Genomic DNA, 144,179 nt, shown 5'->3' with positions numbered 1-144,179 from the left:
CACGTTGTTGCAAGGCTGTGAATGTTTTCTTCACCCTGCATGGCAGCTTCCATTTGCATAAACACCCTTTAGTAAGTTTTATCCCTAAAGCTTTCTTTTAACAGTCCATGAAATTTGCACTGTGAGCCGTTGCTAAGGTAACCAGGGGACTCAATTGCCCAAAATTACCATAAAACACTAATTAAAAAGCCCTGGCTAAGAGCACCATTTTGACAAGCCTTACACAACACTTCTGAACCAGTCCCTCAGGTGAGAGAAATGGACTGGGAATGGAAATTGTTTCGACACCCACTGCTGTAATGTTTTATAATTCTGTGGACTGGATGTAAACCTTTATATCCGAGTGTAGGTGTGCTGTGCTCTGTGCAGTATTGTGGTGGTAAAATGTGTAAGAACCAGGGTGGAGTCGTTTTGAAAGGCCAGATTTTTTGGACCATGTTCAGTGAGTGTATCATGCTGCATCAGCATCTTAAACACCCTCTATTCTGTTGCTCCGTTCTGGCCAAGCATCATTTTCCTGATGTTGACATCTGCCGTCTTTGTAAAAATGTATATTTGCCAGGGGCTTAAAGAGTATGCAAATGTCACACTTCCTTTTGTACTGTACAGTAGCTTGAATCTGGGCCAACACAAGAAACTAGGGGTGTAAGAAAATATCAATGCACTGAAATATCGTAATATTTTGTTTCACAATACTGTATCGATATTCAAAAGCACTGTATCGATGTTTTAAATAAACTCATCCAACTCATCCAACCTATCCTGCAGCCACGGGAGCAGACTGTAGCAGCACAACCGCGGTTTACGCTCCGTACACCGGCCATGAACGCACCAAACCGTCCAGAAGCCCCCTGATCACGCCATCACGTAACCATAGCAAACAAATGTCTCATCAAACCTATGAACCCTGGTTGAACCCTTTGTTTTCATGTAATCAAAGTCTTCGATTTTTTTGGGTCAGCCCTAGCAAACAGTCATGGTGGTGGTTCTTGCGAGAGTACAGGTCTGTGGCTCATCGCATGCTCAAGTGTGAGCTAACTTAGCACAGTCAAAAAAGGAAAAATAGCACTACATAATCTTGCTTTTAGTATCAAAATATATTGTATTGTTGCCCCTGTATCGTGATAGATATTGTACAAAACACAAAGAAATTCAAACAAATTAACGATCACGAATCCAGTTAAACGATAAAAGACAATGCTTTGGCGTTGTGGCCAACGAAGGCACATTAAATCAGAAATCAAATCTCTGGTGAATCTGCGTTAAGTTGCTAATAGTGATCTGTGGAGGAAATTACATACTACGTTAAGTTCGCAATACTAGTGTCCACCCAGCAGGATTTGACGCTACAGTAGTGGTCAGGGAGTAAATATGACAGAACTGCTGCTTTTCTGGAGTATTAAATACATCCAACCTCACAATCCTTCTAAGCAAAACTTTCTATGATTTCACCTGAGTAAGAGCTGCAGTGAAATCTAACAAAAACCAGTCACCTGACAGAAAGCTGGGATGATGGAGAGATGATGCATCTTGTCACTGATCACCTTCATCACTTCCCCCTGTGATAATGACAATAGTCCTGATACGACCACATGACCACCGTCGTCCATTCACCATCAGTTACTATCAGTTTGAGCAGACGCAGCTTGGTGCAGAGCAGAGTAACCACAGACACCTTCCCTGTCTGGACGCAGAGGGAGACGGGGAGGAGAACAGTCAGAGTGAGGAGGCAGCTCTGTGAGAAAAAGCGCCGGTGTGAAACCCACTAGTCACGACACAAAGCTGCACTGAAAAATGTTTGAACACGATGCCATCGCCACAGCGACGTGGGCATCACAAGGCAAATTCGGGGCCAGTCAGTCAAGGGTGAGACACTTCACTCCCACATACCTGGGCACCGTCGAAACTTCACCATCACGATTCGCAACGCTCTGAGAAAACATTTGTACAGATTGTTTATTGTTGTCGTAAAACACTGTTTCATACTTGGAATAAAGTGGAATAAGATGCAAGTTTTTCTTACTGCAGCAACATTTAACTTTATCTTTACACATAAGCTGCAAATGTGGGAACAATTCGTCATTATCACCAGTGCGCCGCAGGACTGCACACAGTCTGTAGTTGCCATTTATCACTCCTACCCCCTACTTCTCTCTGCCTCTGTCTTTCTAGCTCTAATGGTTTAAAACAAACTCCTTAAACTGTGGTTTAGACTTCTTACTGAAACAACCCCACTGAAGAAAGAGAACGTGGCAATGTGAGGTGACATCATGGATGGGTGACATGTACCTGGATATCTGTAATTCCTGTGATATAGGAGCAAACAAAGTCATAGGGAAGTATCAGCATATCATCATCCTTAACGTTGGCTGTCTATAGGAACATCTGGACTGATCTCCAGGCCTGTCATGGTTATTTACACTCCTTGAGTGCCTTGCTTTAAAGGGATAGTTCAACATTTTGGCAAATTGGCCCATTGCCATAATCCCTATAGTTTTAGGAGTAGGTTCGTTAGCTTTAATTGTAGGTGCAAGCTATTTTTAGTAACAGCGGAGCAGAGCCGCGAGCTGCTCAGAGCTACGCTACAGAGGCTCATGGGATTTCTTGGTTTCCCTCATCAAACTCATCAAATACACAATCCAGTAACTCCAAAAAGCTCTCATGGACAAGTTGTGACCTGCACATTTACCACACTATGAGATAATAATGGAATATTACGAGACAGAGTTGTTTTCAGGGCAAATGCAGAGACAGCTTGCCGAAAAACTGCCCCCAACAGGAACGTGCATCAGCGGTTTTGCATGAATTTACCTCTAACTCCAACTTGTCCACCAGAGCGTTTTGGAGTTGTTGGATTGTGTATTTGATGAGTCTGATGAGGGAAACCAAGAAATCCCATGAGCCTCCGTAGCGTAGCTCTGAGCAGCTCACGGCTCTGCTCCGCCGTTCTAAAAATAGCTTGCAACGACAATTAAAGGTAACGAACCTACTCCTATAACTATAGGGATTACAGCAATGGGCCAATTTGCCAAAATGTTGAACTATCTCTTTAAAAGTGGAGTCCTCTAATGACAGCAAAGGACCAGCTCCCAGCGCAACAGACTCCCAATATAAACTCAGTGAAAGTTTAAATGCATGCAAGTTTTATTAAAGTGGTGATAAACGTCAGCAGAAAACCAGGGTTAACATCACCATGATTAAGCTTTATAAATCCTATTTAAAAACAGAAAGATAGCCTCTTCACTGCCCCTGTCTTACATGCTCGGGCCACATGTGTGTCCAGTGCGTCACGCCACCACTGGTGGTTGTTCCTTCCTTCCTTCCCTCCATCACGCCTCTGCACGTCTGCAGTCTCTGTTAATCCCTTTTTAAAGCTCCACATGGTCTGATGGTAACAGAGGAGAAAACCTTTATCTGTTAATAAACGTAGCTACTCATGCAATCACAAAATACGTGGCTTCTGAACATAATCCAACATTTCCATATTAGAAGTCGCAGTTAAGTTGTGTAGAAATTCCTTCCAGGTGACAGGGCTCACTATTTTCATGTATTATAATCAAAAATGCCAAGTGTACAGTGGGTACACAGGTCAATGGGCACAACTGCATTGCTGTTGACTGCATCTGTGAGGCACCACAACAGGCTGCCATGCTACTGCTGCCATACAGGCAGTCCTATGGACACCTATAGCACACATAAGACCTGTGGGAGCTGGCCTACATAGAGTCAACAAGAGGAGGAGAGAGAGAGGGAGGAGGCAAGAAGAAAGAGTGGGAGAAAGAAGGAGTCAATGATGCATTAAGCACCGAGCTTAGACTCACATACACACACATTTGTCTTTCTATACTTGTGAGGACCCTCTGTGACAAAATGTATCATAGCCCCCTGACATTAACCCTCACTGAAGCTCAACGCTCAAGTGGTCGACTGCCTATGTGTGAGATGAATTTCTGCTAATTGCTTAAGAGCATTGTGGTGGTTGTGTGTGTGTGTGTTGTGGAGGTTGATCAGAGCTTCCTGGGTCGGCTGAGCATGATGAACTATGGGATACACACAACCCTGAATATCACTTCAAAGAACGGTTAGAAGAGTTTACAGAGACATTTACACAAATAGTTTCATTATAGTAAATATGAGGTTATGAAAAGATCCTGGTCTGGTCATAATGTGTAATTTTCATGAAAACAGTGGTCTCTCCCTAAGCTTGCTGCTTATAGATACAGTATTCATTCATTTATTCATTCAAGAAAACGAAGAGTGGGTTACTGAGAGAACATTCATATATGAACATAATTTCTACGACACAAGCTTGGTCATGTGACCTGTGTTGGCAGTTTTTTTTTCCTGTAGGCACTTACTGTAAGTGCTCAAGTGTGGATGGAGCTAAGGTCTTAACCTTCAAACAGCCTAAAGTGTCCTCACAAGGCAGAAATATTCTCACTATGATGGTGTAAAGATTTAATTGGCCTAAACACACACACACACACACACACACACACACAAAGATACGTGATCGAAGTTAAAGATTTTCAGAGATGGAAATCCAACTGGTGTGAGATGAGAAAATCATAGTCAGCAATTCTCCCTCTCTCTCTCTCTCTCTCCTCCCTGTAACTCCCTTCTCGATCACTCACACACACACACACACACACACACACACACACACACACACACACTTCAGAGTCACATGCAGCTCCACATACTCAGTACACTCATACACATGCATGGATGAGCACTCTACAGTCAAGAGTGGCATGGTATCCTGCACACACACACACACACACACACACACACACTGGTCTGAGGTCTCCCTTCAGTCACGTGCAGTGCGCTGGTCCATTACTATGCTGCACACACTGGTGCCTACAGTGAGCCTGAGGACTTTGCTCAAACGTAAAGAAAAACACTGTCAAACAAAATCACCACAGCACCACGTCTGATCTCTGAGAACAAACCCATGAATGGACAAACCCACTGAACAGAGCCTCGTTTAAACACTGAGTTTGCCACTGAATGTCTGACATGCTTGCATGGTTGTACTACTACACTCTTACAGGAAATGTCTGGTATTTTAAGCTTACAAATAGAGTCAAAAAGCTGTGAATGGCGTCAAAAATATCATGTAGATCTTCTCTTTTAGTCCCATGTAAAAATCTGACTCATTCTGACACTCAGACACAATAATAAACCGGAAGCAATTTGACTTGTCATAGCACAAAAAGCACAGGTGGGACGATGAATGACTTAAATGACGGCTCTGGAATTCAGACATTGTTTATGTTATTAGTCACACCTGAGTGTTTCCTGTGATGACACATGAAACATTTTCTATGAAAAAGTTTGATTACTGTTTGCTTTTAGGAGAGGCATTTATTCATTTTTCTCAGAGAGGAAAATGACAGGAGGGATTTTTATAAGTAAAGTGGTGGAAGTCACTACTTTTCTTTCTATTTCGATTTTACACTATTTTATAGTTTTTCCCTGCTACATTTATTTCATAACTTCATTTCACAACCCTGGTCTCCTTTTAAAAAGTACAATGAGACACTGAATCAAAGTCACAGAGGAACAAACATAGAAGAAGAAGTAGACAATTTTTGTACGGCATGACACGGGGACTATTTTCTGTGGAGAAAACACTTTTCACCACAAGCCGCAAGATTGAGCCAATTCTGTGTTATCAGCTGGTGCTTTGTCGGATCCCAAAATGGTTTGCAGAGATAGAATCAGGAAACTTTCAAACAATGACTAATTTGTCAAGGTTGTGTGAAGACCAAATCCCATACAGAGAAAAACTCAACTCCACCAGTTGGATGGTGTTTTCTATTAAAATATAATCAACAAATAAATGATACTGGTGATAGAAGAATAATGAAGTTAACTTGTTTATTTTGTGAAATATTCAGCTCGATGAGTATTTGAGGATTTTTGATGCTGTTACTTTACCTTTAACTGTGTTTCTATACTTTGTAAAAGATCACTGCGTAAGTGGGCACAGTAGATCTTGACCAGGAAGCTGTGTCCTGTTGACCTTCCTTACTGTAAAAGCATTCGTCACTGACTGCTGCTAAAGAGAGGGGCTGACCTTGAAAAGAGGAAGCCTCACGCTAGCTCTGTGTTTCCCAGTCCTGGGGAGAGCAGCTCAGATTTGGCCAAGCAGATGACCCCGCTCTTCCTGGTCATACAGTACACTGATGCTGATGCTGATGCTGATGCTGCTGCCGGCTTGCAAAATTTTAGTGAAACAAACAAACAAACATAATCTACTACAGCCATAATCCTCACGCAAAGACGCTGCTGGTCAAATATTATGCATTAAAAACCCAGGGATAAGTCTGGTGATGTCAACAAATCCCATGAAAATACTCAAAATTAGATTGTATCTGTAGCTAAGGTCTGATGTATTTGATCTCTATGCCAACCACTTTATTATTGTCCGGAAACTATAAAATAAAACACACACACACATCTCTGAGCTACTCTTTTATGGGTGGCTTATTCTTTCATTACAATGACCAGTTTGTTGATCCCACATACATGATGCTGCTGCCAGAAATACAAGTGCATATATCTGCAGCTGTAAATAATCAAGCGTCTTTTAGGAAGATAGTTTGGCCTATTTGAGAAATTAAACCATAAATTTGGGGCTGAGAGCCACAGACAGACTTGAGATGCTGTGGCAGCATTGGTTTTTCATATTTGTTGACAATATGAAATATAAAATGCCATACTTCTGCTTTAAAGGAAAGGACAAAACATGTAAACATAGATATGGTGACCTAAGAAAAACGGCTGTCTTACTGAGATGATAAAATGTCAAAAAAGCAGCGAACACCAGTGAACACTGAGACGAGCCGTCTCTGAGTGGCTTCATGTCAGTGACAGCTGAGCAGAGACAGACAGAGGAGGACAGGAGGCAGATGCTGTCGACTTAGAAAGATTAAAAGATCTGCTGCTCTCAAATTCACACCCGTTCTCTGTCTCTTCTCCGCCTTTTTAGACTCTCCGCCTTTTTTAAAAACAATCTCACTGTTGACTTGACTCAAAAGAAAACCAATGACGCTACCGGTTTTAAACACATGTTCATTGTAGTCGAGAGACGGTTTTTATTTTCTGCTTTTCACCGATCTCATCTGTGGGATTTCACAAATGGGGCTTGTGGTTATTTTTACAACACCGAGGTACTTGCTATTATTACTACACTCAATGGGTTCAAATTACCTCCATGTTAAATGCTGTGGGTCTGAAAGGGATGAAAGGATTTGAAAGAGCAACAGAAGCCTTAGGGTCGCTCTCTGTCTCCCCTCTCGCTTCCATTCAAACATCCCAATGTGCTCCAGTCTGTAATGAAGGGCTCCAGACCACAGATTGCTCAGGCCTTTGTCCCATTAAGAGGAGACTGGGTCGCCAACGGCAACACGTGGACCAACCAGCACAGGATGCAGACGGACCCACGCCCTCCTCCTACTCCCATCTCCTGGGAGCTTGTCATACTTTACATCCCCTCTCCAGGAATTACTGGATCACTCTGGACCTAGAGCAAACTACTTTTTTCGTACTTTTATAGAAGTAGATCATGATTGGTCGACTTTTTGGGTCGTTCAAAAGCATCTGTGGGAGGAGGGAGACATAATGGACTATTATCAGCTGTAAAAGTACAGAAACCATACTGTTAAATATTCATTTACAAGCAAAAGTCATAGTAAAAGTATGAATATAATCAAGAAACTGTTTTTACATCCTTTAAAGTAAAAATAATAAATGAGAAAAAAATAAATAGTGAAAAGATTATTAATTAATCAATACAATTAACTTCATCTACTGATTATCTTCACTACATAGGCTACTAATCTGCTGAGGATCTTGTGATTGTAAAACTTCTAAAAACAGGGAGAAATGCCCAGAGCCCATAATCCAAACCACACAACCTTTGATTGTCTCTTTACTAATGTTCAGATCTTTTCCCGTCAGTACTTCTCCATGAGTGGATGTCTTCCAGCTGCTCAAAACAATGGTTTTTAATATTTCTAATTTCTTACTGCACTGTAAACACAGAACTCACTAAATTAAATGTATCTGTCAAAGTTTTGTTTTCCAGAAGACGTATTATTAATTTGTGTGAAGAATAAAATAAATGAAACCTGAAAGTGTACAGCTGTTTTCTATGAAGGACTGACGTCTCTTGGCTGTTAGGTCAGACTGTCTCTAATATAACACACTTACTGTAGGTGTTATGATGTTTAAGAGGTGGTTATAGGATCAATTTCATATCCTTCAATTCATTTAGGCGGGGCTAGTTTCAGTTTAAAGACTTTATTTTCCATCTATCGTGCTGGAAGACACAGAGATTATGGTTTTCATGAAATACGTCAGCTGCTATTGATCAAAGATGTGATGTACGCTGGCAATAATGTACGATTGAAAAAGTAGTCACTGGGCATGTTCCCGCCACGTGTCAAAAACAATAAATCCTATATCTAGCAGCGGTAAAAGTATATGAAGTCAGTGTAAACTTTAAACTAAACCTAAACTAAATGAACAAACGCCAAATGTAAGTCTAAGTGTGGCAGATATCCTGCTTTAAAAGAGGAAAGGAAAGATGCGGAAACTACGTCGTATCATTTTACTGTATGTTGGTCATGTTGTGAGTTGGTGAGTTGTGGCTTTCCGTGCATCACATCAGTCTAATTTACCTCCTGTCACTCTAAATCATAAACCCTCTAACAAAGAAGATACTAAACAATATCTGTGACAAAGTGACGATGTGACAGTTGCTTCTTTTGTAAATGATTGCATGAGTTTAAAAAAAAAGTGTACATGTAGGCTATTGATCCAATAATAGATATAATTGTTTTCTATTTGGAGCCTCTTCAATTATCCACATACTGTACATACAGTACAATACATCCTGACAACACAACACAACGTCACGCCTCACTTAGTCACATGTTAATAATGACTTGACATCGCTCTAATTGAGGGTTAATATATGGTAATGGGCTGCGCCAGTTCTCACCAGGTTGGAACTATTTGAGAGCACACACACACACACACACACACACACACACACACACACACAAACACCAAGCAAATTCATCAGAAACACACCACATGACACACTGGACAAGTGTGAAAGACTGAACTGTCCACCAACACACACACACACACACTGAGCCCACTGTATGTGTGAAACACCTTGCAACAGTCCTGCCAGGTTGTTAAACAACTGCACGGGACCAGGTGAGGTTTTTTTTCTCTCCCCCCAAACTGTTAATATGTTCATTTTCACAATAAAAGCGCAGCTGAAGCCAACAGGTTATGCAAGGTTTTCAGCCGTTTTCCTCCTGTTTCCTTTGTGAACCTGACATGAGGCGCACACGCGGCCTGAGATGCCGCGTTACGTCAGAACAAACTCCAAACTTAGCACACCCCAGTCACAATATCCTGACTAGACTTTGTCCTCATCACTGACAGGTCACTGTCTCTTTAGTGTTCTTGTTGCTGTCACAGTGGATGAAGAGAGACTTCTTTTTTTGGGGGGGTAAGACAGATAAATACCAGAAGCTCCATGACATGTCCCTTCACTGTATCACAACAAAGATGTTGCCTGGTGAGCCACAGCTGTGCATGGTGAAGCCCAGAGGAGTCTGCTAACACTTCTGCATCGGACACTTTGCACCTCAGGGGATCATTTTGGCAACGACTGAAAACTACTGAAATATGTTTCAACTATAAACATGACAGACACAGCAGGAGACTGGCTCGGGATTCTTAAAAGATTCAGGTGTAATTCAACAGAAAATAACATCTGTGGTTGGTTTTCTGCCTCATTAAGATTAGTTTACTTACAAGACAAGAAAATAAAACCAGTTATGAGCTAATATGCAAGTTGGTAAGTTACATCAGTCACAGCACTGCAACTAGTGAGGATTTTCAGTTTCTGGTCTTGATGTGTTGATTGATCGAACCTCAAATGTCTTGTTTTATCTGACCAACAGAATATTATTTAAAATCCACAAAAATCCAAACGCTGACGCAAGTAGGAAAGAAAACAATCATTTTACCTTGATTATCTGTTTCTACCTTGACTTAGCTCTTAATAGTTTGGTCATTAAAGTATCAGAAAATAGCACAATTCAAGGAGTATTTGTCTTATTATTATTTGTCTTATAGGTAAACAACTCTAGAAGTTCAACATTTAATTTACTATGATTAAAGGGACTACGAGGAGTTTCGGAAAGCTAAGTGTTTTCACACTACATTTCCCATGAGCCTCCGTGCGCACGGTGAAATTCTTGGACCGGCGCAAGACGGACGAAAGCGAAAACATTTGCCAAGAATGTTTTCAATTAATCAAGAATGAAAGTCGGAGGTTCGAAGACGATCAGATACCGTTGTAGTTCCGACCATAAACGGCGATTCGTTATTCCCATGACCCACCGGGCAGCGTCCAGGAAACCGAAACTAGGAAATGCTGGGTGAGCCGACCACTAAATAACTATAAAGACAAAACGATATATTTATCAAAAATGGATCCATTAACAAGTGTAGGTAACGTAGATTCATCCACATTAATATGAGACTCTTATAACTATAACTAAAAGCAAACTCCTCGGGGTCTCATTAACAGCAAATCCTCACATTTGAGAACCTGGAACTAGAGAAGGTTTGATGTTTTTGCATGACATGACAATTAAAGCAGGCAGACAAGTGGTAATATCATACTTCCAACAACCAAAATAGCAAGCAACATTTGACTCATTCCACTTACAGGAACATATCATACAATTTAAAGGGACGAGGAGTTTTGGAAAAGCAAAGCGTTTTCACACTACATTTATGAGCCTCCGCACGCACCGTAGAATTCTTCGACCGGCGCAAGACGGACTCATGTTTTCATTCATCAAGAATTAAAGTCAGAGGTTCAAAGAGGTTCAGTTACCGTCGTAGTCCCGACCATAAACTGCAATACGGCGGCGTTATTCTCATGAGCGTCCGCGAAACCGAAAGTAAGGAAACGCTGGTTGGCTTGCCCAGCATTTCCACCATTAATTAAAATAACAAAATAACGATAGAGACAAAACGATATATTTATCGAAAATGGAGGCATTAACAAGTGTGGGTAGCGTAGATTCATCCACATTAACGTGAGACTTTTTTATAACCACAAAGGAAATTCCTCGTTGTCCCTTTAAAATGACCCACAAGAGCAAAAAACTGGCACTGTGAATATTGAAAGGTTCAATATTTCCCACCAAATTTCCATTTTCCCTATAAGACTGTACAGACTAGGTCCACAATCTGTAATCCGAGCCAAAAAATTATGTCACCCTGGAGAGAACAATGTGCATGATGCAACCATGGCAACACTATCACTGAGACAGGAGGAGGGACAGAGTGGATGCTCCCATATGAATCTGCTCACAGTGAGGCGCAAAAAAAAAAAATCAAAAATCACATTAAACCCGTTAAATGAACAAAACGGATGAGATAAATTTATCCTCTGTGAGACCAGTTTGGAACAGTTTCATGCAGCCTGTGTGAACCTACAGTACAGAACGTGCCGTGACGAAGAGGATAATGTTTCTGTCTGTTCCTCCCTCCTCTACTCTCCTCGCCGCTCTCCTCTGCCTCTCTAAAAATCCTGCAAAGGCTCGCTTACACGGATTTGTTCTCAGAAAATGCAGCAAATATGTAGTGTGTGTAGTTTGTACTAAAATATACTGTAGGCATAATCCATCCAACAAATACTCACTCCTTCCTCCCAACAGTTATTCTTATTATCTGTTCATGAGCTAATCACTGTGTTTTCTTGATTAATTGGATATTTTTGGTTTCCAAGAGCCCAATCAGATACAAATGTTATATTTTGTTTGACAAACTCAAAGATGAAACAAAAAAAATCCTCTTATTTGAGAAGCTGGCATCACAGATTTTTTCTTTTTTAGAAACTGCTACAAACAGAATAATTGATCATCAAACCAGCAGCATGTTGCAATTTGATCCTGCAGCCTGGCTCTGTCCATCTCAGTCATCGGTTTGTTAAAAAAAAATACGGATAAACACACTGCTTTCAATATTTCGCTATTTGCCTCCTTTGAACTACAAAGTTCTGCTGACAGTCACATCTTAAGTCAAATTCTGGCAAAATTATGAATCTGCAACACCTACAGCGTTATCACTACCGTCACACCAAGTGTTGAGTAAGTGCAAGTGCAACATCATCATCATCATCATCATCATCATCGTCCTCGATAATATCAAAATTCACTCTCCTCATCACAATACACACTGCAGATGTACTGGTATCTCTGTCCCCCCTTCCCTCACTGGGTCTCTTTCCCTTGGCCCATCACCATGACGATGGGAGCCAGTTCCATGGATACAGTCACTAGGCAACCAGCAGCATCAACAGCAGCAAGCAGCAGCGGCAGTGGCAGCGGCAGCAGCAGCAGCAGCATCCTGTCAGAGCTGTAGTGGAGCAGCAGAGAGAGGCAGAGCCAACCTTCCTCCTCTTGCTGCATGCAAGTTTGTTCTTTGAAGAGGAAATGTTAATGCATTTATCGTGTCTCGAATCTGAAGCCTCTTACATTACACTCACACAGCGGGGGCTTAATTTAGTCTGACATTAAAGGACTTACACTCAGTACATCTATAGTTAGACTAAAATGGAGAAGTGTGTGGGTAAAATAGAAAGACGATGATGACAGGGTTGTGTGCGTTAAAGACTGATGCAGCTGTGTAACACACACACACACACACACAAATATGTATCAGCATTAGTACTCCATCATATACACTCGAGAATGAACACTCCTTATACCCTAATCTTTCTCAACAGGAAACCAAAATACGGAGCACCAACTGTGCAGTACCACAAAATACAACAGTGAACGCCTCCATCAGAACTGTAGATACTGAGTATTTCATCAGTTTAACCACTGAATATTTCCTCATTTCATAGATTGTCCATTTCATGTCATACACGCAGTTTGATAACCTCACTTTCATTAAGACATCCTACAAAAAGTATCTGCAAAAAAAACTAGTACTCCAATTGTCAGATGAATATAATGGAGGAAAATGTTTCCCACTAAATGTAGCATGAATTGGAAACATGTAACTGAAGCAAAAGTAGCCCAGGAAGCATTTGAATAAATGCACTTGATTACATGATGCCACCATCTCCATTGCAACACATTTCTGCCAGGTGACTGGAAAGCACAGCCACATTAGAGTCACCAAAAAGGAAATTAGTGAGTCTGCACAACAAAGACAACCATGATATGCAAAAAGAAAGAGATGGCAAAGCATATAGCTTTATATCTACAGTTACATGTCATGCATTCTGTATGGACACAGATACAGTAAGAGCATAGACTGCTGTGCTGTATGTGGTGTATCCAATCATTCATTCATTCATTTCATTTGTTTGCCAAAAGATATGAAATAAAGCCATTAGCGACGCCTGCAAAGCCCTGCTGAAAAGAAGATGTATTAATAGAGCCCATTTGAACACAGCAACACTAACTGAGCAGCTTTGAAACATGTTGAACTGAAGATTGTAATTAAATATTCCCTTTGATTAGAAGAAGCCCCTTCTTTGCATGATGCTTTAGTGCACTGCAAGTCAGAGAGACACAGACGTCCATACAGCCACACAGGAGCAGTGGAGAGACTGAACATGCAATTAAAACAGCCTATAACTAGAAAAATTATGATCCAGAGAATAAAACACTTTGCACAGATGTGAGTGTGACGGCTGCAATAAGCCATTCAGCCGGGTGGCTAAACAAGCCTTTGTCATTACAAGCCTGGTAACGAGCATGACAGACTGATAGAGCTAAATAATGGGCGAGATAGGCTAATAACCACGACACCTCAGGCTGGTGGATTTAACAGGTGTGTGTCCCTGATAATGTGTTGTATGGAGGCATGAAGCTATCATGGCAGAGCTGCTGTGGGCTACATGTCAAGACAGGAGGGTATATGACACTGCATCATATATCATCCACACGCACACGCAAATACACACACACACATCCCCCCCCCCCTCTCTCTCTCTTCCCGCAGTCATGGCTGTTTCATTAGCTCATCTCTGAGCTTGAAAGGCCCGTGAACCAGGTTATATCAAAGGATGAAAAGACCATTTTTATAAAAAATTTAAAAAAGAAGTTGAAAAAAATTAGATGATCATATATGACCCACGGAACCAATGTAACCAATAGCAATCCTGATGCATATATCAAATAGTGCCATTATTATCATGTGTGGCATGATACAAGTCTTATAAAAAATGTATGGTCATGACCAAACATTGGGAAACCATGGGAGTCCTGTATAAAACCCCATAATAAAACTTACAGCCTATAATACACATTTACAGGGCATGTATAAAAAAAAATTTTTTTTTAAAGGCATTTTGTGCAATCAGGTCACAGTATGTATATGAACGTGATGACTGGTGTAGGGATGCCCAGCATGAACACAGACTGAATGACAAATACTGCAGCAGGTATGTGTCTGCCAGTGTTGCCTTACGTTGTAAAGTCGAGTAGTTATCCATCTGTCCGGCTGCTGGTGGCGGATCCGGTTACAAGAAAGAAAAAAAAAGAAAATTCTTGGTCGTCCCCCGTGGACACAGCAGCACCGGGACGGGATCAGTTTACCGGGACGAACCGAGCCGGTGTGAAACCAGGACAGGTACCCGCGCGACCAGCCGCATCCTTAGTAGCGATACCCCCGGAGCCAGAAGACACAGGATGTGAGCACATCTACCTCGGTAGTAGTATGATTCATTTCAGGATCATTCGGTAAGGTTTTAAATCCAAGTAGGTTACACACACACTCTCTCTCACACACGCACGCACGCACGCACGCACACGCTGTTTTCGGTCAGATCTCCTCGGTATAGGTTTCGTTACAAGATGCCTCGCTCCGCCTCCATATGGTAAAAAAAAAAAAAAAAAATGAAGCCAAGATGCGGAGAGGGGCGAGGGGGGGGGGCAACACGGCTCACAGCGGGAAAGAGAAAGGTCAGTGAGCGGTTGTGAAAAATCACACCGGAGGAACGGTTCCGTGACCGACGGAGAGGAGCGGTGCACTTCTTCTCCTCCGTTACCGTAAACCCCGCTGCAGGGAAAACACATTCAGCAGGAGCGTCTCCTCCCATCTATCCCCCGTAGAGAGAGAGAGGGAGGGAGGAGAGAGAGAGAAGGGGAGAGGAGAGGGAGGAGAGAGAGAGAGAGAGGGAAGGTGGAGTGAGATGGATGAAGATGGAAAGAGGACGCCAGAGTAGGTGCGTGTGTGTGCGTGTTAGTGTGTTGTAAGCCCAATTTAACACGGCACCGATGCTGTGTGTATGTGTGTGTGTGAGTGTGTGTACAGTGACAACTAGATAGAAAGACGACTTCCATTCTTTCTTCTCTCACACACACACACACACACCGTGACTGTTGCCATGCTGCCTGTGTCTTCTCCTGAGAGAAAAACGTTGCCTCTGTGGACAGAAATAGCTCAACCATTATTTTATTGGAAGTTTTATTAGGTTTTTCTTAGCAAAGTGTTCAGTTGTTGGTAAGAGTAAATGGTTTGTTTTTATAAACAAACGACAGGACAAGAAAATGTTGAAATTTCAAATTTCATGAACTTGCACGTGCAAAAGTTTCTTTAGCTCCTCACTAACTTACTTTGTGTTTAGCATGTAGCAAAAATATTCTGCTTTGGGAACTTGTGGCAGCCAATGACACCACACAGACAGACAGAAGAGCTGACTCCATTAAACACAGTAAATCCTGGATGCGCAACTGCTGCAGTCAGTCAAGAAAGTGAAAGCTCAAAGACGACTGGATGATGATCCAAAGTAGACCTCACAATCCACATTAGCCACTAGTGATTGAGGACTTTCAAACAGTCCTCAATCACTGAAATTGTGTGGGTAGATGCTAAAAAACATACATACAAAACTGTCTCAGAACTTGAAGTTATCTACAGCAGTAGTGATCAGAAAATCAAATCAAGAACTGTAGTCTGCTCGACTCGACTTTTTAGCTTTTCCACTAGGATTAGTAGGCCGGTTACTTTTTTTAGTAAAGCCTCAGGTGAGCTGAGCCGATATTAAAACTCAACGTCAACCGACTGCCGGCCACTGATTGGCCAGAGTGTCCCTGCTGGAAGAGTCACAAGCGTGACGTCCGACATAAGAATCAAACCTGCTATTTTTAAAAACTGCTCTGTAGGCTACTGCAACTGTTGTTATTCTTTCGCGTGAGTTAAATGGCGGCTGTGTAGAAAACCACACCATGATCGGTCAACACGGTTAAAGTTTAGATTCTGCTTCTAAATCCATAGTCCAGGTACTTACGTCACATATACCAAAGTCGATTTCTTGACAACTTAAAATCGCAGACTGGGTTGGTTATTAAAGTGAGAAACTCATGGTTAACAAATGGTTTACACTATGCTAAGTGGAGTGCTATTGCAAATACTTATTATAAACCCACACCTGCCACATCTTTCTGAAATTTTAATCCAAGCCAGGAGGATGTAATGACAGGTTTTGAGGTAATCCAGCCAACCGGGCTGAGCAGCCATTAAGAGAAGCACAGGTGTTTGTAAAAACATCACCAACATTATCAGCAACTGTCCTTCCTGCCAAAGAGTTTTAGTATTTGGCCTTACGCCCACAATAAATGTGTCTCCTTTCTCCTCATCCTCCTCTTGAACAACTCTATGTATTAACCAAAATTTAATCTGAAGCTGAAAGGTGAAAGTGCCATCTATCAAAGATGATGATCACTGCCTCGTTGGAGTTTCAGCACAAGCTCATTATATGAATTCATACGAATACGCAACAGTGATGACTGATTTGGTCACCAATAAACACACTTAACTTCCAAATTCAATTTCCTTAACTTGATGAATGCTCTAGCTGCTGGAAATATGAAGAGTGTAGTCGCTCTTTCTTGGACGCCCTCACATCGATGTTAGGGCTGAACTTTGCAACCAGAAAAGCAGCAGGTGAACAACACCGAGCTAAATGATGTGCTCTGTGGTGCATGATACACAAATATATCATATTGTGATTGTATCATATTGTGTAACAAACAAACAAACATGTCCCTTTACAACTCGAGAAGATGATTTGTTACCTAGGGCATGTCTGTACAACACAACACTTACGGTGTATCAATATCTATCGCTGTGTTTAACCCATAATCCCTTGTTTATGACAGATTAAACTACACAAATATACACATCCTAACGTCGTATATGATATATAATGTTAACTACTGCTATATTGATTAATTTCTCATCAGCTTGGTTGTAAACAAATGCACATGGCCAGGAGAAGGGTTAGCAAAACGGTGGAAAAGCAACCGGACGTTTTAAGGTTAAGGTTGATCTTTTTTTCTTTTTTTTAAGTATATTTTTTAGGGCTTTTTTGCCTTTAATTGACAAGAGAGTTGAGAGAGAGACAGTAAATGGGAGGCAGAGAGGAGGGGGTGACACGCAGGATAGGGCCACTCGGGGCGGGATTCGAACCGGGGGCGCCTGCAGTGAGGACTATAGCCTCAACACATGGGGCGGGTGCTCTACCAACTCTGCTAAACACCGCCAAGGTTAAGGTTGATCTTAAGGAAAGAGGGTGGCTACTTGGTGCTCAGCAGGTGGTGGACGGTGGGTTTTTAAAACAGAATTTATGAGTGAATCAAAACAATAAAATTGAGGACTGCAAAGAAAAACAAAGAGCTGATTCTCGTAAAGCTTCATAAAGCTGAGGGAGTTGCTACTCACTCCACCCTTACCTAGTACAACATAACTGTCCACTATGGATTTAGTTGCCAGGGATACTGGGTTAGAGAAGCAGGAGCACGACGATAAACTTGTGTGGGGAAGGTTCAAGCTTCTACATATAAATGTTTGTAACTATGCACAGACTGTTGATTTCTTGCTGTAACATTAGGGCTTTCCAATGTTCTCCTTCTCCAGTAATGTCTTCCAGAAGGGCAATCTAAATCCAAGCAGACAATGAATGATACTGCAGGGGGAAGCGCTGCCAGGCGTGGACCAGTTGTGTGGGAGGTCATGACTGCAGCAAAGGGGCAATTAGATTTAATAAAGTTTAGCCTCTGGAACAATAAATGTAGATTCATAACGCCCCTAAATAAGGTGCGGTTTCTGTTGCGACCTCTAATAAGAAAACATAGCAAACCTTCAGCTCGACTTCACTCCACTGTGCTCAACTCTTCATGAACAAATGATATAGTATCTTTATGCCATCTGTGCCAGTTGGCTGTGCCTAACAAAGCTCCAGTTAATCCCAGATGGTGGCGCCGGGATTCTGCAAGATTGACTGAGTTTAACAACAGTCTGTGAGGAAGCAGGAGGCTGGCCAGCCCGTCCCTGTCACTCATCAAGTCATCTCTCTCTCCGTTTCCTGGACCACCTTGAGGCTTATCGGGTCCTCAGAGGAAGAAACCATCAACTTTCAGCATTGGAGCTTCAAACTTCCTGAGAATACAACAATAAAGAATAAAAAGTAGCTTTAAAACCAAAGTCTTGATCAACATCTGGGATTGCATTTGTTACCTAGCAACAGCAGCAGCCAAATTTAGACAGCCCTGGGCTTTTGAGTTTAAGTATAGTGAATAAGTTTGTTTTCAAAACAAGATATCAAAGCGAGAAAGCGGTCTACTTTTAGAAAGTGAATGACAGCACAAATGGGAAAAAACATATATATTAAAAAAAATTCTAGTGGTAGGTGAGATGTTACTTTACATCTTTATCAAGGTTGTGTTGTGTATAAATGGATATGTAGAGCAGAGTGCGGCTTTGTGTTTCTATCTTCTGCTTCTGAATGACACCGCTGAAGGCTGGTGATTTTGTTTTGACTGATGGGAGTTGATCTGTTGTGTAAAATGTAAAGGAATCCCTCCCTGCCATTTAATAACGCTCCTTGTGGTTTTCCTACATACAGCTGTGCGCTCTTGCACTTGCCCTCTGTTTGATTACAGAGCAGTATTAAATTACCACTGTTTGATAAAAGCAGAAGAAGCCACAAGAGGCCAGGCTTTACAATGATTTTTAATCAATATGGGAAGGGCTTTACTGGGCTCCATGTTGTGTCTGTTTATGACTGACTGCTGCTTCTGTTTCCTTGCTGCCCCTCAGCCTCACCACAAATACTAGATCAAGTACAGACTTTGTTGTAGTACACATTTTTCAGAGTGAGGTACTTGTCTTTTAAAGTGGATTGTTGAGCTTTGTTTCTGAAGGAAGAGATGCTTGACTTTCTACTTGGTTCTTTTTATCAGTTGTAGTGCAAAAATATTAAAGTGTGAAATGGAGAAAGTAAAACAAAAAGCATTTCTGCTTGTTTGGAATATGCTACCAACAACATATTACCTTATGTGGAAACCAGTCTTGTGAGATACTGGTATTCTCTTCTATATGCATGATTAGGTTTAATAAAATGTTAGTGCTTCAAAAATATGTTTCCGTTCCCCAGTAACTCAGATGAGAAGTTGTCAAATCTAAGCTCAATAAGTGAGAAACAGCATATTTTACACTCTGTGTAACACTTGGTGGGCCAAACTAATTTTCTCAGAGCCAGGTTTTGCCCACAGGTCCTATTTCAAGCAGCTCAGATTCAGCTGATTTTGCCCACAGCTCCTATTTTGGGCAGTTCTGGTTTAGAGAGCCAAGCTTGGATCTGCTATAAAGCATAGGTCGCACACTGCTGCATACATTTAGAGAGGTGGCCTATTTTGAGCACCAGATTTCACCTCCTTCTACACCTCGTACGTGTTGTGTGAGTTTTAGCTCAAAATATAAAAATGATGCTCTTAATATCACCAGTGCAGGATTCCCAGTTCTGCAGATACACTACAGTACCTTAGAGAGGTCACAGGACTGTCGGCATCGATGCAGGCTCCAAACTTAAAGCAGCTTTCAATAAATTCTGCTCGGGGTCTGTCTGTGCCCTTCCATCTTTGTTACTGTCAATGACAGTCATGGTAAGCACAGATAGGATAAGTGTGTGTGTGTGTGTGTGTGTGTGTGTGTGTGTGTGTGTGTCTCAGGGGAGGATGGTTGTTGAAAGAACAGTGTCATTAAAAGTGCACACCCACATACACTCTATTGCATCCCAACAAGACTATATGAGTATGAGATGGTGCCCTGCAGGTGTCATAGCAGCACGCCATGCAGCGAGCTGACAGTCTGGTGCAGAGCCAACAAAAAGAGTTGTGTCATTAAACTGCTGAAGCCTCAATAGTTGCTTCCTGTTAGGATCTTCACTAAGTTAATGTTGCCAAGCAACAAATACAATTTCAGCCAGTCAGGGGATGTTTAGCCCTGGTCAGTTGGCAACAAATTTTGCAAGAGGATGTTAAAAAAGAAAGAAAGAAAGAAAGAAAGAAAGAAAGAAAGAAAGAAAGAAAGAAAGAAAGAAAGAAAGAAAGAAAGAAAGAAAGAAAGAAAGTGCAACTGATGGATAAACAGCCTCATATTTTGCAGTGTCACTTGATGAGGTTTCAATTTCCGAGATAAACAATAATATGGGCCACCAGGGTGCAAATAGAGCAACGTACAGGCACAGCCATCTCAAAAAGATATAGGACCAAACCAGCTATGAATGAATATACTGTAACTACAATACTCTTATTGGTCAACATAATAAGGATACGATAGGTCATTTCATGTATTTGGTATGATTGGGGTCTGAAATATAAAATTCAAGGTGACTTTTAGTCAGAACATGTTTATTTAAGTAAAATAAAGGTTTTTCCAAAACTTTAAGCAAAGTGCTTTTGTTATCTAATGTAACATCACAGACTGGCCCCTCGATGTGATTGACTCTGTGACAGCTCCAACTCTGCCAACTCCTGTACTGATTACAACCTTTAGAGGTGTGTTTAATTCACTGCATTGCTGTGCACTGAAACTATACGAGACTGCATTCAAACAGTGCACAGTAAAGCACAAATGGACCGCTAGACGGGGCATATAGGTGAAGAATTCACTGAGGTTTCTATAATTCATAGATCCATGAATAAGTAATAGAAGATCATAATGTGATTCATGGAGACACTAACTCAACTCCAATCACAGCAGTGAGGGGCAGTGCCACACACACTGCACAGGCTTCCCCCTACTTATTCATCTCTGAGTGCTGGAAACATAAAAGAAAAGGGAGAAATGTATCTTTTCTTTACAAGCGGCGCATGAACAAGTACTTTATAAGAAACTAATGGGCAGCTCCATCTTATATTCCTGGAACTTGCATTCTTCAGCTCATTTTCCTGCACCACTTCAATTCCACTGATTTTACTTCAACCTGTGAAGGAGAAGCCAGTAATACGACATCACCAGTATTAACGCTGCTTGGATTAGACAAGCGCTATTAATAACTGACACTAAAGATAACACCAGTGGTATTGAAAACTAAACCACTGCAATCAACTCGTATGACAGAGCAGCACTTGGAATATAAAAAAAATATATCAATTTTGGAAAAAAGAAAAAGCTGTTAAATATTGTTTCCCATGTGAGGAGAGGGCAAACAACCAATTATACAAATAATGATCATTTTGTGTAAATAAACGTTCAAATTAGGACAAAACACATGAGCTGAGTCATCAGTGGCCATGAGCTTATAAACAGCTGTTTAATTTGCTTCTGCCTCAGGCAAAACCATAAATGTGTCAGCATCAGTTAATATGCTGCTTTGCAAGCTTAGCTTCCTTAACATATTAATACTGTTATCCATAGTGGGAAAAATGGTTTAAATTGTCAGAAATTTCCTTTGAGGAACAATGTGTGAAAAGTCACTAAACATCCCAATGAGTGCACTTTAGACAACCCCACTGCAGGCTTCAGCAATGTTCACTCTTTTCGTTTATAGCCTACACATGTGCTCACATTGGGAATGGTTACATATAAGTATATATCTTATAATCTGACAGTGATTCTTGTCCTCGAAAAGTCTGAAGCGCTGATGATCTAAGAATAAAACAATAATTGATTAGAGCAGACTAGAGGAGACAAGAGTAGAGCAGAACTGTAGGCAGCTTTGTCCCACAATCTTCTTCCTGCCAATATGAAATGTCCACGGTTGCTATGGAAACACAGTTTCATGAATCACTGTGTTTTATTTTTTTTCCTCCCGCAGTTTATAGAGCTGTCTTGTGCACAGTGCCCATTACTGTCTGTATTGTAAACCTTAAGATCTGTTAGGTATTAGGTGTGGGAACAGACCAAGTTTTAGTCTGCTCCCACTGAGATGACTAATTGGCCGACATGCCGGTCGGTGGTTGGTTGGTTGGCCGGCTGGCTGGCTGGCTGACCAGCAGGCTCAACAACTGACTGACAAAAGAAAGACATAGGAAGGAAAGACGGGAAATACATGGGATTACATGGTAGGTAGGAGCTGGTATTTAAACGACACAGTGAGCTGAAACAGTGTATAACAAAGACACTGTGCTGTGTACTGACTGAGTGGGATGCAAAAGCTGCTCTGTCTTAAGTGACTTGGATCATTGACTCACACAAATCTTGTTATTGGGCTACATTGCAAGTAAAATAATGAGTTCATGAGGCGCTTGAAGTCAACGTTGTTATAAACTGCAACCTGCCGAACATCTACAGTACTGTAGCACACAGAGCAGAACAGTCTGTTGCTGCTAACGGTCTTGAAAATCCACATCTCTTTAATGTCCTTTCACTCTGCCTCTCTCTCAATCGAAGAGTACATTCAGTCTCCATACTGCATTGTGCCTTATATGGCTTTTTGTGAATGGGTGTTGCTAGGTAACTGGAGTGCAGTAAAGCGTGGCGACTTTAGGATGATTAAGGATTAAGGCAACAGTTTTAAACTCTGGAGCTGTGGAGCTAACTAGTGGAATTACACGTTAGGAGTAGTTTGTGTCATTTTCAGTCACATAATGTTTTTCAAAGAAATAGTGGCCCGATAAAAATAGTGACAGTGTCTTCTCTGTCGAAGACTTTGACAACTACAGATTACCTGCTGCTACACCGTTAACCTAAATATAAAGGAGCACATGGTTGTGAGATGGTTAGGTTTAAAGAGACAATGATGTAAAATGATTTCAAATGGGGAACCAACAGGTGTCTCCCATGTCAAAGTATCTTTATACTCTGTCATCTACACTGTCTGTCTTGCTCCCATTGTAAATACAGGGGCCTCTAGAAGTGCCTAATACTAAAAAAGTAACGGTGGATTGTAACAAGCTGCTTGCACACAAGTTGTTCCTGTGTCTTGTTAAAGGTTATTTATCATTGTGAGTTAATTAAATCTTTAACCTGACATGAATTACAAATTTTGCTTGTGGCCCAAATCTTTTTAATTTCTTTTAAAACAGGGGACATGCTATTTGATAATGTGGTGGAAGCTCTAGTTAAGCATAGCTGATTAATTACCGAAGGAAAGTAACCAGGTAAAAGTTGAATTTACATTACAGTACTTCATACTCCATTAATCTTAATGAGAAGTATTTTACTTTCTACTCCACTGCATCTATTTAGCAATGCCACTTTACTTTGCAGAGTCAAACTATGATCAACAAATAAGTTATGATGTGTTGTTATACAATTAAATGAAATACTTTATAGACATCAATGGAAACAAATGAAGCACAGACCTCCACTCTGAGGTGGATCTGTGATCTCAGCAGCACCAAGCACTAAAACCCTCTGTGAAAACAGTCGTGGGTCCAGTTGGCCCAAGTCTGAAAAATGCCCTTACTCCAAAGACAGTGATGGCTGCCTTGTCCAGTTTGGTAAAGCGTGTTGAGAGCTCTTAACTGGACCGGCTTTAATGCACACCACTCTGTGGAAAAGTGCCCCAGCTACAATCAAGGGGTAACACGGGGAGTAGCTGATTGCACACACTGAAGGATGTGAGCCTCTAAGTTCACAGTCTCCGCCCCCTCATGCTGGATGGTGAAAAAGCATGGCTGGCAGCAGCTTTAGTCTTTCCGATACTGAGCTGCAGGTGGGTGCAGTCACTCAGTCCAAATCTGTGCTCCTCATCACAGTAATTCTCATGGGTGGTTTTGTGATTTTCATTCCAGGATTTTTAAAACGAGGACACTTTCACAAAACGCTGCAGTTCAAACACGTCTCTTCAGTTTTGCAGTGAGTGGGTATGAACAGAGCTTTCCTTGAATTTTAACTCCATATTTCTGTAAATAAAAAAGCACCATTCAGCAGCAGCAACAAAACCTACCACCTTTTACACAATGTTGATTGAAAGTAAATGGGAAATTAACAAAGCCATTAACAAAGCCTGAAAAACCAATACATGTGATTTCTTGTGTGCATCACCATGTCATGTTTACTAATCCAACATCATCATGGTGTGCTGGTACAACAGCCTTTTACAGTTGTGAAAAACAGATGCATGATGTCACACATGGTTAGTTTGAGAATCAGCCATCTCTGCTGCACAGTAGTCATGCTCCTGTTGGATTATGGGTGATGAATGACGTGGTCAAAGGTCGGGAAATTTGTCTCGTCATACTTCTCTCTCTCTCCCTCCACTCTCTGTCCTTCTATTTATGTCTCATCCTCTGTTTCTTATCTGTAGTTTTCATCATTTCTGTCTTATCAGATTTTGGTACATTCGCATTTCTTTGTGTTGTCACTTGTCAGCACAAGAGTAAACAGAGATAGACACAGAGAGACAACAGAGATGCACTGGATACACTGTCTTACTCAGCTCGACCCAGGCTCTCCAGTCACTATTTCTCCATCTTCTTGTATGTTTAATGTTTGCATCAAATGTCACCATTAGCCGATAGATAAATGGATGGATGGATGAATTTGGAGTTCTTTTTCCTCCTCACATTCTGCCTCTCACTTCCATGCCTCCTTCTCCTTCTCACTTGCGTCAGCACTTCTGCCTGCTGATGAATATATGAATGAGATTAAAACAGAGAAACACACACACACACACACACTCACAAACACACACTCTCTTTCCTTCTTCTAGTAGATAGCATAGACCAGACAAGGACATAAACATTTTATCATTTCCTTTTCAGCCATGGACTCTTAAATTCTTCATCTGCATCAGTTATTTTAGTTTGGGATGACGTGGAATAATTGAAACTTTTGAATTGCAAGACAATAAGCAAAGTGAAAGCCACATAATAACAAGATGCCTCCCAGTCAAGAGACACCCCGTGTGATTCCCTGTTTTAAATCAACCCACAACATCTGCAACAACAAGTAAATAATGTAGCTAACAAGCAGCTTTTACCTCAAGGTAGAAACCATCCTCCCCTGTTTACAATCGAGTGGTACTGCTGTACATAATGCACGCACGCAAACACATGAGAAAGTGAGGTTGCGTGTATCATAAACCATGTTTGTCAGACCCAGAAGGTATAATTGGCCCTTAACTCCAGGACACAGAGGGATAGATGAAGGATTAGAGAGAAAGCTGGAGGGATGGGTAGAAGGAACAGATGAAAGCTCCAAGAGAAGCTCTAGGAAACCAATCTATGTGAAAAGAGGGATGAAAAAAAAGAAAACAGATGTAGGGAGAAAGAAAGACAGACGCTGTGAGGCAAAGATGGATGAAGTGTCGCTCTCACCCTTAAACTTTCCCTTCCCCTCCTGCTTCCTCTCCCATTCCTCTTTCCCTGCCCCTCCCTCCTCTCTTCTCTTTTCTTTTCTTTCCATCCTCTCACTCTCTTTCTCTCACTTCACTGTAGGCTCTCTGTTGCTATAGCAACCACTCCTGCCATCACTGAGGAAGAAAGCATACCTGAGGAGAGGAAGAGAAAGCAGCAGAGGAGCAAGCGGAGATGAAGATGGATAGAGGGGGGAAAATTATCTGTGAATACATCTTGGTAGAAAATAAAACAAGGCCAGGAACAGATGCTCCAGACCACTTCAAAGTCCAAAACAGCAGTGACAGACATCTCAACCTCTACTGCTGATTAAAATTTTATGTTGGAGAGATAGAGAGAATGTAAACCAACAAATAAAAGCAGCAGCCCCAGAAAGGCTCTTAACAGCACTAAAGCTCACTAATAACATGTTAGATGTCATTTATTTCATCTGTAGAAAAACAAGTCGTGGTCTTACAGGGAGGACGACTTCTCCTTAGACGACTGCACTCAATGTTAGAGCAGTTTTTAATTATTATACCTTATATGACCAACTGTAAGACAATGCTGAAGCTAAGTCAGTTATCCTAGTAAAATTAAATTAACTGATTTGAAACATCACTCTCCTATTTGGGTGATTTCCACATTCAAATATAGTTGGAAGACTTTACTTTATCATTAGTGCTCATAAAAAGCCCTAAAATTAATTGGGCCAAACTCGTGTTGGTTGTATGTGTAGGCCTAAGAAAAAACATTATTACCATATTTGCAAATGTGAACTTTACAAATGGCGATAGTTTCCTGCAATTTTGGCCAAAGAGGGAATTCCGAATGATCGTTTTTGCAGAGGAGGCAGTCCTGGCCTCTTCTATATTAATGGATCTCCATTAGGCTGTTTATCTATTTCCATGCCTGCACTCTGGTGTTTCTGCCCTGCAAGGAGATGCTTTATACAGTATACAGGCCTTTGCCCACTGCAAACATTTTTATATGTCTGTCTGTCACTCAACATCTACAATGTTACTGTGGTTATGCTTTGATTAAGTACATAATCACATTATCTTACTCAGAGTATGACAACAATGGTCTTACCCACGTTCTTGGCTTAATCAAATTACAACCATATGTAAGCCATAGCCAACATGGCAATTTAACACATTAACATATCAACACCTACTGTATGTAGTGTTTTATGTCAACACAATATGCTACAAAGTAATGGCTTGACCGTGGTAAAATGATTCTTATACTGTATGTTGTAGTGAATCTATCAATTGTGATTCATATAGTTTGTCATAGCAACATCGGTTACATGTTTTAATTCTTTGCAAAAACTTTAATTGTTGAAATTCAAGTTCAAATCAACTCAGATTTTGCTTTGATTTTAATTGTATCCAAAATTGATATAGACAATGGTAAAGATTGGATGTTAGCCTGAATCTATCTATCTGAAACACTTACACTAATTGTGGTATAGCCATTATCAGGGACGGGTCACACAACTCAGTAAACATTCACACCTGGTTTACAAAAACATTCAGCAAATCAGAAAAGTGGTTCTGAGACCAACGCAAGTGACCAAATATATCTTCTGATGGATATAAAAACTTAAAACACTAAAAACATAGTGTTCAAATGGTAAAATATGGCATCTTTAAACTTCAACAATGTTGTTTCCAAAGTGAGGTGACAGGCAAACAGCCCAGACAGGCATGCTCCACCCTTTAAGTACATTTCTGTGGTTCCTAAAAACAGTGTGTCAATCATGAGTCACACAAAAACATCAAATGATTTCACATCTCTGCTGCAGAGGCAGCGATTTGCAGATTGCTACAGTGCAGCTTTACTTACAACACACAGTGCATTCTGCAACACCTCTGTCTTAGAAAAACTCGAAATTGCTTTCTTAAGTGGGATTAAGATAAGATTTTCTCATTCGGATGTTCCTGCAATGTGGCCCCAGGACTGAGTCACATAGGAGCTGTTCACAAAAGCCATTAACTCTGTTCAGTTCAGCTCTGACTGAAGATTCAGTCCCATGGGATTCATTTGCAATTGCTTCAATTGCTATGGACTTGCCCAATTGTTCACCGTTACTCTACTGTCCTCTTCTATGGAGAACAAAATGCAACCTCAAAGGAGTTGTTACAGAAAATGTCACTTTCAAGAGAACAATTTAACAGGAGCACTCATCAAAAATACAAATCAGAAAATTGCAATCATCATCTTCCACGCACCTTGTGCTGCTCTAACCTAGATCTCATCTCATTTTTCAAAAATGTGTACTTAAATGACGCCATCCAGAGTACACTCCACCTTTTGTATTGTGGTAATTACAGCTCAGTCATGTCAGTAAGCCCCCCGCCCCTCGCCCCCCACTGAGTCTGTGGGGGGTGAGGAAAAACATAGTTCCCATGAGATGAAGTAGTTGTGCGCTTGTGTATATTTTTGTGGCAAGATAAACAAAAACCAACACTGAAGCCAATTATATCATAGCCCGCAGATACAGTTGATTCTGCCTGGCTGGTTAGAATACATTGATATCAGTGAGCATAAAGTTTATCTAGACACCTTTAATCTCTCTCCTCCTCTCATCTCTCTGCAGGATTTGTACAATCTTAACCTTAAGGTTTTTTGCGTTTGTGTTTTCTATATCATGTCATTTCCCAACTTGCATTGGTACATAATAGTATTAGGACATACAGTACAGTACTTAAGAGTATGAAATATGCTCTATTGTTGCCTGCTGTGAGCAAGAGGTTTTGTTGCGTACTGTAAGTCAGTGGAACCAGTGAATCACAATTTTTCCCAAACCCATTTGCTTTTACACCTTAAACACTATCATCCAACCACTATTTTGCAATTCAGCATTTCAGTCATTCATTCTAAAAGAAAAAAAATGCATAAAAGCATAAAAGCCCCAAAAAAGGCATAAAAGCCCCAAAAAATACTTAAAATATAAAATAAAAATATATAGTACTTTTGACATAACAGTGTCTCTGGGAAAAATAGTAAGATATAAATGTAATTTCTAAGAAAAGTGGTTGGATAAAAAGACTGCCTGCATTATCATCCAATTGTTAACTACAGAGCTAGAGTTAGGATGTATTAGGCTAACTGAGCACTGAGGCTGAAAGCGGTGGAAAAGAAGAAAACAGAAAATAGAAAAAATAGTGACAACAACGCTCTCAGAAGAACTGAACATTGTGTTTTCAGTCTTGAAAGCCACCTGACTCTCTATACAGTAATATGATGTTATTTCACATCACATCACATGGGGGGGACATTTGACAGAGAAAGATTAATTTTAGGTATAAACAAGCGTGTTAAATTGCAAGAAGATGAACAGAAAAGGGAGAATGTTATATGTAAAGAAAAGACAGGTTTGTTCAACTTTGTGATGACTGTGTCGGATGAAGTTTTGTTATGACACTATGAGGTGACTGCTGAAGATGTTCCTCTCTCCAGAAAGCAGCAGCCTTCCTGGGAGTTCAAGTGCCCATTTTGTCTTTAACCTTGGGATTTTCAAAAAAAGAAAAAAGAGATCAGAATAAACTCTGCTGAATCCTGTCTTAGCCTACATTTTAACTGCATTAAACAGAGCCATATAGGAGCTACAGTACACGGCCGAGTAAGACATCAGTGAATAATGCTGAGAGGGACGGTCCTTCCCCTAAAGAAATCCAGTCTTTCAAAGCATCTTCTTCACTGGTTTGATCTTGAAAGCTGAATGAGACTCGATATCTCTCCAAACTGCTACAAGCTGCTTGATGCTGTTTGGTAGACGGGTATGAGATGCCACCTAGTGATTCTAATAGGACCACCCCAATCAAACAACACCCTCCTTTTCCTGACTCAGCGAACGGGTATATGGAGGATGAGTAGGACTGGTTTCCATGGCAACAGCAGAGAGAGAGAGAGAGAGAGAGAGAGAGAGAGAGAGAAAGGAAGGACAGAGGGAGAAAAAAAACACAATGAGGCTGCTACACTTCACTTGGCCCATGTGCACCCACACAAACACCCACTAGAAAATAAACACACAGTACACACACACACACACACACACACAGGTGTTTAGGTGATACAAAGATCACATTTTCATTTTAATTCCTTGTTGAAAGCCTCTGAAAGCATGCAACAGTCATCCAGCAACAATTGTAATTTCAAGTTAATTCAGTCTGTAGTTCAGCTGCACAAAAAAAAAAAAAAATGGTGAGAAAGATTTTGGCTTTGTGTTTAGCCATGAAAGGAAACTGCTCTGAAGAATGTGGAGGAATTACACAATGGCGGAAATAAATTTTCATTAGTCATTTAGATCTAACTGTTGACAGACCCGTCTCTGTGCATGCTTATTCCCACAACAGACGTAAAACTGAGGAGAAGGTCTGTTCACAAGAGTAACATGACTTAGCCATGTGTCTGGTTAAGTATCAACATGCTCGTCAAACAAAGGTCCTTCTGTTGCCTTTATCATAGGAATGGCAGATGTCATTTCACTAATTGTGAGCCTAAATCTGGAGAAATACTAATATTTACAGTCGTACAAGCCCATGTAACGATTTTTTGGAGCATTTATGTGTGTCGTTAACATGTTAAACAGACAAGAAACATAGATTTAAACTGCTCTGTGACAGCCTCAAAACTATTTTCTACAAATCCAAAAAATTAGATTTACATTTATTAATTTGGCAGATGCTTTTATACAAGGCATCTTACAAACCTTGGTGTATGTACTGTACGACTGCAATAAGTGCAGGGAGGGACATCAGTAACGTAAATGCAGTAAAGTGCTGGTTAGGTTAGAGGTGGAGTTAAGAGAGGAGGAGCACACAGAGGAGACAAGTCCTCAAAGACATTGAGGATAAGGAGGAACACACCTGCTCTGATAGCGTTCGGTAGCTTGTTCTATAATTGGGGAACCACAGATGAGAACAGTTTGGACTGCGATTACTTTGTATAGATGGCAACACTAGATGACATTTCTTGAAAGAACCCAGTGGTGAGCCTGTCTGATTAAATATAAGTGCATGGGAGCAGACCCAGGAGTCACTCAGAAGGCAAACATGATCTGTGATTTTGAATTTGATTCGTACGGCCATGGGAAACCAGTGTATGTCAATGTGCAGCGGAGTGACATGTGTCAATTAAAGACCAGATTGACTGTCACTTTCTGAACTGTCCGTATGGGTTTCACTCACTGGAAGAGAACCACAGTAGTGATGTTTTCTCTGGTACCTCCAAAATGTCCATATGTATACGCAGGATATATCAAATCTAGTTGTCACATTGATATGGCAATGAACTTCATCCTTCCAAGAGGATGAAATCTGCTGAACACGTCTGTGCTACCTGAGGATGATTCTTTACTGTTTTGTGACCCTGCTAAGTTATATATCCCATAGATTCAAGGCAGATTTATCAATAATGTCCTCATTGATGGCAAATGCACAACAATGATCTACACATATGGACTTATTTATCAAGGTAGTGGCCAAAACATCCTATCCTTGTTCTCAGACACAACACTGTTAAGGATCAGCTCCCTGAAGCTGCTCCTCTGTCTCCAGCCCTCACCGTGTTTCACAGATGTCCTGAAATAGGTCAGAGAGCAGCCACGGTGCAGCTTGAACTCCTGCACCTTTGTGCATGATACATTTTCATTTTTCCTGCTGTAACTCAGCAGAATCAGCACCATGAGCTTTTTTTTTGTTTGTTTAAATCTATACTTAGTTTGTTTGGCTTGTTCTTAAATCATTTGTACCATTATTTGGTGCAATAAAAACAAATGTTTTTTTTAATATGACACGTAATCTAAGTTGTGTGAGTTTAGTTTGACATTAGGGATTTTATTCTGATTTGTAACCCCTAGTATTGGATTTATTGGCCAGGACTGCTTTCATAGTTTCCCTGTTGCTTCAAGTAAAAACTTCAAAGACCAACTCCTCTTCACTCCTCATTGAGAATCTGTTTAAACCACGATAGAGCTTTCTATCTAAATGCACAGCGAGTACAGAGGAACCTCCGTATGCCTGATCTGATTATGTGCTTGTTGGAGCATCTCAAACCTCCACTACTCAGACGCTTTTGACGTCACAATTGAAGGGACTGCGTCTGACCATTTTTGTTACTTTCCAAAACCAACAATGCAACAATTACGCCCACTTCACATCGACATCGCCAGGTGCTGAGGGAGAGAGCATGCGGATAATTTAATTTCTCTCTCTCTCTTCACACAACTATTTCTCACTTTTCATGTGTACAACCAAACACTTTCTCCTATTTATTCCTCTTTCCATTTAAATTCTAATATTACCGTCAACTTGGCTTTGCTTATATAAGCCACCGCTCTATCTACTTCCTATCTAGATACTTCAAGCTCCTCACCCTTGTGCTCCCTTCCTCCAGCTCGACACGCAGGGTGATAATTAGAAAAGCTGATGACAAACAACTCTGTAAAAGTCAGGAAGTAAAGAGCTCCTCTGGTCGTCTCCTACCTGTACTGTGGGCCAATGAGGGTTCGGATGCCGATGTGTGAGGCGATGGTCCAGCTGTCAGTCACCCTGGAGATCAGTGGTGGTGGGTGGAGCTTATATCCCCGGGGGACGGCCTGTGGTTGGTCAGGTTCATCTCTGCCTCCTTGTAACCCCTCCCACTAGGCCCCCCTGCAAGGCCTTATGGGTACCACGTTCTGCTGACCATGATCCTGTCCGTTTGTCGTTTTCGTTATGCACTCAGTAGCAGTTGTCTTGGTGAAACTTTTTGCGTCGTCTTCATATAGGTTTCCTGTGAGAGAGCAGAAACAAAGAAATTTCTGTTTCTGAATGAATGTGCTGTTTGCTGAGCCTCAGTTACTCTCGCAGTCTGTCAACCTTTTATTCTGTAATGATTTAATGGCACCCGACTAGGTTGCTAAGTGTATATCTTGACAAACCAAGTCCTACTATTCACATAACAGTAGCGGCTAAAAATGTGCATTTATTTTCTTTAACAGCTTTGCTCAGAATTTGGTGACAGGCTACATTTGGATGGCAACCCGCTAACTGATAATGGCAGCACATTTATCACCAGATTTGTCGTAGTTCTGGAAACAATTGCTCTTTGATTTCACACTGAGGTAGATAAAAACAGACAATAAGCACATTGTGTGGCCATTACAAAACCCTTTCTTTATTTCCCCCTTTTTCAATGCTGTATTTTCACTGCCTGAGGGAAAGTTTTTCTTGTATAAATGCATGTTTAAACAACCTGGTGTCGTATTATGAGACATGCAGAGATTATGTAGTGCGCCTCTTAAAATATGCAGAGTCATTTTAACAAGAATGTAAAACTGTTGATTGATTGCACCGAACTGACACACAAAAGAGAGAGAGAGCGACTAGGAACTGTCACAATATTACCAGTGAAAAACTGAACTTCAACAAAACTCATCATCTCCAAGCCATAAAAGCTTGTGCTGATTCCAAACTGCTCCAAAAAACCCATTTTCCTTTGTCACTTAAAGTAGCAAACACTCGTCTCTCGTCTCTCAATTAACACAATCAGCATAAAATCTCAGTGTGACAATGCTGGGTTGATGTTTTGTCACATCTGTGGAATAAAAAAGGTGACTGTTTTGGCAGTGACAGCAGACTTCAGTAGAGAGGGTTATAAATACTTCTCTGAATCATGTGATTTCTTTATTCAGCCCTGAATATTAAAATCTATTCTTTATTTGCATCTCTGACAGTGATTGCTGCTAATAAAAGCTTTATCTACATTTTCCACACTTTACGCCAATCTAACTAAAGATTAATACACCTAATCAGTGACAGAGTTGCCAGTTCATCTGTGACCACTAAACTTCCAGACATGGTTTTAATAACCGGATCTTCTATGTCTTGGATGTATGCAACAGTATTCTCTACACATTCTCTACTGTTTCCATTCATTTCTATTTATTTTATTTTTTAATTTCAAAAGCTCATGAGTCCATAGAGAGTTAAAAAAAATATATATGTATATATATAAAGGTGTTACCTGGGGAACACCACTATGCATAGTGATTTGTGACTCTTTGAGTTCGATAGCAGGAATCGGGTATCTAAAAAAAACCTGGACTGTTTATTTCCTTTCACACTTGGTGATTAACACGAGGAGCTGGTGAGAGACCTCGACACAAACTTGTACATCACTCCTCCTTGTTTCCAGTCAGTTCATTAACTCCAGACTGAATCTCTACAGAACACAAATTAATTAAAGTATTGCTCGACAATGGAGAGTTAATTTCTTATTGGTGGAAAATGAACAAGTCAAACCAGCGCTGAGATAACACTAGCTGCAGCCTGCATGTGTGTGCGTGCGTCAGTTTGTCTGTCCAAGTAATCCAAATGATGTCCAATAATGCGAGGATGCTCGTCCCCATGGCAACACTGTGCGAGTCACTGTGAGGTTCGTTACAGAGACAAAGACCTGTATCGGATGTATGATTATGATTAGAAACAGAGAGGGTTAGCCTAGTTACCAGCACACAGTACACATGCATGTATGCATATGCAAATAGTGAATATAAATATACTGCAGTATAAGGAACCACTATATTCTCAGCTTCATTTCAAGAGAAAAGAGCCTCTCCTTTCCACTATATGATTCCATGCTTGTCAGTCATTCTTCCCATTTCAGAATAAAAGCAGCTGGAGCCTGAGGCGGCATTATATGTATACTCTCACTGTTACCAGCCAAATCATTATGTTTGTCATTTTTTATACATTGTTGTTGCTTATATAATATTGCTTATCACCACTTGAACTGCAACTCTATAACTGGATTCAGCCACAGCTGTCCTCCATGTAATATGCCACATGGCCATTCACCACAACGACTTACTCTCTTGACTTTCAACACAGGGTCACAATTGTTCCTTTCAATGTTAAGCATAAGGAGCAAAACTGTCCACCTAAGGTCTAATACACACACCATCCCAACAGTTTTCTTCACAATCTTTTTTTTTTTTGACAGAGATTGAATATATCAGTTAAGCACATCATGCCCTTTAGTGTCATAATCAAACTCGCTGCAGTGTCTCACATTTTACAAAAAATTGCTTCACAGTCCCTCTCTCAATTTCAAGAAGCTCACACAGACTAAATCTTTTTCTCTCTACTCTGAATGCTGACTCTCCTGCCCACCCACAGTCTACTGGCCGCTTCACCCTGTTCTTATCTGTGAGAGAAAAAAAACAAAAAAAAACAAAGCCAGTGCCTCCTGTTGGATGAATAGCATCATTTTTTAAAGGATAAGTGGTTAAAATGGACTCCTTTTAAAAATAAGTCTTCAGTGCAAATGAAATTCCTACTTAATATACCATAATGAATGAATGCAAGAGCCAGAAAAACAACAAAAAAAGGAGTGTTTACTGTCTGTCTCGACTCTCCCTTGAACTCATTCACTTCCATCTGTTTGTCCTCCCTCTCTCCATCCCGTCCATCCTGGCAAACAGAGTGGGAGCGAAGGGTGAATTAATAACGGAGTGAAAGTGGAGCACAACTCCCCGAGGTCCGCCTTTTCTGGGACGCTCACACAGAGAAAGAGAGACACACACGCGCGCGCACACACAAAACGACAATGCAATCTACATTAAGTCCCTGACACAGACACACAAATGAAAGGCCTACATGTCCAAAAAGCCACATGTATTCTGCTCATGCATTACTGGGGTGATGAGATGGGGAGAGGAGGAGATACCAAGGGAAAACAATCCATACAGTACGTCCCATCATCTGCCTCCCCCCTGCTTTAGGAGGGAGGGACTTGAGGAGGGAGGAGAGGGGGAGTGAAGAGAGGAGGAGATTGAGAAGGAAGGAAGGGAGGAAGAAGGAGGAGGGAGGGCAAAAGCCACGTGAGGAGGGATGCGTGGAGAGTGTCGCCCGAGGCAATGAAACTCACAATGGTCCCATACTCCCTGTGATTCCTTCTTTCCTCTCCTCCCCTCCCATTTCTTTTTCTTTCTTGTCCTTTCATCTGCTGTTTCATTCTCTTCCTCTCATTTCCTTTGCTTCCCTTCCTCTCTCTTCTCCTAACATCTCCTATGTTCTTCCTTTCATCACCTCACCACTCCTTTCCTTGGGCCATTTATAGAGAAAAATATGGCAGTGGCTTCTTCAAGCATGACATTATTGGGGAGCTAAGGTCATGTGAGGATGAGCAGCACTTTCTATAAAAACAGCTGCAAAAATCAAACAATCTGAACTGTGTTTTCGCAAAAGAAACTTGTAAACAATGTCAATGTCAAACTAGCTACCTGTTTCGTATTAATGCACCAAACTGCAGCACAAAATCTTGATGCATTAAGATTGATATTGACAGATTTCTTTACAGTTTTGAAGGGGATTATTGGCTTACACTAATAAAACCTGTGAATAATTAAGTCTCCTTCGGCGAGGAGAAAGAAAACATCCCTCAGGAGTTTCATTGTAATTCAAAGCATCGTAGTGGGCACAGTCAGGCACTGGGGATCAAGCCAGCAACTCTTCAACTACACAGTAGATTTTCTAACAGATCTGCCAACCAGCAAGCTTTTCCTCCCTCTGCTCCATCCATCTTTCCTTTCTCTCTGTCTGTCACTTTGTTTTCATCTCCTCTTCCCTGCAATATGCTGACCGAAACACAGGCAGAAAAAGAGGGAGAAAGGAGCAGATAAAAGAAATTAACTCAATGAATCAGTGAGTGAACCTAGCAAAATGAACGTATGATGATTAAATGTTTGTGACAGGGCTACAAAAGCTCCCAAAGTTAATTGGCCCCTTTTTTGCTTGTTGAACTGAGTCACCGAAACGGCAGGTGGATTTTTCCTGTTATCAAATACTGACGTCAAATGTTGATATGTGTTGACACCACCTGGAAATAAGAGAGAAGAGAGGGGGAAACAGAGCAGCCCTGGTTTAGGTTTAGGTTTTGTTCCAGTCCGAGAGACACTGAAAACCAGAACCACGTCAAAGTGCAGAAACCATCAGCTTTTCTAATATCAGCAATAATTATCTGATATGTACAATATAGTTACAAAAAAGTCAAAAGGGACCTCATAATAAAACCAATAAACCTGACAGATTCTGGTCAGAATGAAAAAGAGCATCATGATGAAAAATACTAAGCGATAAACATATTACACATATGTTACAAGCTCCACCGGCTAGTCAGTGAAAGGAGAACTCAAATGCAAACTGGAAAATGCAGCCCCTGCATTCATTGCAAGAAATCAGGCATAAAATAGATATAAGTAGCCTAATAGATATCAGGTTGACAGAGGCCATTTCAAAGCCGTAGACAAATTCTCAGTTTGGTTATGGCTTCTTATTTGAGTGTCAAATAAATGAAAACTTTCCAGCTGAAAAGCTATTTTACATAACAAATCCAACAGGTTCGGTTTTGGGCGCGAAAACAAAAACGTTAAGTTAATGGTCCACCGGCTAGTTAGCTGCTAGCTAGTAACCGTTAGCCGTTAACGTTACTACTCCAGTAACGTGTTACTGTCTCTACGTGTAGCGGTACCTGTGAGGTTGTCCTGTGGGTTATCCTCGGACTGGACAGCGGCCCTCTCTTTTCTCCTAATAGTCCATGAGCCAAGACCCCAAAATTGGCCTCCCGCAATCGAACGGGTGGGCAATTTCTAGTTTGTTTTTTTGACTTGGTAGACATCTCTAGTGAACAGTTTGGCATGATAACCATTGCAAACAGGTAGCTTAGTGGTGGTTATCATGTGTTGAATAGGTGGACTGGTAGAGTGGAAACTTGAAAACTGTGTATAGCGCTTGTTCGGTATTATGCTGTTTGTTGACCACTCAGGGTGCCTAAATCACTTCAAGGATGTTTTTCCCTTTTATCAAGACCCTACTATTAATAATAATAGACTCACCTCAGGAATATGTGAATCACATGAAATAGCCAACGTTTTTAGAATGTTTTACTTTTCATGCAATAACAAGAACAAACAAATATTTTTTTTTACATAATTAAAATCAACTAAAGAGCTTGCTCCTCCTGTCACAAATAATGTGGAGCATACTGCCAGTACAGTATTTCAAGTGTCCCTCTGTCAATGACCTACGCCTGGCCAACAGCCTGAACGAGTTCTACTGCCGCTTAGAAAGACAATGGGACAGACCTGATATCCCCCACACCTCCAACCACACAGCCAATCGATCAGCAACAGCTCCTCCACACCTGGATCACCTACACAGCCCCACACCCCAGTGCCACCCTCCCCCACACCTCTCACACCTCTCTCCATCATACAAATCAAATCAAATCAAAGAAGGAGAGGTGAAGAGACTGTTTAAACGGCTGAACCCCTGCAAAGCTGCAGGCCCAAACTCTAGCCATGTTCCTACTAAAATCAGCGGGTCAACGCAGGTTTTTTAAATGTGGGTCGACCCGCTAACAATCGGCATTTGGCTCCTTTCCCATTGACCAAAATGAGCCGGGTCTGTCTGTCTAACCCCCGCATAAACCAGTCGCCCGCTTTTCATTCGCAGTGCGAGAAACACCGTGTCATGCCCCAGCCGCCCGCCACGGAGGACAGCGAGTCTGCCACGGCCGCCTTATGATGGACGTCCGCGGCACAACATGTCAGTTAAACAGACTGTCGCTTCTTTTTTTTTCAATCTTTTTTGGTCAGTGTTCTTTGATCTTTTGATCAAATCACAGTCTTGAATGCAAGCAGAGTTTTGTTTTGGTAGCCTACGTGAGACGCGACTGGTGCGATGATGTGGCATCACGTAACGCCCAATGTCATATAAATTAGCAGGTTGAGCCGGGTCTGGTGTTCCCACTGCAAGCCGATCAGAGCCGGGCCGATTTAAGGCGATTTTAAACCCCGCGTCTCTTGCCGAGTCATTTGACACGGGTCAACGGGGGGCATACATCAGTCCGACTGCCCAAAAGTGCTACAGTGTTAAGGTTAGGTTTAGGGTAAGGGTGAGGGTTAGGGCTACTTAAGTCGGAGAAATGGGAGGTCGGACTAATGGGACGCAAAAATAAAGAAATGTATGGTCGGAGAATGTAGAAAATGGGTTAGTCAGACAGATGTCCCGGGTTGACGCGGGTCGGTGCGCCTTTCTCTCTGCCACTAAAAGCCGATTGTTTCTGGGTTTAAACGGGTTTTTTGGCCAGTGGGAAAGGGGTATAAGTCTCCCCCTCCACCCTGAAGCACTGAGCCAATCAGCTGTCTCCGGTGTTCACACACATTTTTAACACCTCACTGGAGACCTGTCATGTGCCAGCTTGCTTCAAGGCCTCAGCCATTGCTCCAGTTCCCAAAAAGACAAGGCTCACAGGCCTTAATGACTACAGACCTGTTGCTCTGACTTCTGTGGTCATGAAGACTTTTGAGTGCCTCGTCTTGACCATCTTACATTTACAGTTCACCTACAGAGCCAACAGATCTGTAGATGATGCTGTAAACATGGCCCACTTCAAATCCTCCAGCACCTGGACTCCCCAGGATCCTATGCCAGGATACTGTTTGTGGACTTCAGCTCTGCCTTCAATACGATCATCCCAGCTCTGCTCCGTGACAAGCTCTCCCAGCTTAATGTGCCTGACTCCATGTGCAGGTGGATTACGTACTTCCTGACAGACAGACGGCAGTTGGTGAGGCTGGGGAAGCATGTCTCTGACACCCAGACCATCAGCACTGGATCCCCTCAAGGGATTTCTCCTCTGCTGTTCTCCCTGTACACCAACAGCTGCACATCTGGACACCAGTCTGTCAAGCTCCTGAAATGTGCGGACGACACCACCCTCATCGGCCTCATCTCTGATGGGGACGAGTCGGCCTACAGCAGCGAGACGGACCCTCTAGTGTCATGGTTGCAGCATGAACAACCTGGAGCCCAACGCTCTGAAGACAGTGGAGATGGATAGTGGACTTCAGAAAGGACCCCACCTGCCGGGGGGTCCTCCCCCCTGTCATCCTCTGTGACACTACAGTGACCCTGGTTGAGTCCTTCTGCTTCCTGGGCACCACCATCTCCCAGGAGCTCTAATGGGAGCAGAACATCAGCTCCCTCACCAAGAAGCCTCAGCAGAGGATAGGCTATACTTCCTGCTGCAGCTGAAGACGTTTCACCTCCCTGTGAAGATGCTGGTGAACTTCTTACACTGCCACCATTGAATCCATCTTCACATCCTCCATGACAGTCTGGTGTGCTGCAGCTCCTGCCAGAGACAAGGCCAAACTGCAGCGTGTCATTTCACTCTGCCCAGAGGACGATCGACTGCAGCCTCCCATCTCTTCAAGAGCCTGTACATCTCCAGGACCCGGAGACCAGAGCCAGAATTGCTGCTGACCCCTCTCACCCTGGACACAAACTCTTCCAGTCCCACCCTCTGGCAAAAGGCTCCGGTCCATCCGGACCAGGACCTCACGCCAAAAGAACAGTTTCTTCCTCTCTGCAGTCAGCCTAATGAACAATGCCCAGTTTCCCCCTAAATAACCCTAAACCTATGGATGTAATATGCTATATGTTTATGTCATCTTTACTCACTACATCTTAGCCTTCTTAACCTTGGATGTATATAAACCATTAAAAATGTTCCCTGTATAATGTGATTTCACAAAAGTCCTCTGCTACTTCCTGCTAACAGCCATATTAAAGCCGATTTTCCCCCTCGCTCCCTCATGCACCCGGTGGAATTAGCGCCAACTAGTGGTGCAAACAAATATTATCTGCAGGGCCTTTCTGCAACTGCAAAGGTGCTCTAAATCATCAGTAGTGGCACACAAATTATGAAATGTGCAACATCGGAGAATGGCCATAATTGGTGTATATGGCATTTTTATGGTCAAAATAGTGAATGCATGATAAATATTGTTAAGCTACTCTTGTGCAAAGGTTATCATACCAATTAATAATATGGACATATATAGGAATAATAAAATAGCAACAAAAATTTGCCCACCCTTTCGATTGCGATTGGTGGTCTGGCTCATGGACTATAAAATCCATCTGCAGCTTCTTCCAGAGCTTGTGTTCGGTGCTCTGGTCCAGTGTTTTCATTTTCGCTAAGCCCCGCCCTCAAACGGCTACTGTCCAATCCTACGTTAACAACCGTAACCATGCACCTTGTCAAGCTTTTCAGCAGAAAATCGAAACCGCCGCTGGACGGTTCATGGTTCATGTCACTGACACCAGAGCCATGACTGACACCGGCTGGCATCGACGATGTTATTAAAGTAAAACAATCTTTCGGCACTAGCTTCAGAGTTTCTGTCCTTTTCTGCTCCACCTTTGCTCTCTCTTTTGGACATATGACGTTTATCCATTTCTATTCATTAGTATGGCCAGAGAATTTCTGGCTCTTCATATGTCTGGGGTATGGCCTCTTCCTGTTTTTATTGTGTTTTTTTCCCTCTTGACCTTTGACATGACCTTCTTTTTACAGTCTATGGACATGACACGGGTGGACGCATCCACTTGAACGGAAGGGGGGGGGGGTGACCATAGATGGGAGTGACCACGGTCCTCCACCTGCCATACAGGTAAAAAGGGAGCCTATTTAAAGTGGTATAATCTCTATGGGCTGCTTTCATTTTACCAACAAACAACATGTTTTCCAGACCGCTAGCGACCGTGCGACCCTCTGATGGGCCAGCCCATCTGGCATTTGCCAGGTCTGGCAGGTTGCCACATAGACATATATGTCTATGGGTTGCCATTCCCACCGATCCATCTTCCCAGTGTCATTTGTTTGGAGCCATACGCGTTTCAATTCAGAGCTCAAACATTTACTCTCTATTTAGTTACATTAAGCATATAACGTGATGACACGTTTCAATAGTGTAATACACTTCATGCTGCAATATTTATATCACAAAATCAACCATCATCTGTAAATTCTTAAAATGCTCTGAGAGGACAGCACCCCATCACCTGATGAATAACACATGACACAGCCTCGGCCTTCACAATTTTTATAATTACTGATTACTGATTTTAATTGCTTGCCCATTAGCTTCCCAAAACTAAGGTGGCATTTAGTTTATAAACTCAGTCTAGAAATGAAACCTAAATAGGCTATATCATGTTAGAGATAATGCAAATTTCTGGCAAAGATTGTCAAATTGTTAGAATAAAGCATCTTCATCTCCTGTCCTAGATACAGGAGGAATATTGTAATAACTTAAAAAAAGAAGAAGAAAAAAAATTTGGTTTAAAGCTCCATAGAGACCCACTGTTAGTCATATTGGGGATACAGTGTTAAAAATATATGAGATAAAAAAAAAAAAAAAAATACTTGTCTTACTGCTGGCAGCTTCCAAAAAAGCAATAACACTGACCTGGCTCAAGAAGAAGACAGGTGAGAATCAATAAGGAAAGAAAACTTTTATGCTGAGATTACAAAATGTACAATTTACAGATTTTGCTGGTTCTGGTTCTTGAGTTACTCTGGTGGATGGGGAAATTGTGAACATCAAAGTGATTATACAATCTATATACTCAATCTCTCATTTTCAGATTTTATTTCTGAACGATTACACCCCGGATACAGAGATGTGGGTTGGAAAGAAACAGACCAAATTAATTCCTGGGATATAACAAGAACTCAGAACAGAGGAATTGTTAAGATATTGAATTTATATTGAGAGCTATGTACTCAATAAAAGTTAAGTTGGAAACAGAAATAGGCTAGGCTATATAATTTTCTGAGCACCTGAAAACACTGGCCTGACGAGCATTCACTAACCCCAACACTAGACTTAAGGGACTTACGTAATATTGGTTTTAATATGAGCTTTTACATTTTTTAAATTGTTGTAGATTAAAACTGCACTAGGTTAAAATAAATTAAATGGAGCTGGAAGTTCAATTATACTTTTGGAACAGCAGCTCAAAATAAAATATAATAAGAAAAAACTGTATAAAAATTCTCTCAAAGCATTTTATTTTCAAGGAGGAAGGTGAACAACACCAACAGGTTGACTGAATTGACAAAGTGTTGATGGTACTTGATCATGAAATATAAGAGATTAAACATCAAGACAAGACTTTGAAGATTGTTTGTCACGACTCCACATAGTGGCAGGAAAGAGGAACAAGAAAGTCTCACAACACAACATGTGACACAGCAGGGGAAGGATGAAGGCTCCAGCTACAAAGTAATGAGCACTCAACACATCAGAAGATTTGGGTCCAATTAAAGTTGAACACTGATTTAAGTCATCATCTGGTGTCTGAGAGGGATAGTCTCTTTGTCTCTCTCATGCACACGGGAACTCAAGCAAGTTTAAATTGATATAAGAGACGAAAGAGAGAGAGAGAGAGATGAAATCGGTGCAAAAGAGAGAAATAGAGCAGGAAGGAAAACATGCAGAAGATAAGTGAAAAGAAAGAAAAGAGTCAGAGCTAGAAGCAGCGAGAGGGAAAAAAGAAAGAGAGCCTCTTGCAGAAGCCCAGGGGGTATCCTGCTATCCCAGAATGCTCTGCTCTAACCTACTTTGGTATTTCTGTTTCAGTCTTTGTCTCTGCAGCGCTCGGCGCGGGCTAGCTACACTACCCCATACACACCATATCTCAACGACTTCTGTGCATGTGTGTTCATGCACTTGTACCATGATTTAATTGAAATAAACATGTCTTTATGTCTGGGCTGGGGGTCAGGAAGCATCTGACCACTGGCCTTACTGACGTAGAGAGAGTCCTTTTGTGTCCGTTTCGTCGTAATATTGCGACTAACACACACAGTTACTCACTGCTCAGAGTCAAAGGAGATGGGAGCGATGACCAGCAAGGTCTACTAATGGTCGAAAAGCCTCGAAACATCAAAGCACTTGTATGAGTTCAATTCTGTGTGTGTGCATTTCTCTGTATGTAACTGTGTCATTAATGTGTGTTGTGCTGTCTCTGTATGAGTCACTGCAACTGTACTGCATTTCTGTGTGTGTGTGTGTGTGTGTAGTAGATAACTGATTGTGCTGGCGTGTACATGTGTGTTTGGTGAGTGCGGGCTGAGTGGGCAGCCTGACGACCAGCTCAGCAACACGCTGTTACCATGGAAACTAATGAGCTGAGCATGGAAAAGACATCTATCTATCTATCTATCTATCTATCTATCTATCTATCTATCTATCTATCTATCTATCTATCTATCTATCTATCTATCTATCTATCTATCTATCTATCTATCTATCTATCTATCTATCTATCTATCTATCTATCTACATGCCACAGGCAGAGGGCTATTACATTTTGGGGTAGGTACTTTCAGACCAATTAGTGTAATTTTGTTTTGTTTTGTTTTTCCCCTTGTAGTCTGATGTATGTTTGACATCTGCACTCTGTCCGTGTCCTGTTTGGCAGCAGGACTATTAACAACATACTGAATCAATTTGGAGCAAACTTTGTGCAGACGTGGGACAAGGGTCAGGGAGAAACGCACTGGTGCAGATCCAGTTACAGTAAAGGAGCGGATGTAGGATTTGTCTTTAAGATGAAGCAAACATATTCCAATATTTTCGTCAATTTCTCAGGAAATAATGGTTGAATCTTTATTTTATTTTATTTTTTAAATCTGACATATTCACAGTGTTCAGATCTGAGTTTGGACAGTTTGATGGGATTGTTTGGCTGTAGTGATTGTGAAGTATGTTGCTCTCTACTATCAACAAAGTGTGGAGAACACATCCGCACAACAGCAGGTCTAGGTGTTAAAATAATAATGATGTAAAAATAGTAGAGACCGGCACTTGTGTATGAGAAATATAAACAATATTTATCAGGCAAAAGAACAAAGTCTGTGAATAAATATTGTTGTATTTATTCTAGTGCAGTGGTGTCTTGAAAGCTAGAGCTTATTCTTTTACACATAGCCTACCTGTACTAACGGTGAAAACAATACTTAACCTCTAACCTCATTTTATCTGACAAGCCAAGATTCACACGTTCACCCTACCTTCTGCCTGTAGGTGAGTGTAACCTAATCCAAAAAAAACAAATCCTAACCCTGTAGTAGCTGTTAACCATGCGGGAACCAGGAGGTAAATCCCCACAATGAGACAGCAGGACGAGGAGGAGGAGGCACACAGCTGTGTCTGATGTCAGTGTGACACTCAATACTGGAACCAGGGCTCCACCTGCCGCATGCATAGGAATACACACACACACTCACACTCATACTCATACACACACATACACACACAGCTGTCAAGGCTCTCCTCCTGCTCATTCACTGAACAGAAAGTCAGATTTCTGAGGCCAGCGCAGCCTGATGGCGTGCAACCCCCCGTGGTGGAGGACAAAGCACATACACACACACACACATTTAAATCCTTTAATCTGTCATTACGAACAAACCTTTTTATGCTTCTCTGACTCATTATCATACAGATTCACAACTCTGTTAAATCTGAATAAAGTTCTCTCAACATGACTCACGGCGGCCGTACATACAAATTATTCACCTTTTTTTTTCCAGCTGTGTTCAGAGGCTGCTTTTCTAACCTACTGCATTCTGTGACGATTACTCCCACTACACACACACAAACACACAACATATGTGTCTTTATACACATCAGCAAGGAAGTGCACGCTCTCAACCTCTAGAGTTTCTCAACTTGAGTGCTCATACAGTATTTCTCCCTCTACCTGCCCACACCTGTTGCTTTTGTTTGTGCAAAAACTCCATTAACTCTCTGACCGAGGACAGCCCACGCCACCTCACAACCGATTTTTGCTCTTAAAACACCAGCAACGCACAAACCGCTGCTAAGGGTCTTTTGGCAATTACTTTGTGAGCTTTTTTATTGAGCTTTGCAGTTTACAGAAATGAATCTATCCAGGATGCGTCACTGCATCTCGTAATGAGACTCCGAGGACCCTGTGCTGATTTTCTTTTAAATTAATTTCTCACCAAATGTGTTGTGTGGGTCCATCAGGTCTAATATTCCTGATGAAACCTTTGATATTTTTAGATAGATGCATTTTAGATGCTGTGCGTGAGCACAGAGTGAATCACAGGTAAAATTTGGTATAAACCTCCTTAGAGCTGCAGATTCATGTGATAAATACTCATGACGTTCATTACTGCAATAATTTGCATGTTGTTAGTCACACTTTGCTTTAACCTTGTTGTTGTGGACAATAACTTTGATTGAAAATTTGGGGATCCCAGGATTGACCAAGTTTGCCAAATTTCCAAATCCGGACAGCATGGTGAAGCATCCTGCTGATCATCAGATCACATTGATTATTTATACAGTCAATAGTGAATGGAGCAGACAGCAGATGGTATTGTGAAAGATCACTGGAAACTAGATTGGGTGGAGTGCCAGAGCAGACTGTTCTCCTCTGTTTTACCTCATGTCCTTCCTCTAATCCTCTTCGCCTCCCTCCCCTTTATTCTTCCCAGTTCCAGTCACTCCATATTTTGTCATGTGGAGTTTCATGCAGACTTTGTTAACAGCTTCATTAGATCACTTCATAAAATGTCATTAAATGATGAACAAACTATTTAGTTTTTAGTTCAAGACATTTATACAATGATGTATGGTCACTAATTTGTTGTTTTATTATAGATGCACTTATTAAGCAAGAGTTAAACATTCATAACAGTTTATAGATAACATACCAATTAGTATCAATGTAAGAAAAATGCTTTATAAATGCTGAATTAAGTATTTTAAAAATGCTGGAAGTAAAACATTTCCCCATCCTGCAAAACGACCACACGTTCACAGTTCTGGTAAATGATGTAAGTGTGTGTGTAATACAAAAGTAAAATATTACTTTACAGTTTTAATACCACAGTGCTAAGCATTGTGGGTTATTTCCTTGAGCAAAATCTGCAGAGTTGTAGAAAGGGCTGAAAAGAATTGAGCAACAAAGCCCTTGAATGCTTCGATTTCACTAGTGGGACGGCGCTGAGCTGGTGAAGGACCAGACATGAAGCAGAGTGCAACAAAGTCTATGAATACATAAGGGCACACTGACACAGTAGCTTTTGTGCCTGAATCCAAATAATTCTCCAAGTTAGTTTTTGTAAGGGTCAAAGCATTTAATTTAAAGGCACTAATGAACAATACGGACCTGCCTACAGGAGAATTGGATACTTGTGTCTTGCTTGTACTGTACATATAGGCTATGACAAGATGCTGTATATGTGATGGCTTTATACATGTTTGAGGAAACAGTGTTGAAGCTGTGGAGGCTTTAAAATCACTATAGCAACCAAATCTCATCCTTTATAAAGAGTACGAGCTGATGCTCTCAGGTCGAAGGTGCAGGTTACTGAACTCTGAGTTCAACAAATTTAAACTCTCTTTAGTTCAATATGTCCACTGCTAAAACAGGAAGTGTGCGTACATGTGTGTGGGCAGGTGTGTTTGGGGGAGGAGGGAGGATATTCTGCAATACTCTGGTTAGGCCATCTATTTTTGTTATATGTTAGGCTATATGTCTATGTACATTTGTATTATAATTAATATGTTGAATGGTCATTTGAAGTCTCCCCGATAGGAGACAAAAACGTAATCTGATCTGATCTAATCTGGGTGGAGGACAGAGGCTGCACAGTTACATACAGTAGATAAATTCAGCTTCACTTTGTGCACACTCACACTATGTAAACCCGCCTTTTCCATGTAAGAACCGCAGGCTGTCGTCCACCGGCAGCCTCAGACCGCCCCATCTAATTGGCTAATGGTGGGAAAGGCTCTCTGATGACTCACTGTCGCTCTCAAACGCTCACAGACACAAACTCACCAACAATGACAAATTTCCAATGGACGCTGTATTAGCATTTAAACGGACACTTAACGAGTATCAAAGGGATGCAAAGAAAACAAAGACACAAAAGGAGACGGAGGATGTTATACACACATTAGCGGCCTGTGTTATAGCTGGCTGCAGGAAACAAGTTTGGATGATGTGAAGCCGGGCCTCGATCGGAGCCCACTCTCCCCTGTGGATCTGTGTGTGTGAGTGTGTGTGTCCATGGGCATCCTGTGTGTGTGGGTGGACAGTGAGGCTGAGTTGTCATGTTGGGAAGAACATATCTGCATATTCATCACCAAGCATCTATGATGGTTTCACTCAGGTGGACAACATTCACCGTGAGATGTAAACAAAACAACGACAGAGATATGAAGACAACGATGAGAGGAAGGACAGAGAGGGAGAGATGTGAGGTAGAAGGAGAGAGTAAAGAAGAGGAAAGACACAATGGTTGACTTGAACGGGAGAGAGAGGAAGAGAATGAGTGGTAGGCAGGAGACTCTGTGTGGGTTGACTTTTTCTCTCGCGGGTGCTATGGTAACCTACAGAGCTGCAGCTTAGGATGGGAGGAAAGGAAAGGAAAGGAAAGGAAAGGAAAGGAAAGGAAAGGAAAGGAAAGGAAAGGAAAAGGGATGTTTCACAAATTTAATCCAGACCTATACTGACCAATATACTGTATAAGACCTATAATTCTTGTAAAAACCACTCAGATATCATATTCCTTTTATGACCTCTGAGGTCCTTGAGCACTGATTTGTTTCCTGATCAATCACTTTTAATTGCTTCATCTCCAACCGAAATTCAATCTGACCGTTGAACCAAAAGAGAACAGTCATGATAGTCATACTGACCTCAGACAGTAGAGTATGATGACCCATTCAGATACGACTGTTGCCTTCAGGATGAATTGTTAAAACTTTTTCATGTTTCTTTTTTCTTTTTTTTGTCGAACTGTTTAGTTTTGCTTCACTTTTTGTGTTTCATACTCACTGGTAAAAGTCAGTGTGCTAAAAACTACAGAGGTGAACATGGAGCTCATTACACCTGATTAAAGGGATAGTTAACCCAAAATTCAAATTTCACTCATTATCTACTCACCCTCATATCAGCTAAGAGCTGTGAGAATTTTCAGAGTCCTCCGTGCCTTCTCTGAGTTACAGGGGGGTCCGCGCAGCAGTATTTGTCCATATAATGGTTGTGAATGGATACCACTTTTCTTCGTCCAAAAAGACACACCAAAAAACATCCAAATACCTCCATACTGCTCGTCTGTAATGTCCGTCTTGTATTGAAGCCCTGACATGAGAAATTGTTCTGCCGGTCAGTGCAAATCACGTGAGATTTGCACTGACACAGGAAGAGCAGTGAACTGAGACACTGGGAGCTTCCGCTACAAACAAGCTTAAAATACTTATTTAATTTTTTTCGGAACAATTTCTCATATTGGGGCTTCAATACAAGACGGACATTACAGACGAGCAGTATGGAGGTATTTGGATGTTTTTTGGTGTGTCTTTTTGGACGAAGAAAAGTGGTATCCATTCACAACCATTATATGAACAAATACTGCTGCGCGGACCCCCCCATAACTCAGAGAAGGCACGGTGGACTCTGAAAATTCTCACAGCTCTTAGTTGACATGAGGGTGAGTAGATAATGAGTGACATTTGAATTTTGGGTGAACTATCCCTTTAATAACAGCATATTATCAGCATTTATCACCACTGTGCCCCTGCGCCGCTTCACTGAACCATCATCACGCATGGAGCACATGGGACGATAAGTGCTCCAGCAGATCTTGATCACGATCTATCAGGCTGATCAGTCCTTTTTTTTCAATAATCACAGCGTTCAGTCTGTAAACTCAGTCAGTACAAGTGGGTTCAGTGTTTTTTAAGTTGGCAGATGATATTAGATGCAGAGGCACACACGTCAGGTGGATTTCCACCCCTGCAGATATTATTTTTAGATCTTCACTGAAGTGTTTTGATGGCTTGTCCTGATCTTCAAGTCTATTGATTCTTAACAGACAGCAGTCTGATTGTCTCCGCTGTCAACAGGAGGAACAAGCAGTTTACTGATCACTATCACAGATGGTAAAAAATGTAGCTGCAAGGTGTTTTTATATTTGTTTGGTGTTTGGTGCAGACTACATGATCTATTCTACATCTATTGGTATATTTCACTTTTCTGATGTTTTTTTCTTCAAGATTTAAGAGACAATTTCCGTCATTCAGTTAAACAAACAAATATTTTCTGCTTCTTTCTTTTAACTCCAGTGTGAATCATGATTTGTTTCCTGTCAACTTCCTTTATAAATTAATAATTTAAATGCTAAAATGACAATTAGCAAAAACACTAAGCAAATATGCCCACGACATCATCAAATGAATTTACTTTTCTATTGAACTACCAGATTTGATCACAAAAGAAAAGACAATTTTTCAGTTTACTGGAAATCTCTGGAACTTTTTTTCTCCCCTCTATGTCAAATCAAACACAGAGAAATGTGATTGTGGGTGGATTTGTGTTTTGTTTGCTGTTGTGACACTTGATGATGTAAACAAAGAAACTGTAAGGCTGTAAACATACCAGCCCTTTGTTCCTTAGCCTGTTTTTTTTTGTGTGTGTTCACCCTGGAGCGCAATGCAGCAAATTAATCACAACATGATTCAGAGGCACTTTGTCAGACATCAGTCGAAGTCACCACACCGGTGCAGAGAGCAGGGATCAAGTCAGAGGCTTCAGAGTTTTTAAAGAAGGGGGGAGCGCATTTGTAAAATGAGCAAAAAGAGAGAGTTGGTTCTTGGCAGTAATATACTGTATACATGTTAATTATTACAGCTATGGCTCAGAAGATCCGTGGTTCAATCCCGAGCTCTTCCTATCCAACCCAAAAACTGCCCCTGATGTGTAACTCGTGGCTAAATGTTCATGCATTGTAGTAAAAAGTGTTATATGTGTAGGGGAAGCCCCTGTAAGAATGAATGAATGTAGCATAAAGCGCTTTGAAAGCTCAATATCATTGAAGTCCATTTATTTAGGCTATTTGTAATAATAAATAACTTCACATAAAGTGGCAAAAAGTAAAATTACATTTAAATACATATGTGATTTTAAATTATATAACAAAATGACTGCAGATAGGAGCATGGGTGTATAGACCCATCTTCTCTTCACCGCCCTGTGTGCTCATTAATTCATTTTCCAACATGAAGTCTGATCTGTCACTTCACAGGACTCTGGTTCAGGGGCCTCCGCTGACTGGGCTCTCTCAGTAATCAATCCATGATACTAATAAGCAAAAATATCAGCTTCTTTATAGGGGGTGAGTCAGATTTTGAGGGGGCCGCAGCCGCCACAGCACTGATACAGAGGCACGATCTTAATACTTTCATACGGAAGGAGAAACAAATAAATGTCTGACTGCACCTGCAAGCATTTGTTAAACTCAGTTCAGGTAATTTGTTTATACTCACACCAGCAAAAGTAAAAATAGAAAAAAGTTTGAAGTATCAGTGGAATCTATCAGACTTTAGAGGAAGTATTCAGAACCACTGTCACCTCTAGATTTGATGTTCTTTACCTGTGCAATATCCCACAAGAGAGAGACGACAGAGGCCTTGGGACAATCCTGCTGACTGCAGGTAAAAAAAAAAGTATAACTCCACCATCTTTGCTGCCAGTGACACTGTTGGTACTATCGCCTACTGCCTAAGCACCCCCACCACCCCAGCAGGCGCCGGGCAGGTTAAAGGGATAGTTCAACATTTTGGCAAATTGGCCCATTGCCATTATCCCTGTAGTTTTAGGAGTAGGTTCGTTACCTTTAATAGTTGGTGCAAGCTATTTTTAGAACGGCGGAGCAGAGCTGCTCAGAACTACGCTACGGAGGCTAATGGGATTTCTTAGTTTCCCTCATCAAATACACATCACAATCCAACAACTCCACAACGCTCTGGTGGACAATGTGACCTGCACGTTCACTACGCTATGAGATAATAACGGAACGTTACCAGACAGAGTTGTTTTAGAGGTAAATTCATGCAAAACCGCTGATACGCGTTTCCATCAGAGACAGTTTTTCGGAAAACATTCTCTGCATTTGCCTCGAAAACAACTCTGTCTCGTAATTATCTCATAGCGAGGTGAATGTGCAGGTCACAACTTGTCCACAAGAGCGTTTTGGAGTTGTTGGATTGTGTATTTGATGAGTTTGATGAGGGGAACCAAGTAGTATACTTCATGGCCATTTGTACCCCATACAACCCACTTCAAAAAAGCTGGACTATCCCTTTAATAAAATCCTATTCATGCTCAGAGCCTACACGCCAAACTCCAAATGTAAAGCCATACTCTATACTCTATACTGAAGCTGCAATAAACATTTTACTCATGAGTCTGACTGAAATAGTCCATCATAACCACAATGGAGATATGAACATTCCCTCACAGGGAACATCAGGATAAATTTAGCAGGATATGGCCAGGGTGGGTCATCTTTATCAGGCCCCTGAGACAAGACTTTACATTAGACCTATATTAAATTGCAAAATATGACTCGTGGGGAAGGATACTGACTAACCTATGGAGGTTTTATTTTTTATTAATAATTAGTTTGAAGTGAATTTTAATCCATCTTTAAAAAATATCAAGTAGTGAGCAAAAGGATTTGTATAGTTTTTCTCAAACTGTGAGTTAGAGACTGGACAAGAAGAGTAAAACACTTTTTATACATGTGTGTCATTTCCGCCTTAGCGCTTTATTTCTTATGATATTGTACAGTTTGGTAAAAAAAAACAAAAAAAAAAACAGGCATGTCCTGTAATGACAAACCATGTGTAATTGTACTTTGTTAAAATCTGTGCTGGTAAAAAAATAAAGTGAAATAAAGACAAAAGAAAGTATGAGTGGGAAACATTTCCAGGTGGGAACAGGTGTGCTGAGATAATGGCGGTGCTCGGTCTCCCTGAATGGTTCTGTAGTGAAGAACTATACCGAGTGGAAATTTTGCTCAGAGGAGACAAAAGAAAGAACAAAAGCTCCTGCGAGAGCCTGAGGAGCGACTGTAGGTGGATGTGGTTTTATACAAGCAGGATTCATTGTTGAATCAAGAAAACTGTGTCTCTGAAATACCTGAGATAAACATGCATTACATTAAAAACATGGATCCTCAGCTCTGTGCGTATTGATTCATTACATTAGATGGAAACAGTTGGATCTGACCAACTGTGGTTATCTTAAGCTGCAGGATAATCACAGACATTGATTATTGGTTGTTGTGTGCTGATCACAGATTAATGTGTTTACATGATTGTCAATAATAATAATTTAAAAAACAAAATGCTCAAAGCTTATGAGAGTCTCTACTTCAGTGCAAAGTACTTGTGGTTGTGCTATCATACCGTTTCCTTGACTTGTGACACATGAACAAAATATCTTTTATTGTTGCTATTAAGTGTCACAAAAAACCAAAAAACCACATAGAAACCTGGCAACGTCTACATCTTTCATCTCTCTCTCTCTCCCTCTCTCTGTCTTTTTTATCCCTTTGTCTCGTTCTGTCTTCTCTCTCTCTCTGCACATTTCTCGCTGTTTCATAATCCTACGGAGAATGATGCAACCATACAGTAACTACACACAGACAGACAAGCAAACACACACATGCTCATACAGTGACACACATACGCAAGTATTTCTTAAACCAGACCACTTAGGAAATATTTCATCTGCGTTTTGTCTGTGTTCATTCACAGACAAAAGACGTTTACTAGTTTCCAGCCCTGTGTATGTCTATATGTAGGTCAGGGGCGCCCCAGTTGTAACAGGACCTACTTTAATTTGATTGGTTTTTACAGATGTTTTTCTGTGACTCTTTCTGTGATTATCTATCAATCTTCATCAACTTCAAAACAGCCATCTCACCTTTACAACAGGTAGAGCAGCAGTCAGAGGTGCCCTCAGTCCTCTCATGTATTAGCATTACTATTCAAATCATAGCAAAGTCAACAGGGTCGTTTATCAACTCTCACTGCTGAAAGTCAGCGTGAGCAGGGATGAAAGAAGTGTTCAGATCCATTACTGAGATGCCACTGCAGTTTTCTTTTTTAGAATACTAAACTATAAGTATCAAGGAAATAGTTCAGTATGACTTTATTAGGTTGTTAACACTGATGCATCCATAATAAATAACATTTTACTGTTTGGTAGTTAAACACAGTAGGTCTCAACCTCAAGGTCACCAGATAAGAAAAATAAATAAATATATATTCATTTTTGTGCTTTTCTCTTTGCTTAACCGTTTTCATTTTTTAAATGCATCAATGCAATTTTAACATTACATGGCGTAACAAGTGACTGAGGCAGCCAGGTAAATGTGTTGCACTGTGTTGCACTGTGTTGCACTGTGACCACAGCTTTTTAAACATTTTGTTTTTAATTTTATTTTTAATTTTAACTCTAGTTCTTCCTTAATTTGTCCTTATCTATATTTAGTGGCTACTGTATTTTTTTGGTATGTTATATTATGTGACAATTCCTATTTCTTGTTCTTTGCACAGATTCAACAAGTCAAAAGTCTACGCTATTTCAATTTGGCAATAAAAGCTATACTGATTCTGTTTATTATTCTGTTAAGTTAAGTACCCTCAAACAAAAGTGCCATGCTTTAAAAGTGTCGGTGTCCAGCCTGCAGGTGTCTGGTTGTGTACAGATGTGACAGAGGATATGGGAACACAAGGTCACAAGGTCAAGTCCAACAAACATTTTGGAGGAGAAACATCAGTCTCTTCAGCGTAACAATAAGTCAACATTGTGAGGAGGTCAGGCAGAAAATCTACTTTTCTTTTGCAAACAATCACATTTGTCTCCAACTCTAAATCACATGATAGATCATAAAGCTGATTTATTTGTAACGGTTTCTAGAGATTAAAAAAAAAGATATCATCATAATTCACGAAGTCGACAGTTCAGAAAACAAACACTGGCAACTATATGACAGATAATGACATATTTTGTCATTTAAACTTTTCAAAGAGTCTTTGTCCATGCAGATACATTATGTCCTTGATGAGATGAATGACATCTCCTCCCCCAGTGGGAAAACAACCTTTTTCACAGCAGACATTTTGACTTGTCACTAATAACATTAACAGTGGCTCTTCCTTCCTCTCAAACCTATTTCTTCCTGCATGACATGTCAAAATGCCCCTGATGATAAAAAGAGCCTATTGTGCACAGGATCACCAAATCATTATGACATTTCATAATACAGCTACTTCACTTGAATCATGGGTGCAGCAGCTAGGTTTCTGTTGTTTTTTTTGTTTTTTTTTTGTGAAACATCACCAGCTTTCCGTCCGGTGCATGAGAGGAACAGAGTGTGTCCAGTCTGATCTGTACGTGCCCACACAGTCCTGTCACAAGCTGTAATCAGCCAGCAGTGAAAACACCTGTGCATGCAGACACTTTAATCAAGTTGTCTCCAGCACTAGATTCATATCCCTCCGCCTCGGGAAGAAATAGTCCCCCTGAACTGGCTTCTTAGACCTTCTCCAATGTTCTCAACATAAGACTGTGTGTACTGTACGGCCCCTCTGCCCGTGGCTGATGGGGATTTTAGGTACAATGTGTGGCACAGTGTGATTAACAGCGATGATGATGAGCGATGACTTTTATTTATAGACGTGTGGGAGGACGTCAGCTGTCAGTTGAAGTATAAGATTTGTATTGGATATATGATGACGCACAGCAAGCCAAGTATCTAAGCTTGGGTTTAAGATTTTTCAAACAGTTTCCATCCTTTTTGTCCCTCTCCACTTGCTGTAGTTGCTGCAGTGAACTCTGGAAAAAAACATTTTCTCACACCGGGTGATGTTGTCAATACGAGATTCTGTTTATCTGACGTACAGATGAAATTAAATAGATAGAAAACGCTCCCCGCGCACGACGGAGGACGACCATACATAGAAATAACTGTTCCTGAATCAATCTCCCCGCCAAGCTTCGTGGTGCAAATACTAGAAACTGCTGAGACTCTATCGACACGGGTCAGCGTGTCACCGGTTCATCTCATTAGAAATCAAAACTGCTGAAGCTCCATGAGAAAATGTTACCAGGCAACAGATACAGTTGCAGTCTCCATGCAGCATCTTGGATGATATTGCTTAGCAACTACATTTGTGTTTGTACGATGTTATAACTGAACCCCACAGTGTTGTGCGTGCATGTTTTAGTGTGTGTGTGTGTGTGTGTGTGTGTGTGTGTGTGTGTGTGTGTGTGTGTGTGTGTGGGCCACAGGGGTGTCATTGTGACCAGGTAGAGACAGAGTAACCTTGAAACCAGACAGGACAATCATCTGGATATAAATACATACACACAGACAGAAGCACCAGCTGGACACTGAATCAAAGCCATCAACACCAAATGTACAGGAATCTGCCTGTGGAGAGAAAATCCTCCACCTCCACACGACATCATATCAACTTCTCTATCAACTATTTCGACATTTTGACAACATCACCTGAAGTATTTTCTGTGCCTGCTTGACGACGCCTTGTTTTTATTGGCTGCATCGTCCTGTCACATATAAATATTCTCTGTGTCTTGTGCATCATTTTATACACATGTGGGTGTATAAAATTATACATAGCCAGCTCTGCATGACTCACCTCTCCTGAGCACTGTGTGTCAGTGTCATCAAACACCAGTAAAACCCCTTATGTGACTCACTCAGTCCCGTCCCCGCACGCAGATTACAGGCAAAAGCTGTGGTTTTCACACTAAACCTGTTTTCAGACAGCTCATCCAGACGCACTCTGAAAGTTTGGGATCTCCAGAATCAAGTTGTCAAAGCACTGGTTTAAAATCAAAAAGATCACATAGCCTAGTGCAGGTTTAGAAACTAAGATACAGCCAACAGGAGATTTGAAGCACAGGAACTTGTCATTTTCACATTTTGGCTAAATGCTTATGCTTATGCTAAGCTAAGTTGAAGATTTTTCTTCTCTTGTAACAAACAGTCTGCACAAAGGAGTTAGATTTAATGTTGTGAAGGTTAAGGTGAAGCTAAACCAGCAGATTACCATCATGTCAGTGATAAGACAACATGCTTCTTTTTAATTTTGTAACATAATCATTAGGCAAAATGTTATTCATCGAATCACATACAGTATAACTGCTGATACAATATTGATCATGCATTCAATTTTACTTTTTTCCTTCTTCTCAGTACGTTTTCGTATATGTTAAACAAACTATCAACAAATGTTTGTGGTGGCGATGACGGTGGCGCAGTAGTTAGCGCTGTCGACTCATAGCAGGAGGTGAAAGTCTGGGTGGAGTTTGCATGTTCCTCCCACAGACCAAAGACGCAGATGCAGGTTAGGTTAATTGGCAACTCTAAATGAGTATGAATGGTTGTCTGTCTGTATATGTTAGCCCTATAATTGACTGGCGACCTGTCCAGGGTGTAGCCTACCCCGCCTCCTGAGAAAGGCTCCAGCTCCCCCTGTGGTATGAATGTTTGACAATTTATTTGCTTTTTAGTCTTCATTGTCTGTCATTTTTACAGTCTCTACCTTGTAACTGTTTCTTGTCTGTTATTTTTGTTAATAACATATTTGAAATAAGCATAAGCATGAACATAATCCATGCACCACCAAACCACACAGCCTACACTTACAAACATACTTCTGACTGATTTTCAATCAGTAAACTGAAGAATGAAGAATTTCTAATTGGTTTTGTAAGAATATCCACAGGATGTTAATGTTCAAAGTGTTTATTTCACCTACTAGAACATAATTTCCCAGATTGTTCCTAAATATGAAGCACAGGTAGCAATCAACTGTTTCTTACAGTAACTTAATATTGTTTTTGATTTTAGCTCTGAGAAGTCATTGACAATGTCCTTTAAAATTAATACCAATTGTGATTAGTCTTCTTCTTCTTCTCGGCAAATGTCTGATAAGCTGTCAAATACCAACTGACTCTCGGGGGAAAGTTTCCCCCGAAGAACAGCTGGAAACACCTGCGTTATCAATCATTTCAGTGATATTTCACAATTGACTTTGGCATTAATTACAGTTTTGCTCGTCCTGATGCGGTGCAGTCGCTGACACGCTGTCACTCTTTGATCCAACTGACTTTACTCAAACATGATTCATTACAGTCAAACCTCCCAGCAGTCAGGGGGGAGATTGGAGGCTTATACCGGGGCTCAGGCTGTAATCACAGGACTCTACTGCTGCTACTGTACTGTACACTTGGCTACAGGACTGTCTCAGCTGCGGGGCATACCAGTGAATCCGTGGGCTATGGTGAATGCCATGTACTTGCGATGCCGTAGGATAAAATCTGGCTCCTGGCCTGTTTCATCCCCTCGTTCTCTCTCTCTCTCTCTCTCTCTCTCTGTGGTCCTCTCTGCCACAGCTCTGCATACAATCTAATGAAGCAGAAACGACTCCCAGAGCTTTATATCTGCAATAGACAGAGGCTGAGATGCTTCCTCCTACGCAGGCAGACAGACAGGCAGCAGCTCGAGAGGCGCTAATACCTCCAAGTGTAGCTACTGTCATGATATAGGATGTTTTAACTCTCTGACAACAAACAGGAAACCTGCAGCCTCCACCTGAGCTGTTACAGCTCCCAGATGTTTCCCTGTTGATTTATACCTGCAGTGAGGATCTGAATTCGCTGTCTGCACTTGAACAGAAAACAGAAAACAGCTTCATGAGATATATGGACAAGGTAGACTATAGGATGCATAAGGCTGCCTCTTAATGTCAAGTTCACTTCCTATTGATGAGAGGATGCAGATGAGTTTGTGAGTCAGATAACATCACGACGGCTGGAATAAAAATGTCTCCACTCAGGAGGAGGATGTGAAAATGGGGCCGAAGAAGCAAAAAAACATCCTCTTCAAAAACGTTATTAGCCCATAATAAAACAAGTGCTGGCCGTCTCCGTCATACATTTTTAAAGTCATCTACATATTTAATAAAATATGGGATTTTCAGGAACTGGATGAGATCATTATTTCACTTGGTGATGAGCTCAAACTCTCAGTTAACTGCAGATAAAACTGTGATGAAATTTAGGGTTTATTATATATTCTTTTATCTGTTATAGTCAAGTTCAGTTCATTTTATTCATATAGGGTTGGGGTTATATATATATGTGCTGTTTCAAGTCGTCTCTACTTGACCAAGTAGACATGAAATCTCTTTCCTAGTTTTGCAAAGTTTAGTCTAAATGATGATCAGATTCAGACTTAAAAACCAACGCGTAGTTTTTTGATGACATGTCTGTTACAGCTGCAACTTTAGTAGTTTTGTTACATCTGACAGCAGGAGCTGGGAAAAGGGAAGTCTGGAGCTCACTTTATGGATCTGCTTACCCTGCAACCCGATGCTGGATAAGCAGTTTTGAAGATGGATGTATGGATGGATGGATGGATGGATGGATGGATAGATGGATGGGAGATCTAAACTCACGTCAAGCTCTACATTAGAGTCCACATGATATGAGACTTTTGGGGCTGATACTGATACTGATACTGCAGTAAAAGTCCTGGAAAATGTAAATGCCATAAATAAGAATAACAACAAAAAGGGAAAAAGCTTCTAATAAGTCATTACTACAGTGTAATGACAGAAGCAAACCTGTAGAAAAGAGAAAACCACAAACTGAATAACCACAACAATTAAATGCAGACCAGTGCAAAAACGTCATCCCTAAGTTATGTAAACCCAGACAGTTTGCAGTTCACCTGCAAAGTTTGAAGGGACCAAAAGAGGTGTACACCTATCAGAGGATCAATCATTAGGGCCCTATACTCCAAATAAAACAGTCTAAAATCTGTTACAGTAGCCATTGAATCTATTTTTTGGATGCATGTCTGTGACACAACCTCACAGACTCGACTAAAAAGGGGGAAAAGAGACGTTGCACGAGTAAAAGTTTTCACACCTCATCTAATAGAGCCTGAGAGTGTTGTAAGTGTTCACAGGTGGTGGGGGCTGAAGGCTGTGGATGGGGAGGAGGCAGCCGAGCAGAAAACCTGAGTCCATGATGGTGCAAAGAGGAGTCCTGAGGGCAGGGGGAGCCGGCTGTCGCCTGACCTCGGGTTACTAATGGAGAAGTGGGGGGTGTCTTCTTCCTGGTGGCTGCTGTGCTGCACGCACACCGAGCACGACTCATATCCTCCTCATCTCTTTATATGACGTTCACAAGTGTTTTTTCCCCCCCACCTGCCCACTTGTTAACTGTCCACACCGGTGCAGCGCATCATGCAGGCTGCTAACACACACACACACACACACACACACACATACATATGGATTTCTCCACATAAAGTTGTTTGAGAGTAGAAGCTGTAGCTATAGCCGTTCTAGGTTACAGTAAAGGAGACTGACAGACCACACTCTCTCTTCTTTCTGGACCAGTGGGACAGTGTGATGCTGCACAGCCCTGATACAGGAGTATAGATGGAGCGTTATGTAATTAATACTCCTCCTCCTATGCAGATACAGTAGAGAAATCCTGGCCTCAGCTGGAACTGTAGCCCTTCAAAAGGACTGAGACAGCTCGTATATACAGTGTCGTCCACATCACAGACGGAGATCTGCAGCTTTTGCATAAGTGATACTGTAAAACAGGCATCCAGTGTGCTGTGGGTTTCATACAGTAACACCAAACCCCCTCTACAGCCACGCAGCATGCAGAGAGGACCTGTCTCTCTCTCTCCTCTTCTCTTCTCTTCTCTTCTCACCCACACACTTACAGAAACACACAGCCGATGGACATATCTGTTCACCTGTGAGCCTGTCATTCAGTGCTGCTGGTGAGGACAGGTGATTGGAAAAGCCAACACAAACACACACACAAACACATACACGCATATACAGTACACAGAAAAAGTGGTGAGGGTCTCTCTCTCTCTCTCTTTCTCTTACCAACAAATCCTCCTTCTCCAGGAATCCTTCCTTCCCTCTCCCTTCAGCCGGCTTCTTCCTGCGCTCCAGCTTTCATCGTTTCCCCGTGAAGAGAGCAGGAGGAAGAGGACGAAGAAGAAGAAGAAGATGATGATGAAGACTTTAAATAATTGTCATTCCTCTTGCTCTCGTGTTGCCTCTCAAGTCTCCTCTCTTCCAGATTGCTCCACACAGTCTCCGGCAGAGGAGGAGGAGGATGAGGAGGAGGAGGAGGAGGTGGTGGTGTGGGGAAGCGGGAGCATCAGTGATAACACTGCTCTGCTCGCTCTCTCGCGCTCCGCTGCAGGAGGCTGGACGTCAATCACACAGGTAACCTAGGGAACCGCTGGGGCCCGTCCCCCCTCGCCGACGCTGATTGGCCGGCTGACGGGAGAACCAGAAGTCACAGTCAAGTCCTCCCCACACACACACACACACACACGGATCCACAGATGGGAGCGGAGAGAGGCTGTGGTGGTGGTGGTGGGATCATGAGCAGAGCCAAACAAACAGGACTGGATTGCAGTACTTGTGAACTCTCTTTCTCTCTCTCTCTCTCTCTAGCTATACCTCCCTCTCTCCATCTCTCTGACTCCAGAGCCTGCTGCTTTATTTTACAGTTGCCTAGCAACAACAGACTGGCATGTGTGAGTGTGAGTGTGTGTTGCAGTCAGAGCAGGAGGAGAGAGATGTGGGAGACAGAAAGGAGTTCAAGTCCTCAACTCTCTCTCTCTCTCTCCCTCTCTCTTTCCCTGTGTGTGTTTCTGTCTCTCTATGCAAAGTGTGGATGGATGCTGAATATTTCAGCTCAGCAGCAGCTCTGTCTCATCACTATGGAGGCTGCTGCTGCTGCTGCGACTGTATATGCAGCAGGAGTTAGTTAGTTAAAGGACAGTTTCATAATGAGTCTTAATCTGCTATCTATCTGCTCTACCACAGGCTGCAACACTCCTCCTGTTCACACAAGATCTTAAAGGGATAGTTCAACATTTTGGCAAATTGGCCCATTGCCATAATCCCTACAGTTTTAGGAGTAGGTTTGTTACCTTTAATGGTCGGTGCAAGCTATTTTTAGAACGGCGGAGCAGAGCCGCAAGCTGCTCAGAGCTATGCTACGGCGGCTGATGGGATTTCTTGGTTTCCCTCATGAAACTCATCAAATACACAATCCAACAACTCCAAAACGCTCTGGTGGACAAGTTGTGACCTGCACATTCACCACGCTATGAGATAATAACGGAATATTCCAAGACAAAGTTGTTTTAGAGGCAAATTATGTTCCGTTATTATCTCATAGCGTGGTGAATGTGCAGGTCACAACTTGTCCACGAGGATTGTGTATTTGATGAATTTGATGAGGGAAACCAAGAAATCCCATTAACCTACGTAGCGTAGCTCTGAGCAGCTTGCGGCTCTGCTCCGCCGTTCTAAAAATAGCTTGCACCAACAAACCTACTCCTAAAACTATAGAGATTATAGCAATAGCAACCTATTTGCCAAAATGTTGAACTATCCCTTTAACTCATGAGCTTCTATCCCAGTGTTGAGGGACAAACCCCATCGTCTTCGCTCTGCATGTGCTGCAAAATTTATCTGAAGTGTGAACACGATGAGGCTTCAGCAGTCTGAGTTACATCCTCCAAAGCTTTTAAAGAGAATCTCATGAAAAGACGGTAAATGTGGAAATGTAAAACGACCACAGCAGAAAAAAAGAAAACACTTTATCACATTATAACTATAAGTCTACTGCACTAACAAAATTGTTATATAACAATTTATCTTCACATTATTATGACAAACAGAGTGATGATCATTCATTCATCATTATATTGTCATGTGATAACTTTGTATATTGTAGTAAATTGAAAAACATATTGTTATATCAATATGTTATATTGAACATGTTATTATGCAAAAAAAAAAATCTAGTGTGACATCAATAATGACAGACTCGAAAAATTATGAACTCTCTCACACTGGTGCTGAGGAAGTAATGAATATTTTACCTTTCCCATGAGTCTGTTGAACTGAAATGGAAATGTATGGTCTCTGAAATACCAGAACAAACTCTCCACCTTTCTAAAAAAAAAAAAAACCCACAGGAAATGGCGATGACCTGACCTCAGAGACCTCAGTGATGCTGCGACCCTGCTTGTCATGTTACATTAATGGGATCTAACTTTACCTAATGTACTTAACCTCTACATTTCCTCCTACTCATTCTCCTCTCAGCTGCACTGGTTCACTGTCTGCACAAATCTAAAAACACATACAAAACAACCAATTTAATGCGACGGAAACACAAACAGCACTTTTAAAAATCATCCTGCTAATGAGATAAAGACCGGATGTCTTTGAAGTGACAGTCGCTCAGCAGTGCAGGTGATGCAACACTCAAAGCAGCATCTGGATCTGATGAAAGTAGAGGTGTTTGTTTGAAATGACAAGAAAAAGAAAAGTTTCCATTTAATCTTTGATTGTTGTGCATGAGCTGTTTCTCTTATATCCAGGGTGGAAGGAGCTGCAAGGCCCCAAATCCTGAGCTCTGCAAAGAATAATCCAACCAGATCTAATATATTCTCTGTGTTGAGGGGACCTGGTGGCTCATGGCTTTGAATTCAACCTGTGGCCCATTGCTGCACACACCACTGTAATAATAATAATACCCAAAAAATACTTAAAATATATAATTTGACTTGCTGATTTGTAGATTTTCAAGGGGATTAAAAAATGTCCAGCAGCAGAAAAGTTTCAAAAAGTTCATACATAGAAACTCTCTCCACATCTGACGACATTATTACTCACAAGTCACAACAGACCCACAATCCTGTGCAAGCTTGACACACAGACTGGTTAGTGTGTAGGTTAATTCTGTAAAGAAGTGCATACTGCAGTGCTGAAGCTGTGGACACAGTAGAGCTGGTTGTACAAACTGCTGCCAGCAGGGGGCGCTGTCTTCTGTGGTTAAAGTATGAAAAATTAAAGGAGCAGGAGAAAAAACATGCTTTTTAAAAAATTGCTTTGATGCTAAACTACACTGTTCAGCACAGCCTGATGGCGAGGAAGCAGATGTAGTAGAAACAGATCGAATTTGAGGTGTTATCTTGGACGAGTGAAGCTCCTCTCTGAGGAACTGTCCTTGTCATGTCCTGAACTCAGCAGGTGTCCCATTACCCGCCACTGTCACCTCAGCAGCATGTGACAATATTGTTTTGTTTTTTTATTATCTGGAGAGTTTTATGATGAGGTTTTGTTGTTTCATGTCAGGTTGTTGTTTTCACTGAGGGTTTCCCGGGTCTTTACTGCAGTCACTACAAAGTCGGACGTCCACTGCACAGCTGCAGACAGCTGCTCAGAGCGCTCACTCCTCACTCCAGGGTGAGAAAACATCAGGCAACCTGAGCACCGAAAAAAAGCCATGTTATAAATATTCAGCAGGACAGAAGAAAACATATGGACAGTGTTGGCTTAAATGTGGAGCAGAGAAATCACAGGTACTCCACTGACACCACAGCAGGCCAAAGAGTTGTGATGATTAAAGGCCTTATGAATTAAACAATATAGTTGCAATTGTATATATGAATGATTTTTGGTAATAATGATAATCACTATCTGACCTCTCTCCTTGAACTAGAATCACGGAAAACTAAAAGTTGCAGTTGGGTGAAAAGCATAGCACATGAAGGCAGCATCATATCACAGAGGTCAACACACAAAGTCCAGTTTGTTTGTTGCTTCCACATACTGAATGAACTTTGCAGAGGAAAATGGAGGTAACATATCCCTTTAATTCTGCAAAGAAACCAGGGTCTGGTGCCTGAACCTGCAGCTACATGACCTCTGTCTGTGTTCCCAATCATCAACACGTGCACCATTTAATCAAAACTTATGTAAAATATATTTTGTTAATGTATCCATTAACACATTTGTTTTCTCTGTTCTTCTTCTCAAACATCTTCCATTAAATCTGCTTTAATTGAAGAAGAAGCGTCTTGTCCGACAGTCTGTGTCTGACAGCAACATGACGTGTTCATAATATGCATATCTTTAACAACAAAAACACACACACATCACAAACAGATGTGTGTAAATCTCTTCAACTGTGTCCTTGCAGTGGACCTTATAAAAATGACCCAGTGAATGAGTATTGATTCACAAGGTCTAATTAATATTATCTAAGACTTAACATTCATTCAAACCCTATCTATAGAGGGGAAGATACCTTTGTTACATAATGTAAACTCATTTACCATAGAAGAGCACACAAACATTATCATGATTACCAGATGAATAACACAGTAAGTAGCAGATAATATAAATTATAAGCTTCACACAAGATCTGTTTCTATTCTTTTCCAAGTCTTGTTACAATATATTTGATTATACTTTATGAGTCAGTGCCCCATGTTATTGTGATTTGACTTTCTGTCTACATACAAACTGTTCTTTTTGATATGTGCGCCCAATTTTAATGGAAAAGTATAAGAAAAATAACACATGTAATAGAAAGGCAGCAACAGCAACAGCTCACCACATTTTGACAATGAAGTCGGTGACATGGTGACAGTTACCAACAAACATGAAGCTGAGCTGAGGAGGAACAAACCAAACATGTTTTCCAAGTTTGAAATGAGCCAATCCCTTTGGTTTAATCTGGAATAACAATAAGAGGAGTTTTTTTTTTTTCTACCTTTCCTGCGACAATCTTCTGGGACCTGATATTATTCTGTTTCACAGCTTTGAAGTGAGTTCCTCCTCCTGTATTTCAGTTAGTGGGTTGGATATTAATAGGTGATCAGATTAATATCACAGTGTCTCCACCCTGCAGCTCAGTTTGTCTCTTTGTAAAACAGCAGCTCTGACACCAGATGGAGGAGGAGCTGTTCTGTGGAGCCTGTGACATGGTGTTTCGCTCCACCAGGCTGCTGGAGAAACACGCTGCACTGTTCTGCATCGGAGGTCGGGTCAGCGGCCGAGGTGGAGGAGGCGTGGTGGACCCCAAACACACCAGAACGCCCGATCTGGTTCAGGTGAGCGATCTCAGCAGGGTCGAAGGTCACGGGTAACTGTAGCATCTGACCCTACGATACAGGAAACCAAATAATGTCAAGTGATTAAAGCAGAAGTAAGTGATATATTTGTGTTAATATAAGTCTTAAATAGTTATATCTTCCGACAGCAATCACTTACATAGAGTGTTTGGACCGAAACACGGGTCTGTCAGTCACTCTGCTCTGCTCTGAGCCGAAGAGAAAACATTTATCGTATCCTACAGTTTTTATCCAATGAGGAGAGAGAACGGCATGCAGGGCTGTGTGCAGCCAAGGGACGCCGTGAATGTGGCGACGTAGGGACGAGGACTGTTATGGTGCGTTCAAGGAAACTCGTATTTTTCCAACCGTGAAGTCGTACCAGTTCGATCTGGTACGAGTTCACCGGTCGGAAGTTACGAGTGGCCGTTATAGTGACTTTCACCGGTAAACAGGTCGGAAAAACACGAGTGGGTTGCCTGAAACGCTACAAAGTCGTAAGTTGTGACTTGAAGCTGTAATTTACGATTTCAAAAGCCTGCCTGGAACGCAGCATTAGCGAAAACGACCGGACCACTTACTTCTGCTTTAAACTAGAGGGGAAGAATTAAATGATGTTGCTGTAACTGTAGTTGAACTTGTTGTCACTGAGTGAAGTAAAGTGAATATATAAATACATTTACATGGTAAATATCCAATTTTCACATTAATTTTTCCTTTAATCCTGCTTTTTTGGTGGTAAATCAAAACAAACATTAATAAATCTAATAATAAAACTAATAAAATCCTGATTTTTCTCTTTTAATCACAAAAAGCTCCATCAAAACAACTGTATCATGGAAACAAAGACTTAATTACACTGTTATTATTACCAATTATCATTGTTATTATCAATCGGCTTGTCTGTCTATCTGTTTATCTATCTATCTAGATATCTAGAGATGAACCGCAGTGAAGCTGATTTTAAACAACTGAAAACAAACCTGACTGTGTGTGTGTGTAGATGAGAGGTCAGAGGGTGAACCGCGTTGTCGTCAGGCGGAGGAGTGCGGACGTCGAGCCAAAGCCTGTGAGAGCAGAAGACGAAGCAGGAAGTCGTCACACAGAGAGAGCTGCTCTGCAAAATCTGACTGACGAGGTAAAAACCGAACAGTCATGCACCTCAAACACACTTTCTTCGCATCTTCATCCATCAGCCTGATTCATAAGAACTTACTGTAACAGAGACGAAGGCGTCATTGCAACATGTTGTGTATTTTTGTTGTCATTTTACCAAACACTGCAGGCGGTTCAAATAATCTTTGATTAAAAATTCATGTCTGAATGTGATTATGACAGTCAAGACACACTGGGTGAGCAATTTCCAAAAGGGATTAGGAAAGGTATTATATTACACATGACACACAATACACACAGCCAAGTGTTATTTATATATTAATAAAAACAGCATGATGTCTTTCCTGTGATGTTCAGTTTCACAGGTTGAGGATGTCCATTGAGGAAAATCAGCCAAATTGGTCACCGAGGTCGACACGCACCGAGGTAGGATGGGTGATTCTTCCCTTTACTGCTCGACTCAGCCTATATAATGTGTAATTAGCACCTGCATGTGTGTCTGGGTACTATAAGTGCTCATGTTTCTTCTATACTGGAGGAGTTCCTGAATAATAGACTAAGTCCTCGGCCCCTGGAGTCTCTCTGAGTCACAGGTCACACACTTTAATGACTCTGGGGCTCCAGGTGACACAGGAAATGAATCTTTTTGCTCCAGGGTGCAACGTGTTCAAGAGCCAAACGCTGTGCATAAATCTGTCCATTTATAAACACACGCTCTTCTTCAGGCTTCAAGTGGGCGTCATCATCATCTGGGTCACAGCGAGACACTGAGGGAGATGAAGGAGATGGCGACGCTCCATGAACGACAACTGGCCCTGATACACGTTCACAACCGGCAGCTGGAGCAGCAACGAGATGGTGAGCAACACAAAGCTGCCAGAGTCCAGCACAGGCCAAGTAGCTGCTGCTGCTGCTGCTGCCTCTGTGTGACACCCTGTACTGTGTGTGTGTGTGTGTGTGTGTGTCAGAGCTGACCCAGCAGGTGAGCTTCCTGTCTGAGCAGAACAACACGACTCACCTGGAGCACCTGCTGATGGAGCTGAGGGAGCAGGAGGAGAAGAACGAGGAAACACTGAACCAGCTGTCTGAACATCTACGTACATTACAGTAAGTGTGTGTGTGTGTGTGTGTGTCCGCTCCAGTGTTCTTGTTGTTATTTCTATTGTATTTTCTATCCTGTAGATGTATTCTATGACCTGCATGTAATTTTTCCTTTGGGTAATGAGTGATAATGAAATTGTAATTATTTTAAAAGATGAAAAATTGTCAAATACATGTTTCTTTTATCTTGTTTGTTTCTGATGGCATACATACCTCATCTCAAGTGGGACACTTGGTCATTGGTTCAATGTTTTTACAGATTATTTCATTCATATTTCTTTTATTTTGTTCTCACTCCTTTGTTTTTTTTTTATTACTGGCTTTCTTTTATTCTTATCTTGTGTCTTTTTTTTGTTGTTTTTTCTGGTTATTTACCAGGGGTTTTCCTTTTAGCCTTGAGTACTGTCGTCTCTTTGTCAAACATGTCCTTGTCTTGTGCTGGCTCACTTACTGTGAACCAAATTTATCTAAGGGTACAAATAAAGTAACTTTGAATCTTGAATATTACATTTAGGCCTGTTACAATCACAACATTTTGGCTGATGGTAAATTGCCATAAAAATAATTGCAATTGACGATTTAATTGTCTTTTTCTGATCATTAATGTAATTTCCCAGCTTGAGATCAATAAAGTATATCTATCTATTATGCCGCTATTATAGTACAAGCCTAAACATAGAGGCTCATTGAAATGCAGTCTTTGAATATTAGAAAATAAGTGCCTTGAGATAAACGTGGGCAATTATAGAAGAAGAAGGGGGTGCAACGTGATGATGTCGTTAAAAGAGGACCATTCAAACCTCAAACTGTGGAAAATTTGACATTCCTGTTAGTTTCATCCAACTGTTTTTATACAGATGATGAATGGAAACGATTTTAACGATTATGTACAACTACATACATTTTGAAATTGTAAAGTAACTGCAGCTGTAAAAGACATAAAGTGAAAGGTATACAGTATTTCACTGTAGTTCAACACAGTGAATAAGACTTAAGAAGTAACATTAAACGTGAACACCCAGGTAACATACGCATTTAAAACTGTCCTGTAACAACTAACTGCTTCAACACAGAGTTCATTTAATGTGTTTATAAGGTGACTTATGTCTGCACAAACACTTCTGTAGAGAAATGACTGTCTGCACTGCTTTGCCACCAAGAGTATTATTCTGTGAAATCTGATTTTTTATTTTTTTCCCCCTCCAGGCTTCTAAGACACAGAACATCAATTCTGTATTTTATTATTCCCAAGTAGTTTCCTTATTGCAACATTTGTGGTACAGGAGATTGAATTTTGTTTTGCAGTTTCAGGCTCGGAGTCTTTCCATTGATGTCACAAGATGATCCAATTTAGATGATCTACTGTGTTTTTTGTTTTCTTCTCTTCTAAGTGCACAAAAGGTCTCTGTACCTGCTGATCAGCCAGATCCGGCCCACGAGAAAAAGATGCATCATGACAACTACGAGTTTGTTTCCTGTGTAGACGACCCTCTCTCTGCCCAGATAAAGTATAAACATCCATTTTATCCTGAGGGGTTTATTTAAAAAAAAACCCTGTGCCTGTGAATATGAATTTGTTTTCCTGAGCTGCCTCTTTGTGTTTGAGGGTAAATCAGGTCTGGTTGTTGCAGAAGCCTGCGACGGGCCTATGTACAGTCCGCTGGGTCAGATCCAGTCATTGTGGCTCAGATGATTGAGCTGCAGGCAGAAGCCCAGAGTCTGGAGAAGAACCAAGCAGCAGCAGCAGCAGCAGCAGCAGCAGCAGCTTCCACCAAGGCCAAGACGACAAGTAAGCCTGAATAACATGTAAATATGAATAAAATATAAATAAATACGCAGTGGCTGTCAACACAGCTGCACTCACTGAGCTGATTTTCCATGCAGATTTCCATGACTATTAGACTTGTGTTTACTGAAGCCTGACAAATATAAAACACACACTCTATGGAAATCATATCTAGGGTCAAGAAAGATGATGATCGATGATTTAACAATTGTGTGTTTTCATAAATGATTTATGTATCTGTTTTTTGTAAATATGTATTATATAAATATGTTTGGGGAGACTGATTGTTAATTGACTAGCGGAGAAGGGGTACGTTTAAATAAGAATATGCTTCATCCTACTCCTTTTCGGACATGTTGGCTTCACATTATTGTTGTTGTTTTGACTATTCTCATTGGTTTTGTTTGTTTGTTTCTCAGATTACTTTCTTGTGTTACTCATACATGATCGAAATAAAGCAAACCAAAGCCAACAGTACTTGACACGCTGCAAATTTATGGCATAAAACTGAGGGTATAGATGACCTGTTGGTCTTTGTTTTCCTCCACATCCAGAGGTGAAGCCTCGTCAGCGGCATCTGACCCTGGAGCTGCTGGTTTTGGAGCAGGAGAACCAGAGACTGGAGGAGGAGATCCTCCGGGTCCGACTGGCCAGAGAGAGAAACCACGACAACGACGGTCAGACAGTCTTCTATATTGTCTTATTGTCACAGTTTCTAACAAATTCTCTCTGAGTTCGTGGTTAAAATGCTTTTGTTCACTTGTTTAGTGATGTTGGTATAATAAGACTGAGCCACAGTGGAGATAAATAACATGCCGGTGAAAAGCAGGTGTAACCTTCACTGTCCTACAGTCCTCCAGTGTTTAGTTTAGTTACACATGTTGTGTTTGTTGTGCAGCAGCAGTGAGGAGGACTGAGCTGGAGCTGATCCAGAGGGAGACTCTCCAGCAGATTTCCAGTTTACAGGCAGAGATGGAGCGAAGCAAAGAAGCCCCCAGGCCCTGGAGACACGATCCACCTCCTCCTCCACCTCCTCCTGGTCCACTCCCACTCCAAACCAAGCCTCACATTCATGCACCACTCTCACTGGTACAAGTTTATAGAGACTGGTTCTGCAGCCGTCTTGATTCTCGAGGTTGATGATATAATAATAATCTCTGTTTTTCCATCAGCTGGAAGCACGGTCCTTCTCCTCTCTGTCCGGACGAGCCACGATGGACCCACTGGATGCTCTGGGTCCAGCTCCCTACGATCCAGAGTCAGTTCCCTTCTCCACGCCACCCACAGATCATTTACATGTCTGAATTGATAAGACTTGGCTGCACATCAATCACACCACATCCTCTACTAGCCTCTTACCTTTCTTTAAATTTAAACAACATCTTCTGGTCTTTCAGAGCAGGTTTTGTGGTTTTCTTTGACCTGGTTCTGGGACTTGATGCCTCTCAGAAAGCTTTGCGTCTGGTAGCAGCTCTCTACTCTGAGGGTCTGCAGGTAGGACCACCGCATCATCTGCCTCCTGTCAGGTCCCTGCCTTACAGCCCCGGCCTCACCGCTGGAAACTGTGCACTCCTGTCGGTCAAACAACCTGCAACCAGGTAAGGGCAGTGTAGATTATCATCATTTCATTTCATTTTGATTTATTCCATTCATGGTTTACATACTTCACATGATTGCACGTATTTACATGATGTACACATCATCACCATAAATGAAAAGGAGCAGGATGAAGAAAAACTTATAGTACCCTTTTCTCTTTCTCGTTCTTTTTTGTAGGAACTTATTTTTTCTTTTTTAAAACATTTTCTTAAACTGAGATATACTTGTACAACTTTTCAGTTCCTTGCTTTCTACAGAAGAAGTGAAGTGGGAAAATTGAAAAGGACAGGAAACAAACAAACAAAAAATCATCTTAGGTCAGAAGGAAAAAACTCACTCTGTAATGGTTTCTGCTATTATGTTCAGGGACAGTCAGGACAGTCTGAGGACAGACAGCTCTGAGGTTGAAGTTTATATTAATGCACCATGACACTGTGGCAGGTCTCTGTACTAGGGATGTGAATCTTTGGGTGGCTCACGATTCGATTCGATTCTGACTTTTAGGGTCACGGTTCGATTCAAAATCGATTTTCGATTCAACCGATTCTTGATTCTCTTTTTGCGATTTTTAGTTTGCTTTATTAACACCAGACCATGTGAAAACGTTGAATGATGATGATGTCTACAGACTATTATATCAGAAGCCATATTTCCCCCCAAAAAATGCACATCACGTGTTTCAGATTTATTCAGCAGCAATATATTCGAACCATTTTAAAGTTAACTGCTACATGAGGCTGATTTTATAGGCTACTCTCTTTTCAAAAGCCTGGACTGAAGGATGTGAATATTTGGGTGTCTCTTCGATTCAAAATCAGTTCTCATGCACATGCACATGGACATGTAGCCTATCACCTGTAACAAAGGCTGCTAAAAAAAAGAAAAAAGAAAAAAAAGAAAGACGGCACTCTGCTCTCACGCCAACTCACCTGCAGCCTGTCTGCAGCGCCACAGAGGAGCTGTCAGAGCTGCTGCTGCTGCTGGTCCTCTCTCTTCAGCCTGCTGTTTGGCTGCACTTTGTATGAGTTTAAAAAAGTGAAGATCTAACGTCACCTGAGCACCGATCAGCTGATCCAGAGCGCAGTGGATGTGGCTGCTCACACTGTGTCCTAACTGGCAGGGCCGGCCCTAGCATTTTGGTGGCCCTAAACAAGATTTTTTTTGTGGCCCACTCTAAGCGCAAACACCAAATCACATACACACACTCAAACAGACATGTTTGATAGACAGATGTAACAATACTCAAGTGTTTTATGTCTAATCTTCCGCTCTAAGCACACTGAGGCCAATTTGTCCTAGAACACTGTATAAAGAAATAATTTAGGCCAAATTTTCTGAAAAATTTCATCCCTTGTGAAAACACTCCTTCAGTCATGAGAACAAACTCTTTTGGTGCTTGAAATAGGATATGAATACAGTAATAGATAAGTGTAGAAAACAAGTTTAAAATGAAATTTAGTAAAATCGCCTTTTGAGCATAAATGTTGTCATTCTGGCATTCTATTTTCACCAAATGTCTTAAATGTGAGATAAAAGAAGTTGAATATTGACTTCAAAGCTTCATCAGATTTTTTAAATGAGAAATTAGCTTTTTTTCCTCTTCAAACAAAAATATTTACTAAATAAATGGAAAACACACAATTTACATTGTTCATATAATGTGTGTTGTCACTGTGTCTGTGCTATGTGAAAGGTAAAAAAAAAAAAAAAGTGTAAGAGCTCAGGTCTGTATACAGAGCTGGAGCTGAGTTTAAGTCTGAACTTTCTCATAGCCTATATATATATTTTAAATAATCATGCTCATCAGATGAGTCAAAACTTTCAGTGTCTGAAGCACCGTCACCACCGCTTCTCTAACGATTCTGTGGGTTTGAAGCTTCACCGTTGTTTTAATTGACAGGTTCGGTCTCCTCTGCCGTCTCTCTCCATGCCAGCCGCTGTAGGTAAACCATGGAGCTAAAACTGTGATAGGAAGGACCTTAGTGATCCCAGAGTGCCAATTGGTTAGCCGAAGTTGGCTGACAGGCGATTCAACCAATCACGTATGCTCAAGTTGACAGACAACGGATTCAACCAATTACGCACAGTGAGAGGGGACGATGCGTGCACTATGCTCTGTTATTGGCTCTCAAACCCTGGCTGTGAATAACGTAGGTCATCGAGGGCGGGTGTATTTGAAAGAGGAGAGCCGTCCCTCGGTCACAGGAGCAGTTAAACCGCGTTTCTACGGCGTAAAATGACCGAAATATAAACAAAAACATATCAAGACCGTCGCGTAAATGCGCGCGCCGACCTCAGTGTTAAAATGACTTGAACTGAACCCCAGTGCCTTTCTGATCATGTGGCCCCACCTGACGGCTGAGGCCCTAAACAACCGCATAGAGTGTTTATGCCAGGGGCCGGCCCTGCTAACTGGATGCGACGCGAGCGAGCGTCCGACAATCGCGTCACATCTGACGCTCTCTGTCCACACTGAATCCGTGCGTCTGTTGGAATGGAAGCACATCAGCTGTGCGCTCGCCCGCTCGACAGACTGGAGCAGGGGCGTCACTAGACCTAATACTGTACTGGGGCACACCTGGGGCACAAAGAATTCATGTGAGCGCGCAAAGTGCACGAGCAAAAACATTTTTAGCACTTATTTATCATAAAAAAACATAAATAGTGCTTTAAACTATACATGTCTACAGTCTGTAGATGATGATAAACCAAATTTTACACAATTTTACAGTTCATGTGGCACATAATGTACCACAGAAACAACTTTTGCAGTCACCAACAAAATATTCTAGATCTAAACTGCCAGCAAGTGAGACCCCCACACACCCTCATTTCTGTTCAAACACAGAGCCACAAAATGCTGAACTAGAACCAAACACACTATCTACATAGCAAAGATGATGGCAGATGTGTTACCATACATGCTCTAATCCAGACAGATTCACATCCTGTACTGGTCCCAATATTGGAACTAAGGATAAGATAGGACTCTATCTATAGGCCCAAAAGCCAGAGCTATGGTGAATCTCATCTTTACCATTGATTCAGAAGTGAGAAACATATTAGAGTATTTTAAGAAAACAGCTCACAAAGTTTGATTTTGAGGTCACCAATTCTTTTTTTCTTCTTTTTTTTTTAGGCCTATTAAAAAGATAAAAGCCCAACTAAACCACCACTCAAAGACTATTAAAATTAAATGATAAAACTTTTTTTTATGTGCTACATATAGGCTACACAAATAGCCCAACACTGCACTACAAACACGCAAACATCTACATTAAACTCATTAACTTAAATTATGTTGTTTCCAAAAGGGGGGAAATGTCAAACCTGGCAACGCAGCATGCGGCTTTGTTTACAACCTCAGCGCAGTGCAGCTTGCAGGTTATTATAGCTCCGCTAACCAGAGTGACTGCACAGGGCACAAAATGGATCGATTTCTAATAAGAAAAATCAAACGGACTAACAGGCGGCGTGGTAAGGAATAGTGACAAAGAGTCAGAGGAAGCAGCAATATGCAAATCAACATAAAGACGCCAAAGAAGGACGAGCAGGTAAAGGCCAGGTGTTCCTAGCAAAAAAGAAAGAAAAAAAGGTAGGAGGCATGTACAAGATGAACTGTAGACACCTGACACAATATAATTCTGAAACTCTTAAAGTTAGTCAGTATGTGTATTAAATAGCTTCTTACATTAATTTACAGCGCTCCATGAGATGGCGTGAAGTCTTTTTTTTTTAATGCACGCGCCGACTTGGAAGTGAGCCAGTCACTCCTATGAAATGGTTTAGTCCACTAGGGGTGTCTGAAATTTTACTGCAAGCATCTTCCTGGCATAACTATGGAAAATACTGTTTATTGTAGTATTTATGATTACTAATAAGAAAGATAAATGTTTCAACCCCCCTATCTGTTATTTGTACCTATTTTAGGGGAGTCGAAGTCGCAATTGGGGGGGTCAAACCCCCCAAACCCCCCTGTAATTCGCACTATGGTTGTCGGCTAACGTTACGTGCCTCACGCAGCTGCTTCACAGCGCCTCTCTCTCTCTCTGTCTGACAGCGGCTTCAAATCAGCTGAAGTCGCTACACATGAATAAATTAGGCTACCATATGAAGTAGTTGTGTGCGCATTCCGTAGCCTATGCTATGTAGACTTAAAACTCTGAAGTTAATTTTTTACTGGTGAAATTTTTACTGGGGCACTGCAGATCAATACTGGGGCACGTGCCCCAGTGAAATCTGTCTGGCGACGCGGCTGGACTGGAGACGTGACTACCCGGTTAAAAGATGGGTGAATTGTGCCTTTTAAAACAAGTTTCTTGAAATATAGAGCCAACAGCAAGTTGTCTCTATAGTGTAGGAACACGAGTTGTAAAAAACATAATGCAGGGTTTTCTGTAACATTATAAGACGGCGCACCGCCCCCCACCCAAGATGAATGAAGAGGCTATTAAAAAAAAAAAAAGTCCGCTAGTCTCCTTGAGCTTCTGCTCACCTGACTCTGTGCAGCTTCTTTACATCCAAACAGTCCGACACAGCGACGCACTGCTCCTCTTTGACTCTAAAGTCTCTGTAGCTCATCAGCCCGGAACTCGCCGTCATGGACCAGAAGCGACGGCGGCGTTTGGCCTCAGTGTCTCGGACTTCCAGAGCAGCTACAGCGCAGCGTTGTGACCTCAAGTTGATGAGAGCAGAAATGTTGTTGTAGGCCTGTGCATATTCTCATTTGTCCAGGTCATAGTATTTCAAAGGAGGTTAAATCGAAAGCAACTGGACTTATACTGAGTCTCCACACCAGTTAGTTGGACCAGTCCCAGCCTGGTCAGATGCTACATGAACTGATGAAGCCTCTTGGATGAGAGGTGAAACGTCTTCCTAGACAAATAACTAAGTCCAGTTGAACCTCCTTTGAAAAAAAAAAAAAAAAAAGTTGTTGGCGGGCTGGTGAATTTTTTTTTTTTGACACGAGTCAAAAAGAGCGTCAAATCGCGTATCTCGCGTTTGGTCGCGCGTCACAACTCGAGCGAAAAAAAAGCGTTCCTCGTGTTTGGTGGGAAGCCCCTTGTGGGTCTTCCCACCAAACACGATGAAATAGACGAAGACGCGATGGTCCCGTCGCCAAAAAGAATCGCGTGTATTGCATCGCAAAAAAAAAAAGTCGCGTATACCGCGTCGCGCGCCTAATCGCGTCTTTGCGTTACGGCCTTTTACACCGCGGACGTAACGAATAAACGGTGACGGTGTGAACGAACAACATAGAACAGGACCAGACGTGGCGTTGTTTCCTTTTTTCACCGACAGCTCCACTCTCCCTTAGCCTACTTACTGTTATTGTTGAGGCCAGAGAATTGTGGGATTTGTAGTTTTTGACCAATCGCAGGTTGTGCTCTTTCTTTTTTGTGATTTTCCTGGTTTACACATGCGAGTGAAATGCTCGCCCATGGTGGGCATAAGACAATTTAAGACCTGTCTAAAATTATTTAAGACTTGAACACGATAATTCAACAAATTTAAGACATTTTAAGGCCTAAAATTTAGATTTTCAAATTTTAGACTTTTTAAGACCCCGCGGATACCCTGTTATTTCATATAAAAGTTTAAGTGCATGATTTTATGATGCTGTGTATTTCAGGTGTAGGTTAATATACGATACGATTGATTGGTTAAAACAAATCAGTAGATGGGAATTAACGTCAGATTTAGTCACGGATCACCTTCAAACTCTCCTTGTCATGATATTTGAATTAATTAGCCTATACATCAACACCAGCATCTATACTAAACTATAAAAACAAACCTGACCACCACAGAGCAGCATATAAATAATCAAATTAGAGCCATGGCTAAACTCTCATGTGTCCACTGACCTTTGTCCTGCAGGATGCAGCCGTCGCCCTCCCTCTGTCTGCTGGTGGAGGTGCAGGCAGCAGGAGATCTGGATGTTTATAACCAGGAGGTCTTCAGACTGGCGTCCTGTGGCTGGACACAACTGGAGCTCTTTGACCACTACAACCAGGTCCAACACCTGCATCTTCATCGATACTGCTGTTTGAAATGATGGACTTGTCGGTTTAGAGCCATCCTCTACCACTCATCATTGAAGTGGTTGAATAGTAAATTCTTTATTTCAAGACAAAATGTCTAAACCTCTCTGCACCTCACCTGCCGCAGCATTTAGGAAACTGGCTGCACCATCTGGCAGAGTTTAGTCTTAATAACCGTAGTTTAAAACGATCTGAAAAATCACCATCTGCTACTAAACACTGAAAAGTTTTATCTTCTCAACTCCAACAGCTTCGTAGCGGCCACTGGAGGGCGCCAGTGCGTATGCTGCCTATTAACCCCTCACTACGCATTTCTCAGCTCAACTCAATACCCCAGGTACAAAGACTAGACTCCATAGTTAGTGAGTTTCTTTTGGGGGGGGTTCAGGTTGTTGACAACACACCTGACTATGTGTGTTTCTGTAAACTGAAGGTGGGCAACATGGAGCTGTGTGTTCGTTTGGTCAACGGCCGAGATGCAGATGTGCAGACCCTCACAAAGCCCGACCTGAGCAGCACCAGACTCTATAAATACCCAGCTGTGGTAGGTTTTATTTACCAAAGAATAACTCTCAGGGCCACCATAGATGTGACTTCATATATAGAAAAGGAATAATCAACTTTGCACTAAAATCAGGTGAATGCTATTTCATGTGGTAATAACTGCTGTTTCCACACAGGTGTCCTCTCTCCCTGCGACCGTCCACAGAAACACAGCTCTGATGGTTTCAGCTCCACGAGCCACAGGAGGAGATCGTCTCTCCTCCCAGTCGACCGCAGCTCATCACACAGACCTTCCACCCACAGATGAAGCCAGGCAGAACTGAAAGAAACAAACACGCAGCGGAAAACACCTCTACAGTGAGGACGTATCATCGGATCTCAAATGTCAAAATTTTATCATGTGGAGTTTAAGTGAGGCAGCTCCTTCTCTTTGTATCATTTTGTTGTAGGGAGTCAACGAGAAACAGATGAAGGACAGCTCTTAATACATGAGGAGCAGCACAATGATGGAAAACATAAATTTAACTATGATTAATAGGAATGAAACTGTATAAGAGCCTGGTGACAAATGAATTTGATTAACTCAACTACAAATGAAAATAAAAATGTCTGGTTTTCTTCACCTACAGTTCATTTATGCATGTTAAGCCATTTTCAGATGCACAGCTTGTGCACTGTACCCTGCAGCACATGCATGGAAAGCACTGTGGACTGACAAACAGCTTAGCTGGACTCAAGGCAGTGTTAATCACGACTGTTCATAATCATGGGACACATGGGAAATTTAAACAAAAAGGTGGATGATGTGGGAGGAAGAGGAAGTCCACACATGTGTAAGGACCTGGTTGGCTGAATCAAGTTGCCAAGAAAATCTTACCAAAAAAAAAGTGCTGATACAAATTTACATCTGCAAATTCTTTATTATTTTCTTTTTTTTTTTTTACTACAAGTATACAAAACTGGACAGACAAATCTATGAAAATGGATCTTATTTACAGAACAAAATTGCTGAAGGTGGAGAGGGGCTGGACAGGCATGCTGTGCTGGTTTTGAAGATCAGAAAAGAGACGTGGACCGTCACGCTGAAGACTGGACAGAGGCTGACTGGTTGGCAGGCTACAGGAAATGAGACAAGAACAAGCAGTTAGCATCACATCAAAAAAACAAATACTCAGACGAGGGGTTCTGCTTTCTTCCTGCTTTGCATCTCTACATCCTCATCAGGAGGAAATGTTTCCAGACTGCTGGTTTGTCTCTGATAGATCATTTGTTTCCTTTTGCAAACTGTAGACAAACGTTTACACAGAGAGCTGTGAACGTTAAGTGATGCAAACAGACAATGTTTCAAGTCCAGTCGGACGATTTAAGACTGCATCAACTTCCACAGCAACAGCTGGTGCCATGTTGCCTCTTTACAGATGAATGCCACTTCCAAGGACTGGAGAAGTTGGAGTTTTGATTATACCTTGTTGAGCAAAGACAAGTCCCAGTTTCATCATGTTTAACATGTATGAGCTAAAAGCAACAAATTATACAGGACTCAACTTCCTGTAGGTTATCAACTTCTGATTTGGCTGCATTCTTCATCCAGGCAAAACTTTCAGATACTAAAAGGCAACTTGAGCCAAAAAAAAAACTCAAATTACATGCGACTACAACGTCACAGCACAATCGTGCAGACGTGAGTACAAAGACATGAGCCTATCACTCGCCTCCTGTGATTTTCCCTCCTGGACTCCTTTGCCTTGGCTGGCACTAGAGTCACCGCTGCCATTAACTGTGGCTTCCTGTTTCGCTTGTTTAGCATCAGTGTCCTTTACTGGGCTCTCCTCCTCTGGTTTCCTCTGTGTAGAAACATAAGACCAGGTCAAAAGGGGGGTGGTGAGGAGGAAATTGTTGGCTTCTGACACAATTGGATTCATTCAAAGCAAAACAGTGCGAAGTCGACACGAGCTGCCATCGCCCATTTAAGTCACAATTTAAATGAATCATGCACACGCATCAAGCCCATGATTTTGGATTCAGCTCCACCACTCCATCATCTACTGACACACACATACAGACCACAACTACACTACAGTTACCAATACCAAAGTCACACTTCACAGTCACCGCACACGTCACACAAAAGCAGCAACACAAAGCCATGATGACATCCCTGCAACCAAAGCAGGCAATCACACAAACCGCACAACAACAAGGCCAGTTTTAATTATAAGAGGTGAAGAGTTTTGTCTTCCGCAGCTCTGAGAGTCAAGTTCCACCTCTGAGGAGTCAGATCAAACTGGTCAAGAGGTCAACAGGGAGAAAAAAAACTTTATTAACAGGATCTGCATAAGATGAGTCGTCCTCACCTTTTTCCTGACGAGGTGGGAGATGTCCGAGACCGCTTTGGAAGACGAGGCGCTGTCAGATTTCTTGACTGGAATCTGAAATGGAAAAGTTTGATTGCTCTCATCTCTTCATGGTGCACATTTTCTTTTTTTTTTTTAAATTAAAATTATGGTTTTTAGATGAGTGAACATCAGCACAAGTCCTTACCTGGCTGACTGTGGCAAACGCTGCAGACGATGAGGATGATGATGATGACGATGAAGGGCCCCCGTTTTCACACATGAACGCCGACGAGGTTGAGGCTCCGCCCTGCAAGAGGTCAGTCAGTTACCACACTTGTGTTAACCTTACAATCCGTTTTTACATCACAAACACAGGTTATGATATTGAGGAGCGGGTTTTGATCCAGGCTGACGAGTGTGTACCCACTAGTGTCTGCTGGATGGCCTGGGAGGCGGTGCTGGCTGTTCTCTGGCTCTCCTTGGCGTCCTCCACCTTCTCCTTGATGTCGGGCAGAAGCTGCTGCAGCTCCTCCAGCTCATTCTTCTCCGCTGCTGCTGCATCCGCTCCCTCTGCTGCATCAATCACTTTCTGCAACATGGCTGTGCACAGACCACAAACAGAAGTATAAATTCAGTCTGTTGTCTCCACCTGCCTGAATCTCAGTCTTATGCAGAAGACGTTTCTGAAAAACCTCTTACCCAGACGAGCCTCGATGACCTTTATGGAGCTGTTGTAGTGCTGGATGGCCTGGCTGTACTGGTCCATGTAGCACAGTGTGGTGGCGACGTGGTAGTGGGTCTCGGCCAGCAGACGACTGTGGGGAGGCAGGTGCTTCAGCTGCAGGGTGAGACACTCCTGGAAGTCTTCTAGTGCCTGGGGGTAGTTACCTGGACGACACAACACGTTTAGCATTGTGCTTTTTGGTTTTCATGTCAGTTTTGATTATTTTCCTCATCTCTCCATGTTTTTTTCTTTTCTCAGTATATTTTTATTAAAAATTAAATCAATTTGAAATAAATAAACGATAGCATTGTATATAGGAATATATTAGGAATAGTATCTATCTATTGTAGGAATACATTAGGAATATGTTAGGAATAGTATCTATCCATCTATCTATTGTAGGAATACATTAGGGAATATATACATTGTATATAGGGAGAAGTCGAACCAGTTGACACTATTGGAAAATTTCAAGTCATAAACTTAAAACATTGTTCATTGGCATGTTGTATTTCCAGCTGTGAATGCAGTTGTTTTAGCTCTACACAGACAATGCAGCCTCTCCACACCTTTTAATGATTTATAGAAACTAAACTACCCCGAATGCTCCCGATGTGTGTGTATACAAACTATTATATTGTCCCCTCAAACTGTTCATGTTCAGACTGATTTGACTCCGTTAATCAATTAAGATTAAGAAAAGGCCACACGAGCACCGATTCAGAGCGTGAAATCTGGGCGTCTACATGACCAGTGAATGTTGCATGTTTGTCGTCTTGTGCCTGGAACATACCCGATTCAGCACTGACTTCTCCGAGTTTCAGATACGCCTGGGACGCCATAAGCTGGTCCTCTTTGCTTTCCTTCCTGCAAAGATGAAAATGTATTAAGCAAAAGGCCACGTCACCTCACTGCCCCACACTCTCAGGCAGAGTTAGGGCCCCTAGCTTTGTGCATGCAACTGGAGGTAGCCTGTTTAAACTCACATGTTCAGTCTACAACTTTCTAACAGTTCTAACAGACTTGCTTGATTTCTTTTTACCATTGTTCCAAGTGATTACCTCTTAAAGATGACTTTTGCCACCTCCAGCATCTCCCAGGCCAACTGCAAATTCCCAACTTCCTCCTCATCCTGAAACACAGCAGAGGCACATGTCAGTATGGTTGCGCTTTATTTTTTGACAATTGTGTCAAATTCCCATGGAAGTGAACTCACCTTCTCTTGTCCATTTTGCGCTCCATCCTCCTCATCGTCATCATCGTCGTCATCATCATCATCGTCATCATCTGTGGAGATGGAGGATAATTACTAAGAGCAAGACACTCATTTTTCTAGTTTGTCTTCAATAGAAACCAAATGAAAGTCTGCACATAAACAATAAAAGTGCTGTTTCCACTTGCTCCAGTGCACTCCCCTCCACCTTCCTAACACCTGTTGACTCTTTTGTATCAATACCAAACTTGTGCCACACCCATCCACACCAATAGTGCTCAGTATCCACAGATCTACTGCCCTCGGGCTCCTCTTCAGCCTCTGGGTTGGATTCCTCATCCTTCGGCTTGGCCTCGGCCGTCTCTCCGTTCTGCATCTTCTTCTCCGTCACAGTTTCGGCAGCAGGGGCCTCAGCAGGACTTTCCCCCGCACCGTTCACAGGGGCGTCTGGCGTCTTCTCCTCAGCTTCCTGGACTGAACTCTTCTCTTGCCCATTCACGGGAGCATCAGAGGCTTTCTCTGCCCCATTCACGAGTTTGACTGGGGACCCTGCCACCCCGTTTTCTTTCTTCACCTCAGCAGGGCTCTTTGGATCTCCAGACTTGGTGTCAGTCGCCTCCTGCTCGGCCATTGCGTCATAGACCTGCTTTCGTAGGTCATCTCTAGTTTGTTCTGCACCACAGCGTCACATGAAAAAACTGAGTTTTTCTTGACACTGACAAATGTGAGTTACACTGCCAGATTAATGCAAGAGATTACTATTCCACTGCCATCTTGATGTGTTTTGGGTTTAAATGCTTTAGATCTCACTGTATGGACCGGGGTTTATACAAAATGACAAATGTATCAATGTAATCTAACCATGAAGTCAGCTTTTAATATAAATAGTTACTTTTCAGAGAATTAGATCTTTTTTGAAATGGATGAATGATGATCAATGTTTTAAAAGTTATGCAAAGTTCCCAACACTGACCATCAAGGTTGTTGGCACTCTCAATATTTGAGTTAGGCTGCTGCTCCTCTTCTTCCGATTCCTCTGGGACTCCCTCCAGGGCATTACCAAGGACACTGTTCTCCATCCTGACAAACGCAAAAAAGATTGGGTTATCCAAAACAAACAGAAATACTGCTTTGGGTTGGAGAGAACTTAGATATTTTACTTTACACCCAGTTTAATAAAAGAAATCACATACAAAATCACCACCAAGTACTGCATCAACTGACCTGGCAAGCTCCAGCAGGGACTTCCCACACAGGAAGAGGGCTTCTCCACACTCATCTGCAGTGTCCCCATACTTTGCAGCCCTGGCAAAAAAAAGACACAAGTGTTGTGAAGATTTTTTTTATTGCGATGGGTCAAAGTGCAGCTGAATATTGCACAATGTAAAGTGCAATACTGGAATGAGGCAACAAGCCAAGATATGATCTGACCTCATTTCAATAAGCATTTCAGTTATTTTATCATCAGAAAAGAAACAGTGAACAAATGTCCATCTTAATAGACAAACAATGATAAGTAGTGACATCCCTTTTCCCTCAAGTACTCACAGCATAGCACAGGCTTCCTGAAAAACACTGACGGCAGCGACAACATCCCCCATCACTAGATGTCTTTTCCCTGTGCCAATCAGTTTCTTTGCCTCCTCCATGACATCGACAGAGCTGCAAGGGAAGAAACAAACAAAGTACATAATATTGATGACCATAACTACATAGTTGTGGTAAATGAACTAATTCACTTTTTTCTCTCCTGCATTTTAAAGGCCAGTTTCATATCAAACACTATGGAAATCACTAAAACTACTTTTAAATTATTGTTTAGGTCGCATGCAAAAAAGTGTATTGTGATAGCAGCTGCTGCCGTTACAGGACGACATACACATCAAGTGTTGTAATGTGAACAAACATTATCTACCATAATTTGTATAAGGATTTCTTGCTTTTTTCTGCCCCCTTTCATTCAGGAGTTGCATAATTATTTAGTATTGAACCGTTTTATTTTATTTTTTCAATGAATTAAACAAATAAACTAAACTTGTAATACCCTGTATAATAGTTGCTGCTGTGACAGGAAGACATGCATGTCAAATGTTGTATAGCAATGTGAACATTTTGAAAAAATAAAAAATAAATAATGACTAGTTCACTCACTGTTTTTTTCTACTGCAATTTTAAAGGCCAGACACGAAATTTCATATCAAAATGTTATAGAAACAACTATATTAAACGATTGTTTAAGTTGCATGCAAATTATTCTGTTTGGGATGCATGCAAATTGTGCAAAAGACTGCATTTTAATGTCCGTTTATAACAGTTGCTGCTGTGACAGGAGGACATGCATGTCAAGTGTTGTATAATAATGTGAACAGATGTGGTGCAGCCGTGCAGACACTCAAACTCACCTGTCTGCTGCTGCTGCTGCGGCGGCTGATGACGAGCACGGCTTCTCCTCCACACTGCAAAAGTTTAAAAACCAAAAAAACCAAACGTGAGTTCAAAACGAGTTCAGTCAGTCAACGTCAAAAACAAATAAAGTCATCCGACTCACTTTCTCACAAACATAACCACAGTCTTGTGCGCTCTGAAAGTTTTCACCGCTCAGCCGCAGTTATCTGTATTATTGTTGTTGTGTTGCAGCCGTGCGGCGGTTAGCCTAGCCTGCTAGCCGAGCTTCAGTGATGTCCGTTAGCGCCGTGACGTGACGTGAGCATCCACCGGGTCACAGCGCGGTTACTTAAACAGCCACAGCCACCGGTTACACGTCTGAACAGTCTACATTTCTCCAGACTTTGAACTAAAACACCGTAGGTCGCGCTGGTCGGTTAGCTCGTATGCTAACCGCTAAGCTAGCCGCGTTTCCCCGGGCAGAGAAACCACCACCAACGGCTCAAACGGCTCTTACCTCCCGGAGCTGGACGAGGCGGCGGCGGACGTTTCCTCTGGCATGTCGAAAAAGGAAAGACGGTGGAGTGGAGGGAGAGAGGATGACAACAGGCGGCGTGGAGCTTCCGTGAACGAAGTGCAAGATAGACCTCCTGTTTGTGAGTCTTTGTTGGCGCGCTTAAATAGAGAACAGATAGGGTTTCTACTTCCGCCTAACTTGGAACGCGGGAGATTGAGTTTAAAGGGGCCGCAGCACGGACCACGGTGGTGAGGCGTTCACGGCGCATGGGGGAAAAAAATACAGTCGTTCAAACGTAACATACGAGCATGGTGTCGAAGGAAAGTGTTTAGAAAAAAGAAAACAACTTGTGTGGAGTTCACAAAAGTCCTAAATGTACAGGTGGGAAATGTATATAGATCCTTTACTTTACAAAAAAACAACAAAAAAAACACGTGCGTTTGTAGTTCAAAATCTGACTTTTCAATAGTTTTTCATGGTTCGAAACTAACACGTTTTTCCACAGCTGCAATTAATTAACTTGCCCTTGACACAGGTAAGTTGACTGGAGAAGGATGAATGGATAAACCAACTAAAAAAAGTAATTAATGCAAGTTCCGTTTTTTTGTTGTTGTTGCTAAATACACAGCCAGATGTGATTGAGCTGTGACTACTAGCAAAGTCCACGTCTCTGCTACTAGCCTAGGCCTACAGCAAGCTCTGTGTGTGTGTTTACAATTTCCAAAACTTTGTAAATTGAAGACTTCAACATTTTCCTTGGTATTTTTTGTTGTTGTTGCTTTTTTCCCACATCACAGATACCAGTGAAAGATACAAGTCCAAGCCCTGAATCAGAAACAGTATAGTATAATCAGAAAAAAATGTGCCTCGATATAGCAGACTTGTACTGTGGTGGCTAGTTGGGTAGAGTACATTTTTGGGTCAGAGTACAGTAAAAAATGTCATGTAGCCTACAGCTAAAAATAATTAGCTAGTGGATGAGGTTGCTTGATGAACTTGAATATTGTCCTGTATGTGGGCTATATTGCTTTCAGAATTTTGCACACGCTCGCAACATTGAATTTTATTTTTAATTTTTAAACATGAATATGTTCTTATTAATTAATCCAAAAAAGGGAGGGAAATGAATTTATATATTTCTTTCAGCTGTTAATGACTGCTATGACTCTAAGTTACCAGCAGGTGGCACCAATGCACAATTTAAACAGTGTTTTCCATATTTTCACTAAGTCCGTCAAATTTAATGGAGCCAGGAGGAGCAGCTGTTTTGAAATGAGAGATAGACTATACAAACATTTATAAATAAAATCTCAAACACACACCTTAGTTAGAAGTGAGTGAATTACATTTTATTCTTTTATTATTCCTGTGATTGTTATGCCACACATTTTTTTTTTTTTTTATTGTAGGCTGGCTGTAATAAGTTGTTGTTGTTGTTTTTTTTGCTTTGCTACAACTGCAGACCAGGATTCAGAGAGAAGTGTGATGGCACATGTCCATCAAGTAATTGAGCTGGAGCGAGGGAGTGAGAGAGAGAGGAGGAGGAGGAGGAGGAGGAGGAGGAGGAGGGCGTTGAGCCGGACCCTGAGCTCCGTGCGGACTCTTCACTCTCACTCAGGCTGCAGATGAAGTTTTCATTCGCGCTGCGCCGGACGGAGACTCTGTGGGATTCATATCAAACATCAAGACTCTCTATCTTCTGACTGAGATGTCGCGATGTTCCGTGCAGCCTTACAAAACGTGGACTTGTTTTGGGTGATTTTGCTCTATTTAGTTTTGCTCCCGGAGAGCGGCTGTAGATCAGCCGGTGCAGACAGCTGTCATGAGGTGAAGACAGCCTACATGATGCGCCAGATTGGCCCGGTGGAGCTCGTGCCAGACAAACCGGGAACAGGTCAGTCAGTCCCTTTGGAAATATTAGAGCAGGAATCTCATTCTAGTTTAAAAAAGAAACTCACACGGAGCACACAGGGGTGGGCAGCATCTATTTACTGAAGCTCTGTACTTATCATATATAACTTAAAAACAAACTTTCAATGTATTTCACCACATTTCTGGGTGAAGCATAAACTTTTCACTTTACTGCCCTTTGATCTGACAGCTACTTATCCTGCCCTTTATACTGTACAATAAAAACACATGATGAATTTATAAAATAATATAATGCATTGTTATAAACGAATCTAGTTTATTATGTAGTTGGAAGTAGCTCCACCTTGACAGACCTCATAAAATGTTGTTTGCATATCAATGCATGGGGGTATAATAAGCCAACAATATAATAAAGTAAAAGATTTTCAGTGCAGGTCATGTAATTGAGTCATCTCTCAAGGTTAATGATCTAAATTGGGATTTCAGATGTCACTATTAACACAGCAGTGCCTATTAAATTAAACTTGATATGTCCTTTGCTTTGGAATTTAAAATGCTTATAAAATACAAACATTGATATGATTGCAGCATGTGGTTCACACAGTTTATCTCATGAGCTTTGGAAGTACAGGCCCAATTTCCAAATATGCTGCATGATCCAGCACCTATGGAGAGAGGCTATTTCTGTTGAAAACTAACTGGAACAAATATATAACACATATATAGATCTACTAAAACGCTCGCTTGGCTATAAGTGGTGGTGTTAAGATGCTGTTTTCTAAAATACAAGTGCCCATTTTAGATTTTCCCTGCAGCTTATAAGTAAAACCTATGCACATTATTACCAACTTACAGACTGGTGCAAGTGTGCAACCACTTCTTAATGGCAGAGCGAGACAGATCATCCATTTCTGCAGAGAATCCCAAGCGCAGAAAAGGTGGTGGTTCTCACCAAGACACGGGTCACATTCATGTTATATAACAAGAAGACACAGTGTCTGTATAGATAAAGCTCATGCAGCTGCTAAAGAGGAAAAAAAAAGTCACAATTACTTTCATTTAACTTCAGGTAACCAAATAAGGCACTGTAATATTTCTGTGATGTCACTGTTATTACTGCGCTGACTGGCCGTGTGCCTTGTGCTTCTGCTTGTGATTGTTAACAGCTAGTTAACAATATACTGTGGTGGCGACCTTAGCAGACTTTGGCAGAGTCGTCTGCTAATTATAGATAATTACGACAGCAGAGTCTTTGCACCAACGTCGTCTACTCCTGAGTCTTTTCGTCCGGCGCTCAATTGATCTGCTGTGGACCGTGGGTGGAAGATGATGTGGGTTTTCCACAAGTGACCGACTGTTTTTATATTTTGACAGAGACGTCCACTCAAACACTTACTGCACCTGTCTGTTGCGAAAAACATACAAACAAAATATGTTCAATAAATGCTGTAAAGTTTCAACTACTGTAAACTATCCACATATTGATGGTTTCAGTTTTTGTTTTGTTTTTTCAAAATCCAAGCCTACATCATGCAGTCTGACTGTCTAACTGTAGTCAGGTCCTCAACCGACCTGACCTTGTTTCAATGGGCGTTGCATTCTGGTAAAGAAACTTCCTCTTTCAGCATCACCAACACACATCCAGAATGATTTAATCCTATGAAAACAGCCAGAATACAAGTGAATGGACATTTATCTTGATGCACAAACACTGATATTAACATGTAAGTCAGTGACGTCTCCAACCGACCTGTTGTTGTTCTAACTGCGATTGAGGAATGGACCACACAATTACCAATAAAGAGTAGCTATCCCAGTTATGTATTCCACGGTGGGCCAGAGCTAATATGAATAGCTCAAAGTCTGACACAGATCCATATGCGTGTGTATGTGTGTGTGTCAGGTCAGACGTAGGTGAACAGTCCATTTCTCTCATCTCTCCCTCTCTGCCTTGATCTCAGTCAGCTGCTTGACAGCTTGGCTTTCAGCAGCCTACCAAAGTCACACTGCTGCACACACGCACACACACATGCACACACTCTGATGTGAGTGTTGAAGTGTTGCCCACTGTGCATGTCATCATGTCGGGTCCCAACAGGCTCATTGTAAAATTATTTTTGTGTGTGTTGTCCTGAAGCGTTGTGCACTAAATGCCTTCAGCTCCCTCAGTGGATTAACTAAGTTCACTGATGACAAAGACGGACTCTTTTCAGTGACTTATTTAGTGATTATAAAGTGTTTTCATTAAGCTTATAGGAACAAATTTATAACTTTGAGTGTCTATTAAGTTTTTATAATGGTAGAATTAATTCTGGGACCAGATTCGAGAAAGCAAATTAGATATTTATCAGATTAATCAGATCTCTGAGTGAAGGTTATAATAAAAGCCCGTGTAAAAGCTGTTTCCCCCCCCGTCTGTGTCTTTCAGATGAGTCTCTCCGAGTGTGTGTCCACACCGGGCCCACCTGCTGCACGAGCAAGATGGAGGACAGCTACATGGCGGCGGTCCGCAGTGAGACGCAGCAGAAGATGCAGTCGTACAGCTTCGAACTGAAGTACCTGATCGCTGGACACACCAGGGCCTACCAAGGTACAGAGGGAGGGTGCATGGGGTGGGTCGTGTTAGATTTGCAGGAGGGAGAGAGCAATGCACAAATATAATGTCTACATGAAAGCTATTGAGCAGTTAATCAGCACTTTTGGTAGCTATATATCAAGTTTTTTCTTTTTTTTATCCATCAAATCATCAATATCCTTAGATTTTGTGTGGCATTCCCATCGTTACTATCTGAGACTTCATTTTGGACTCACTTGTGGCAATTTCCCAGTATTTTTTCCACTATTTTCTACTATTTATTGGCCTAAATGGTTGGAGAGACATGCCTGTGGGTGGTTCAGGAACTCAAATCAAAGTGACTTTAATGGTGGTGCTGATTCTGGTGCTTTAACAGTTCTGTCAAGTGCCCGTAGCCCCCCTGTCATTCTCACTTTGTGTGTTCATCATGAAATGGCTAGTTTGTGTCAGGGTGGTGGTGCGAGGCCAGTTTATTTTGTGAGGCGCCACAGTGGCTAGCCAAACAAACAACTGATGTTCGATTGAGTCTTTGTGAGAGCGAACTCTCAGAGGGAGCAGCGGAAAACTTTGTTACAACTCTCCGCTCTCTTTCTTGCGTCCGTCCGTCTCTGTCGCCGCAATAATCAGGTTTTGTTCTTGACCAATGAGAGAGCGAGGGGACGGAGAATGTTTACATTCAGTACGTATCCGCAGCAAAGTGTTGTTGCCGTGGGCAACAGCCGGTCTCTAACGGCTGCTCTGAATAGGAGGAAGAATACTCTGCTTGTCCACTTGTCTCTCAACGCTATTCACCAGTCTGTGTGAGCATGTGTGTGTGTGAGAGAGAGACCTTGTGTGTGTGTGTGAGAGAGAGACCTTGTGTGTGTGTGTGTGTGCTGATGTAGTGTGGATATTATGAGAGGGATCGAGCTGATGAAACCTAGCAGACAGACACGGCAAACATGCACCTCTCTGTTTTCTTTTTTTTCTGTCTCCTCTGTCTCTCTCTCGTCCCCCCACTGCTACATCTGAATCCTCTCAGGCTCAGTTTCAGCTGCTATTTATGCCCAGCGGAGGGCCAAAGCATCCATGGGTAAAATTAATGCAAAACACCCATACACAAAGAGCGGCTGGCCTCTAAAACTGCAGCAAGTTCAGAGGAATCATGTTCACAGTTTGCTTATTCACTTAGAGTTGAACGGGCTTAAACAATACAATTTGTGCACTGCAGCCAACTCAATATTCGCTGGAGTGAATGGGACTTTGCAGTTTTTGCAGCATTTTGAACAACACAGACAGAGAAAAGAGGATAGTCTTTATTTAGTCGAGCTTCATTGTTAAAATACTTGGAATGAAAACGCATGGATTTCACCTTCTATAATGTTTATTTATCCCATTTATATAGTCCAATCCAATCCACTTGTAAAATAAAGAAAGTTAAAGATAAGATCAGATAAAACACTGAGAAATATAAAAAATACAATAAAAGACAAACAGAGACCACACAGTCACAATATTCTGTGGGCGAACCGTGGTCAACCACTACTTTCTGTGAAATTGAATCCAAAGAGCAGGAGCTGATTTTTTTTCTCATAAAGGTAAAATGTGTCACAGCTTTGTTGTGCATTGTTAGCATCATAAGTATGTTGCTGCAGAAACCAACAAATGGGATGTGTCTGTTTCGTACAAGACTCAACAAAAAAAATCACATCACCAATTTTATATTTTGCAAGTGAAGATGAAAAGCACAAATGACCCTTCACACTGAAATTTGATGTTTTTTTTCTATATCATTCAGACCAAGACCAAGTGAACTTTTTAGGTTGTTTTATTGCTGCAGTTTTAAAGAAGTTTATTTTTTAAATTTTTTATCATGAAACACTGACAGATAAAACAATAATTATCCAAACAGCTAAACAATTGAAGTAGAAAGTGAGAAAAATGTGTGTTTAGTGGGTTTGTGGGCAGCGTTCCTGAACAGCTGAGCTGAATCTCAAAGGATCTCCTCTCCACAGCACAGTGATTATAACCCACTAGAGAAACTGAGACATGCCCAGAGCGGTTGTAGTCAGGCTCCATTTACACTCTGCGGATTACTTTTGTGTGTGTGCATGTGTCTGTGTCTGTGCTTGTGTGTGTGTGAGTGAATATGCGTCTGCATGCTTGCGTGTGTTTCTCCTGGCACCACCAGACCCCGGTGCCCTCTTCTCCACGTTGCAGCTGTCGTCCAATCACGTCGGCTAAAGAGCCAATCACATGACCCCCCGAGTGGTCTTTGCCTTGTCACTTGATGCTGTGCGTTGTTTGACTTGCTCTTGCCAGGACATGGGTATGCAAACACATAAAAGTGAGACGTTCTCACTCTGCGTATTAGTCTAAAGAGCCCCCGCTACTGCTGCTGTAAAACCTCATCCCCCAACCACTTCTCTTCCTCTGCTCGCACATTTTTACTTCATCTATTCAGTATGAATGCACAGAATGAAAACAAATGATGTGATGCTGCGTTAATTCCTCTGCAGGTCACAGTTAAAAAATAAATAAATGAAATGCACTTTAATACAGTCAGCTCAAATGTTGCTGCTGCTGACTTGGGTATTTGATTTCTTTATTTAGTGCATTTGTGAGTTATTAAATAAAATCCCTAATAAATTGCAGTCACATGGAGAGTCAGGTGGCTGCAGCTGTGATAGTGAAATACGAAGATGACACAGACACACACACACACACACACACACACACACACACACACACACACACACACACACATATACAAACTTGCACACTGACTCACTGGGCTTGGTGAAAGTCACAGATAAATAGGTTTGTCTCACTCTCTCTCTCTCTTACTCCCAGTAGTCTTTCTCTCCGTGTGTGTGTGTGTGTGTGTGTCAAGATGCCAGCAGATTGACATCATCCTTTTTACTTGGCAAGTTTCAAACATAGCCACACACACACATACACATACACACACACACACACACACACACACACACACACACACACACACACACACACACACACACACACACACACACACACACACACACAGGCGTACAGCCTGTGTTAAGGGGAAGGTGCTGTCCACTTTATTAGAGCCTGCCGGACATCGGAAACACAGCGGATCATGAGATTGAGTTTCTCATTATCACCTGACTATAGATAACAGGGAAGTGAAAACGAGCTTGGCGATGAATTAAGTTGTGAGCTATTTTGGCTCATACATGCAGCTGGATAATGTCAGTCCAAGGTCGGTTCACCAGGGAGTTTTTTTTTCTACCATTTGATATAGGATTGCTGTGAAAAAAAAGTCACGTAACACATGATAATTGATGATCATATATAGAAATGGTATTATTATGAGATCTGTCTGATGGACAATAGGATATGACACTGTTGGATTACTACTGATGCATTAGTGTGTTAGCAGGAACTTTAAATGAAGCTGGTTGAGTTCATTGGTTTCTAACCTCAGGGGTTTGGGCCTTTCCAAAGGGTCACAAGATAAAAAGGCGCCATGAGATGAAGTACAGCTTTGATACACAAATCAGTTTTAATCTTTTCTAAATGAAATTAAACCATGTGAGATGTTCAGAGAGCAGCTCTATCTTTCTCCCTCTGTGGTGGAGCTAATAACTCAAACATGACAACAGGCAATAATTACTGCACTGTTTTTTTTATATGATGTTTACAGGCCCAAAGGGTTGGACACGAGTGTTTTACTGCTTGGTTTATCATGTGTTACACAAAATCGTAATGTGAAAAGTAACCAGTTATTCCAGCTGAAAGATAAATGTAGTGTAGTAGCATAGAGCTATAAAGGAGTGGACATTAAAGTAAAAGTACCTCAAAACTATACCCAAATACCGCACCAACCCTTATTATTAAAGCTATTGATGTTATTGTAAAAGTAGAGGGGGTTGGGTATTCTGTGTTGGAGGCTTAATCCAGGATGAATCAGAAAGAGCATCTGGTGTACAAACCTGTGCCAAATCAAATATGTGGATGGTGATCCACTGTGGTGACCCCTCACTTTAGCAGCCAAATGAAAACAACGTATTATTGCAGCACGTCACCAGCAAATATAATCATCAGCGGCCGCCAGAAGCGTCACACATGGAGCGCAATGTGTTTGGCTTAAATATATAATGTCTATGCAAAATCTGTGGAGTCAGTTCACACTGATAAAACTGTCAGTCTAACTTCATGTGACGCTCAAAGGTTTGAAACATCGTCACTCATTACTTTGAGAATTAAATTCACTTTGCAAGGTCCTAAAATCTGGATTAGCCAGACAGGTGAGCAACAGGAATTCGTGGTATGCAAACACTTTCTTGTCCAGCATGAAAATGTGCCGTGGTAGGAGTAAGGCATTACGGCCACTACTTTTTACAGTAACAAATAGAGTACACTTGCTTTTTGCAAAATAAAAAACACAATTACAATTATCACCACCATTTAAATTGGCTTTTGACTTACTAACTTTATGTGAAAAAGTTAATTTCATAACAATATTGTGGTGTCGTCATCTATGTGCTTTGCTTTGTGCTGTGCATCAATTCCACTGAAAATAGACACAATGATGGATGAACTCTGACAGTTGTCTTGTCCTACACTTTGCTACAGGAACAGCAAAACATGTGTGCACATTAATAGGAGAAATGAAAAGAAAGTAATGCAAAAGTTACTCTCCAAAGTAATTAATTCCTTTTATGAATTAAATTTCTGTTGAAAGAAGTCACTGCTAACTGTTGGGAGGTTATTTGTCCAACACTGATGATGGGTCATTAGATGGAAGACTGACTAGTTATCATTGATGTTTGCTGTGGTTGCACACACATAAATTAATTAAATACCTGTCCCTCTGTCTTCTCTCTTGCTGCAGAGACCTTCGAGTCGCTCGTGTCCTTCACGTTGAACCTGACGAGCTCTCTGTTCGACAGCGCCTACTCCGCTCTGGCCGCCGACTGTCGCCCCCTTGTGCTCCAGCTGTTCAGCGACATCAAACGCCACCTCTCCGGAGACTCCGACTCCTCACTAGACAACACCGTGCGTCGCTTCTACAACGACCTCTTCCCTTTGGTTTATCGCCGGCTGCTCAACCCCGGGATCGGCCACATGTCGCCCCAGGCTCATCCGGTCTCCAGCTCCACCACTCACGACGACTGCCTGCGGCTGACGCGGCATGACGTCAGCCCATTCGGACCCCACCCTCGCCTCCTGGTCAGCGGCCTGTCCCGGGCGCTCGGGGCGGGCCGAGCGTTGAGCCGACTGCTCAGACTGGCCGGAGAGGTCGTGAACGTGACGGAGAAGGCGACGTTGTCCAGAGAGTGTGGGCGAGGGTTAGTGAGGATGCAGTACTGCTCCCACTGCAGAGGGCTGACGCTGATACGGCCCTGCACTGGACTGTGTGTTAACATCATGAGAGGATGTCTGGTGAGTGGCTGAAATGTTAGTGCATTCACAGTCTGGATATATAAATCTCTCTAAAATATGTGAGTACAGGAAGCTCCAGCCTCTTCAAAGGAATTGTTTGACTTTTTGGGAGACATAAGAAGACTGATGACACTCTAAATGCTAAATATGGAGCTGGGTGTCCATTATCTTAGCTTTGCATAAAAACTAGGGTAACCCTTTAATTTACAGGCTGCTAATTACATGATAATGTCAAGAAATAATAGTCAATTTCATTATAGTAATGTTATGTTTTTCATAGAAGCAAAAGATTACACATGCTTTTCATGCTTTGAATTTTTTGGGAAAGGCCAGAACTTTTCTCCATTAAGTCCTTGCAATTGACCATTATTTCTAGGCTATTTCTAGACATTATGATGCAATTATTTGTTATTTCTTGACTATTTCTTGACATCACGTAATTAGCGGCCTGTAAATTAAAGGGTTACTAAAACTGGAAGCACTGGGAAACAGTTACCCTGGTTGGTCCTCTACAATGTGTAACAACTGGCCTACAAGCAACTCAAAATTACTCAAAACTACTATAGTATGTTAATTATTAAACCCATGCACAAAAACTAATGTAAAAAGGTCAGTTTCCCCTAAAAATCTCAAACTATTCCTTTAAATTCGCTTTCTGTAGAACTTCCTGCCACCTTAAAATGATTTGTAGTCTCCTTCCAGATTGAGAATTGGCGATTAGCAAAAGGTCATCTAATGTTATTCTTTTCAGGTCAAGTGTGTGTGTGTGTGTGTGTGTGTGTGTGTGTGTGTGTGTGTGTGTGTGTATTGCACTGTGTCTGTGATACTGTTTTAGATGCATGGGAGGCCTCTGGGAGTATTTGTTTTCCTCTGCCTCTTGAGAAGCAAGTAAAGATTTGTTGCATTGCTCCCATCGCTCACATTACTGACTCACCAAGTCGCAGCGTTTTATCATCAATAAATCATTCCCAAGTTTGAGACTGACAAATAACGAGAGCTTTGCCAAGAGAGCTGGCAGTGTCTTCTGTGCATCTTACTGGGCTGCCTCGAAATTTGCTGGACAGCTTTAGCAGTGCCCACAATGCAGAGACTTCTTTATGGCACAAAAAGTAGAAGATGGCACTGTTTATCCTGCTTGAAAGTTTCTTGGAAGCGAAGAAAATGTGACGGAAAAAACAACTCCCAACATAGTTATCCTCTCTTCAGCAGAGAAAAAGAAAAAAAACACATGCCATTAAAGCTAAAAGAGAGTCAAAGGGACAAGAGGAACATTCCTACTGTGAGAGGAGCCATTTGGTTCATGGGAAATGTGGTCTATCCTGTCATGAGACGGGAACTGACAGACAGTCATCTCAAACATTGGCCCATTTCCCTCCATCCATTTGTTTTTGAGTTATTGATTTTGACATTTGGTGATTTTTCAAGTTGTGTTTACAAAAAAAGGCTCTTGCATGCCACCAAATGCTAGATGCCAGTTAAACTTGCCTTTAATGAGTTCCTTCTCTTTCTTACCTCCTCTTTCTTCATCTCTACAACCTCTGATGCATCCTGTTAATCCTGTCTTCCTCAGGTGGGTGTATCAGAGCTCGGCGCCCCCTGGGGGAGTTTGGTGGTACTGCTTCAACGGTTAGCCGCCACTCTAGCGACTAGCAGCAACCACAACAGCTTGGAGTTGGCTCTGCTGGCGGTGCGAAACCATGTGAACGATGCCATACTGCACGCTCAGCTGCACGGGCCACGGATTACAGCCACAGTAAGCGGAGAGAGGGATGATGGGAGGGAGGGGAAGCATCCTAGACGTATGGACTCAGGATGTTGATACCAGTCTACTGATAAAATAATTGTGCCGCCTGTGAAATAAAATCATTGAACAGGTCGGAACTGAAGCAGGAGAAGTAACAGATTACTGAAACATCCTTACTCATATGTCCCATAATAAAGTCATTTGAATTTTGGACACAGAGTGAAGAAGGCCGTGGGTTTCTTTCAGCTATGGCAGTTGGATCTCCTCACAAAAGCCTTGTACCTAGATGGGCTAAAAACAGCCTCATTCTTCAGAGAATTTGGGGTTCCCCTCAGTCTGTGTTTGTGCGAGTGTGTATGTGAGTGTGAATACAGATCCAGTGCCAGACAAAGGCTTTGGTTGGCGGGACAACCGATACCCAGAATGCAGCTTGGTTCAGAGTGATGAGAAAGTTTCTGTGGCTAATCTCTGGACAAACAGACGACACACAAACACATGCATGCACACACCGTTGGAGGAAGGAATAGAGTAGCCGTCCAACTTTGAGAGAACATTGTGGACTTAGTAGAGTAGATTCCTGAGAGGTAAACAAACACACAAGCATAATCACACCGCTAATTGTGGCTAATAAGAAAATACCACTTCATCAAATATTTGATCAAGCTTTCTCATTCATTGGACACATCACTAAAGGCTAACCCCTGACCCGCTCAACAGTTTACCCACACTAGGTGCTGTATCTAGGGTCTATGGATAGTTGTGCTGTAATTTGTTATAGATTGCGGTTATTTCTGAAAAAGCGCTGCGGAAAGTTTGAATTATGCTCCAACAGAAAACCTAACTGTTTGATGGGACACTTAACTTGCAAGGTACATCCAGTTTCCGATGTTTTCGATTGCAGCTATATTTGATATTATTTTATGAACTTATCATATATTTTGAGTGATAGATGGAATTGGTTACAAAACTGCACAACTTCGAGTCAGCTGCAACATTAGAAATGTGCTACCTGCTACTGAAAGTCAAATTACTTTGCATCTAAAATATGTTTATCATAATCATGTCTGGAGCAATCTTGTGATACAATTTTCTCACACCCCTAAAGTGGACCATACCATTTTTTAAACTTCACCGTTAGAAAATTTAGTAGTACCTAGTATTTTGCCTGTTTGAAATTAGTTTTTGTTACAGCAGCTCTCTTTGGTTGTAGGCTAAGTATTAGCAATGATGGACAGCTGAGTTAAGTACATGTGCTCTTAAATACCAACTTCAAATGCAATTTTGAGACACCTATACTTTGCTTGACTATTTTTATTTTATAATATTTTACACCTAGACTCCACTACATTTCAGTAGGAAATATTGTATTTCCTACTCCACTTTATATTCATTTTACAGCTGTAGTTGGGACTAGGATGATACAGTAATACACTGTAAGGAGTGATGCTTTCGCTTTTCTGGTTTCCCTGATAATTTGCACTCAAAATAGCAAATAGCTAATGATACATGGTTGAAACATCCAACTTCTGCGTCTGCAAGTGAAAACTACTAAAAAATCTAAACAAAAAAAAAAAAAACAAAGTCTCAAACAGCTCTTCTTGATGCAGCATGTGTACATCACTATGCGCTACATCAGGAGCCTGTCAGAAACACCGCTGTGGACTGTCTCGTCCCTCAGGTAGAGAAGGTGTGTGGTCCCCTGGCAGCTGGACCCATGATGACAAATCCAAATCCCTCCACTGCCCATGTTACAACCTCAGCGACTCCCGAGACATCACCAACCCCACAGAGGTCGTCCGTCATCACGTCGCCTCCCTCCACCGCGCCTGTTGCTCATCAGCGTCTGCAGCTGCAGTCGAGGAGGTGAGTCACATCTGATGAAATGTATGAGAACATTTGAGGCCACTGTAGGTGAATTAAATCAGTAAACAGAGATGGTGTAGAGTTTTATTTAGTTTCAACCTTGAGTCACAACAGAAGGAAATCAATTCATTTATTTTTGTGTGTGTGTGTGTGTGTGTGTGTGTGGTGTTAATGTGTGTGTTTGTGTGTGTGCAATTGTGTCCCACTAGGTCGTTTCCTCTTAAAGGTTCCAGAGGTGACAAGAGTCGAAACCTGAAAAAACTGTCCAGGTAAATTCACCTCCGTCTATTCCACTCAACTGGGTCGTTACATCCCATACACTTGTCCTCAAGCAAGAAACAAAATGCCAGACACCTAATCAATGTATTTTTATGTATTTTGCAACACTCATTCACTGTTCGTCAGAGAAGAACCAGAAACTTTATTAATTATAGGGTTAAATTAACAAATATTCCCTTTACTATGATTAGTCACAGGCCAAATGTTCAACTTTGGGTTGCTTTAATTGCGTTTTAGCAATACAGTCTCTTTATTTTATGTTTATTGTCTTCAAAAGGATACAATCTGTATCTAATATGACTTGCAGAAAATAAAACCTTCAGACAGCTCATGAAATTAACCCCTATAGATGAGTTTTCCATTACGCATTCTTTTTCCAAGGTGCTAAGAGCTTCCCTTTTCCCTTCCCTGTGTTGTTTTCAGTAACTTACCAGAGTCTATCAGAAAGCATTTCACAGGTAATTGGACGTGACAAGTCCTAATTGGAACAAATAAAAACTTATGGTGCATTGATCCCACTCCTCCCTACAACAACCCTGGCAATGAACTGTGCACAACTCTCTGTCTCTCTTTCAGGGAGTTTGAGGGCTCTATACAGCGGTACCAGTGGTTTTTCTCAGAGCTGCCAGAGATGCTTTGTGAGAGTGAGATGGAGGTTGAGCAGCACACATGCTGGAGCGGCCAAGACGTCGCAGAGAGGTATGTGTGTGTGTGTGTGTGTTGCACTGAATGCATCACTTTGTAGCAATAGAAATTTCCCAGGAAGGACGCACAAAACATCGGGAATGTAGAACAGTTGCTCAGACATTGTATGTGGTCTTGGACAACTACTTGAGTTGAGCACCGGTTTCTGGCATTTAATTCTCAAGTTCAATACAGGACAAATAATGAAATTGCAACTCTAATGGAGACAATGCAGGGTTTCAGACTAGCTGTTTTTTTTGTTGTTTTTTTTACATCACTTTTTCACTTAAGGTGCACCAAAAATTAATTTAGGTGCACCAAAAAATGTTCACAGTGTCATAATAATACATTTAAAATATAACCTTTTTCAGTTTTTATCATTTCCAAGTCTTTGTGAATGTTGTGGCTCTAGCTGGCAGTCAGGTGAGGCCATCTCTGCTGGAGATATTTGGTCAATATTCAGCATCTTAGCTCGTAACTAATTACATTATTAGCATTATCAGGGGAAAAATCAGTATTCCTGTTAGTTTGAATTACAGGTATGGTTTAATTTAAGGACTTTGCTTGAGGAGTACAGCACACGATTTCAAATATAAACACATGCTTTATTTGCACATGCCTTATTTTTCCCCTACACTGACCGGAGACAAATATGAGGTTCAGACCCAATCAGACAGCGCCACAGCAGAAGTGGGTCTTGAAAATAATTCAGTTGATTTAGAGACAGACCTGCTTAATATCAGGCATACTGGTGCGAACAATGAAAATATTTGGTCGCACTACACAGATTTTGAATGGTGTCCGTCTGCAGCCCTGGAACTTGAATGTCATTGTTTGCACAGAACCAAAACTTCATTATTGAAATGCTGCAGCACTGAATAATGTCTGCATGAACAACAGAAGACCTTGGAGAAGGAGAGTTGTCATGTAAAAATGCTGGCTGTGGATGCTAAGCCATGTTTGCCCCTCAGGATTTCATCAGCTGTTGGTTTTGGATCAGACTAAGACTTAAATCTCAGGCTGTGCAGCATTGTGGTGATCTAAAGAGGTGTTTGATTGCATGATTAATTATTATCTCAATACAGAATGTAGTCATGTTACACTATTCAGCATTGCTCTATTATTCTTGTCCAGACTCTATAGTACATCATGGCAATATTAATGTACAACAGGAGGAGTATTTATTCCAATGTAGCCTACTTATAGTATCCCGGTGCAATTGTGCATTAAGTGATAATCCAGTCGGTGTGAGACAGACATCAAGTGCCACCGCAACTCAGCTGCCTTTTACTGGTTATATTCATGTTTTTTTGCTTTAGCCAAGTCTGATGTGAGTGTCAACTCTCCTGCATTGTTGTCTAGAGGTTCACAATCCGTCCAGTGTTTGTATTTTTTTTTTTACATTTAGCTGAAACAAAACTTAATACGCATCAAATGCAGGAAATGACAGCCTCATCATTACAGTGTATTAATTTTACTCAATAATTTCTACATCCAAAAAGATATGGAAGTGCTGCAGTGTGTGTGCATGTGCATGTTTGTCTGTGTGTGTGCATGTTTGTCTGTGTGTGTGCGTGGCTCCTAACAGTTGCCAGGGCAGGGGGGTGACAGGGTTGTGAAGGTTAGAGAGTTCATTTCCAGAGTCTTTCTCATGGTGATTACATTGGCAGCTTAAACTGGTAACAAGACAAATAGGTGCGCACATAAACACACACACTCACACATACACACACACACATGCACGCAAACTAAAAAACATGAAGTTCAATCTTTTTCTGTGTGGAATCGGTTGTGATTGAGAAGGTTTTCCATTAATGGTCTATCAGCCGTATGAAACAGGCCATGTAGCTTTGCAAGGACATCATATACACAAGCACGCACATCCAGGCACTTTGCTTTGTCACTATCAGTGCTGCAGCGAAGGCCAGTAAACCTTGTGTTTAATAGCTCTGCCATTTCATTGTGTCTGCTGATATTTTACTGTCAGAGAAGTGGAACAGGACCTCCTCTTTAAATATATGATAAAACTCAGAAGGACAAACACCCACTCACTCTTGATATTACACAGAATTACATAATATGCATTATACATCACCAGTGTGTACTATGTGTCACCACACCCTCAATATTGCAAGTCTGTGTTTGTATCAAGTTAAAGGGATAGATCAACATTTTGGCAACTTGGCCCATTGCCATAATCCCTATAGTCTTAGCAGTAGGTTTGTTACCTTTAATTGTCAGTGCAAGCTATTTTTAGAACGGCTCCTGTGGACAAGTTGTGACCTGCACATTCACCACGCTATGAGACAATAATGGAACGTTACGAGACAGAGTTGTTTTAGAGGTAAATTCATGCAAAACCGCTGATGTGCGTTTCCGTCGGGGGCAGTTTTTCAGCAAATAGTCTCTGTATTTGCCTCTAAAACGACACTGTCTCGTAACGTTCTGTTATTATCTCATAGCGTGGTGAATGTGCAGGTCACAACTTGTTCACCAGAGCGTTTTGGAGTTGTTGGATTGTGTGTTTGATGAGTTTGATGAGGGAAACCAAGGAATTCCATTAGGCAAGGCAAGGCAATTTTATTTGTATAGCCCATTTTTACAAACAGTTTGTCTCAAAGGGCTTTACATGGCATCGTAGCAACATCCTCTGTCCTTAGACCCTCACATCGACTAGTGTAGCTCTGAGCAGCTTGCGGCTCTGCTCCACCGCTCTAAAAATAGCTTGCACCGACAATTAAAGTTAACAAACCTACTGCTATGACTATAGGGAATATGGCAATGGGCCAATTTGCCAAAATGTTGAACTATCCCTTTAAAGCAGACACCACACCAGAGTTTCTTGAACATAGTGATGATCATGATTGTGACAGTGTTGGTTTGCCCCTAAACTTTGAAGCCAGATCAGAAAAAGAAAACACGGAGGGGTGTGACAAGTAACATGTAATATGGATCAGAATCAACTCATGCCAGTTTTCATTTTCAATTTCCTTTTCGAAAATCCCAGCTTTACTTTTATTTCTGTCTGTTATTGAGGCGTTGTTTCGACACAAGTAAACAAGTAAAATCCTGAGTAACCCTCAGACTGTCGTCATCTGTGGAGTTAGGTGGTTTAGGGTGGTGAATTGCTTCTTAGAGGTTTAGAAGAGATGTCGTACTTGGCCTGTGTTGGAGCGCAGCCAGTCTGTGCCTCTCTGACCTCTTTACATCTTCTTCTCTCTTGCATCCATCCATCCACCCATTCATTCATTAATTCAACCATCTATTCATCTCTCCATCCGTCTATTCAGACCTCCATTCATCTCTTCCGCCCTCTGACCCACTTCACTTACAAATGTCTGTGTTGGTGAAAGTGTGTGTCTGTGTGTGTGTGTGGTATGTGTGTGTGTGTGAGGTAGAGAAAGAGTCGGCAAAATGCACAGAACGATGAGAGCGTCTGAACGTTAGGATGATAAAGGAGAGGAGAGCAGATTATAAACCTCTCTTTCTTCTGCGTAACAAGCGGGCGGTCACACCTCTGTCAAGCGAAATGAGGGCGCAACGTAAGATCTCATTTCCTCCTTGGTGTCCAAATCAAACCCTGAAAACCAGGAATAATGTAGTGAAAACATTTACTCCATAAAAAGCATCTTAAATTGCACCTTTACAGGAATTTTAAGTAGTACCCTCTTTGACATATTTACAATATTGAAAGTTGAAAACGGACTGTCAGAAAACCTCCATCAACAAGCAGCCTGAAACAACCCAACAATTTGGAGACCAGGGAGGAAATGCTATTGGCTGCCAACACAAACTGAAGGGCCCAAGGCCAAATATAAACTAAGGTGATGGAAGAACCCAACTGGCAGCAAAGTGTCCTCCAGTCGCTGCAGGCCACTCCACCTTGTCCGCACACACACACACACACACACACACACACACACACACACACACACACAGTCATTATGTTCAAGCACTCACACATATACTAGATATGGCAAATGTGGTTTAATTTTCTTTTGTTAACAAAAAATCATACAGGGAAATAATCTCATTCCGGCACAAAGATAATAGGACATTAGTGACAACACACCATTGTGTGATCCTTTCTTTATATTATAGACACTGTAGCACTGACAAAAACTGTGAAACTCAAAATGAGATGAGATAAAAACGGATTTCAGATCATCACTGACTTTTTTAAAGCAGCACTTTTACTGTGCAACCTCCTATCCAACATTTCCTGCCGACATCTGTGGCTCATTTACAGCATGTCTCCCTCTGCTGATGTTTGAGATGGAGATCAAGAAGGAGGGCAAACGGTACAAATGTAACACATGTAGTTCTGTGCTGACTCAATCGGATATTTGAACTCTTAATTGACAGACTTCTGAACAAAGTAATACAAATAGTACAAGTAGCACAGAAGCTTTTAAAGACGTTGCAGATTACTGTAAGCTGTTCTTTCTTTGTACTGCAGCTGGTTGGAGCTGTAATAGCTGAGTTTGTCCAGTAGAGGGAGGCATCTTATCACCATCATCATCCTCAGTAACCAGACTGAACACCTGCCACACCCAATTTTTTTGATGTGTTTTGTTGTGCCTTTTTTAGATAAAAAAAATTCTGCTGTACTTCATTCATAGCAACATTACAGAGAAAGGAAAATACTTGGAGGGGGTGGAGAGGAATTTATGGGGGGCAGAGCAGAGTGGACCTCCCCATTGTGTCACATTCACACAGTGGACCAGTAGCCAACATGGGTAGTGGGAAATATGCACACATACTATATTGATATACCATACTCACACTCTCTGTCTTTATATCTATAACATCTGTATCTCTAGGTCAATATACACTACCTGTCCAGAAATAAAGTAATTTCGTTGGACCGCCTTTAGCTTTGATTATGGCATGCATTTGCTGTGGTATCGTTTCAATAAGCTTCTGCAATGTCACAACATTTATTTCCGTCCAACGTTGCATTAATTTTTTTTTCAAAGATTCTCATTGGGGTTCAGGTCTGGACTCTGTGGTCACATTGGACCACATTTCTTCCTTGAAGATGATGGTTCCCCACATAGCTATCCTTCCAGTTTTTAATAATGTGTTGGACAGTTCTTAACCCAATATTTAGTAGTCTCATCAGTCTCCTTGGATGTTTTATTTGCTCGATGCATGCCAATAATTTGACCCTTCTGAAACAGATTAACATCTTCTCCATTACACCACATGGAAGAAATGAGACTGCATCAGTTAGGGTTAGATAAGTTAGCTGAAACGTCATTATCCATGAATTAATTATCCAATGGGAGGCTCTCATCTATTAGCTTAGTTAAATCCAAGTGGTGACACTTTTTTTTTGGACGGCTCAGTGTATATCTGCATATAAATGGCTCACTGTCTTGTTTTTATATTTTCAGTTTGTATGGTTTCAAGTTTCAGTGTGCCTTGTAAATGGTGTTGTCTGACTTCCAAAGAGCACATAAGGTTTTAAGGAGCCATTTGTAAGTTATTCTATTGCGACATCTCCAGCGTTAAGCATCAACAGCTGCTCACATACCAGTCGAGATGAAATGTTTGCTAAATGATAATCCTCACTGAAGTATGATGTTCAGTGACTCAAATGCAAAAGGAATGACGTTCAAATGTGTCTGCTGCTGTAGAGCATCTCTCTCAAGTTTGAGTAAACTGGGCTCCGTCCTCAGGTGCCACTGCACTTTTGAAGTCCAACACCTGAAGTAAACATTCACCGGCTTGAATAAATATAGGTCATGGCTTTTTTTTTTTTTTTACAACCAGAAAAGGATGTTAGAGGAACGCTTGGAAGTGCTGAGGATGTGGGTATGAGCTTTTAAACTCAGTGAATTTTCAAATCCCTCATGCAAGAACTCAAATGCTCTAAGACATTCATAGTTCTGAAGTGTCTGACCAAACAGACGGCTGCTCTGAAGTTTTGAGGTTCTGGGTTCAGTCGTCAGTGAAGTTTAGGTCCGACACATAGATGAAAGACTTCTCCATTAAACAGACCTCGAGTGTCTTTGACCAAATAACACAGTGCGTTAGAGCACTCCTTAGAAGTTCTGAGGGTGTGGGCTCTGTACCTTTTTTATTTATTTACTTGACTGAAATGCAGTCAGTGAGGAACTTAGTGCTATAATGTGGTGGGTTAGATTGTGACCGTAAGGCAGCGTCTTGTGTGAATCCTGCCTTTTTTTCACTACCTCAGAACCTCAAAGGGAAATCGTAGTGCTAAATTAGCTGCTTATTGTGTCAGCCTGACACAATAATAGCCACTAATATACACTGTATGCATGATATATAGTCTTGAAATACATATTGAAGTGATTTTACAGTCATTTTTCACAATATTTGGCAAATCAATTGGTAAAAACATTAAAAGACATCAAAAAAGCCTTTGTATGTTTTCATGTCCCAGTCTGTGTCCACCACATGCAGCTCCTCTGCAGGCTGTGGAGGTCCCCTGCTGTATGGTTGAGCCTTCGATAGACACATGTGTAACATGTTACAAAAAAGACCTTAGATAGAAATGCTGGATTTCTGTTTCAAAGTATTGTAAGCCTTAAGGTAAAAATGTGTGTGTGTGTTATTGTGACAGAGCTATGTAAATGTCTCATCAGGAGTGCAGCCAAATGTACAATTGAGATTGTGATTCTTGTAATTACACACCTCTCTTGCATCAGATCACTATCTAAGGTAATTTCATTTTCACTGTGCATGTACGAGCGTGTGTGTGTGTGTGTGCGAGCGTGTGAAAGTGTGTTTTACGTGCATGCAACAGACGTTGGAAACATTTGGTGCAGGGATGAGACAGAAGAATGGATCTACGTGTGAGTGTGTGTGTGTTACCATTAGCAACCCTGTAGTAACCGAGGGCAACAGCAGAGCAGCATTGTCATTATGGCGTTGGTGATTTATGTCTGTCGTCTTCCAGATCTTATTAAGTGTCACTCATAGTCACACCTCTCTCCGTCCGTGTGTCGTCTCATCTGCAGCACACTTTCTGCAATATTATCATCTGGTGTCAAACAGACAGCGCAGCCCGACACTGTGTCGTCTGGCCAATAGCTCATTCACAGAACAGACAGCTTCCGATGCATTCAGCGGGACAGCAGATATTGGACATGACAAAATGCTTTAGATGTGCAGATGCTGCCGATACCTCCTCCACCTGAATATAAAGCAAAATCCACAGGGCCGCATTTGTCACTCAAACTGCAGAAGAAGATTTGTGCATCTGCCATCGTAATTATAACTAAGAAAAATATGGATTGAACAAACATAATTTTTTGTAACTTCATTAACTGAATACTCATCTTTATCAGTTTCAAGATCCAGAGACATTCGCAACGTTTGCTGAACTTGAATTTACTCACAGAGTTGTTGGGTGAAACAACACAGATCTTTTCTTCATCCCTCCTCTGCGACCATCGTCACTGAGCTTAGTTCATAAATAATTGATCTGCCATTACATTTTGCATAGTCATAGCTGTGGAAAATTGGGCTGTTCTGGTCCCTCTGCGTTTGCAGTCGAGATTGCAATGACCTCACATGTTCTCCAACCTGTCACTTATCCTTGAAACGCTGATCGATAAACAGCCGAAGGCAAACCGCTCAGAGACCTCCACATCAGTCTTGTTTCTTACAGCCAATCACAGCCTCATGCCTGCAGTTATCTTACTTTTTAGCTTTTTGAACGGCTGATTGTGTACTTTTGAAGTGACACATACTCCTTCAGAAGGGATGTAAATGATTTTTTAATCAGACAGACGTCAGTGTTTGAGGGTGAAATCAGCCCCATTGTCTGTTTGTTTTTTCCACAGGAATCTATTTTCAGCCCAAAACCATTTTGCCATTCAAGCAATATGATGATTTATTGCAAACAATACTTTACTTCCTATCAACTCTTATAGGAGTTAGATTTGCTGTTGCTACACAGGCATCATTAGCACAGCAGCTGTTTTTGATAACAAGTCACTTTGATGTCCAGTCTGTGCTCAAGAAGTAGCGTTGCCCAGCAAGTCCATTATGACCTGTTGTGAACACAGCTGTGGCTAAAATACTGGGCAGGGCTGCTAAGTAAACAGCTAATATTGGCATTGGAGCAATAGCAAAAAAAAGCTCTTTTAATTACAACAAAAATGTTCTCTAGATCCAGAGATATATGTATTAGCCTACAGTAATTTGCATGTCTCCTCTGCTGGTTTTTAGAGAAGGTCACTGCATTTAAAAGAAAATATGTTAAATTTCCTGGCTTGCAGAAATCTCTGAAATGAAGGAGAAGTACTGTTGAGGTTGTTTGCGTCTTGCGATTATGGAGATGTAATTTATAGATGTGCTCTCCCTCACCTTTAGGCCCCTAGATACCATTTACCATTAAGCTCTTGGATTTATTACTTGAGATAATTACACTTATCGCCACTGCATTTTTCATGATTAGGTCAGTTGGTCGTCCTTCACCCAGAGACATAATAACTGTTGGTGTTTATTAATTACAAATATATTGCTGGAAAATTACCTCCTTGTATATTTGTGGTCTGTGTGCTTGTATTGAAATATGGTCCAAAACCTAAAGATCTTATGCTTATGTAACTTCAAACCCATTCCTAACAATGTCCTCATACATCCAGGTAATTATTTGGATGATGTGTATTGTTTTTTGTTTTTTTGTGTGTGTCTGACTGTAAACAGGGTGTTGCAATAAAAAGAGCAAATGTGCTCAGCCAATCTCGTATGAACACAAGTCAAATCAATTACTACTCGTCACTCTCGGTACATTGTCAGGACTGAAGACAAGCAAATTCCCAGCTTCCACAATGATAAAAGAAAACACAAAACAAAATCTTCCAGATTATTTGTGAGGTGTTGACAATCTTTGCGTCTATAACAAACTCATAAAAATGTGTGGTGTTGTTGAGACTGATCCCTAAAATCTTTGCTGGAGTCTGAAGAATCATGGGATTTCCCCAGGGGACACAGTCTGTGGTTTTTAATTGAGCTTTTATTTCTTTTTCTTCTTCTTTCCATCCCACCCCCCTCTTCCTTTCCTGTCCCTTTCTTCCTCTTCTTTCCCTCTCATATTTTCCCCTTTCTGTTGCCTCAGATTTTATAAATCAGTTCAGGGGGAGGGTCCGCTGAGCCTTTTTACCACGTGTGTGTTCATGCACTTACATGTATCCTGTTATTACACATAATACTCATATCCTTTTTTTTTATGAGCCGTTCTCTTGAACTCCAGACATAGAATGAATTATTTGTACACACAGGGATGCGCCTTATGATCTTTCTGCTGGTCACTGGTGCATCTTTGTTGGCAATATGAGCAGTTTCCATGGTGATAGTGTTCCCTTTTGTTTATGTGGCAATACAGAAAAGATCCAAGAGATACGGCCTGTCTCATAAAGTAAGATTAGTGGGTTAGACAGCTAACTTCGGGCTTAACCCGGGCTTTCCAGATTTACAAGGCTCGCTCACTTTGATTTTGTGCAACGTGGCGAACTTCCTCTGGAGATGAAGCACGTCGGGATCGAGGAATTTGAGAAAAGTATGTAAACAGTGCGACCGCTAACAAATCAACTCATCGATTTAGCTTACACACAATGTTTGTCACAGGAACAATTATAATTTGACCATATCCAGATATGCGATATGAGTATCACAGTGTTTTCCATGACTGGTTGTTTTTCGGTGTAGCTGTGTTCAAAGGCTTGTCAGGCTCTCCACGACATGGGCTGAATAGAAAACCTTGAGAAGCCTTAAGGTGCATGTATAGTTGTCTCACAGTGGGTGAATACTGTAGTGTAACTCATGATCCTGTTTGTTTATATGCCTCCGTGTGAACTGTGATTAGTCACTTGGACTGTTATCACAATAATAAATTATATATAATGTAATAAAAACCCTATGGTAGGCTACATTGGTCTAGCATCAGTTAATGAATATCCAGTCCTAATCAAAATGTGTTTCTCCAGCGGTCCTCTCTGCGTTGGCAGCAGAAACAACCATTGATGCATCTCATCATGAGCAGCACAACCTCCCACTTTAGGCTGCTGGATGTGTTGCATGAGTCAGCAACGTAATGTGTATTTTATTTAGGTCTCTTTCTATTCATTATTTTGATTATAGTCATGTGCTGTGTTCACCGCTGCATCATACTATTTATTTATTTATTTTTTTGCTTCTCTAGTGACCTGATTTTCCCCATGAGGATCTGTAGACTCATCCTCTCTTAAATTAAACATGCTGCTCTTGATCTGTTGATGTTGTGAGTGTGATTTGCTGCATATTTAATATGAACTTGCTCAAAGCTGGGTTGGAAAATGTACAGTATCTCAACAGAGAGACAGTTCATAAGATCCACTCTCAGAGCAATAATCATGGATCCCAATGTGAAGCCAAAACACAGGAAAGAAGATGAACATGAATGAAACTTCTTCCTTTTTATCAGGAAAATTGTATGCATTGAACGTCTCAGTCTATAATATAAGACGTAAACGCAGCTCTGCTCAGCTTAATTAGAGGCCGTGAGCATCATGTTGGAGTTTCTAATGGGATCTGATTCCAGATCAGCAGAGGAGCAGACACTGGGGTCATCACCACTTCACCATCATCTCTGCGGATTAGTCAAGCCATTTAAGACTCATCCACCATGTCTCTGCTCTCCGTTTCCCACAATCCTTTTCCCTTGTTGCCATAGCCGGAGTGTGTTTGTGTTTTTCGAGGGTGTGGACTCGGTGGTTAGTGAGTTGGTGGCTGATTGTATTAGTTAGCAAAGCTGGTTCTGGAAACTCGGAAAAATATGACTCATGAACTGTTGTTTCTTCTCTTTTGCTTTTCTCTCACTTCATCCTTTTTTTTGATCCACCCACTCCGAAACCCCCCCACGCACATAAAATGATGTGATACTTCAAGCCCACTACAGAAAGACGCATCAAGAAACATACGGCGAGGACTTTTAGTTTCTCCGCCCAAACTAAATGTTTTCAAATAGTTAGTATGAACTCTTATGTACAAAAAAGCAACAAAAATAGACAACTAAATTAATGAAATACTCTATTTACAGTAATGTAACTCAGTAAATGTTGGGTGTTCAGATGAAGTTCTTTACATATCTAGAGGTGGTTAAAGAAGCCGTACATCATCATTAAAGCCCCTGTACAGACTTTTCATTTAGTGTTGATTTTGGCGGCCCCTGTGGACGAAAGCGGCGGAATGAAGACTGCATTTCCCACTGTCTTAAAGACGTTTGTCTGGCCGGCGCGTGTAGATTTGTTTTGGAAACGTCGGAAAGAAGACGGGACTTGCTTTTTTTTTTTTTTTTTTGCAGCGTAATGTATCTGTTCGTATCGTTTCGTCAGTGGTCCGACCCGACCATGCCTTCCAGAGGTATAGAATTAGACTACTTAGAAATACTGTATCTTCACACTGATGGGCTCATTTGCTGTTGTAGGTAACAGAGACACATCAGCAGAAACCAGAGACTTTCGCGTATCCAGTTAAAAGCTCCGTACCGGGGCTTTAAGAGTCCCTGCTGTATGTAAAGTTGTAATTTACAAAATCATCAGTAAACTGCACAATCAATGCAATTCTAATAATGATGCAGTGTTTTTACTCTTAAATGCGTTGGAGTGAATTCTCACGGATGTGGATACATCTGGAAACTTCCCATTCAGTGATTCATTTTGCAACCTTGTTGAAAACCACCAGTAACAGTAAAATGGTCCCTAATAAAAAAAAAAATCTTTGCCTTAAACAAGATGATTAAGATTACGATCAGTCTGCCAGAAGATGAGCTCATGTCACCATGCTTAAATGTCTCGGATGTCTCCTCTCCTCACACGCTAGAAATAAAACAGATTTTACAGTGTGGCTGTGTGTGTGTGTGTGTGTTTTGCAAAGCCATCCAACAGTTGACCACCTCACACACACAAACATGAAACCATGTAACCCAGTCTCAACACAGTATGAACACATTAGTATAGTGAAGTGACTGTGGGAAAACTGGGGCAGCACACACACTCATACATACGCACACACATGGACTCACACACAGAACTGGGGCAGAAAGTACTAAGTCTCTCTTTTGTTCTGCCTCTGTGTAGTTATGCAGGTCGTGTGGTTGGCAGCACTTTAAAAGCCCAGAGGGAGAATCCCGAGATGACCGTCCGTAATACAGATCCTGTCCTGAAGGGGGCGAAGCAGAGACTGGAGCAGCTAACACAGGTAAACACACTTAAATGTTTATTATCTCACTATGCAACACCATCCTCACTGCCCCCCCCCCCCCCCCACACACACACACACACCAAAACACTTCATGTGATATCAGACGATGTCTTGATTGTTGTGGTGACCTTGTGACCTGAATGTCACCATCACCGACACTTTGGATCATGACAGGGTCTCTTGAATATCGTTGTTTGTCAGAAGAGTTGTCTGTAGGTGACCCCACTGACCTTTTATTATAGCGCTGTCACATACACAGGAAATCTAGTGGGCAGATTGGACTGAATTCATTTGTCCCTACCCCCCACCACCACCCAGAGAGACATTTTCAAGATTTACTTTGTTTTTTTTTTTCATTTTTTGTCGCCTCACCACCGGCACCAGGCTAAAATACCAACTCTGCATCAGCATCAACTTCTCTCAACCTCTTTGTCTCCTTTGTCTTTCTCTCAAACCGCAGGTGTGTGTGTGTGTGTGTGTGTACACAGTCTGAGTGTGAGTGTGTGTCCTCATCTTCATCAGGCTCTCAATCATCTCTTATCACTGCGTGTGTGAAGAGCTGCTTCATCCAATAAACTTAAATGTCACCACTCTAAACAGGTGTAGATAATAACAGGCAATAATAAATTAATTAATTCACCAATTAAAGCCGATTTACGCAGCACTTTGAACGCTCAGGACAGCATGGCAGTACAATTTGCAACGGATGATTCATAAAATTATATGAATATAATCCATAAAAATGATGCATCAAGGGGATTCATCATAATGATGATGCTGATGATGATTCATCGTTTGTGCTAAAGGCCATGTGGCTGCGCTCAGGACAGGTTGATACACAGACACAGAAACATGGTGTATTGGCCACTAAAATAAAAGGCTGATGATGTTCTTCTATTTTAGTTTTAATTAACAACTTCCACGAGAAGAGCAGAGCCAACGATACACCTGTCCAGCCTGTCTGTGCCACTGACAGGTCTTAAATATAAACCGTACAGCAAAGGCGATATCATTTCCTGAAACAGCTGGGCGCTGTCATTTTTTTGGGCAAATGTTCCTCCAGCAGTGCATTTGTTGTGGACAGTTCTCGGCGGCGTGCTCGCATGAATTCATGGCAGCGGGACGCCGTGTGTGGAATCGATTCAAAATAAACGACAGAGCTCATGTTCAGCATAATGAAGCAGTGTGTCACCTGGCTCAACGGTGCGGCTCATTTGTTTGTTCTTAGTCGTGTTTGGACAACGACGGAGGACGGTGCAGGCACGGGGGGAATATTAAGCTTTGGATACATAGGCAGCAAGATCAATTCGCTGTCTTTATTCTGATCCTTTCATGGGATTTGTTATGATCGATAAGGCCAGGAGTCTCGGCAGACTCAAAAGTTTTAAAGTAATATTTCTTTCAGCCGAGTCATTAATCTGTTAAAGACAGAGATCAGGTCTCAGTTTATGCTTAAGAAAATCAGTCAAGCTCGGAGACGGGCTGCTAATGAAATGTTTTGATGTGGCAACACGTTCTGTCAGCGCTGATGCATTAAGTGTCTGTCATGAAAACCTGATCAATTCTGTTAACGTAAGTGTTGTTGATGTTAATGGAATATTCATGGAAAATCATTGGATGGAGCAAGTTAAGGTTGTTTTTTTTTTTCTTCCCCCCTCCTCCACTCCTCCGGCTGTTGAAGCTCTTTCTGTGCTTCGTCTAATTTTGGTGGCGAGTCCATTAATCATGTTGCATTTACATGCAGGAATTGCCAAGTCAGCATCATCCCCCACCCTGCCATATACACAAACACAAACACACACACACACCCTACATGCGCCATGCGATTTATGTGCTGTATGATATGTGCTGCTTTCTCAGGCCCATTAAATCAATGTAACCTGCACATGGTCTGTTGGTCTAGGATTAAAAAAAACAAAAAACAATGAATCTTCTGTGAATCTTCTAACATGAACAAATGCATACTATCACAGACTTAGGCGGCTGTGTGAAGATAGGGGAGGTTAGATGAGTGTTTTTTGGACTTGGGATACACACCCACTGGACTCATGATGGTAAAGCTAACAGGCCACAACATGAACCAGATGGGGAATGTCAGATACAACACAACTCATCTGCATTGCAAACTATTTTCAGTTCCACAGGGTTGTGCCGTCTTTGCATCTACTTAGCAGATTCAAAGAATTCAAGTCTGTGCACACAGAAAAAACAAAACAAAAACCCTGTGTCCCCTTTTTTTTTCGAACAAGTTTATCCAAATCATCCAAATCCAAGGACTGGGTTCGGCTCTGCTGCTCTCACGCTCAACGGTCCATGTGCGTCACAGACATTAACGCTCGCCATTTATGAATTATTATTCACAGTGTCACGTGTGCCATTTACAGACTAGCGCTGCCAGGATGAGAGAAGGCAGATAGATTTGTAACAGGACAAAGGAGCATCCTTGGAATTTTAATTATTTAGTTTCCAGTGTCTGTTTTTCCTCTCCGTCTTTCCCTTTGTCTCATTTTGTATTTCACTGTCCCAATTTGTAATACATGTTAATTAGACCCGTGCAGCAGTGGGTTGTGTTTCACACAGGCTTTGCCCTCTAATGGGATTCTATTAGAGTAACGACTCGCTTATCCTGGCAATTAAAATTTGTATGTACATGCTCAGCCAATCAGGAAGAGCCTAATCAGCCCTGTGAGAGCTGGCCCTGTATAGAAAGGGTCGTGGTCTCAGCATTTCTTATCCACGAGGACGGCTTCGTTAGAGGACTATCTCAGTCTCCACAGGAATGATGTTTGACGAACTGAACAAGCAGCACGCCATTTATTGCATCCAGTAATAACACCAACGTGCACCATTACAGGAAGTCGATGGTTTGGCACGACTGGATTTCATCATGAGAAGCAGAGTTTGTGTCTCATCACAAATTCTGCATCTAATTTAGGTTGTGTTAAAGAAAAAGTTTGACATTTTTAAGATTAGTTGCTTTCGTGCAGAGAGTTGAGAAGATACTCCTCTCTATCTATCTGATGAGTTTGTCATTCTTGTTAGCTCATTATTTTAAATCAGTGTTGTCCTCTCTGTCTAGTATGGAGCTGTTTAAGTTCCCAGCTGCACAGGTTTTTTTTTATTGTTGTAAGATGCAAACAAACAAACCAAAAAAATAAGATAATATCTGAAGTTGCCACTGTAGCTATGAGCTGTAAGTTTTTCTCCTGCCATTAATTAGACACGACAGCTCAGTCTGGAGCCGCCACCCTTGAATAATTTCACTTAGGCCTATTCAAGTCGGCCTGTTGGTTTCTCCGGAGAGTTTCAATGCCACATGGCCCAAGTTATGTTTAAATTCTAGCCTTTCCACACGATTAAGAAAACACAGCCTTGGTGGAAACATCGCTGTAATGTATTTTCGTCCTCCCTCAGTCCTCATTTGCAGCACGATGACATGATGGTGAATCACCACACACAGAGTCTAGTCTCCCTCCGCGTCCCCTCGGACATGCTGTCACGAAATAACCTTGGCTCCCCCTTGTTTCCATGGCTGCTCCACACCTACTGTACTGTACGGCGGAGGCCAGATGTCCTCAGACTCTCACCCAGCATCTAGATGGGAATTACTCAACCTACATTAAAAGTAGGGTGTATCCCTGATCGGTATTTGAGGGGGAAATTTAGGTCCATGTTTTGTTGTTTTTCTTTCTTTCTCAATTTGTGTTTGTGTTGTGCAGATTTGATAGATAGATAGATAGATAGATAGATAGATAGATAGATAGATAGATAGATAGATAGATAGATAGATAGATAGATAGATAGATAGATAGATGGATAGATAGATGGATAGATAGATAGATTGGGAAATTCAGGTGTCTCTCGCTCATCCAGTCAATTAAAACAGTTAAAACGCAGACCAGTACATACAGTAACGGGACAATAAAATAAAAATAAATAAATGAACACAGATGAGGCAGTACAGTACACTACACTACAAAGCCAGCCTAGTGTGCAATGTAAGAGCACGAATGAATGTAGGAGTGTAGCTATAGAATAAAATCACAGTGTAAGTGCATAATAAGAGCTGGATAAAAGATAAAAGACTGGATAAAAGACTATAAATAAAATAAATAACAACTAATAAAACAGATCGATAGGAATTATTGCACAGGCTCTCGTTTATTTGTGCATACATTCTTTTGCACATTCAGTAAATACTACAGATAGAATCATTCATTCTTCCATGTAACACTGTTTAGCCTTGATCCTTTCAAACACATGTAGTGCAATACAGTTGTACAGTATGTTTACAATTGTTGCTCTTTTTCAGTCCAACAAAGAAACATGTGGGTGCTCCCATAGTGAGTATGTGTGTATCACAACTTGCAGCACCGTAATAAATAACAACTTAGACCATTTGTTAAAGAGATTAAAAGGTAGGAAGGCTTTTGAATAGCAGCTGAGGTGGAGGAGCGTTGATATAATTACTCTTACACTGCATGAACAACAGTTAAAAAAAAAGAAAAAAGGTTGTAATTATCAAATCCCAGTCGACTCTCAGTTTGGCCTCTTGTATGATTTCATTTGCTGGACAGATTTCTGTTACTAAGGTAACATAAATCATTAATATAGATGTGGCAATCTTCGTGGCATCTCTCTCTATATAGAAGTCCTATCCTCTGGCAAAGTAAAATATCATAAAATGTCAGTACAATGCATCTTTTTCCTTTATAAAACTGGTGGCTCTTTGCCTTATCTCTGTCCTCAGCTGGAATTTATATATTACCCACCTTAACTCTCTGCAATACACATTCATCACGCTGCGAACCAATTATATGTTGCTGTCGTTGTGTATATGTGAAAACCAAATAAGTCCACAATTTATTATTTTCTTTTTAGTTTCAAACTTTAACAAAAAAGTTTATCTTGTCTTTTCTTTCTCAATATTTGAAACTAGATTGATTATTTTAGTTTTTTATAGCAATAACAATAGTTTAGTTTTAGATATCAGGCTTTCCTCCGACATGACAATTATGTAACATGCCACAGCATCCACGCTGTGACTTAACAGAGTGGTGAAAGAGCACGGGTTCATACAGAGGCTGCATGACCTCAATTACCCTTCAGTCCGCCCTGTGACCTTGTGTGTGCGTGTGTTTCTGTGTTTGTGCAGACATGTTGTCCGTGTTCAGTTGGTGCATGAAGAGGAAAAATGTCACTGGAAAACATCTCTTGTGTGTTTTAGCATCTGTGTTATAATAGCTGCAGCATTGTTATGATCACTAAAGGAGCAGTGTGACATTTTATGAAATAAACATATTACATTGTTGCTGAGGTTTAGAGTCTGTCTGCACAGCAGCCAGCACTTCACTCTCTCTCTCTCACTCGCCTGCAGCTGTGTGTGTCTCCTCCAAACAGAAAGGTAAACTCAGCTGTTAGGGCTTGATTGCCTTTTAAAAAGAAAAAAAAAACCTGCTTATACACGCTCATTTTCGTGCAAATAGAGTAATACTGTGTTTGTCCTTTCCATGTGAAGCGCAGGCCATTTAGCATAGCTTAGCATAAACACTGGAAATGGGCTTGCCACGCTGACGATAAGACTTTTGGAAGTCACTGCTCTAGGTCAAGGTGTACGTGTGGTTTCCACCTTTGAACAGAGAGAGTGAGGAAGCTGTTTCTACCTATACTGTATCTAGTCTTTATCCTAAGCTAAACTAATCACCTGCTGGTTGTAGCTTCATGTCCAGTGTACAGATCTAAAAGCAAGATCGGTCGTCTCGAAGAAAGCAAAATGTCAAACTAGTCCTTTAAAGGGATAGTTCAACATTTTGGCAAGCTACGCTACGGAGGGTAATGGGATTTCTTGGTTTCCCTCATCAAACTCATCAAATACACAATCTAACAACTCCAAAACGCTCTTGTGGTTAAGTTGTGACCTGCACATTCACCACGCTATGAGATAATAACAGAACGTTACAAGACAGAGTTGTTTTAGAGGTAAATGCAGAGACTGCTTGCGCGCATCAGCGGTTTTGCATGAATTTACCTCTAAAACAACTCCGTCTCATAATGCTCCGTTATTGAGGAAAACCAAGAAATCCCATTAGCCTCCGTAGTGTAGCTCTGAGCAGCTCGCGACTCTGCTCCGCCATTCTAAAAATAGCTTGCACCGACAATTAAAGGTAACAAACCTACTCCTAAAACAATAGGGATTATGGCAATGGGCTAATTTGCCAAAATGTTGAACTATCCCTTTAAAGTATTCCCATTTCCTTACAATGATGTTTGAGTTGAAGCATGTTAAAGGAAATGTCAACAGTGTTTTTCAGAAATGCATGAATGTGTAACATGTTACGTACAACTGTGTGTTTGATTCAGGAGCTGCTGGTGGAGCTCGGCTGGGCGAGCAAAGCCAGAGCAAAGGCGGAGGAAGAGGAGGGAGGGAGCGCACAGACAGACACAGGCAGTGGAAATGACTGTGATGATGAAGATGGCTGTGAAGCATCTGGCGCGGAGAACGGTGAGTCACACATACACAGAAACACACACATACAAACACAAACAAGCATATAAAAATATGGGGGGGGGGAAAACCCATTAGCAAACAGACACCCACAAGTAAACACACACATGAGGTGCTGCACATATGCAAGCTTGTCTTTTGCAAATATAGCAAATATACATTATGAATGTGTGTGTGTAGGTGTAGGCGTGTGTGTGTGTGTGTGTGTGTGTGTGTGTGTGTGTGTGTGTGTTACAGTCTCCACATATCTTGTGCCAGCAGGGGAATGCCCACAGGGAGGGATAGTACTGAGAGATGGATTCAACAGTCCTCTCTTCCTCCCTCTCTCTCACTCCTGCCATCTCTCTTTCTGCTGGTCTCAGCAGTTTGTTTCTCTCCTCCTCGGCCAAGATAAAGGATGCACTAACAACCAGGTCACCCAAAAAGAGAAATGGAAAAATAAACTGCGATTATTCATTTATCTCTTGACTTATTCATTGTGCCCCGTGCTTATACATAAAACATGTAAATGATGGGGAGGTCTGGGGAGCCCTAGGCGCCTTGAGGCTATCCCACAGAGTGAATGTAATTAAAATTTGGTGAAAATCTAAATTGCTGATCAGAATACATCACTCTGTGTTGAGGGTATTGACCAAATGCAATGCTTAACGTTGTTGATGTGGAGAAACTTGAGGACCCCACTGGATGGTAGAGCTCATTTATCGTGGGAGGATTCGGAAAATTAAATCAAACTCTTCAAATTACAGACTTTCCAACCAGAGGTCTCTGTTTTTGGAGCATAATGTAGTCATTGCATTGTTAAATGTGTTGGAAATGTAGATTAGCACAATGGCTGCATGTCACTTCTACTTAAAAAGATCTCCCAGCGTGGGCAGGTTTATTTAAGCAGAGTTTCCAAAATGTTCTGTGCTTTGCAGAGGCTTGTTAAATATGAGTCGGGGTAGAGACGGATGGAGATACAAAATAAATATAGAAAGCTCATCTAAAGCAAACCAGATAATAATGTATTCATGCATGACCCTATTGTTTATGGTGCGAAGCTAAAGGTCTAAACTGCCAGCGATTGTTTCATCCACTGTCGTGACCTTCATTCAAACTGATGTTTTTCCACTGATTAAGAGAAAACAGATCCAGTTCTTTGTTGGATATCAGTGTCTCCAAACCACAGGTCTGAAGGACAAACAGTCCTCGAAGGGCTGCTCACATGCTGCGGCGTCTCCCTCCTCTATCGCGCTATGGAAAGCTTTACTGTCCGTGTCTATCTTTAGCTGGAAAAACACATATGTTGATTAACTGGTCAACATATGAGAAGACCCTGGCCCCCCTTTCTGGGGACAGAACTTTCCATGACACCCAAGTGGATTGTGACTGGAGTTTCAAGGGTCGACCCAAGCTAATTATTTACAGGTCCGATCAATAATGTCATAAATGTCATAGCAGCCAACATCACCAGTGTGTTTGTCTGGGATGGAAATTGTGCTGAAGTAGAACAGAGCAGTGTCGTGTCGTCATCTGAGGTGTTGATGCATTGATTATTGATTGTCATAAATTAGTGAATGAAGTCTCGTCCTTCCACATCAGCGCCCGGTAACCCATGAACACAACCCTCATGATCACAACACACTGGTGATGTCATCGAGTGATGGGGTCTCTGCCCCCGAGGGCAGGATGCAGCGCTGTAATGCACTGTACTCGTCACTGTTGGAGTCATGAGTGTATATCCCCATAGTGACGTACTGTAAAGCACAGCTGTAGTGTACAGTGCTATACATTGTTGTTGGTCAGTGTTTGTTCTGGACATTTGTGTCTTAGCCAAAATGATTGGAGGAAAAAAAGAGAGCAAAATAATAGTTTTACAACTTCATAGGTTATTTCTAACTTGAGCTGTCCTCATTTGTCATTTTCCACTAAGTAGATCATCAGTATGCGAGGTAATCAGTCTGTCACTCCGACTCAATTAGCATGTGCTGTGTAAATGTTTGCTCCCTGTCTCGACGACAACGCGTCCAGACTGAGTTTTGGGTTTCAGGTCGGGTTCAGGATGTTTTTTAAGCCTCTGCGCCAGCCACAGCAGAGACTAAAAGAGACATTAACATTTTTGAGCGTGTGCCATTCTTGTGATGGTGATATCTCAGAAAAACGCCCGAAGGGATGAAGTGATGAGATTTTGCTGGTCAAAGGTCAAGTTCACTGTGACCTCATAAAACGTGGTTTTAGCCGTAACTCAAGAATTCATTGGCTCGTTGTGACACAGTTTAACACAGATATCTGTAAGGACGAAATGATGAAGTGATGACATTTTATGTTCAGGTGGTCAAAGTTCAACTTCGTTGTGACATCATAATGTTCTGCAAAAATCCCTCTGGCCATTATTCAGAGCTATAACTCAGGACTGGACGGGGACATTGTGACCGTATTTCCTGTAAATTGACTGGTTGGTGGAGACGCCCGACTGCGAGGTGGTGATTTCTTAGTCTTGTTTATTGTATGGGTTTAACTTCCTTTCTTCCTTTTCAAATACACTGTTAATGCGGCAAACATCTGTGTATCTTCATTACACACTGTAACCATAACATTAACAAAAAAATAAAGTTAGCAGGAACATTGTGCAGCCTTGAATAGTGTCTGCAGGCTCTGCTTCCACGCTGCATTCAGCCCCAACACTCTTTAGCAGTAGGATAGGGCAGCCTGTACGGCATATTGCTTGAAAGACAAAATTGAGGGCAAGAAAAAAAGTCTACTAAGCACTTGCTTCTGCTCGTCAAGCCCTTTTTAAACCATGTGAGTAAGAGAACTTCAGAAATTCAGATGTATCATCAACAATTTTGTCGACTCAGATCTTCTCTCATCTCGACTGTGATGGCAGGAAAGTGGACGGCACCGATCAGAATAGCAAAAAGCACCAGATTGATCTAATCTAATGCAAATGATGATAATGGTAATGATAATGAGTGACATGTTTTCAGATGCACATCAGAATTATTTTGTCCTAGAGTGGAGGGCTGTGTTCGCTGTACACAATCTGATATTTACAACACCTCTCTGTGGCATATTTATGTGTAAATGGTTGTTTTCTTATCCTGATAAAGTAAGGTATTTGTTGGTACATTTGTCATAGCCTCTCCGCTAACCTTGATGTGACACATCTTTGGAAACTCTGGCCTCCCGCTGGGCCTGAAACTGGTACATTGGCTATTTGCAGAGAAAATTGCAGGTTATGATTTACCAAGCTGGTGGCGGCGCTTTGGGATCGTGCCTTTGCCTCTCAAGCCGCATTGAATTCCTGCAGAAAGAATCACAATAAAGAGTGACAAAAGGGGGTTTTTCTGCATGTCTCCGTGCTCGTTGGCATCTCTATGCATATAAACAAGGCTCACATGCACTGAAGCTGAAAGACGAATGCAGTATCAGCCAGAATACACAAATCTCCGAGATAAAGCACCGCAAGTCATTTATTTTTTGACTTATTTCTACTTTTTATGCTTATGCTGAGCATTAAATCAGTAGTTTGAGTTAGTATACAAATAAGACGGCATCGATCGAATAAATACAGGAGTCTGATTTCTTTGATAGAACTGCCACTAAATCTGCCCGTCCACACTCGGAGACTCTGTCTCTTTAAAATTCTGCCGACAAACCGCTTCACTGAAATGTGGAGCTTATTATTTCACAGAAGAGGAAGAGCATAGAAGCAACATTTCTGTTTGCGTGAGAAAGGGTGTTTGCGGGTGCGTGGATGCGCGCTCACAAATTAATGTTTACGGGATTGTGTTTTTGTGTGTGTGTGTGCCTGCCATGTGCTTTATGTGCAACACATACAGTTAATATGTTTATGTGATTGCAGGCTGTGCATCTGTGTCTGCAGAGTCTTGGCCTGCGTAATCCAGTATGTTTTATGGATGGCCCAGTTCTCTGGCCGTCTGACTGAAGCAGATCCAATAGTGTGCTCAGTCCTGACTTGTAATGTCTTTCTTAATATCGACCCACTGTTTTCTTTAACACACACATGATTGAGCTTAAGTTTTCTCTCTCTATCTCTCTCTCTCTCTTTCAGTCCCTGGGCTGCAGATATGAACAGGGAAGAATAAAATGAGGAGAATATTCCTCCTGTCTTGTAATTAATTCTCATGACATTTGGGCTTTATTGAATGCTGGAAAGAGACAAGAGAAGTGTAGGATGAGAGGAGGCGATGCGGTGCCAGGCGCTGAAGTCAAACCTTTAACGCTTCAATGCCAAGCCTGTGTTTTATTTATGTGGGCCAGTTAACAGTAAGAAGTTAATTTAGTCATGCCAAGACAGTGCACAGCCTATTATTATTTGATTTAAGTCCATTTTCCACATCAAGGAAAGTTGATCTCGGCCCAGAGACGGAGAATCACTTGGAAAACATTGTTTGCAGATCAAAAACTAAGAAGAAAGCCAAGCATCCTAACATATGAGCAGTTAAAAGCACAGAGCTTTAGTTAGCACTATTTGTGCCATTTATTTTTTCAAAGTTTCTTTTTTTTAAGAAACAAAAAAGCAAATCTTGCATTATGAATTTAATCAGTGTCTTACTGAAGGTTAGCTACTTGCAAGAACAGAAGTGGTTCACTCACATAACTATAGATGCATGAGTTAAAACCTTTCATCTTTATCTTTTTATAATTATTAGAGATCAAATTTTTTACACTTTTCACAGTGAGATAACAGTCACACAAATGCATGTCACGGATGCTATTTTAAAAAAAAAAGTTAATCATTTATCATTTCCCCTTCTTTTTCACTCTTCCTTCTTCATTCAGTCATTTCTTTCCCTCCTTTTCTCTGGAAATCACAGAGATTAAACTGATTGATTTTCTCTCCTCAAACCAGCACAATCCCTCCTGCAACTGCCCTTTCTCCGATCTCTCTGTCTCCCCAGACGTATCCAGGTCCTATAACGTCAATAATGTAAATGTAATCACAGCTTCTCTTCTCTTCTCTTCTCTTCTCTTCTCTTCTCTTCTCTTCTCTTCTCTTCTCTTCTCTTCTCTTCTCTTCTCTTCTCTTTCCTGCGTCACCCTAATTGCTCCCTGTTATAAACTGTGATGTGGTGGTGTTGGTTGCAGAGGTGGGGGTGCCATAACCCCCCCAGGTATCCATGATGAGTCACATTACAACCACTGATGCCTGTCTGGAAAACACCAGAGCTTTTCCAACTAAATATCTCGGAGGACAACAGACCAGTTTGTCCTCCACCTTTGTATCTTTCTTTACCAAGTACAGGATGTGTTTGCTCAAATTCGTACATAGGAGAATGTGCACGCGTGTACTCACAAGTGGCACTCAATCCCTGTAACCATGGTTACCAGGTGGTCTGCCCTCCCATGGGTACCTATTTGATGACAATGCTCTGTTTGAAAACAGGAAAAAAAGAGAAAGGGAGATAAAGAGTGATGTAGAAGGTGAGAGAGGAGGCGTGGTAGACTCTTCTTGGCCATGCAACATAATGTATTGTGCTTTATGTAAGTCTCATTACTTCCTCTCTGTTACGCACATGCATGAGTAGATTTGAAACAGGTTAAGCGAAGTTCAGTGTGCAGTGAAAATCCTGCTCCTCATCATAAATCTACACCAAATACTAAAAATACAACAGGATATTACACTTTGCCGAAGCATCTCTCTATTTATTGTCCTGCTTCCATGTATCTTCCCTCCATCATCATTGCCTTGCTCCACTGCCCTCTCTTCCCCCTCTTCCCTGGGGCCCGCTTCGCAAAGCCTTTAGAAGCTATTTCATCTTAAAGGGAAAGGCCAGTGTTTTCCAGCGCTTGAACATGTTGCCCCTTCGCCCGAGGACAGTTTGATCTGCATTCGTAGGCATCCACTGCTCAGTAAAAGGAGCCAGAAAGAACAATAAAAAGTCTGGTGAGCCTCCTAATCTGCACTGGTGGCTATAAAAGTTCCCAGAGCGAGCCTTTGGATTGGATTGATCAGCGCTATAAAATGAAACTGCTTTCTTTGTACATGCTTGCAGTGGAGGACATTAGGGTTTAAAACATGCACATGCCATGAATTTGATGCAGCATGCTACTGATACAGTAGCTGCACACAGACTGAGACCTTTTCTACCCATTGTGCTCTTTCACATTTAGTTTATAGAGCCCATGTCCTGAGATTTACACCCATACAATTACTGCTAACTATTAGCAAATGCACTTTATAGGAATAATAATGAAGCCTTGATTTTCTTGTTTACTGACATAATGAGGAAAAGCTCACTGTGTACTGAAGAAATCTGACATACAGAAAGTCCATACTGAATATATTACCATAATATTTGCCATCTACCCATTTTATTAGCCCTCCCTACAACATCTGCTCAGACGGTCCGGGTCTTGCTTAAACACAGGGAAAGGTCAGTGTTGAAGTCGAGAATTCCTCCCATACCTTAAAGCAAACGCGTGGGTGTGTTCTACAATTTCTCGTATTGACGTGAAATCCCATCAGAGATGAATTTATCCCTCTAACATATTGTCTGTGAAGCTACAACCTGATGGGTTTTTTTTTATCCCCGTGTGCCCCCATTGTTTTCCACAAGTCATTACAAAGACGTCAAAGAGGCACATCGCTGTGGCATGTGTCTTTTCAGAGATGCACATGGGCGCTTTATTTTAGATTTCGTCCCACATCCACTGCCCTGCTGTCGTAAACAGTTAGCGTCATAGTGCAGCTGGAAATAGTCCCCATGTAATATACTTCTTACTGCGTGTAGCTGCTGCTTTAAAACATTTATACAGCCCTTCTTTTTAAAGCAACTACAAAAACTGTATATTAGCTTGATCTGTTTTTATAGATTGACGTTAACAAACAGTCGTGTATCCACCAGAATGAATTTGGCAAAACAAATGAATGGCATGTAAATTCAATTTGTATGATCACTATGATTTCTATGTTATTTATAATCTGGTGAGTTTTTTTTCTTTCTTTCTCTTTAATCTGCTCCTTTGGTTTTTGTGAACTCGGTTGTCTTGGGTTTTGTTTGTGTACGATCTCGCAGCTTGGGGTATATTGACTAGAAGAGCTACACACAAACATGACATACACACACATACACATTAACACACATATGCACACACACACACACACACACACACACACACATACACATTAACACACATATGCACACACACACACACACACAGATAAAAATCGGGAGGGGAGCAGAGCAGGAGGAGGTAGGGAGGAGCTGATACAGGAGAGGATGTCAGGAGTTAACAGTGGGTGCAGCGTTAAAGAGGAGTCATAAATGGTGTGTGTGTGTGTGTGTGTGCATTCAGCATGTGGCAATGGTTAATAAGCAGTTGAGTTACAATGATAGATCCTGAGGGTAGGAGATGTGGCTCATTAAAGAATTACACATTCACTTTGCTCTCACTGTGCCTCCGATTCAAAGCCGAGACTAAGGGCTCTCGCTTGTGTTCAACACACCCAGAGAGAGAGAGATAATAGAATTGAACTTTACATGAAATGCTGCCAACCACACACACACACACACACAGCAACAGCTACTGCATAAATACTACGTGCAGGGTCGACTCTGTGCACTGCAGCTATCAACAAACACAACCACATCCTCCAATCAGGCGTCTCCTGTATTAGCTGTCATGTTCTGTTCACTGCCTTCCTGCCCGCCTGTCTATCATCCATGTCTGTTTGCCTGTTTCCTTCTCTCTGACTCCCTGCTCGTCTCTCTACACCTGAGCGAGTTTGTTCATGCAAAACCCTGATTAGACATCATCTGTTTATTAGCACGTTCCTCGGCTCTGACGCTGTTGCTCTCGTACTTGACCTTATTAACAAAATCCGCTGCCCTTGCATTGTCTCGCTTCCCCTTCGTGTAGCTGCACCTCCAGCTTCGTTCCTCATGTATTCAAATGGGCATTTACATGCCACACACATAAGAGACCCCAACCCCGATTGGGTTGTGTTGATGTGCAACCTTCAACCAATCACTCATCATCCTTTCATCCACCTCCAATCACAGTCTTGAGCTCTTTTTTTTTCTCCTCCTTGTGTTTTCTCCAAAGGTTTTATGATTCCACTGGAGGCTCTGCTTAACCTCAGTGAGTGTGACCTTGGGAAGACGCTTCTCTGCAAGTCAAACCGTTGACTGTTATTAACGTCATAGGAAAACAAGCTCTAGTCATTGAAGTAGATATTATTTCTATGCAGTTTTTTATGCAGTTCATTTTTTGGGTAAGAGGTGAAGATGATGGAAATCTAACGAACTTGATAAGTTGCACACAATCAAGTTTATAATTAACCACAAGTAAATGCAAAACACTCGGGACTTGGTATTTGATTGCTAATTATTATCAAGTGTTACCATGAGAACTGATTAAAAATATTATACCTGCTTGACATTGGCATTTTAACAATGTTTCTGTAAGCACATTAGCACGCTGACCTTAGCATTTGATTTGAAGCTCCGCTGTGCCTCAGTGCCGCCTCACAGAGCTGCTATCACAGCCACAGACTCTCCGTTTTGTTTAACAGAAATTCCCTCCATGTGCTGACACTGTGTCCATTGCAGCGCTGTGATAAGGAGAAATACACATTAGCTTTTTATTTATTTATTTATTTTTTTTACGAGTACTGTAAGTGTAATGAAATGCAGTGGTCCCTCAGACCATTGGCTAAAACCAAAGAGCTGTTTTCACCCTGTTAATTTCCAAAAATGCTTTCTCTCATGGGAACATCAACCCTTAATCATCGCACACCTTCCTGGTTTGATTGTATCCATACTGTGGTGTTTGCTTTTGGTTGTAATGCAATAATGACTGCACCGTTTTAAAATTAACATTGATCGGGCTGCACTGAAATCTATCTCTGGTTAATCCCTTCAAAGTTATTTACTGTGTGCAGCAGTAGCCTCTCAGCTATATATTGCAAGTTCTCACCCCCCCCCCCCCCCGACACCATAAACCTCACTATCACTCAGTGTAGTTCAGTGCAAATTTGCTTAAAATTGCTTGGAAAACATCACAGGGGCGGCAGTGGCTCAGGTGGTAGAGCGGGTCGTCCAATGATCAGAGGGGTTGGCGGTTCGAATCCCGCTCTGTCCCGGTTGCTGCCGTAGTGTCCTTCATCAAACTCATCAAATACACAATCCAATAACTCCAAAACGCTCTCCTAGACAAGTTATGACCTGCACATTCACCACACTATGAGATAATAACGGAACATTACGAGACAGAGTTGTTTTAGAGGCAAATGCAGAGACTGCTTGCTGAAAAATTGCCCTCGACAGGAACGTGCATCAGCAGTTTTGCATGAATTTACCTTGAAAACAACTCTGTCTCGTAACGTTCTGTTATTATCTCATAGTGTGGTGAATGTGCAGGTCACAACTTGTCCACCAGAGCGTTTTGTAGTTGTTGGATTGTGTATTTGATGAGTTTGATGAGGGGAACCAAGAAATCCCATTAGCCTCCGTAGTGTAGCTCTGAGCAGCTCACGGCTCTGCTCCGCCGTTCTAAAACTATAGCTTGCACCGACAATTAAAGATAATGAACCTACTGCTAAAACTATAGGGATTATGGCAATGGGCCAATTTGCCAAAACGTTCAACTATCCCTTTAAGTCCATAATTAACAAGATGAACAATGAATCACACTGATAACTCTAACCCTTCTTTACAAAGTTAAGCATTAATAGTGTGTTCAGAAAGTAGTCACTGTCATTGGCGTTCATATATAATTATTTTAACATACACTATTTATTACTAGAGCTCATGTTTTCACCCGTGTGTTCATTTGTCAGCAGCAGAGTTACATAAAAAAGTACTGAAGTGGTTCGCTCTGACCTTGGAGGAGGGATGAGACTCGGGCCAGGGACGAACAGATTCAATTTTGCGGCACATCCGGATCATTTTCTATGAATTTGAATTTGCTGGTGTGTGTTGTTTGTCATTGGCCTTGGTGGTGATGTGTGATCTCTGAGCTGCTCCTGGTTCGCAGCACGTGGACCGACCGCTCTTTATTTCTTTGTTGTTGGTTTCTTTTATTATTTTATTTTGCTGCTATACCATGTTATAATTTGATTCTGATAAGTAATTGCTGACTGTATGATCCACAGCTGCCTCTTACCATGCTTTTCCTGTGCTGTGCTTTGCTTTGCTGTGCTGGTTGTGTGTGTGTGCGTGTGTGTGTGTTGTGTGTTTGCCCCCCCCTCTCCCTTGGGAACTGAGGCTGAAGTAATGAAATGCTCATTACTGATTCAGCTGGAAATGCTGGGGATACATTTACACACACACACACCAGTTATCCAGACGCTTTCAAGGTCACCTTGCACCATTTGTGTGAGTGTGTGTGTGTGTATAAGTGTGTGTATGTGTGTGTGTGTGAGAGTGAGACTGTGAATGACTGTCTGTTGTGTATATATACAAATTGAGGAGCAACAAGATTGGGCATAATTGGGGCCTAAAGTGACAGTTCTGTACAATACACCACAGGCATCTGATATTAGATACGGTCATTAACACACTTCATCTTCCACACTCTATTTCACACACACACACACACACACACACACACACACACACACACACACACACACACACACACACACACACACACACACACACTGTATTCACCTTTGCTGTCGGTTCACTTATCAACTTTGGCTCATCAGATCATGCAGCCTTGACATCCATTTATTCCTCCAGTCTCACGGACTGTACAGTGAGCAGCATAATCACACAAATATGTGTGTAACTACCTGAGGTTGTTACCCTGCTCCTTGTTTCAGATATTTAGACGCTTTCATTCACGTCTATGTCGTTACGTACAGGTGTCTGATCAAAGCATAACGAGCATGTTTGTGTGAGCGCGTCCACAGTTTTGTCTGCTGTTATTAGAAAGATGCTGTGTTGTCAGCGGGGTTTTGTTTCAGACGGCAGACAGACGGAGGAATGCATGAAACAGAATTATATACAGTTATGCTGAGGTTTGGGTATTGGCATGTCTAGAATAGATACAGGAATGCTAGAAAGTCTGAAAGATTAAAGAACCACAGGTGCATATGGTGATTTTGTTTTGTCTCTATAATCCAAAGACGTCAGTGGTTAATGTTAATGACCAAGTCTCACAAGTTATCAGGTTAGCGCTTCCTCTAATAATTATATTCTTCTTCTTCTTTTTTTAGTGTGGTCACCGTAGACACGCTGCTTCTTGGCAACAACAGCTTGAGGCTTTTTGATGAATAATAGTGAAATTTGTATGAAACAAAGATAAGAATTTATAAAAGCCATTATTAAAAGGCAGATGTTTTACCAAATTTTCTTTTTTTTTTTTTTAGAACTTTTTAAACATTTCCTGACATATGACTTTGAAAATGTGTGATAGACCGTACAGTAGAATGAGTTACAATAAGAGTAAATAAATAAGTAAATAAATAATAAAATGAATAGATAAATCAAAAGGGGAGAGAAGGAGGCAGGGAATTAACATAAGAATAAATAATAAGTGTAGAAATGGATAAGATAAATTAATAAAATGATTAACTAGATAAATAAGTAATAAAACACACATACATCTATACATCATCCTGCACATTCATGTATACACATACCTTCAAACATGTGTATGTATAATTAGATTGATGTTTTACCAATTTTAATTAGACAACCTATTTAAAAATGAATTACTTTGAAGGTAAGGATTTTGTCAGCATGTTCAAATTGCTCCCGTTTACAGCGAACGGTATTGGTCAAGTGACAAGTGTGTGTGTGTCTGTTTGGGGTGGGGGCAGAGGGAGAGGATGCAGTACTGTAGGTGCTTAGCAGACGGTCTGCTTCCTGTGGGTCACCACAGCTCTGATTTATGGCCTCGCTCCAATCGCTTGGGGCCGTCACTGTCCTCTCACCCCCGGGTGCACGCCGCGCTCTCAATTCAATTTCGTTTTTTTTTTTTTTTTTAATCTTATTATTTTGGGAGAAGTATCTAAATTACAAGCCAGTGGTAAAGAGGACACATTTATTTGTAATGGGATGATGAATCACTGTCCTAATGTTTTCATCAGGTCCTGTCTCCAGCTCTTAACGCTACGCGGTGACCACCACCACCACTCGTGTCCCTGCTTGTAAACCGTCGGCTCCTCTGAGGGCGTAAACTGTGCGTGAATGGAGCCGTTTATGTTTCACGTCAATGAAAAGGTGGAAACTTTTAGCTGATTTAGCACAGCACTGACCTGGATACTGCAAAATACTGCTGCAGTTTACTGACAGCATCCTTCAAATGTCACTCTTCTGTATCATACACACACACGCACACACTCATGCATAGACAGACAAAACCACACACTCATCAGTCATTGCAGTAAAGGTTAAACTACCCCATGAGTATGACCGGTGACATTGTTCATCATTCATCTCTGGCTCTCTGTGTGTGTATGTAGGTGTGTGTGATTTCGTGCACATACTCATCCAGCAGTGGTCTTTCTTTGCCTTTGTCACACACTCAGCAGTAGACCAGTGAGCCAGGTGCAGACATTTTGGATCTGCCTCAGTACGTTTACATGTCGGTGGCCTGCAGAGTAGAAAAAGCAGAGAAAAACGTAGAATATTGAAATATTGTTTCTCTACAACTGGAGACTCACTCAAATGCTCTAAAAGAAACAACTCAATTGGTCCAGTGTGGTAGAAGAGCCGTGAAGGTTATTTCTTTGTTGGGTTTTGAAGTGCAACACAACGCTTTGCACTTGTATTATGCAGGAAGAACTCTGCATAATGGTCCACACTTTTTTTTTTGATAAATTGCAATATGACAAGTTTTGTCATAGTTGCTAAGAGACAAACACAGTGAAGGGCATGTAGAATTAGACTGTGTCATGTCTTGCTCTTTAAAACACACACACACAGAGACTCACACACAAAAACGTGTATTTCATGCACAAATAAGAGCAGCCTTTCAATGACGCTGATTTAAACTAAGACATATACCCCTTTCCCACTGGCCAAAAAACCAGTTTAAACCCGCTAACAATCGGCTTTTGGTGGCAGTGGGAAAGGCGCACCGAGCCGCGTCGACGTCAAACGACTCGGCAAGCGACGCGGGTTAAAATCGCCTTTAATCGGCTCGGCTCTGCTCGGCTTGCAGTGGGAACGCCAGACCCGCGTCAACCCGCTAATTTACGTGATGACACTGAACGTTACGTGACGCTATGTCATCGCGCCGGTCGCGTCTCATATCACGTACCAAAACAAAGCTCTGCTCCGCTCTGCTCTCATCCGAGACTGGGATCAAAAGATCAGAGAACACTGACCAAAAACGATAGAAAAAAAGAAAAGAAAAGAAGCGACAGTCTGTTTAACTGACGTGTTGTGCTGCGGACGTCCGTCATCCGGCCGCAGCAGACTCTCTGTCCTCCGCGGTCCTGGTGCTCCAGGTGACCAGGTCAGCCAGCCAGAGAGTCTGCCTCGGCGGATGGACACTCCGTGGCGGGCGGCTGTGGCGTGACCCTGTGTGTCTCTTGCACCGCGGATGAGAGCGGGGCGACTGGTTTATGCTCTGTCTGATCCCTCAGCGGGGGGTCAGACTCGGCTCATTTTGGTCAATGGGAAAGGGGCCAAATGCCGATTGTTAGCGGGTCGACCCGCGTTTAAAAAACCCGCGTCGACCCGCTAATTTTAGTGGGAAAACGGCTATACAGTCTTAATGATTAATGCAGTTTCATTAAGTCATAATTGTATAGAGCAAAAATAGCAAACACTTGATTTAGTGCAGGAAAAAGTAATATCTCATTAACGTTCCCAACTTTAATTACTGAATTCTTCTATTTGAAATCTTTTTTTCCCCTTGAACTGAGTTTACCAATAGAGACACTACAGGTGAATAGCGTAAAAATTTTAACTAACACATATCACCATGAAACTTCCCAAGTCTATCACTTACATTAAGACAAATATTTTTTGTATTACAAGTTTTGTTAAATTTTTTGTTTAAATATGTCAATGAGGCCCTATCTAATGAAATATGTGCTAATTTGCATACATTTCCAGAACCGAAATCTGAACAATGGATATAGCCCCTTTTAAAATTCTTGTTTTATTTTGTTGACATATTAGAGTCAGAAGTTTTTACAGAGGGGATTTTGGATATCTCTTTTTATCACTCTGTAAATGAGAAAATATTGTCACCAGCCCTAAAAAATCTAATTTCGCCCTGTTTTTATTAATGAAATGTTGTATAAATCAGGCTTTGAATGATATATCAACAAATATCTCTGTAAAAATCTTCAGAATATAGAAAGGGATCAAACTGGAAAGTTTGGTGTCTGTAAGTGCTGCTGAAATGGAGATTTCGGGCCAGGGTCTAAGGAAAAACTCATTTTGAGAAAACGGCCTTTAAAGACCTGTAAAATTCGATAGATTGTTAATGTATATTGTACTTTTACCTTTTTTTGGGTATACGGAGAAAATGACAATTTTTGGAGCCTACATCATTGTTCAGGAGAGACGGCACAGTACTGTATGTCACAGTAGCATGCTAACTTTTTGTAAATGTACAGTAGGGGAAATCTACTGACGAAAGAGACAAAATTAAGTAAAATCAAAACCTTAATGTGGATTTTCTACCATTTATTTTGATTTTTCTGAAAGAATACATGTTAAGGAAGAAAACTAGCCTAAAATCTCAAAATTGAACAGTGCATGAAAAAACAGTGTTTTTGCCTGTAGTGTCTCGCCTATTAGAGCGAAACTCTGGTGTGTTCGGTATTGTCTGCTGTGACACAAACAAATCAGCTGTTGCTATTTCTCATCATTTGACCCAGCTCAGTGTACGAGCCAGACAAGGTCACTGTGTTGTTTAATGTTGAAAGAGAAGTGGAGAAATCACAGATGACACTGAACTAAAGGAGCAATAATCACAACATGGTCCATGTCGCACCAGATGTGGTGCAACGTTTTCAGTTCTGATCGGAAAAGATGAACACGAAACAGAGCACACACACACACACACACACACACACACACACACACACACGCTAACACAGCCGTGAACCCGGTGTCCCATATTGCTCCATGCTGCTGTTTGTGAAGCGAGCAGACAATAAAGGACAGATGCCTAATTGGTAAACAGTCTGCTGAGAGTATAAAACATCTGACTCATCCAATACAGTCAAAAACAAAACACACCATTATTATACCTTTGTTTATTTAGTCCGTTTTTATTTTTTATTATTTTTCTGGAGCAGAGTGTCTGGGTTGTTTTGTGTGTGTGTTTGTGTGGGTGTTTTCCCGCTCTCTTTATGTCAGTATTATGATGAGATATAATATTTGTGTGAGTGTGTGAACGTTAACAAACTCACCTCATTCCTCAGCCGCTGAAAGAAGCTCTTTGTCTATTGTACTGCAGGACAATGTGTATTGTAGGAGACAGAATCAGATTTCTGGCAGAACAGGTGTGTGAGTGTGTGTGTGTGTGTGTATGTGTGAGTGTGTGTGTATGCCAAGATAGCGCATGTTGAGACTAAGTGTTTTCTGTGACAGCGCAGGTGAGTATGTGAATGTCTCTTTCTGATACGTGTGTGTGTGTGTGTGTGTGTGTGTGTGTGTGTGTGTGTGTGTTCACATTTAGCCAGCAGCACAGTCTGTCTTCCTCTTGTCCTAATCCACTCATTTACCTGAGTTCCTCCCATAAGGGGCCTGGAGAAGTGCCAACACACACACACACACAAACACACACACCTGCATATTAAAGCATTGAAGCAGCTGGTGAAGTCCAGCCATATGCCCATTAAATTAAGCAACATTTCACAAATCTGTGTGTGTGTGTGTGTGCGTGTGCGTGTGTGTGCATAAGGTAACGGTATTCACAGTGTGCAAGGCTGTGGGTAGGTGGGGTGAAATCCATAAATCTTTCAGAGCTAAACAAAAACAAAACAGCCATAAATAATGCAATGTGCAATCATGAGTTTTAAAAACAGAACCAGCAGTGATTTTCACAAATCGTGATTCTCTTAATTTATGGGTTTATTTATTTATGGAGCTGCTTTGACCAGGTTTTATAAAAGTGATCGCAGAAGCCTGAACTTGTTTTGTTTTCTTCTTTGGCTTGATCTTTCCTTGAATTTGAGCTCATTGCCTGTAAAAGTTGGTTCATAAATCATTTTATTTCCCATGTTTAAGGACATTGTGTAACTTCTCCTGTTATCTATTCACGAAAATCGATTATTTCATTCAAAAGTATGTTTTTCATTAATCAGTAATCCCCCCCATCAACAAACTGAAGTGTTCCGGTAAGCTCTGAATTTGCCGTTCATATCATTCATATCTACATGGAGCGGGTAAGCTCGGTGGTGGCTGCCATGTGGTGTCGCCATGTTTTTACGTCCAGTGGCAGCGTGACGGTAGGAAACCACGGAAACTCAGCGGAGACACCGGAGCTGTCGGCTCAGGTCGAGGTGGCGTCTGTGAAAAGTCACCGCGGTAACGCAGTGAGGAGGAATGGAGCGCTACACTGATGCTGCATTCACCTGCAGTCGGGCAGACGGCCGTAGGTAACAAACCAGATGTCATTTTAGTCACAAAAGTCGAGAGAAAGCCGATAAAACGTGGGTCAGGTAAACAATACGACATCGCCATGACAACAAAATTTCAAGTGTATTGTTTTGCCTCGTGCTGACGGACCACTTGTTTACATAGAGGCTTGTTTATGCCGTTACGTGCAGCGTCTGCCGTCTGCCCAATTTTCACGTGAATGCAGCATGAAAAATACGATTGAGTTGCTAGATGGGAGTAATTCCTACACAATGTACCTTTAAGAATCAAACATCAACATTTTCATGTCAGTAAAATGAAACAAAGAAATATTGATGATTAACATGTCTAATCTTACAGACTTATATCATTGTACTGTATTGTTGCATGTGTTCAGGTGATGAGACGTCCGATTCCTCCAGCGGTCGAAGTCCAGAGACGAAGAACGCGGCTCCTCATCCTCCTCCTCGTCGCCCAGTTCCCCCTCAGCGGCTCCCACCTCCACAGGTAGGTCGCCGACATTCCTCCTTTCACAGTTTGATTCACTAATGACTCGGTGTCTCAGCCTGAAGTCAAAGCTTATTAGAGCAGCACACAAGTCAGAAAAAGTCTCAACACCAGTCCAGACAGTGAGTGAACTTATCACAGGTCTCCTGGAGGAAATGAGTTTGTGAGGATTGTTGTCGCTCTTTGAAGAGTGGAAATGCAGTCTAAAGCTTTATCATTAATTTCTGACTCCATCTGTCAACTGAATCTTTTACTGTTTTCCAATATTGGCTTTCCTCCCCTCCAACAGCTGCACTGATTAGTTACTGTTTAGGCAACGTAGACTGATCGATCAGTCCATTACCTGCTGAGCTCCATCAGACACATCCTGACACAGCTCGTCGTCAGGATCAGTGCAGTTCCTACATCGCCTCGCTCATTAGTATTGTTTGTGCCCTTTGCTGTGCGGTGCAGCACCACTGTTTGTTTTCCCTGAAGCTTAATAAACCCAACGGCCAACGAAACGGGGCTGCGCCACGAAGGCATGAATCCCTTTCACAAACAAAAGAAGATTTGTTTCACTGCAGGGGGAAAACTGAACTGCAGCAATGTCATGAAAACGAGGCGTGAAGACACAGAAGCTCGTCTTACGAAATTAGTCTTAGATTTCTAAAAAAAAAAAAAAAGATACAGTCAAAATGTCGTTAGAGTAGTGTTTTTCAAAGTGGAGGCCACCAGGGGCCACTCTGGGGTCCTCGGGATATTGGAAAGATGATGGAAAAATGATTGGAAAAATATCATTAAAAGATAATTGAATAATTGTATCATTTTCATCATTATAAATAGTATTTAATATTATATTGATATCTTATTGCTCATCTTTCGGGTTGCCTAAAGTCAAAACATCTTTCATCACATCATAAACTCCTGTTGACACCAAGCTGCTCTGCCTCTGTAATATCTTGCCGCTTGTTAGCATTTAGCCTGCTAACACTATAGAAATGGACACACTCCACTGTTACAATTGTAATTATTAGTGCTTTAATAAAAATAAGAAAATATATTAACAGTCGCTGTAGTATTGTCTGTGAATTTGCAAAAGAGGTCGCCAGCCAGAAGCTGATTTGAGCTCCTGCATTAGAAGATTTAAGGAAAGTATAATTTGCCAGGTTAATGTGGTCACAAAAATTGACTGTGCACAAAAAAACAGAACAACTTATACCTAATGCATTTGCCATCCAAAGTCGTCCGTGTGTACCTGTACCAGCTGTCACCAGTGTGTCAAACTGACTGGCAGAGCACTGATCGCAGAGCTGAAGATAGAAAGCTGTCAGCAATATAAAAAAAAACAACATAAAGAGTGTGAGCTGTCTGCTCTTCTGTCTTGCAGCAGTGTCAGTACAGAACCAACCACAGAGGCTGGAGCTAATTCTGTTATTTCTTATAGACATACCTACATGCACAAATGTTTTACAGAATACGCAAACAGATTGCTACTCTATGTCAATTAATCACATCAAATTAGTGACTGTCCTTCTCTCACATATTCTTTCCCTCACTTTCTCTTCTACTATAATTTTGTATCTTTTTGCGGGCTCTTCGTCAGGTGGCCGTGCGAGGCTCCGCCCACACGATGACTGTTGAACCTTTACCTTTGACCCTGATGACCCTGCTGCTCCTGCTGCTGTCCACGTGGGAAGCACGCTGACCGTCGTGACACAAAGACCCTGAGACGGACAGAGACTGAGAGACGAGCTCAAACTGTATGTTCGGTGGTGGTGGTGTTTGGTTCTTTGGAGTTTGTGTGAGCACGGCTGAACCACTCCGATTGTTTTTGTGTTTTTGGTGGCCCGGCTGGTGTGACGAAGCTGCAGGTGCACAGTATGCATTTTTATATTACCTGTACTGACCTCTACATGTGTTTATTTTTTATTTAACTCTAATAGGATAGATTGCACAGCACTACTGACTTTTTTTCTCTTTTTTTCCTTTTTTTTGAAGAGAGATGTAAATACAAATATATATATATTATATATTTATATGAAAAGTTTCTATAGATAACAGTGGCTTGATGTGTAAATAGAGATTAATATAGAACTGAGCAGATTGACTTGGACATTAAGAGAGGTTTGGTTTGCTTTGACCATTACCTTATATACGTATCAACCCACACAGATTTAGATCCATTATTTTTATATTTACTCATATTCTCAAGAAAACTCAGCTTACAGAGCTAAACATAGGCAGCAAAAAAGGACAATGAGGCACTTTATCGATAGATAAATAATTCTGTCATACTTCAGACCTTTCACAGATGGTCGTGCTACATAGTGAGAAATTCTGCAGTTTGGCCTGGAGGCCTGGGCAGACTGAGGAGCTTCCTGTGCTTCGTTTTGTTTTTTGTATTTTTAACACCAACACTGTCTTTTGTTCGTGCAAGCTGGGTGATTAAAAAAACAAAAACTGCTGTAAGTGTGCAGAAGAATTAAAATGTCTCCCATAATGCAGCAACAGACAGTGTGTGTCCACTGGCAGTTTGTCATTTCTTGGTGTATCATACTTTTTCACTGTCTTGGTAGTTGACGGGGAAAATGAGCAAAGACTTTTTTTTTCCCCCTCTGAACATGTACAGTGGACAGGAGTCATAAAAGCACTACAGGGAGTGATATAACAGCTTTCACTTCAACTTCACAAGCTGCCACTGCCGTCCTTGATGGGAACGAACATCCCAACAATACAAAGCATCAAGTACAAGAGAAAAACTAAATATGGCCACGACTTTAAGAGACAGAAACAATCATCTGCTTGAACAATGAATAAATTGACATTTCATTGTCATTCACTGCAAACAGTGAACTGTCACAGCGATTTCAAAGAGTGACTGATCTCCAAATGTATTAATTAAAACTGCAACAAGAGAATTTATTAGACATCCAATAAAATAAAACGCTGTGTGTCTCTGTCTCCAGGGAAGACAACACACAGGGTATCAAGAGAGTGATCAGAGCAGAGCTGAGCCCACATCCAAACATATGAATTAAGCGTAATTCATGTTAATTAGGATTATCAAGTGCTGCTGCCTCTCTGCTGAGTCTCTCTAACCCCCCAAACTGCTCGCAACAGCAGGACCGACAACTGGAGCGCTGATCAAATGCATCGAGAACAGAGCAAATGAACCCAGTTGAAGGACGCCGCGTGCATGGCTGTCAGTGGGTGACCGGCTTTCTTCTCAGATACACCACGCTGCGTCGTCGCTCAGATGGCTGTAAGACCTGAGGTTTTCACAGCCTTACTTTGTCCTTGATTTCGTTGCTGCAGAGCTCTGATGTATGTACTGTACTGTAACCGACACTCACCTGAGACCCATTATTTATGAAGGAATGTTGACTGACAGACGAGACGGGTTTAAGGAATACAGTTAAAGAGTTTGTGTGTGTGAGTCATCCAGGCGCCGTGCCCAGATGCCACGTTAGCTAGCTAGCGGGACGCTTTCACCACATAATCTGCCAGACAAATGTGTTATTATTTGATTAGAGTTTAAACGTTATACCCAAATGAGATGAAATTTTGGACTCGAGCCAACCCGCCCATCATTCACAGCCCCTCACTAGGCAACCCTGTACATATATACAGTATATATACACACACACACCTTAAAGGGGATAAGTGGATGTATAGAATGTATGCAGAGACAAAATATTATTGTTTCTCAGCCTGTGTGACAAGACCAGTGTGGGCTATTGACAGGGATTAAGAGATTTTCAACATGTAAAGAAATATATGTCATACATTTTATTTGCTTATAAACTCTGTGAAACACAAAAACACAGTGAGCATTTACAGCTCTCTTGGGCAGCAGTTCAAATTAAATCATCTGGAAAGGGAAGATAAATCCGGTCATTTCCATGTCTCAAGTCATCTTTCTGTGGCTGCTCACCTTCTCCAAGGTCTCACAAACTCTTATCTGTGGATCGCAGCTTGAAAGGTCAAGAAATCTTAGCAGTAAAAGGTGTGTGAATCTCGGAGCATCAAAAGGGTTTATTGGGACAGAAATGACATTGTGTCGTTCCTCTAGTGCCGTGCTGCCATGATGTTCGTCCACATGTGTGTTCAGGCACACTGGTGTGCCAGGTTAGTGAGCTGTTGTGTCATTGTTGAATAAAACCAATAAATGTACCTTATCCGAGGTTAACAGCTCTCGTAGTGCAGTGTTACTAATGTGTTGCCGTAGCAGTATGCAGAGCCACCAGGATGCACGAAGCAGCTCCACTCTGAAAAACAACTGTGCTAATGTAAACTAAACCAGTGACTCTGATGTAAAGTGTAAATGCAACCGACTGTAATACACCGTCCTGCTACTCTGCTGTGTCAATAATTGTTAGTTTAATATCCTCAGTAATAAACTGTGTTTATCAAACTTATGTTGTACTTCTGTCTTTCATGTGTTGTGTAACAGTCTCAGTGGATGGAGCCGCAGACGGAGCTGAGACTCGGAGTAAAAACAGGAAGAGTGATCTGACAGGATGAATCCAGAGCAGCATGAACAGTACAAATTAACACTTAATTATTATAATTCCCTCTTTTGTTTCCCTCCAAGTAGCTTTAGAAATAATAGTATCACACATACTGCTGGATATATTCTGTATGAACATGATCCCACTCTTAATTATTGTTGGTATATGATAAATGTTGACAAAATGTACATTTTTTGCTGTTAGTTGCTGATGTTTAGTATATTGTGGATGTATACTAGGCCATTAGTAGTAAAGTCTGCCTCTATGGTCATGATCAATTAGCTGTAACTCACAGAAGAAAAAGGGTATTTGCGCAAAACTTCACATGTAGCTTCAAAACACCTAAGTACAACTTTTCACATTGCACATTCCCTGGTTGACTACTAGGGAGATATTCAACAAAACACAAGTTTTCTTTACTGGGTGATATTAGTTTTTTTGTGAAATACAAAGCGGCAGGTTTTCCAGAATAGTATGATGTATAATACTTGGTACTAAGAGAAAAAATAAGTTCAAAATTGGTTTTTAGGTCTATGTAGGTCTTTGAAGGTTAATTGACACTATGTTTTTGATTTGATTTATAAAACCCAACACTATATTTTTAATCAGTCTCTCACATTTAAATATACAGATGTCTCGTGCATCATTTTATGCACATTTCCATTTTGTTGATCAGAATATTTTACCAGCAGTGCAGCCGCTACGTCAAGACTTTTGGAGCCGTCACAGCCTCATGTACTGTATATATTTTATGGGAAGGGAGCCGCAGCTCTTTGCCCTCTGGCTCTTTGCGAGAGATTACTGTGATTGGATTGGCATGGTCAGGAAGTTGGCACAGATTGCGTGGTTGGCACAGGAAACTGCCAGGGGGATGATGGGAAATAAAGACATCATTGAATGCAAATTACCACGGAGGGGAGGGAGATACAGCATGAAGGAGGGAAAACTGAGAGCAGGGTTCCCCTCCCTCTTCCTGATGTTGGCACCATCCAGAACGATTGATATACCCTTCTTCCTGTCGATGGCTGCTGCGTCAACACATCTTCAAATGCAATATTTCACTAGTTTTCATACATCACTGTTGATTTTTCTTTCCCCCCTTTTCTGGGAATTGTCTTTCCCCCCCTGACGATGTAGTGCACTGCTTTGATTAATTACCTTGACATGAATGTCTGATACACCTCAGCCAGAGATGCACAAAGGGTCAGTGCACCCTGCAGAACAACAACAAAACAGAAGGGAAGGAGTGGTGAGAAGTGAAAGACTGACTGAGACAAAGAGCGAGACGGACAGCACATTTACACAGTGTTGTTTCCAAGAGGCTGCTGGAGCTATTCTGCCAGCACTAATGAAATCAGATCTCTGATTATTTAAACACTGTCTGAGGGTTAAGATTGATAATTGTGCTATTTAAAGATGATATCAGATTACTGCCTGTGCACATGTTACAACCCTGCATGGTTTTTATAGCTGTTTTGACTATAAAAATGTGACCAGAGGGTTTCATGATATTGAGAGCCTCCACCCAGACATGCACCTGCCTGCCTTACAGACACAATACAACACAACTGGATTTGTAATTTAGTAATTAAGATTTTTGTCACGTTTATAAATGCTTTGACATTGGATATCTGACACCCTTACATTTGCCTTTACACGTTCTATTTTTTTCTCTCATAGATATAGTATAGCATATACCTTATTTGCATCTTTACCTTTATAACCTACTTCGTATTCTCTTTTCTTAGCAGCTGTAACACAAGCTTATTTCCCCCTGGGGACCTGGGAAGGAGTCTGACTCTGACATTTATTTATCTGGAAGAAGACTAAATCAGGATCCGGGGTTGAGCGCAGATGCTTTTTTTTTTTTTGACTGAAGGACGAAGCCCAAGAGTGAAAAACAAGCTCTTCTGCTTCACATCAGCGAGCGAGCCCTCCAACACTGGATCTTTTGCCTCTCTTATCCCACGGGTGTTCACATCTTTCAGTTACTCCCGTTGGAGCTGATAATGTGAAAAGTCCATTGTTAACGAATGCTCCAGAGTGTATAAAACACCCTTAACTGCAGATGGAATCTAAACGGCAGTGGCGTGGCACTACTCTAAATTTGGATTGGGTGTTTGGGAGTCATTTAACCCTGAAAGCTGATCAACTTCACAGTGGCTGGCAGCCTCCTTATATCCAAAGTCTATAATGCCAAGATAGAGCAGCTCTGCTCTGAAGCAATTAGGGATTAAGTATCTTGCTGAAGGGCACTTTAACATCAGTTTCTGTGTGAAAGGAGAGCACAGAGTCATCTGACTCACCTTCACATATTCATATTATCATTCAAAACCATCCCTGCGATGAATTAAACCACAAACTGTTAACTGTAATATTATGCTATAAGGGCTGTGAGGCTGTACAGTACGTGGGCAGACTTGTTCAGCAGGCATACAGTAATGTAACACCATCTTGGTTTAGTCTGTGAGTATGCTAACGTTCGCTACGACTGAAGTTGATGGAAATTTTGCAGGTGCACTCTCATAAATCAAAGCACTCTACATTCATAAAAATTATGAATACAGCCTCGCTCTAATCACATATTATGTTGAAAGATATTGAAAGACCAAATTTGTGGGATGACTAAATCAATCATGAATCACAACGTTGATTCAAATTGTTTCATTCAGTCCAAAGACTTAGCTGTGATCAAATTCTGGCACCAATCAATCAGGACCTAACCTCATCCTGACCCTAACCACAACGCAAAACCACTGATACTGAGATTATTTTAATGTGAGGGAAACTATTTGAAAGGGAAACCATTTTCAACACAAGACCACCTTGGCCACCAGTCAGCAACCAAAGTATAGGCCACTGTGTCATTGCACAAATTGGTACAACCACCCACTTCAAGCCTTACTGTAAATATCTACAGTATGAAACCACTCACATCAGAAAAGTATATTTTTTCCTGTGGCCTTTCTATTCATATGATAATCTTTTAATGGGGAGTTAATGTACTGTAAATCACAAGTTAGCTGACATCAGTGCTCTGCTAAGAGTCAGTGATTCATTTGTTGACAAAGGTGATTCAGTAGGCTATAGTCATTTCAGCCATAGACATGTCTACTATCTTTCTACCATGTAGACTTACAGTAAATACACACTCATCCTTATAGAAAACAGTGATTACAGCCCAAACTATCACATCTGGAAAACCAAAATCTCTTTTACATTTTACATTACACATTTTACGGCACTCATTTTCCTTCAAATCAAGACAATTCAATAGATAGATAGATATATGCATTGAAACATAGATAGATAGATAGATAGATAGATAGATAGATAGATAGATAGATAGATAGATAGATAGATAGATAGATAGATAGATAGATAGATAGATAGATAGATAGATAGATAGATAGATAGATACAGTAGATGGCCCAGGACCAATATGGCAGCGAGTGTTGATGTAATGCAGTGGGTGGCCAAAGAATATGTATCTACATAGTTATGTCTATGACTCCAGATGGAGGAAACCAGCTGTGTCCCAACTGTGATCCTAATTCAGGCCATCCTTCAGAGGTTGCATTAGTAGCCTGAAAATTAAAGCAGTGCAACATTTAAATCACAAGACTCGCCACTGCCAATGCCAGTAATGAAAGCGACAGAAAGCCCATTTTTATTTAAGCATTGTGTTTTAATCTAATGTCGGCAGTCAACAGTGCAATTCTTAAAATCAAGAGCCTCAAAACTAAGTGTGAAAAAATAGTAACTGGCAGGAGCAGGAGCTGACGACTGACACTTTTCTGTTTGGTCCCACGTGGTCTAAGACGCCCAGAAAGAGTCGCACCTTTGTAGACGTCATCCCCCAGTGTATTGAAGATATGTTCATACATGTAGTTGTGATGTTTCAGACTAACAGACACTGCCTTGACTTTGGTCTTCATCATTAACTTCACCCTGTTTTCATTCTGACAGTTCACATTGACTTGGATGCCAGCCAGTCAGTCACTCCCATGCCATTATGTCAATGTTTATTGGCCACAGCTGAGCGATCTTATCTTGAATGACGGATCGTTTTGAAGCAGGGTGGCAGGTAAGCCATTAAAATTTCATCATCCGCATGATTTATTGTTTGTAGGTGTGTGTATACAGTATACTGTATGTGTGTGTTGGCAGCATCTAACAGGTTGTTGGTGTGCTGGGAGGCTTTGTGATTGACATGTAGAGAGTGCCGGCTGTGTCTGTGACAGTTGTCCACTGATATTTATCATCCCTCTGGTTTTTTGCTGGAGTCCCATCACTGCCGATGCGACCAGGAATGACTGACATGTGAGTCAAGCTGCCATTGGTTTCAAATCTGCTTAGGAAGAAATATCTGTCATTCTGATTTACAGGCTTGAAAGGAGACAGAGTAGTGAAGTCGAAAAAATACTTCACTGCAGCTCAGACTCACACACGCTCACAGGTCGCCATGTGCAGGTCGTAGCAGGCTAAACTGCTTTGTCTTTCATTATTTTTCTCTCTGACATCTTCATGCTCTGATGCATCACAGGCATGCACTTGGAAATACAGAGTGCTGTGATGTACGATACGCATGATAACTGAGCTTCGTTTGTGGGAGCATGTGGAGGGGAGAGGTGTAAAGGACGGCGAATAGGGAATAGATTGAAAAATGGTGAGTATTAAAGTATTAAAACTTTCTCCTTGAGAGTGCTGGGGCTTAGTTAAGGGCAGATAAAATAGGGGCAGGAAGCTCAGATGAGGAGAAAATGGAAGAGAGGAAGACTGAGTCCAAATGAGCTGAAGAACAAG

General features: G+C 41.5%; 4 protein-coding genes across 13 annotated transcripts in view; 2 read left to right on the top strand and 2 right to left on the bottom strand.

Moving 5' to 3' along the window:
* The window catches only part of lrrc7 (leucine rich repeat containing 7), a 72,857-nt gene extending 57,715 nt beyond the window's left edge, over positions 1-15,142 (bottom strand). For 5 of the 9 annotated variants that reach the window (XM_085774986.1, XM_085774987.1, XM_085774988.1 and 2 more), the window contains exon 1: positions 14,542-15,141. In XM_085774986.1, coding sequence (XP_085631112.1) covers positions 14,542-14,566 — 25 coding nt within the window. In that variant the 5' untranslated portion in view covers positions 14,567-15,141. Of the gene's footprint in view, positions 1-14,541 lie in introns of all 9 variants that reach the window. The other 4 variants (XM_085774983.1, XM_085774982.1, XM_085774989.1 and 1 more) reach the window with 2 other exon arrangements.
* Positions 15,143-65,100: 49,958 nt separating this feature from the next.
* On the top strand, positions 65,101-77,860 carry ccdc17 (coiled-coil domain containing 17). Its single transcript, XM_085775338.1, has 15 exons — positions 65,101-65,387; positions 66,391-66,525; positions 66,861-66,929; positions 67,229-67,361; positions 67,472-67,610; positions 68,996-69,112; positions 69,236-69,393; positions 69,945-70,067; positions 70,289-70,479; positions 70,563-70,648; positions 70,788-70,988; positions 76,870-77,005; positions 77,284-77,370; positions 77,467-77,577; positions 77,714-77,860. Exons 1-15 carry the CDS (start codon positions 65,226-65,228, stop codon positions 77,858-77,860), a joined length of 1,995 nt encoding a protein of 664 aa, XP_085631464.1. The 5' UTR covers positions 65,101-65,225.
* Positions 77,861-78,437: 577 nt separating this feature from the next.
* Positions 78,438-84,921, bottom strand: LOC146989055 (histone-binding protein N1/N2-like). Of its 2 annotated transcripts, XM_085774980.1 has the most exons (15): positions 84,713-84,921; positions 84,213-84,266; positions 83,359-83,472; positions 83,035-83,115; positions 82,784-82,890; positions 82,108-82,482; positions 81,814-81,884; positions 81,659-81,729; positions 81,391-81,464; positions 80,573-80,761; positions 80,301-80,473; positions 80,079-80,180; positions 79,892-79,966; positions 79,250-79,381; positions 78,438-78,653 (listed from the first exon to the last, which is right to left on the bottom strand). In XM_085774980.1, exons 1-15 carry the CDS (start codon positions 84,754-84,756, stop codon positions 78,615-78,617), a joined length of 1,701 nt encoding a protein of 566 aa, XP_085631106.1. In that variant the 5' UTR covers positions 84,757-84,921; the 3' UTR covers positions 78,438-78,614. The 2 variants fall into 2 exon arrangements, with proteins under 2 accessions (XP_085631106.1, XP_085631107.1); XM_085774981.1 differs by lacking the exon at positions 82,108-82,482.
* Positions 84,922-86,320: 1,399 nt separating this feature from the next.
* On the top strand, positions 86,321-139,270 carry LOC146989054 (glypican-5-like). The gene is made up of 11 exons (XM_085774978.1): positions 86,321-86,606; positions 89,013-89,174; positions 94,021-94,571; positions 96,142-96,324; positions 97,994-98,178; positions 98,388-98,447; positions 99,034-99,156; positions 111,240-111,360; positions 117,724-117,865; positions 134,771-134,880; positions 136,466-139,270. Exons 1-11 carry the CDS (start codon positions 86,429-86,431, stop codon positions 136,565-136,567), a joined length of 1,917 nt encoding a protein of 638 aa, XP_085631104.1. The 5' UTR covers positions 86,321-86,428; the 3' UTR covers positions 136,568-139,270.
* The last annotated feature ends 4,909 nt before the right edge of the window (positions 139,271-144,179 follow it).

This window comes from Trachurus japonicus, chromosome 4, assembly GCF_045865225.1.
Source record: "Trachurus japonicus isolate A0001 chromosome 4, Traja_1.0".
NCBI lineage: Eukaryota > Metazoa > Chordata > Actinopteri > Carangiformes > Carangidae > Trachurus > Trachurus japonicus.
This window is presented reverse-complemented; position numbering and strand designations above follow the sequence as displayed.

Excerpts from the sequence above, each read along its gene's own strand:
- ccdc17 (XM_085775338.1), top strand. The coding sequence starts at position 65,226 with ATGGAGGAGGAGCTGTTCTGTGGAGCCTGTGACATGGTGTTTCGCTCC. Across the intron at positions 77,006-77,283 it reads TCTTTGACCACTACAACCAG|CTTCGTAGCGGCCACTGGAG; the intron begins GTCCAACACCTG and ends CAACTCCAACAG. Across the intron at positions 77,578-77,713 it reads TCTATAAATACCCAGCTGTG|GTGTCCTCTCTCCCTGCGAC; the intron begins GTAGGTTTTATT and ends GTTTCCACACAG.
- LOC146989055 (XM_085774980.1), bottom strand. The coding sequence starts at position 84,756 with ATGCCAGAGGAAACGTCCGCCGCCGCCTCGTCCAGCTCCGGGAG. Across the intron at positions 84,267-84,712 it reads GCCTCGTCCAGCTCCGGGAG|TGTGGAGGAGAAGCCGTGCT; the intron begins GTAAGAGCCGTT and ends AAACTTTTGCAG. Across the intron at positions 78,654-79,249 it reads AGGAGGGAAAATCACAGGAG|CCTGCCAACCAGTCAGCCTC; the intron begins GCGAGTGATAGG and ends CATTTCCTGTAG.
- LOC146989054 (XM_085774978.1), top strand. The coding sequence starts at position 86,429 with ATGTTCCGTGCAGCCTTACAAAACGTGGACTTGTTTTGGGTGATTTTG. Across the intron at positions 98,448-99,033 it reads AACCTGAAAAAACTGTCCAG|GGAGTTTGAGGGCTCTATAC; the intron begins GTAAATTCACCT and ends TCTCTCTTTCAG. Across the intron at positions 134,881-136,465 it reads AGCGGCTCCCACCTCCACAG|GTGGCCGTGCGAGGCTCCGC; the intron begins GTAGGTCGCCGA and ends GCTCTTCGTCAG.